This window comes from Amphiprion ocellaris, chromosome 8 (genome assembly GCF_022539595.1).
Source record: "Amphiprion ocellaris isolate individual 3 ecotype Okinawa chromosome 8, ASM2253959v1, whole genome shotgun sequence".
NCBI classification, from domain to species: Eukaryota; Metazoa; Chordata; class Actinopteri; family Pomacentridae; genus Amphiprion; species Amphiprion ocellaris.
In genome coordinates, this window is record NC_072773.1 from 23,880,833 (window position 1) to 24,000,384 (window position 119,552).

Below are 119,552 nucleotides of genomic sequence, written 5' to 3' on the forward strand. Positions count from 1 at the left end.
AATCGTATATCCCTTTTTGATCATGAAAAGGAAAAACGCCTTGTATTTCAATTTTAAAACGAAAATCAAATAACCACTCGTTTTTTGTTTTTCAATACCCGTTTCAGAACGGAAAATCCAATTAACAGATCCGTACACGGACCCATCACAGTCATGTTTTTATTTACATTTCCAGTAAAGTAACTACATTTAAAGTCACATTATTTACAGAAATTACTTTTGCAGTGAGTCGGCAGAAAAATGATCCAGTGCTGCAGATAGTTTACACAAAGTTTTTGTTTAGAAGAACATCAGACAAGGCGCCTGGAGACAAACTGAAGCTATAAAGTCACTTTAGCATTTGCATGTTAAGCTATAAAGTCACGACACAGAAGTTCTCTGCTAATCAAATGACCCTGCAGCAACACGACTTCACATTAGGACCACGAGACACAACAACACAGCTGACTGATGAGGATCATTTTCAGCATCTTGTTACTTCAACAGAAATGTAAAGTGCATTTTCTTCACCTAGGAGCTAGCTCATCCTTCCTCATGAATACAGATGTGCACATGTGTATATGTCTGAGTGTTGCCAATCTCTTTATAAAGTTTAAAATGAGAATTAATATTACACTGTGAGATTACATTACATTGTACTTCCCTGCTGCTTAGTTTCTTTCGTTAGAACATTCAAAAGCAAAGACGAGAGGTCTATTAATCACCATAATACTGATGTGCTGCTGTTTCTTTTAAAATAAACATGCAGCCTCGAGTGCCTTCATCTGTTTGTGTCACGAAAACATTGTTTTTATTGTTATGATTGTGACAAATGTCTGCATCTATTCATCAGTGCATCGATGATTCAAACCCTGACAGCCCGAAGCCTCATTAGAGTGTTAGTTCATTAAAAAGAATCCCATTTGACTAAATCATTAGAGTAGCATGAACTACAAATGAGGAAACACTTGTAGCTCATGACTGAGTTTGCGATGGAAACATGAGCATGGACACTTTTCAGCACAGTAAGCTGGATTTTCTCTGTTTGTTCCCGCACTCAGAAACCAGACTGCTGAGTTTAGTTCCTTCCTGCAACACCTCTTCTGTTTGCTGTCTTATGTAACAAGGTCCTCTTTTGTTTGAGGCCTCCAGACCAAATAATTTCTCCCACACTGATCTTTCTGTGGTCACTCCCATGACTTCTAATGTCCTGACTATAAATTGCACAGAGCAAACTATACACAGTATACATCCTGTGAGTTTAATAGAAAGGTATTGTTTGTTAAATCCAGGATTATTCTAATCGTTTATTTAAGTAAAAATTGTAAAATCAGGCTACGTCTGTCTGATGTGTAAAACAAGCGATGGAGCTGTTATGTGTTATAATGACTAACTCAGCAGCAGGGCTGCAAAATAATCATCAATCACAATCATGATTTAAGCTTCTACTATACGAAAACGATTGACTGCTCTTTACGTTTAATAATGCATTCCGCTCATAAAAAGCATAGTGCATTTATGTGCACTTTTCCTCATACACCTGTCAGAGAACACCTCAGCCACCTTAACAGCATCTACCATAGCCTGCTCTGTGAGGTGTTTAGGGAGCATCGGTAAATGTAGCTGTCTGGAGCTTTGACCTGGGAGCACCTAGTAAATATTGTACATGTTGGTTCTAGGTTTGTGCAATTTTTGTCAAGTAAATAATAAATGAAATTCTATATCAGGGAATTTTCCCATAACTTTTTTGTATTTTTGGAAATGTTCTCAGAATTATACCAGAATTTTCCAGGAATTCTGTAGAAATTTTATGGTAATTTAATAGGAATTTTCCTGTAATTTTGTGGGAATTTCATGGGAATCGTATGGGAATTTTGTGGGAATTTTCAGGGAATTGTCAAAGAATTTTATGGGAATGTTCCAGGAATTTATTGGGAATTTTCCAGGAATTTATGACAATTTTCCAGGAATTTTATGGCAATTTTCCAGGAATTTTATAGCAATTTTCCGGGAATTTTGTAGCAATTTTCCAGGAATTGTATTTCAATTTTATGACAATTTTCCCAGAATTTTGGGGGAATTTTTCTGGCAAGTTTCCATGAATATTATGGCAATTTTACAGGAATTTAATTGGAGTTTTATGGGATTTTGTCAGGAAATTTGTGGACACTTCCCTTAAATTTTTTCAGAAATATTTCAGGCATTTTTCCTTAATTTCCAAGTTTTATGGAAATTTTTCAGTTCGTCCTCTCAGTCCATTCACCCTCAAAACAAAAGTGAAGGGGCTTTTTCAGTTGTTGCACCGAGGTTCTAAACAGTCTCCACATTAATCTGCTCAACTACTGCCAATTTCCAAACAAAACTGAAGGCTCCCTGTTTTACTGCTGCGTTTATTTTTTTTCCTGAAGCTGCTCAAGTCATTTCTGTTTATCGCCCTGCTGTTTGGTAATAATCAGTAACCTGATCAGTTTTCTCTTTCTCTATTTTGCTTTTATAGTTCCTCCTATAAAAGCAACAGTATGAATATATTCTGTTCATACTGTTGTCTTCATGTGTTCATCATTGTCACTCCTTCCATGCATTTATATACTCTATTGCACGTTATTAACTTTGTGTTTTCTTTCTCCCATAGTTTGTGTTTTGTCGTCTCTGAAAGTATTTCTGATTCTCAGTTACTGGTTCCACCAATCTGTCCAGTGTTTATGTTCTCTTATTTGTTGTCTGTTCTTATCTCTATCTCCTTGACCTTCACCCTAACCTGTAGAGGCAGATGGCTGCTCTCCCTGAGCCTGGTGCTGCTGGAGACCTCTTTCTACTGAAAATGAGTTTTTAATCTGCTCTGTTGCAAACATGCTGCTCAAAGGGAGTCTTTAGGTCTGTTGGATTTTCTATGTATAGTTTTGTATGGTTTAATGTATAAATTAGTCACATAAATCTCCATGATGAAAAACACTGTGGGGCCCTAATTTCCCCATTTAATTTAGCCGAGTAAATTTGTAATTTATTCACTTTTTAAGTGTATTATTTAATATACTCAGATAAATTCACATCATAAATCACACTGGAGGGTCAGACTTGTTGGGCAAATTTGCAACGTCAATCTTATTTCTCTACTGGAAAGCACTTTGCTCGACGTCTCTTGTTTTACAAGTTTTAAATAGATAAACAGCGATTAGACATGACACAACTATGCGCCTAAATAGCAGGTTAACAAGGGGGATACATTTCTGGTTTGTTACCTAAGAATGAGATGACATGTACCCTCATCCCCCTAAACGTTCCTACTCAAAAGAACTGATTATTATGTATAGATGTATTAACTTGTAAGCTGGTTGTACTTCTTTATGTGGCGGAAAACATCATATTTTATAAGGAAATGACATAAAACATGTTCTGTATGTAAATGTTTAATCTGAGTAGGTGTAAATAAATGATGTAAAGTTGACAAAGATAAGGCTTTATTTATCTTACAGTGGTGAAATCTACAGTGTGGATAACGCAAAAAAAGGAGGGACATCAGTAGATAAATGAAAAAAATGAACAAGAAATTTACTATAAAAAGCACTGTTTATAATGTACAGCTCTCCTAATGTAGAATATTCCTTTAAATATGAAAAATAACAATATTGCACAGGGTTATTGTGTATGGAGAAAGGCATTATGACCAATTCTTTCAAAAGTAGAACTACTTGTACTGTATAGATTCTTTTATATGTAGAAAATAACATATTGTACAGACTATTTTAAATGTACCAAGTATTCATAACACACTTTTTAAAAAATGCATCGATGTTGCACTGGAGTGAAATACGACGGTTTTCTGTTTGGGGTCTACTGGGAGGAGAGCTGGTTCTAAAGTCTGGCAGCTGCAGTAAAGAAGAAGGAAAACTTGGCTGAAGTATGTTTATTAAATGTACTTTGCACATGCACGGGGATTTAGGATTAGCGATTTTCACCCGGAGACTTTTGCCCCGGTTACTTTGAGCCCACTAACCTCTCCTCTGATCCATGGACGAGGCAGCAGACTGCGATGGGCGGACCGGTGTCTCCCCCTCGGACAGGCCAATAAAATCCGACTGCGTTGCATAACTGGACTGCAGTCGGTGCAGGTTCACCTCCACACAGTGGTTTACTTCTTCACAATGGCAGCTCCGAAGAAAGTCTGCATCGTGGGCTCTGGAAACTGGCAAGTTTTCGTCTTAATACTCCTGAACTGTGTCGGGCTTCTTGCTAACCTCAGAGCGGCTACGTCGTTGCTAGCCAGCCTAGCATCACCGGGTAACCAGCCGGCTAACTAGCAACACTCTCCATAGTAACAGGGAAGTTTGACTGGCTTTAGCGGTAACTAGCAGCGACACACTACCTCGTTAGCAGGAACACAGCTCGGTGTTAGTCCCGATTAGTGTCACATGCCGAGAAACAGGCTGAGTATGCAGAAAAACTCACCACATGTCAGTCACGATTACAGGGATTTTGTTTTATTTTTTTTTCAGCTCTTGGAGTCAACACGTTAGCTCTGCTCAAACCAAACCTCCATTCAACAGCACCATATATTAAAGTTATCGCGCCTACTTCAAAATGCTTAAGTGCTAAAACATAATTTAAAGTCATACATATATGTTTAGGAATCATCTGATAAATTCGGCGTGTGGCTTTAGTTAATCAAACGATCAGAATTTGTTTTATTATTCATCGTTACAGACAGTGTTTTGGGATTGTAGATGTCGTTGGAAATAAATGTAAAGTTTATTGTTTCATGCCGAATTCATGTGCTCCCAAAAAATATTTAGAGAAATGTCTCAAGTTGTGTGAAAATCCACTGTATTTTTTCCATTAGTTAAACTAATATAAAATCGCCAGAATTCTTAATGGACTTTGGCGGGCAACAAATAAAACTGTATTATGGAGGGTACACAGGCACAGACTGTACAAGCTTGTCTTGTGTACAGCCTACTAGGCCATCCTTCTTGGAAAACAGTAAAATGGTTCAACAGAAGCCATGACTAATATTGGCTGCATGACATTATATTTTAAAAGCAAAATCACAAGATGTTGGGTCATTCAAACCACATATCTGACTGTTTTTTCACCATGTTCCTTTCAGATTTACACCATAGATTGTATTTGAATGCAGTGTAGATTTGACGTGATTCCTCATCTAAGTTAAACTGTTGAAAACACAGGGGTTCTGCCATTGCCAAGATTGTGGGTGCCAATGCTGCTCAGAATCCCAAATTTGACAACACCGTCAAAATGTGGGTGTTTGAGGAGACGGTGAACGGGCGCAAACTGACTGAAATCATCAATGCTGATCATGAAAATGTCAAATATCTCCCTGGACACAAGCTACCACCAAATGTGGTAAGAAATTGTTCATTTTGATGTTTATTTTGGGTCTTTGAGGTGTCCTCTGCTGCCTTGTATAGATACTTTGTGCCTTTATGTTTATGCTGCACTTGTAGTATCAGTTTTCTGAATGCAGCAGGTCATTGCACCAGCTCTTACACGGGTTGCATCGAGCTTTAATGTACGTTTTCTCTCTTGCAACATCATCCTCACCCTATCCTCCCCCCTCCATCAGGTGGCGGTGCCGGACCTGGTGGAGGCGTCCAGCGATGCAGACATTCTGGTGTTTGTGATCCCACACCAGTTTGTTGGGAGAGTGTGCGACACCATGAAGGGCAAGATAAAGAGCGATGCACTGGGGATGTCCCTCATCAAGGTCTGACTTTGCTCTTTGCGACGTGTTGTGAATTTGTCGCCTTGTGTCTCTGAACTCTGACAGTTGTGTGCGGGTTAAAGGTTGAAGCTTGCATCAGTGTTGTTGTGCAATTTATTAATGACCCATACAGCAGCCTGCTGCGTCACAGTGTAAATAATCTACTTGTCACATGTTTTTGCTCTTTCAGGGTGTCGATGAGGGGCCGGATGGACTCAAGCTCATCTCTGACGTGATCCAGGAGAAGCTCGGTATCACCATGAGCGTGCTGATGGGGGCCAACATCGCTAATGAGGTTGCCGATGAGAAGTTTTGTGAGACGACCATTGGTTAGTCAGACTACTTTACTGCTGCTGAATCAGGGCGACGTTTTTGCACTTTGCTCAACAACTAAAGATTCAAATAAGCAGGTTTTAGCCTTGAAGCAGGACGTGGGTTTGCATTAGTTCAAGATTTCTGTGACCTCAGTGGAAGGGGAAAGCTTAATCCCTGGTTGGAACTTTGCTTTCTTCATGTGTTTGCATGCCTTTTGAAATTTACTGTTAACATACTGTAAAACTAAAGAAGCACTAATCTCATTTACCTGTAATAGGATTAATATATCTTGGATCAGAGCAGATAAATCCACCTCATAAAAGTGACTATATTATGGTTTTGGGGTGTTTCCCTTTTCTTTAGTGTGTTGCAGCTTCTTTGTATGCATAAAAGGTCTGCAAACTTACAAGGTCTAAAGTTCACATCATAGGGAGCTATTCTTTCCAACATAAAACACTGTTTCATATCCTTCAAAATCTCTTGTTAAAGTCCAAGCTTTTCTGCTGTTACTTATTTACATCGCCATGTCACACATTTACATAAAGTCTTGTGGTAAATGTGACTCTCAACCAAAGAATGTGGAGCAGCTAACAGACTGTCATTATTTCATCATTAGAGCCACTTCTGCGAGATCTGAGGTTACAGTATGTAACCAATGGTTTTCATTGTCATCGGGCCTGCTGACCAATCAGAGCACACTGGCCTTTTTGCGAGTGGAGCCCTTTAAGAGACATCAGCTAATAGGGGAGGGCTATACATAAAGATGGACACAGCCTCCTTAATGTTACTGCTATGTTTCCGTTGTCTCACAGTGGTTGACTCCAACAATTATCAGAAAGGTGGAGCATGAATGGAGCTGACCACAACTTTAACTATGCATAGTTTTAAGCCTTAATGCAATTTTTATAGATAATTTATATAAAACTTCACCCCTGTACAATTGTCATAAACATGGAAATTAGCTATACAGACCAAAACTATTTTTTTGTACCAAGCTGCACACATGTTGATTTCTGCTGTGAGGTTTGGCATTTTAGCGTGGGGGTCTGTGGAGATTGACTGACTTTTAGAGTCAGCCTCAAGTGGCCATTTGAGGAACTACAGTTTTGGGCTTAATTTTTCAGTCTTGGAGGTTGCCTCTAAGTATATCAAAACGTTTCAGACATTGAGAGGAGGGCTGCAGCAGTATAGGGTATAAGGGGGGGGGAAAAAAGGATTTTGGAACATTAAAGCAAGTAAGCTTTTTCTAGTACACCCCGAAAAATACATTTTTGAATCTGTAAATGTGTGTAATGTAGGGTCACAGTGATGTTAACATGGCTCCTTTTTTGTGCCTCCAGGCTGTAAGAATAAAAACCACGGGGCTCTTCTGAAGGAACTCATGCAGACAAACAACTTCCGAGTTACTGTAGTGGAAGAGTACGATGTGGTGGAAATTTGTGGGGCCCTGAAGGTGAGCTGTCAGAACAAAACACGTCTTCAAGCAGCAACAGTGGATGTAAGGTCACCACTATACAAGTTTAATTTCTCTGTTAAATTAGTCTTGAAACACATAAAACCCATTATAGTGTGAGCTAAAGATCGCACAGATGAAGGGAAAACACACAAATCTAATTTTCGAGAGCCGTTCGCTAACATCACAGTTACAAAACCTGAATAATAATTGAAGTTTAGCAAGTGTTCATTTACAATATCAAGAAGTAACATCTGTGTTTGTACGGTGAGTTTTATTTTACATCACTGCCAAATAAGGTGTCCTCATTAATAAGGGTGATGCCTCAGATACAGAACTTTGTATTAAATGTCCTTAAGAAGAAAGCAGGAATTGCAGAAAGTGGCAGTGTGTGTCCTAGTTTTATGAACAGCTGGGCATTTCCAGATTTACACTGAGTTCTGAGTAATGAAACTGTTTTAATTTGTGATTTAAAAATCATTCCAGACTTTTAGTACATTCACTAAGATCTGTTCACCAAATTAGAGCTGTTTTGTTCAAACATGCACCACATTGAGTTATTTGTTTTAATACAGTTTTTTTTTTTTTTTTTTTTAAAGATTTTATACACTAAACCATTTATTGCATAGGAAGATCAAGTAGTGAAATTAATGATAGGTTGCAGCCCTTTATTAAATAAATTAAATACAGAACAGTCACCTCTGAAATGGTGCTATTCTGCTCTTCTTCATGAATGTGGCTCAGCTGCTGTAATCACTCAGTGAATCACTGGTGAGACTGAGTGATGTTTAGAGAGAAATCTCTGTGTGATTCAGTAATTTTCATCCAGTATGCGGATTTACACAAGGAAAGCGTAATAAAAAAAAATACGTGTCAGTGGATAAAAATGAGCGAAAAAGTAATTTCCACCTCAAACAATCTTTGGAAGACGATGATGGAAGCGGGTTCCTTCGTTCACTGATTTTATGTTCCAGATTTAATACCTGCAGTCTTTGCTTACATTTTTCCTGCATCCTTCCTTCAGAACATTGTTGCGGTCGGGGCAGGTTTCTGTGACGGTCTGGGCTTCGGTGACAACACAAAGGCAGCAGTTATCCGGCTGGGCCTAATGGAGATGATCGCCTTTGCCCGCATTTTCTGCACCGCTGGCCCCGTGTCCTCAGCAACGTTCCTGGAGAGCTGCGGCGTCGCCGACCTCATCACCACATGTTACGGTGGCCGCAACCGCAAAGTAGCCGAAGCTTTTGTTAAAACGGGGAAGGTGAGAGCTCAGATTTTGCTTGCAGATTTGTTTTCTTCTTGAACCAATCATTCCATAAATTAACAATCTCCACTTATTTTAGCATCAGCTAAAAAGCAAAAACACAAAAAAGTGTTTAATTGCAAATAAATTCAGGCATCAAGGGGTTAAATACGTTGCTCCTGCCTCTCAGTGAGGTCAAGAAGGGTTTCTGGTTTTCACGCAGATCACTCTACGTTCCAGCACACTACATCTTGGCATTTGACCAATCAGCAGAGGCCTGGAACGTATCAAACTTTCTCTTTTCTCCAGAGTTGGAAAAAGATGGACTTGCAGCTCGGTTCTCTTCCATATTTCCAGTTGAAACATCAAAACTAACCATGATCACACACTTTATGGTGGAGTAGTTGTGCTAAGCGATGATATAGACAGTTCTTGAATTTTTTTTTTTTAAAACCACTAATGGGTGAGGAACCATATATGGTAACTCCGCTGACATTGAATTTCAACATGAAAATTAAATTTTTTAAAAAATGTCACAAAAACAAAAAAGTCTGATATCCTCCAATGACACTCTAGGGTTGAAATTTTGAATTTCAAAGTATTTCAATGAGTGCCCTTTAACCCTTTGATGCACAAAATGGGTCAAAAGTGACTCAAGTCCAGTGGAAAACGGTACATCCTGACCCACACTGTGCATCAAAGGGTTAATGTGACAGCATGCAGTTCAGACTTGGAAAACTTTGAAATTGTGACTAGCCTGAAGCTAGTAAAATGGCTGTGTACAACCACTGTGTACCTGGTGACTTTTTGGGTGTGCAGACCTTCTCTCTTTCCGTTTACGAATCCTCTGCATGTCGTGTTTCTTGTTCTGTTCAGTCCATCGAGGATCTGGAGAAAGAGATGCTGAATGGTCAGAAGCTGCAGGGTCCAGCAACAGCAGCCGAGGTCTATCTCATCCTCAAGCACAAAAACCTGGTTGACAAGTGAGTCGAGCAGCAGCCGAGCACACCGACTCATATCGCTGTTTCCATTTTGCTAGAAAAAGCATCAGTTTGGCTTTAACGCCGCCTTTTTTCCTGCAGGTTCCCGCTGTTTAACGCAGTGTATCGGATCTGCTTCCAGGGCCATCCAGTCACAGAGTTCATAAGCTGTTTGCAGAATCACCCAGAGCACATGTAAAGAAAAAACACTGAGTGCCTTCTCAACGGAGAACATGACCACTTTCATGTTACCTGCCGGAAAGAGTTGGAGGGTGATGCGTCACTCCACAACTGTCAAGCAACTAAACGGCTCCAGCCAGCGAAATCATGTACAGGTTGCATAATGTCTTTTTAAGTACGAGCACTTTGTCCTGAACATTCAGTTGCTGACTTTTTTTTTTCTCCCCCCCTTAAGTCTTTTACTTCCAGATATGTACTAAAACTTGGAGGATAATTGTTGGGATTTCTCTTTCCCTCTGATGGTCTTAAAGCTCTTTCAGCCTGAGATATGTGCATTGTCTAAAGCCATGTGAAATCAGGATGCATGGTGGCACTTTTTAAATCCCAACACTAATACAGAAATTCAGACTTCACAAGATATCAGTTAATTAAGTTTGAACTTCAGAAGACATGACAATGACTACGATTCAGTTACTGAAATTTGTACAATATTTATATGGTACTACACAATGCATCCAGATTTCTACAAGTCCAGCCACTCAGGGCAAAGAGTTATCGACAGCCTTCTGTAGAGGGATTTATCCTTATCTAAAATTAATATTGCCGTCCAGTAAACGCCTGTCTGTCAACGCACGTTATTTAATTATAGATGTAATACCGCACTTCCTAATGTCTTTGTATGCTTTAAGTGTCTTACATAATTCACTATAACATTTCCTGCCTTGTACTGTACATGAACATACTGTCAAACGCACAGAAACGGTTTTTAACAAAGAAAGCTAACGTGCCTTAAAATGCATGGTTTTTAAGTCTTTTCTGTTTAGTGTTTTTTTTTTTTTTTTTTTGCCGTCAACTCAAAATCTTAAAGGATGATTCTGGTTCATTTCAACATTGAGTGTCCAAGTAAACCCACATATTATGGCTCTATGTCAGCTCTGCATTCTCCACCTCCAATACAGAGATTTGGAAGGAATGAAGAGTTACACAAAATGTAGTAAATCACCAGCTGTTGACTGCAAGTGTAAGCCTTCCACACATTGCGAACGGCATTTTTCTACCCTTCTGCAATCTGCGTTTTGCCGTTTATAAAATCTCCTTTACTACAAGAAACAACAGCAACCTCAAGCATAAAGCTACACATGAATTGCTAAGTATCACTCAAGATTTGATTGTGCAGTAATGCAAATTATGAAACAAGTTTAGAGTTTTTTGGAAAGCTACAAGGAGCTCACGCCAATCGCCTCAATATACACTGCTTTGTACGAGCTTGATTCCCAGATATCTGGAACAAAGGTGGAGAGTGTGAAGTTATTATGACCCATAGAGCCACGTTAAAGACAAAAAGGTGATACTAATCCAATGCACTGTCAAATTTGGAAATATCTCCTCACAAGTCGTAAGCTGTCTGTTTTGTCCGCTCTGGCTCTGTAAATGGAAACAAAACGGCTCAGACCAAACTACACGATATTGTCAAGTCCACCTCTCTTTCCCTCCAAAGGACGCAAGGACGACTCAGTTCAAATTTCCAACTCAAACTTTTATTTTCCTTTTAGTTGGTTGGTCATGATATTGCAATAGGTTGTAAACCTTTAAAGACAGAAACAAAGTTTATATCATCAAACACAGAACCAAAAAGTTGACATACTACCCACTTAACCATTTAAATGAATCAATCACTTAAACCTTTTTAAAGCAAATAAAGAATAACCAACATTTTAGTAAAGTTTAGTAAAATTTTAACATTTAACTGAACATATATATTTTCTATATTTTTACTTTAAACTCAAAATGAAACATCTTAATTCAAACTCATTTGACATAAAAATGGAGTAAATGCAGCAAGCTTTCATTAACCAATCACACAGTGAGCAGTTAACATAAACTTGGCCATATCAAGAAACATTTCAAACCACCAAGAAAGCAAATAAACATTTCACCAACCATTGGCGTCTTTGGACTGAATCCATGAGTGGACTTGGATCTTCTTTGTTCTTTCCTCGTGTCTTTCTCTTCTGAAGATTGTTTGGCTGACTGACTGAGCTTCCCCCAGTCCTTCCCAGGTGCTCTAAATCAGTGATCACTGATCAGGTGTCAAGCACCTCTTTGCTGCTGCCGGTGCATTCTGGGAAGTGTAGTATTTAGTTCCATTCCCTGAGATTCAGCTTAACAGATATTATTCCAGCATTTCCTATGTATGTTTGTACTGGAAAAGGAGTGGAGGGAAGATGGGGGAGCAAGAGGGATAGTAAAAACTGGCACTTGCCAACTAGCTAAATGTCAACCGTCTTTCTCCAGGATCACAGACCTTTTAAATGTGAAATGCTGCAGGTTGAAATATACCAGAATTCTCCTTTAACATAATGCCTATTCACTACGCCATTTGTTAATGTGATCCTGCCTGACCCAGTTTTCCCTCGGTTACATCTAATCCCAATATTTGTTGGTGAATAAATTAATTCAGGTGTCAAATGGCTCAAATCATTTTTGACTGTCACAACAATCTCTATTAAACCACACCGCAGTGAAGTAAGAATGCTGATAGAAATACTCAAGTTTAACCTGTAAAAAAAAATTTATATGAAACTGATGTCATTTTTATTTTCTATACCATTGTTTCTACTGTTCTCTCTTAACCCTCATGTTGTCCTGTGGGTCAAAATTGACCCGTTTTGAAGTTTGAAAATGTGGAGAAAAAAAATACGTATTTTCACAGTGAAACTTCTGATGTCCACATTTTCAACATTTTTGGGAAATTTCTGAACATTTTTTGGTTGAAAAAATGTTAATGTTTCTTAAGAACATTCACAAAAAAAATCAACCAAAATCCAGCAGAAAATTTGCTGGATTTTGGTTGATTTTTATGTGAATGTTCTTAAAGAAAATATTAGAAGTTTTACTGATTATATATATTTTTAGGATTTTTTGTAAGATTTTTACTCATTTTTTGAAAATATTTACGAGAATTTTCTTGCCAAATTTGGGGGATTTTTAAAAATAATACTTAAGGGAAACTTTTAAGGAATTATTGGAATTTTCTTCCTGAAGGTTTCGCAAATTTTCAGAAATTTGAGGATTTTTTTTGCTGAATTTTTGGATTTTTTTCAGACAAGGAAATCATATATTTTGGTGCCCGTAAATGAGGACAACGGGAGGGTTAACACGTCTTAAAGGTTTCCCGTACATTTTTAGATTTCCAGTAGCTCTACAGAGCTGTTTTTCTACAAGTGGGCTTCTGTTTTATCTCATGCATCCAAGCGGGTGGCATGATTCACTGTTGATAAGAAAATAAAGGCCAGTGAGCCACATAAGAGTCACTTCGTGGCTTCAGCGCTTTGAAACAACGACCAGAACCACAAAATGAGAAACATATGAACAGAGAAGCAAAGCTAGTTTATTACAAGTAATGGAAATGTAGCTAGCTTTACATGAGTGTGCAGTTAACAGCAGTATACAGTACACCTTTACAGACATTCAATGTTGACCTGTGGCAGACACGGCTGCTGTCTGGGTATGGTGAAATATGGAATCAAAGTCAGCAACTTAAATATATCTGGAAAAAATGTAAACAAAAAGGGAATGAAGCTCAGAGGGAGGCTACTAAACAAGACACAGAGCTTGTTTTGTTTGTCCTGAAAGACAATTAAGACTATTGCAGTACAAATTATTTTAAGGGAAACTGCCTGTGTCGCCCTTTGCTACAGAGTCTATTTATCTTAACCCTTGGTCCCAGGCAGAGGAGGCAAAAAAAATAAAAAGAGGGCACGCAAGTTGTAAAAAGAAAGATGTAGTCGAAGCATAACGGTATTACAATCACAATGCTTAAGAGTGACAGCTGGTGGACAATCAATCCTGTTCCTCGTCTCTGTTACCATCTTTGGTTTACATCATGTGATCGTGACTCAGCGGAGTGTTTTGTTTTTGCTGTTTTTGTTGCTCAGTTATTCCATTTACCATCCTGACCAATTAAGACCTAATTAATGGGGACAGGGATGTGGAGCCAATTCATCAGACTATTGCTGTGTTCAAAGATTTTTTACTTTTTTTTTTATGGACTTGGTCCCACCTCTGGATTCAAATTGAGGAAGCTGCTGTGAATGTAAGAAAATTACCACTACAACTGTGGTATAAGTCTGTTGTAACACTGCAAATTCACAGTTGTCATTTAAATGCTTGAATAGGCTCCAGGGAATCATTTTTAAACCTGAGAATTTTTTTTTCCACAAACAGCTTCTTACTTCTTTGCTGCTTTGCTGCTCGATGGATCCACTTAGTGCAAACACCTCCTTCCTCAGAGACACCTCAGCAATGGAACATGACGGCTCCCTTACCCTGCTGCACCCCTCCTACTATCCTACCTCTACTCCTCCCTCATTCATCACAATTCAGAGTCTGTGAGGATTGACCCATTTGTAAGTGCCTTCGTAGCGAAATCCAACTCTCTTTGCGAGGTCGTCTGCTTCTGTGGGGCCACGGCTATAAAGAAAAAGAGAGACACAATCAGCACTGGAAGGATATTCCTCATCCTGTTGGAGCCGAGGGAAACAACTTTACTTACCTTCCATATCTGTAAGCAATAGGCTTCGGTTTCTCTTTGTCGATATGATGAAGGAGAGGGGTGAAGATCCTCCATGCTTCCCTTAGTTCATCACTGCAGGTGCCAACAATTCAAGAGGCAGAAATAATGTCAGGTAAAGTATAAAAGATTCAAGGTTCCTACAACTCTGCTTCCATCATGCTGCAGCAGAGAAAATATGCACTGTGTTGCCATCTAGTGGCTGCTGTTTTAGTTTACAAGCAGTGACATGAGACAGACCTGCGTACGAAGTGCATCTGACTCCCACAGAAGACATCCAGGATGAGACGCTCGTAAGCATCTGGGAGCTTCACATCCTGAAAACACAAAGAGTTTCACATCAACAAACAAGGTCTTTTTCGTTTTTTAACTACTAGTTCTGTTTAGGTGATAGTAGAATGTGCTTTAGTCTTCTTTGCTTTTCTTTGTCTTTTAAGATAGTATCTATAAGATAATATCTCTGGTGTTGGTACCTCAAACAAGGCTCTGGGACATTCTTAGCTTTCTGACATTTCATAGGTTAAACAATTAATTATTGTGAAAATAATAGGTAGACTTATCTTCACTTGCAGCTGTAGTTTACTTTTCATGTAGTTCCAGTGTCAACTTTCTCTACAAACCAGCTTATGACTTAACCATGATGAATTTAATTAAATTCAATATTATTTATACAATGCCAATTCACAAGTAATCAGTTAAAACATCTTTGGGCACTTCACATAAACCCTGCAAAACCAAGCTTTAAGCAAATACTTTGGCAACAGTGAGAGGAAAAAAATAAACTCCTTTTTAACAGGAATAAATACCCAGCAGATCCAGGCTCATGGAGGGCAGCCATCTGCCTCAACAAGTTGGTGTGAGGGTAAGGTGGAGAAGGGAAAGGATTGCCAAACGAAACAGATGAGAGCATAAGCAGCACTGCACTAATGAATAAATAAACCTGCCCTGTATCTGCTCTTGTACGTGAGGTCCAGCTCTGTTTCTTCAGGGCTGAAGTAAACACCAGGTTTCTTGCTCATCATCTTGGCGTAGACAGCCTCGTTGGGCTGCACACGAACCACCAGCTCATTCCTGTGACACTGATTTCCAAATATGTCTCCTGGTACATCTGTGAACTGCAGCCGCACCTCAGCTTTCCTCTCATTCAGGGCTTTTCCACAGCGCAGGATGAAAGGAACTCCTGAGGAGGAAAAAATTTTCAATGCATGATGCAAGAGCACAGGAGAATTTTCAATGTGGCAGTTTTTTTAAAGAGGTGAGCGTCTTTACCATCCCAGCGTTCATTGTGCACGTAGAGCACAGCGGTGGCGAAGGTGGCCTGAGTTGATCCTTTAGGCACTGTGGGATCATCAAGATAACCCAGCCTGGCGTCTCCTTCGCCCTGTGGATCCCCCTCATACTGACCTAACACCACATCTGACATGGACACTGGAGCGATACACTTCAGCACCTTCACCTACAGGAGGGAAGATACAATAACGCTTCATTTTTTCACATGTAAAAACAGAATGTTTCTGTATCTGTCGTGGTGGAGGTGTTTCAGAATGTTTCAGAAGGAGTGAAGATTTTGCACCTTTTCATCCCTGACATCATCAGAGCTGGTGGAAGCTGGTTTCTCCATGGCAACCAGGCAGAGCATCTGGAGTAAGTGGTTCTGCATGACATCTCTGATTATGACGAAGGGAGCAGGTAGTCAGACAAAAGACAGAGAGGAGACTGATGGCTGTGATCACATTAATTAAACTTAGAACGGATCGTGTGTTTTTAAGTGGTAAAATCTATTTATCTCTATGGTAATTCTCTTTGCACTAAGCTACAAATTATTTTGTACAAATGGAAAGATAACAATATAACTGCAACGCAGAGTTTACATCTCGATTTTATTCTCTGCTCATTTTTAAATAACTTAAAAAACATTAAACTTTAAAATTAACCCTATGAACTCCAAACACTTCCATGTGTTTTTTTTCTCCTGTCACATTTTTACTCACTCTGTGGGGGGGGTTAAAGACAAACTTTAGACATTTGTGTTTTCTTCTCACCGGATGATGCCAAAATCATCAAAGTAGCCTCCTCGTCCCTGAGTGCCAAATGGTTCTTTAAAAGTGAGAACAACACAGGCCACGCTGTCCCTGTTCCAGATCGGCCCAAAGATTCGGTTTCCAAACCTGCAACGAACATCACACAGTTGTTTTCTGTTTCGCACACAAATGTTGGAGCAGAACAGCTGTTCACGACAACTTCCATAAACATTTATCTTCAGTTTAGTGCTTGGCTAAAAGCCCATTTCTATTTATATTGTATCATATTCACAGGGGCTCTTCTCAACCACAACCCCTCTGAAACTGAAGTGTTGCATATTTTAAATGAGCTTAAATCAAGAGGAGATAATAGAATAAGCTCTCATTCCACAGGAGTGATTCAAAGACATGCTTGCAGTATATGTGGTTTGCTTTTCCCTATGAACTTGGTTATTAATTCAGGTCAGTCAGATGTTTGTTCTTTTGTAGCTGTTGTAAACTGGAGGAAAGCGAACTCTAATCAAATTTACAGCATTTTACCAGCGTCTAATTGACATTTAGAATCTTTGCAAAGCATTGAATCAGAAGTAAACGCAAGTAGACCGGAACCTTATGTGCAGGTGGTTTTCCTACCTGAGCACCATGAGGTTCTGCACCATTTCTTTGCCCAGATAGTGATCTATACGATAGATCTGTTCTTCAGTGAAGAGTGAGGAGAGATGAGTGGACAACTCCTCAGAGCTTTGAAGGTCATGTCCAAATGGCTTCTCTACGATCACCCTGTTCCAGCCCCTAAACAAACGGCAAAATGAACAGATCAAGCATTACTAATTTTGCTATTTTATCGCTCATCACCACCATTATATTCACACTGGGTTTCCATTAGAAGTGTAATACAAAAAAAAAAAAAAAAAAAGAAGTGTAATACAGCTGCAAGAGTTTTTGTATTCCTTCGGATTTACCCGACTTGTGAGTCCAAGAAGAAAAAAAATGCAGTTGTTGAGAATCACTTGTCTCTTCAATCAAATATACTTTTGAAGAAAATAGATTAGATCCAAGTGAAATTTTCCCTCTTGTGGCCTATATAAAGATACATCCAGCACCTCCACAGATCATCATTATCAGTTTATCCATTTAAAACCACGAAGAACACATCGAGGGAGAACCTTCATTTCAGATGCTGATGAAGTACATACTTTAAATGCATACAGCTAAAATCAAATAGCAGTAAATTAAGAATACATGGCTATGTCCGTTAAAAACTGAAACTTGAAGATGCTTAAAAGTAAAATGTAAGAACTGACAGCGAAAAATAAATTAGGTAACAATAAAAACAATTAAAAAATTAAAAGCAGTGACAGATACAGTCAGTAAGATCAACAAATGAAACCTTGGAATTCTCTCAATGGTATTAATGGGATCAACTTAAAATTTTGTTGAGGCATATTCGAAAAAGTAGGGCACAGAAATAAAAAGCAGATTTATATGAACTCTATGAATTTTTGATGCTGCCAATGTTGCAAACAAACACTGAAAGACACAACCTTGAAAGAGGGCTGCATCAATTTAATTATTGATTAATCTGCAGACAACTTTGCTGTTTAAGTAATTAAGTGATTATTTTGTCTATGTAATGTCAAAGCAGTCCAACAACTTTGCAGAGCTCAAGGTAACAGCTTCAAATGCTCTCTTTTGTCCGACCAACAATGTAAGAAACAACAAAATTCATCTGCAATAATGTATGACGAAGAAATGCAGAAAATCCTGACAACTGAGAAGCTGGAAACTGATAATGTATATTTATTCTTCACTATGTTTGCTTAAAAAATGACTAATATGATTGCCCACTTATCGAAAAAAGTCTGTCAATCAACTAATCAATTTAAAGTGTAATTAGTTCACGTCTATTCAATCACGGTGCTAGTGCTGTTGCTAGTAGAATTGTTTTAAGTTACATAAAATCTAAATCTATCTACATCATACTTTACTGACAGATTTTCCATGTATACTTAAAATTAAAAGACAACGCTTCAGGGGTTTTTGCACACTGTACATCCAAACAATACACGAGAGACATCACTGGAGCGTTAAAACATGCTGCTGCCTGCCAAGATGATTATCTACGTGTTTACAGTCATTGGGTCACAGCAGAAAACACAGAGACAAACAAAACACTCAGTGTGACACGTCAGTATTTAGAGAGGGAAGTGTGTACTGACTTTGTGCTCATGCAGTGGTGCTTGATGTTCTTGGTAACGTCGTGGTAGACGGTCGGTGGCAGGGCCAGGTAGAAGAGACGGTTTGCTTCAAGTCCTCCGGGAAGAGACTGAATGTGTGTGTTGAGTTTGGAGAAGGAAGCCTCATCAGCGTATTTCCCGCTAATGTAGGTGTTCCTGCTGAAGAAGGCCGACAACCGCTCTGCTTCTGTATCTGTCACCTGAGGCAAAGAGCGCAAACATGTATGGATTGTAACTAATTATGGTTAGAAAATGAAGGAAATGGGTTCATCCAGAGGCACAAGGGGGTTGGCAGTAAATTAACAAATGTATTTACATTTAGTGTTACTCCGAAATTCCACAGTTTAAACCCTTGCGGCCGGAAAAATATGACAGATCCTTACTTTGAAAACATTTGCAAGACCCATTCAAATCCATTTAAATCCAGCACCATGTGCCATTGTTGGTGTATCTCAGCAGGGGTTCCTAACCACTGGCCCCTGGGGTCATTTAGTACAGGGCCACAAGCACCCAGCAGTGAGCAAGACAAGTGGATGTAATTGCAATATACATACTGCATTGTGATTGCTTTTATTTTCCTGGAAATGCCAACCTTCCTATTAAATATCACAAGGCAATCTATTTTCAAAGGTGCACATGCAGGGCAGCTGGTCACTTTCCTGAAGCACCAGTTGATCAAGGAGGAGTGAATACACAATTATTTTATTTCCAAATAATCTTCCCCCCCAACCAGTACAAGAGGACAAACAACTAATGTTATCTCAAGTTAAAAGGTTACTGAAAGGACTTCATTCACATCCCAAAATGTCCCATCCCTCTACATGAAACTTAAGGAAAAATTACAGAGCCTGGCACAATGACATTAAAGCCACTGCTACTACAACCAGCTACATACTTAACGCCACTAAAACACAGCTAAGCAGCAGACTGGATGTTAAAAACACATTGCATTTGTCACTCCCACACATAACACCCTGTTTCGAACACGTTGTCTCTGGAGAACAGGCTCTGGGCTCATGTTGGTGGTAAGTTTTTTAGTTTTGGGTTACAATATGCTTTTTTTACTGTGCTTCATATTTCCTAAACATGATGGTAGTACATTGTCATTAGGTGCATCGAAACCGACCCACTACTACTATGCCAGAAATGTGATGGCTGTTGACTGATTTGGGAAGCCCTGTTTTACAACATACAGTATTGTGACATATTAGTGCCACTTGTTAATGTAAATCCACATGCCTCACTGTAGAGAATTAGACACAACAGAAATAAGTGATTAGACGCATGAAAACTGATTCGTGGTGACAACTTAAAGTGAAAAGGTGGTTTATTTATTCTATTTTTATCTTTAGCATTTATGTACTGTGCACTATATTTGCTCTTGTCTTCCTTTTGGAACATTTGGTGGATGTAGCTTCATTGTTTGATACTTTCTGCACTACCTCCCATCAATAATTAAAAAAAAAAACAAAACTGTTAGATCTTTCAAAAAGTTGCATCTGAAAGGGCCACTTCTACCTTCAGGTATGACAAGCAAGCAGACCGGATGGCATCAACTGTCAGGTCAGAGCGAGCAAAGCCCACGAAATACGTCTGCTCAGGGAGGAGGCCGTCTCTGAACAACCACCTGGGAGAGAACAGAGGACATGTGGTTCATTATAGCCAAATTCCGAAGCTCTGGACCAGATAAGAGGAGCGTCTTTCATCAGCATTCTCCTCTGTGCTACTGAGCTCCACTCACCAGAGAGTTGGGTAGATCTTCTTCTTGGCCAGGTCCCCCTACAGATGCAAACACACAGGAAGAAATGTGACTTCAACTTTAAAATGCACGTCCACAACCATTAAGTGTTCATGCCTTGTTTTGTTTTGGAGCCACTGTGCTGTTTATTTAGCCATAAACCGTTGTCAGAGTAGCAGTCATTTTTCACTACACAAAGGTTTTAAGACATTTCTAGTCAGGTCGTGTTGCAACAGGTAAGAAGGCTGTTTTGGCTCATGTAAGAAGCCTGTGTAATCCCACTGGAAACAAATGCCAACCAACAAGAAACAACGGCTGCCCTGCTGCTTACTGACATTATCTGGAAGAACCTGCTGCTTTAGTGGCTTAACTGCACTGTCACACTGTGCTGTATGAGTCCATACTGCCTATTAGTTAAAAGCCAATCACTGTGAAACCTGACATGAAAAAATGGATGACGTGAGATATCAATTAAAGTATAACTTATGTCATATGCCACAGCATTATAAGTCAACATAATTAAAAACTAATTCCCATAACAGTATCCTGCAGGCCTCAATCACAATCTGACGAGGCGAGCTGCTCCTCCTTTAAAACACTCCAGTCATCAGCTGGGAATGCCTCACCTTGTAACCCCACTGCTTTGTTTAAGGTTGTGTGTTTAAAATAGATGTACACATGAGAAGAACTGAGCAGAATCTTTACTGAAGCACTTCAGGAAAAAAGCTAAGAAAAAGGGGTCGATTATCTGCATGCCTGAGATTGGATCTGATATTCAGAACTTTTCCAATTATCTGCATTATTTTTTTAACCGATCCCTAATAAAATAACCACATTTAAAAAGGCAGTACTCTTGCTATTGTAGTCACCACTCCGCAGTCCTGCTCATAGTACTGTCGACTGGTTACACATCACAAGTCACAGCCTATTGACACTGAAGGATAAATGTTAGAAGGTTCTCTTTTAATTGAACACATGCAAGACAAAAATAAAATCATTTTAATAAAGGCTTGAGTGGTAGTTTGTGCTAAATTATGATCTCAAAATTTCACTTTAACTGCAAATCTACATCTGTTCCATATATTGGGTATTGGTGCCTGAGATTTATGATTGTATCAAACCTGAAGAAAAACAGGATAGATACCAAGTCTCACTACTAAAAAACAACTCAGGAGTTTTTATGCTTGGAGGAAACATTGGTGCCCCCAGGGAGTATTTTTTAGACAGTGGCGAACATAAATCCCTTTTGGTGCACCAACTGAGAACAAAGAATATGTCTGTTTAAACTGTTTTGTTATTTGGAGTTTAATTTACTCAAGCATATAAATGGTCAGAAAAATATTGCCATTATTGTGTGCAGACCAGTCATGCTTACTATCGTCACCCTACAAAGGCTCTTTCAGAGGCAGGAAATACACTGATCAGCACTGCTCTCAGTCATATTATCATGAAGCTGAACCACAAGAGCTATTGAATTAGTGGTGTTAAGTAAATGTTAGAATATATGGTGTGACTGTATGTGAGAAACAATAAAGCCCCAGTTGAAAAAAGTACTTTGCAGTACACTCATCTAGCTGCAGTGACACACACATGTATCCACAGAGCAAGAACAACCAGAACGAGGCTGCACACAGCCCCGCCTTTCCCTTCATCTGCCTGCATAATCACCCTGAAAGAAAAACGCTGACTGTCAGTGACACTGCAAAAATCAGCGACAGCGCCACTCTCTTCTACAAAGAGCAAACGGTGCAGGAGAAAGGAGGACACAGCCAATGAATTACTGGGCCCTGGATAGATGTTCAAAACTAAAATAAAACCATTTTTTTCACATTTGATTTCAGTGGTGTCCAAAATAATGCATTTAAAGATGACAAAATAGGAGAAAACAGTTCTTCTGAGAATGATTTTGCTGAGTTTGGGTATTAGTATTTGTTTTTTCATTTGCCATAGTATGTCTTATTTAAATGACAGAAACAAGTTAAGAAAAAGGAGGCATAATTAGCCTGAATGAAGCCACGACAAAGCAGAAAGCACACAAAGGAGATGAACTGACACGTGCAACAACTAAACAAGGAAATAAACCTGAAAATGTTAAGAATACCTGGAATAGTTTTAGTTCCTGAACTCTACACCTGAACAGTATGAGGAAATAAATCTGCAGCAAAAAGGGGCACTGTTCATTGTACTCTTTGGATGGATTTAATTTAACTTGTTTTTTGTAGAAGTCAAAAAAATGAACTAAGACGTGAGAGACTTGGCCTGGTTTATTTCATTTTAATATCAAATACTGGGAATGTAAATAAATGAATCATTTGTAGTACTCAAGCCACATTGTCACACATCAAATTAACCTGATGACTATAATTGTGGTATCTAGCACTGTTGTAAAGAGCTTAATTATATGCTTTCCTGAAATGACAAGCAAAGAGGAACCTTGAGGTCTTCACTGTCTCAATCTGAGGCTTTTGAAAACTTGTTTGCAGAAGCTTGGTGAAATCAGTTACAACATTTCCCGAATCACACTATGTGCAATAACTGCAGTATTTTAAAAATTTCAACACACTGCCTTTGAAGTTATGGCCAAGAATTCTTACACAAGTGACCTACAGGGTAGATGTGCCAAAAATACAAATAAGGGGACAAAGAAATGAGTTATACAATCCTAATCATAAAAGTTCAAAAAAATGTAATCACACAGTACATTTTGGGTGAGATTGCTTCAGATCATTAGCCCGCTCATTTAATTTCCCAAACGTGCTGATCACTTCCCATTTCACTTATACAATCACGGACTGCACTCTCACCGATGCTCCCATGATGACGAAGACGTGAACGTCGGACTGGTGGAACTCCTTATCTTCATGCAGCTCCTTCCTCAGCTCCCCGAACACCTCAGAGCGAGAGAGGGGGATGTTGCTCATTTTTTCTGAGATGCAGACAAGCAGAAAACCAAGTTAGAAAACATTCAACAATGTCCTCTTACACAGTACAACAAACACCGAGACGACACAAACAAACACCGAGACGACACAAACAAACACGATCTAACAGGGATTTGCCGTAATTACACAAACAATACGACAACACCTGGCTGGTGGACGTATAACCTTGCACACAACAACAAAAAACAAGTAAAAATAAAAGACACCAAGTTGCTGGAAAGTTTACAACAAATCATAGAGCAACTTTATCAATCAACTGCTTCTTGAATGCAGTAGGCCATTAAAACAGAGCATATTTTTCCAAGGTAATTGACAGGTAGTTTGTTCCCAGCATCTTGGAGAATTTGCTATAGTTGCTGTGTGGATTTATGCTGCCTCTACATGTAACCCCAGGCTGACTCAATGACGCTGACATCAGGATTCGTACCACCTGCTGCAGGGCTCCTTGTGGCTGAAGATAGATCGTTTTGACTCTGCCTGGGTCTTGGTTGTTCTGCAGAATGAATTCAGGACTGATCAGACCCCTTCTAATGGTACTGCATAATGAATAGGAATTGAAACATGTCAAGTAGGGGTAGAAATTTTAAATAATTTCCTTAATCAAAAGTCAGGCACATTAACATTTGTTTTATCATTTTAATGAATGAAATACAGTGGACGTCTTTCCATGCTCAGTGTAAATCGGCTCAGTTACTTTAGGGCTTTTAAGAACAGGTTAGAATGCAAATGAGCAGGAGTCTTTCACAGTAAGGTTTAATATCATTAGTCCTCATAAATGATCTACAATACACAGTGACGTGAGTACAGCTACTGGAACAGATAATCACAAATACTGTCGCAGCAACTAGTCCTGTCCAGGAAATCTGTTAGTATTTCCTGCCACCTCTGAAATACACTCAGTGTCACAGAAACACTTCATTAATTTAGTTTGAAGCACATAATCAGAGTCTTGCTGCTCTTAAATATCAAACCTGTGTCGGTGTTCAAGTGTTAGCATGAGCCTTAGATAGCTAATTGAACTACACAGGTTCAAGGCACTGTTTCACAACTTGATGCTGCAGAGTTCATCAACACAACCACTATGGTTAGCAGTTTTACAACAGGGAAGCACACTTGTTACGAGCCAACACACTTGTAACTCCAAATCATCAAACAGTAAGAGGATCCACCCATCCAAGGACTACAGCAAATCTACAATGTATTACCTGACAGTTAAAGTGAATGTCCTTAATTGCCTTATCAGTTAATAGATGTATAATTGGGTAAATTATTAACATCAATTAAACAATTAAAAATGGATCACTGACATACCCAAGCGTCCAAAATCTTTGCACAGGGCTGTATGACTTAACATTTTTTTCTGGCCTGCTGTACAATTTTCAAATGCATTTTCCCTACCATGAATTTTAGTTCACTTCTGTTGTATGAATCGGCTAAGACCAAAGTGGATGGTTGCCAGTGATTCAATGAAAAGAAAAATGTTAGAATAAAATTTGTGAGCCTCACCATTTACTATATCAAAAGCTTTTAATAGTTTTTACTATATATATATATATATATATATATATATATATATATATATATATATATATATATATATATATATATATATATATATATATATATATATATATATAGTTTTTACTACATACTGTATACCAATAACATGTCAGCACAGCAAAACTCAACACAAAAGCCTCCTCTGTTAATGGAAAGCTATTCCAGGTTAACACCTCATGAAGCCAGTTAAGGCCGGGCTCACATTACAGGACTTTTAAGCCAAATAATCCTCATTTGTCTGTCTGTGGAGAGGAGAAATCTGGTCTGGGATCTTAGTCTGAATCCATACTCAGCCCACATTATCTGGTAATGTGTGTGGTTTCCAGATTCTGATTTAAATTTACTTAGAATCAATAACTAATCAAACAGACGCTTCTGTTTAGCGTTCTGCTTTTGTTCATTTTTCTCATTGTAAAGTATTAGTGTTACAGAGGGTCAATGCACCACAGTCTCCATTTTGTTTGCATCTGCTTCACCATGAGATCCCATGAGGCGATGCACCACTCCCTCATTGTTACCTCTGGTAAAAGAATCTAATCTTGTAGTGGGTATCGCGCCACTAATTTCCAAACCTTGTGCATGGCTGTATGACTCAGGTTTCATACAACCTGATTTCAACATCTGTTACTACTTCAAAAATCCTATACTGCGGGTCCAGCTTAAGATACTGCCAATATTTTGCAAAATTGTCATCAATGCCAACATTGACCACTTTGAGGAATCTACTGTAAGAACTATATTTTGTTCTTACAGCATAAAAGTTCCTTTTATACTTTAACTCATGCCATTAATGGCTCTTGGTGGGAGCACCCTTAAGAATGTACAGAGACTAAATCGCTACCTCTGTTGTAAATAAAAACATCTTGAAACACAGCAAGCACAAGCAAACATCACAGTTCTATTAAATTATGTCAATGTGAAACTGTTGTTGCAGAAGTACAAACAGATTTGAGAAGTTCAAACTGACGGAGAAAACTGGAAGGAGACTTAAAGATTACACAATTCAAACAAGTTCTAAGTGTAAGTGATGAGAAACAAGTAGTCTTTTAATCTACTGGCTGATTTTTTTTTTTTTTTTTTGCAAAAATCCAGACCTTTCCAGATATAAGTCTTGCAAATTTCAGGATTGCAATGACTGCTATACATACACACACACACACACACACACACACACACACACACACACACACACACACACACACACACACACACATATATATGTATATGTATATGTATATGTATATGTATATGTATATGTATATATGTATATGTATATGTATATGTATATATATATATATATATATATATATATATATATGTGCAAATATATTTTGGTTACTTGGACAAAGCAACATTTGGTTTCAGTATCACCTGTCCAGCACTGGTAAAAAAAAATTTTTTTAACATTTCTGGACTTTTTAAATGGAATGCTGACTCCACACACGCCAAACTGTCAATCAACTGAAATAATTCAATTGTGGTTATTTATTTAGACCTGCAATTGGTTGAATAATTGATCATTTATATTTTTTATAATTTTTTATCATTTTAAATAATTTCTTGAAGGTAAACTATCAAAATTCTCCTTCCTTGAACCTTGGTTCCAGCTTAATTATGACTTTTTACTGCTGTTTTTCTCCAGACAAGGCAAGACTGATGTTTTGATACACTTTTACAGTTTACGCAGTAAAGGAAAAAGAAGATAAAATTCTGAACCAAGCAGCATTATCTGAAAAATAGTGAGTTAATTCATGTTTGTAATGGCTTAAAGAGCCAAAATTACAGGTACCTCACCCTGTCCTCCGTTATTTAGCAATTAAAGCCAATTAACAGCATAGATGAGAGAAAGGACATGCTTAGATTTCCCCCTTGATTAATTTCAGTTCAGCCCAATCAGGAAGTTCTTGTTGGTTCAGTAATTTCATCACTAACTTCTTCATTTTCTGCAGGCTGCATTAGCAAAGACTGAACCATTGCTAGACACCAGTATGTAGCTGCTTATACACACGTCAACCCCGACATGAAAACAAGACTACACGTGGAGGTCAGATGGTCAATGCTGCTCCCAGAAATAGCTTAACACACCGCAAACTGTAATGATATTAGTCAAATCCTCCACCAAATCCCGTATTTAGGAGGGCTAAACCTTACAGCACAACGCCGTGTTAAAGCTGGATGCTTTCGGCCAGCACTTCAAGATAACACGGGCTGACACTTTGCTGCTCCTCGGACAGCTAGCTGCTAATATTCAGGATGGAAAAGCCCGGCTTATGCTGCTAATAAACAGCACCACAGAGGCTTTTCCTCTACCCGTCATCGGCGGCTAGCTTCCCTCGCTGTTATGGCAACACGAATCGATAAGAAACACACGTAAACTTACTGTTAGCAACGACCACCTAGCTACCGCCGAAGCTAACAAACCGCCCGGCGCAGAGAGCCCGGTAAAGTCGGACAAGTAAAGCGAATACGGCTGCTTACTCACTGGTCCGTTAAGGCGACGATAACCGGGCAGTCAAAATCTGAACACACCCGACGGCAGCTCGCAGCTTTTAAAGCAAACCCACGGCGACCACAGCCGAGCCCCGCCGCCGTCCTGCCTACTTCCCTGTTGAGGTGACAAGGCAGAATTGAGAGATTTTATTGGTTTGTTAGAAACTCACCAGCGCTCGCTCGAGATCCCATCACTGTCGGGGCCTGCGACGTCACCGACTAGTGGGCGTGGTTTAATTTCCATACACACATTTACAAACATAAACACAGACCTATAACCATCACTCCAGAGAACATTGCGTTGACTTACGTTCATTTTCTGAAGTCTTAACTTAAACGTAGTTGTTTAATTTTAACCCTTACCATGACCTCAACCAAAATCTAGCCACTTCTTTGACCTAATGTAACCCTGCTCAACACTCACGCTATGTAAACTAGCAATTTACCTCTAATTTAATCTACTCTGTTGCATTTACAGAATCTGGGAATATCTACACCTTTGCACCTTGCATTTATTTACTGAAACTACACGTTTACACGTTTACATACAGCTACACCTTATATGTAACTTTTTGCACTATTGTAAGCCATACTGTTTTGTACATGTGCATCAATGTGCAACATTCAGAAGTACAATATCAGTTACACTTCTGTTTTTCTAGTTCTGTAAAAGAATAAGCTATGAGACTCTCTAATATTTATGTACATTTTGGGTTTTTATTTTTTTTTTCTAAATGTTTGCTGCTGTGACACTGCAAATTTCCCCACTGCGGGATAAATAAAGGCTTGTCTTATCTTATCTTACTGTTTTTGTAGATATATTTACACTTTCTCCGCTACATTTTTATATTTTATACTTGCTGTACTGTATGTTACAAATTCCCATCAGATTTTGTGCATGCACTGACAGGAATGCTGCTTAATTTCATCAAATACTACTATACATCCTCACCTGTAATTAAGCAATTTTTTGCTCCCTCAGTGTAAATGTATTTGTGATGGCTATTTGTCAAACTCAGCCTAATCAAAGAGCCACTTATGGTCAGGTGGTGCACGCAGGCAAATGAAGTCCATTGTGGGTTTGTTGGTTTACTTATCAAATGCAAGCAGTCAAACAAAAGAACAAAGAATCGTGACTCTTATTACCGCTCTTGTGCTAGAAAAAAGCACAGGCCCTCCCTGGTGCATGCTGGTCCTACACCTGTCAACCTTCTCAAACACCCACAGCACTACCATGCACTTAGAAAATGCATAAAAACAAGACATAAACTAATGAGAGTGAAAGAAATCACTAAACAAAAAAAAAATTCTCATCAAATAAACATCTAAAGTAACTACACAAACAAACAAATTCTAACAAATAGGGAAAGTAATAAATAGATTATACAATGATGACCCTCATTAAGAAATCCATTCTCTATTATCTTATCTAATCTTAACCATCACAACAAAGCGACTAATCCTAACCTAATTCTAACACCTAAAACCAAGTCTGCACTTTCAAATCGCCCTTTAAAGATGTGAGAAAAAGCCTAAATGATCCTAAATGTTTTCAAAACAATAGTTCCGGGTCTAAATTTGTCCTCACACAGATAGTAAAACAAGCCATCACACCTCAAAGGATGCTATATAGACTTACATTAATCTAGAAAGTTACCATAACCATAACCATAACCACAACTACTTACTTGGTCAACTTTAACCCTTATCGTCACTTTAACTTAGTAATATGCTGAACTTATTCAACATTCGCACACAAAATGTAGAATGTTTTTGTCCCAACAGCGTAATTGTGTTGGATAATTGTTGTCCTCACAACATGAGTATCACAAGAACAAACACACACACACGGAGCTCATTATGAAAACAGGACAGGGTGGAATACAGTTCAGGAAACAAGTAAATGTTTGTCTTTATTCTTCTTTTTCCACAAAAATCACTTTATAAATACCTTGTTTCTATTACAAGCCTATTTAAAAGACAGAACTGGCAACATTTCAGTTATTATCAACAAATCCCATCAACAGTGCACTGAGCAGCATTAAGACCAAATAAGCCCTGCATGAAAACAGCTCAGCTGGCCGCCTGCCTGCCTGCTGAGGGTGTATTGTTTCAGATACTGGTGACACATGAAATACAAACCAAGAAGTCCAGTTTGACCTCTGAGTTTTCAAATTTAAGGTGTCAACTCATGTTAAAACTGCTGAGTTAATTCTGAACTGGCAATAATTTGAGTATGATGACTGATTGGACTCGGCCGGATTTGATCTGTTCCAGTTTAGCTCTGCTGGTGATGTGCAGATTCTAATCTTAAGTCTCCAGATCCAGCAATTCTAAGAAAGACTTCAGAGACTTGTGACCGACATCACTCGTGTGAAAGAGGAGCCTTTTAGAAAAGAAGCTGCTGTAGCTAACATGAAGTTCATTCACAACTTCACTGTCATGAAAAGGGACATTATGAGACAAAAAGATAACAGTCAGATTATACTGAACATAATGTAAGTTGTTGTTCCAGCACACAACAGCAAACAAGGAAGCATGCACTTAATTGGATCGATAATGGGCAGATGGAGAGTGGAGTCGTGGACTAGAAATCAGGCATGTCGACCATTTGCATCACTTAGAGCCTCATATCTATTAACACAGACTTAAGGTGTGTGTCCACTAGATGCGATTTTCCCGCAAGAAAGTGGAGACATGCGGCGGTGGTGTATTTGCGACGATTGAAAAAAAAACTGAACGTCGAGGAACCCTGAATATGCATGAGCATAACTAGTGAGAACTACGTTGCCCATTATTCTTTTATTGTATAATGTTGTGCTTATTCAGCCAATCAGAACACAATTTGTTGGTGAGTGTGGGAAAAACAGGAAGAAAAGCACGTGAGAGCGACGTTGGAGAAAGAGGGAGAGAAGAGTGCACACACACAAAACTGAAGATTGAAAACTCTTAAAACTGTACACACACACACACACACACACAACTGAACATTGAAAACTATTAAAACTGTCTGACTGCATACACACAAAACTGAACATTGAATACTGTTAACTGTGACTGTTCACACATTCAGTTAAGCTGACTTGGTTGAAGGTATAATTCATTCTGTTAAATATTAAATGTATTATTGTTGTATATGTTATTTGGTTGACCTGCATAATTTCATATTAATTGACTTTATTAACATTTTAGACATTTATTACTTGTTTCTGAGGAAATACACTTGTAGCTCATAGGTTTTGAGTTAAGTAGTTCCATGGTGGAGGCACCGCACTGTTAATTAAACAAGGGGATTTAGCCAATTCACTATCAACTGCTAAGCACTCAGGATCCTGTTTCTTAAGGCTAAAATAGTAACCTAGCCTAATAATATACTTCCAGCCCCAGAAAGGGGTTACACGAGTTTGTTGTGACAGCGCTGGCCCACGTGGTCTACAGTCCTGTCCATCATACAGTGCTGTCTAAAACTATTTCTTAGACAACAAATGTTGGAGTTGTGGGCATCCCAGTGCCTGGCCAAGGTCCTGACTGAAACGTCAGCATCCAGCCAACAGCCTGTTCTTTTTTTTTCTTGTTGTGTCATTGGGTCATTTGAATAAAGCTGCATGTGAAAGTGATCTTTTATAGTCACTAGTCAAAGGAGTGTCTGTCCTAGTCACATTATCTGATCTTTGTCCTTTAAACCTACATCAGACTACAGTGTGGGTTGTCACCAGTGAAATAGTTCTAACTGTTTTTCTATGCAACTGGCTCACTTGAACCCTTAACTAACTACAACAATGAAAATGAGATTTTTAACTTTGTCAGAAAAGTCAGAAAAGAAGACCATTTGCATGCTGCGTTTATGTATCATTCAGTGTAGTTTTCACAGCCAGGGTGAAGCTAGAAAGTTGGTCAAATGTGGGTCATTTGTTTCCTTTCCTCCATTTGCATTTACTATATATTTAACTTTCAGAAAACCACTCCATCAGATAAGAAGTGCTTCCTTCATTATCACTCAACACTGTTTAAAACAATCATAAGACTGCAAGCTTTGCATTATGTGATACCTACAGTGGGCATCCAGGAAGGTGAGGACTTCTCCTCGTGCAGCTAGAGCTCCCATCAGTCTGGCTCCCACCACACCTTTCCTCTCCGTCTGACGTAAAACTCGAACTATACTCAGCTGCTGCACGTATTCATCCAGGCGAGACTTTAGGTGATCTAAAGACAGAGGAGACAACAAATAAACTGGAGGAAAATATCAATCTAACCAGTGGCAAAACAGTTAGCGTGATGGTGTTATTGGGTTAGTAGTAGCAAGAACAGAGTTTTGATTGTAGCACTGATTTAAATTTCAGACTGTAATGGTTATATATGTATATCAAGAATTTAAAATAACAGTTCTTTCTTTTTTAACATAAAAATGACTATAATATTAAATATATTTTTCACCTTTCTTAAATTACATATAAATTTAGGCCAAATTACAATAATTATCTGCAATTTAATACATAGGGGTTTATGTAAAGGTATATGTTCATACTATACATTTTATGATTTTCTTTTAAATTTTAACTCTTTAAAATTTAGTTAACTTTCTATTTGACATTCAAACTAGCTAAATACATCCAGCACAACAAATAGACTTTTTCAAGTAGAAATAATACAAAAGTGTTTTGAAATCAGTAGTGGAGGGTGCTTTATTTGTCCTCCAAAATAAAACTATAACTATTTTGAGTATGTGTTAACGCTTTATTGATGTTCAAATTCAGGACAAATCTGTAAAATGAAACTGCAGACCTTTTAGGTCCACAAATTTATTGAAAGTGTTGTAATCATAATAATTTAGGCTGAATCTGAAAAGTAAGAACAGCAGTGAAATGCAGCTGGAGCAGGTGCTTTCAGCTTGAGGACTGCAAATTTTCAGCTTGTGCAAGAAAGGAAGCTGGAGCAAACTGCTGAATACACAGCACTTCATGCAAATAGAATAATGTTTCAGCACTATATACTGTAGTAGTAGTCTAGTAGAAGTGTAGTAGTAGTGTTGAAACGTTAATCTGTTCGCACAATAAAAGGCCGTGCAATCAGCTGTGTGCTCCATTTACCTTTATAATACTTACACAATTTGCCATTCATTTGAAGTCATGTTCATGGTCACTGCTGATTATATGTCCAATATTCAGCCTCCTTTTAGCTGTTTAGATAGATAGATAGATAGATAGATAGATAGATAGATAGATAGATAGATAGATAGATAGATAGATAGATAGATAGATAGATAGATAGATAGATAGATAGATAGATAGATAGATAGATAGATAGATAGATAGATAGATAGATAGATAGATTAAACCTTTATTGATCCTGCAGAGGGGAGATTTTCAGTATTACAGCAGCAGAAACAGTAAAAAGAAAAAAAGTAGCGCACAATGCCCACAGTGCACAGATATAAATAGGTACTTTCTCTATATCCTCCTGAAAACACTGTTTTCACATGCCGATCCGTTTTCTAATGAAACTTTAAGAAACTAAATTAAATAATAATAGTGTAAAATTTAAGTGGTTGAATGAAACATAATTATAAACAACTATTTTTTATTACATTAATTACTTTACATAGAAAATATATTAAATCATTCTCAAGTCCTGACGTGTTCATAAACAAGAAAATATATTACCTTAAGTAAAAAAAACATTATCTTAACAATATTTGAGAAGATTAAGCACGAAACAAAACAAAGTTGCAAGATATGAAACCCAAGTATGCAAAAAAGATGGAAGTTGATTTACACTTTTGTAAAGTACAGCAGCAGTGGAATAGAATACCACTACTCAAATACTTAAGTACAAATTAGAGGCATATGTACTTTACTCAGTATTCACTTTACAACAGTCAGAGATAACTATCTTCCATTACAAGTGAAAATCTCTTATCCAAAACACATGATGAGATGTAATATAACAGGATAGGAACTACATAACACTGTACAAAATAGCTAAAACTACCTTTTGTCTCTTTTCTAATAATTGCACCAATAAAATGCTATTTAAGCTCTTATAATCAAAAATAATAAGCCAATATTCAAATATACTGTACACAACACACTCACAAGAGGCATTTTCTGCTTTCAGTACTTATATTTTTAATATTGAAAGTCTATTTAGCTAATACTCACACTTAAGAAATATTTTTAAAGCAGGAGTTTGGCTACTTTTGCTTTAGTAAAATACGTGAATACTTTCCCGATGTAAAAGGATGTGTATGTATAAGCTATAAAATTCTAAATGTGTGCAGTAAGGACAGAGTTTCATCCTCATGCTGGACTGTGAATACACTCACCATCTGTGCTGGCATCGTCCACCAGCAAGATCTCTGTGAGCAGAGCAGCAGGAGCCGTATGTAGGACGCTGTAGATGGTCCTGAGCAGAGTGGACCAGGCCTCGTTATGAAACACGATGATCACGCTGGTGGTCGGGAGGCCGGGACACCGCCAGAACTTCTGCTTCAGACAGCTGTCAGAGCCGAACTGAGAGTTAACAAGTAGCACATATAAATCAAACAAATCTGAATAAAGTTCCCACCTGAGCACCTCACAATCAGCTGGTGTATTTTGTAGAATAGATCTAATGAAGCCATGCAAAATTTGACCTCCATACTATGAATATTTTTGGATTTACAGGCCCCTGAAGTACCAATACACAGGGGTGGGTCAAAAGCTTCTGTTTTAATTTGTTATTTTTCTCAGCATTTATCAAAATTTCATAACTTCATAAGTAAAAACTAAAGCCACATGAAATTTTCAATGATGAGAAACACATCTGATAAGAACGGCAACCATCCACCCCAGATATTACAATCTAAAGAAGAATACTCGTTTTAGTTTTGCACATTTTTTCGATACTCAACCCTGAGCATCAATATCATGGGATATATCATTGTTAAATCTGTCTATATAGCTATCACTGACATAGAGAAAAGCATTGGTAACTTGGAGAAATCATTAGAAGGTGCATTTTGGGTAAATTTGAAAGGTTATATCACCGCGTGGAACGGCTGGTTGGCTTAAACAAATTATAGCAAATAAAAGGTCAAATTGTTACCTACATTTTGATACCAGGCTCATCTTCCAGCTATGATTACTTCTATGTCAGTATACATTTCTGATAAAAGTACATTTTAATATGCACAAAATGATAGATTTAAGCTTCTATGTCCTAGAGAAAATTAATATCATGATGATTAGTTTCTGTCATTATATACAAGGTTGCACATCATTACTGTTCTTTAATGGAAACAGGACAACAGTACAAACTGACAAACCAAGAACTTACCACTTTTAAGGCAGAATTTGAAAGATTTAAACAAGCACTGAATGATCAAACTTGTTCAATCAATGTGATTTATACAAACTATTATATAAAACATGTGAAGACCAGTCTTGTTTCTCTATTTCACAGTCGGACGCTACATTCATGAGGGCTAAAATGTGACTATTACTAGAGAATTGTATTGACACAGAAGGAACTGTGGCCACATGCCGATAAAAATCCTTCTCCTACAGGGTGACTGGACCCTTGAACATTTGCCCTAAGTTCATTTTTTTAAGTTTTCCCCATAGTGACATTAATCAGGAGCAGGTTTGCCTTTAAAACTGTTACATTCCATGATATTGACGCTCAAAGTTTATAGAGAAAATCGTACAAAAATGAGACTTTGGCTATAGATTGTGACACTTGGTAGTAGCTTGGTTGCAGTTTTGAACAGAGCTCAAGTATCATCATTAGACCCACCACCATGTAAGAAAAACTTTCATTTAACAAACTGGTAAAAGAAAAAAAGAAAATAAATGCAGACACTGAACATTCCTACGAGTTCACAACATGCACTTGTTTCTCATAACTTGCTTGTTAACTAAATTTCTTATTTGTTTTTTTTTTTTGCTCGTGTTTTATGTTTTAACTGTGTCATGTTGTATTCGCTGCTGCCTGTCTTGGCCAGAACTCCCTTGCAAAAGAGGTTGTTAATCTCAATGGGATTTCTCCTGGTTAAATAAAGGTTAAAGGTTAATAAATAAATAAATAAAAAATGCAATGCACACACACACACACTGTAAAAAATACCGTAAAATACTGATGATGATGACCACAGCTGCCAGTATCCATATTTGCAGAAACATTTATCATGTATTTTTACAAGGTGCTTCCTTACAGATTTATTACAACATTACATCTCTAGTATATAGGATGCTTCTTTTAAAAGCCATATGTAACAGTTAAGTACATTATGCTTGAAAACAATGCTAATTATTATTAGCATTGTCTATTGCTCACATCTTAAAAAGATGTGAGCAGTAACTTTCCACACCATATACAAACAAGTTGCCATAATCATCTACAGACCGTAATGTTGCTTTTGTTTACAAAGAGTAGAAACCATATTCAAAGCAACAATTTGAGTTAACAAGTCTAATTAAAACCTAATAAACAAAAGAAATGACACATTGCCCCATATGTCTGAGCTACACAGACAGCATTTCACACAGGATTTTAAATATTTTGTGTTAGTACTTACTTGCTGCACAACATGATGAAGCTTCTCTGTGTGATGTTCTTCCTTGTGTGTCAAGTATTCAGCTTTATTGGCATTTGTTTAACCAACGAAAGCAGAGGAGCAGCGATGTGACTGTCCAAACCAGTTTACCATTCAGTCTAGTGCAGTAATAAGCACTGGTATATTGCACAGGTGTGGAGGAATGGCTCAGCTGTTTATTAGGATGGTGGCAGTGGGGAAGAAGCTGTTCTTGTGTCTGGTGGCTTTAGTGCACAGGGCTCTGTAGCGCCTGCCAGAGGGGAGGGGGAACAACAGTTATTATCCAGGGTGAGTGGGGTCTCTGATGATGTTCCCTGCCCTCTTCCTGGTTCTAGTGGACTACAGTTCCTGGATGGAGGGCAGGGGGGCTGCAGTGATGCTTTCTGCGGTCCGTACTGTGTACTGAAGTCTGTTTCTGTCCTGCTGTGTGGCTGATCCAGAGGTGCACAGGACAGATTCAGTGGCTGCAGTGTAGAACTAGATCAGCAGCTCCTGTGGCAGGCCATGTCTCCTCAGCTGTTGCAGGAAATATATCCTCTGCTGAGCCTTTTTTAGGATGGAGCGGATGTTCGTCTCACACTTCAGGTCCTGAGAGATTGTAGTCCTCAGGAGTTTGAAAGACTCCACAGCTGACACAGGGCTGTTGCTGATGGTGAGGGGGAGCAGTGACTGTCTCCTGAAGTCCACTGTCATCTCCACAGTCTTGAGCGTGTTCAGCTCCGGATTGTTCTGGCTGCACCGGATCACCAGCCGCTCAACCTCCTGTCGATATGCACAGTCCTGCACAGTATCATGAGTGAAGTCAAAGATGGCAAAGTACAGAGGTGCATTAAAGTATCGCTATGGTTATTGGGGTTTAAGCATTAATGAAAGACTTCAATAATGATGCTGTGAGGCCTACAGCAGAACACTCGCCTTGTCCTTCGTCTTGACCCAGCCTTCATTTAATCAGGAAACTGACTCTTCTGCCACTTTCATGGCTAAAAGGCATCTGGACCAATATCCATAGATGATAATTTTATTTGCTGACGGTTTACTGGAAATTGAGTAACCCATGACCCTTTACTAATAATGACTTCCTGACGTTTTTGCACGGACTTAATGGCTGAAGAGGCTTAATGTTACATCTGATGCACAAAGATTTGCTAAATGATTAATTAACTATAGATAAAGCCATCATATAACTCTTAGAAACTATTAAATTTGACTTATCAGAATGAAGTAAGTAATGAAGTAATTAATTGAGTTATGTGCACTGCAGGCCTCTCTATAAGAGCTCTTCTTAACCGTTTTGGAAGTCCCAAGTTTTAAATACTCTGAATGAATTCCAGTGAATACAGCCATTTAAAGGCTGCTTATTGTGAGAAAAACAAGCAAAAATGAAATCAGTAATAATGTCACAAGTCATGATGACAGCTCAGAAAGTTTAGGCCTGAATGTCCAAAGACACTGACATCATACTGCTCTCTAGAGGAAAAGAAAATAACTACATTTGATTGAATTTCGGAGCATAGAGATATCAGAGGGAAGTAGATTTTATAGGGTTTTAGAGTCCTTCCCGAATGCAGCAGGTGTCTCGAGGTTCTGGAAGATTAAAAAGCATTGCAGGAATGTTCTGGCAAAAAAACATGTTTTACAGTGTTATTTCAGGACACACTGCATTAGACCTCTTGAGCAATAACATGTGAAAATCAGAAGAGAAGAAGAGATCACAACATGTTGGATCTGAATACTAACCCACATCCCTCATAAGGCTTGAATTGCCCCCAGAATTGCTTAATATACTTCAAACTGATCCGTAGAAGGTTCAGGTCAGTTGAAACTAGCAGAAGGAATCCATTGTCAGTTCTGTAGTAGAGTGACTATGAATGTGTGAAAGTACACTGTTACCAGCACATAAAGTGTGAATGATCACATGTACACAAAGTGCTGCAACTGATCCTGAAATCCAACCCTAAAGACCTTTCTGGCTGACCCAGTGTGACCTGAATCACACCAGAAAGCCAGAAGGACCAGTGGCACCCAGTCTGACTGTAAACACCTCCAACTGCATTCCTGTCTGTTAGAAAGAATAAAAACTACAGCCACAATAGTAACCACACCCGTAAACAGGTCGGCTGAGGTCCAAGCACCAAACCCAGCATCTGCAGGTGTCTAATTTCTATACGCTGTTGTTGAAACCTGCCTGTAGATGGTGCACAGTGTCAGTTCTGCAGCTGGATGCTGGGTTTGATTCCAGGTTTTGGTGGTCCTACTCCTGAGGCCAAAGAAGGTTGTTAGACTGCAAAAAGCTTGGCATATTCTTGGCATACACTGGAAAAAAACTGAATGAATTTAAAAGTCTATAGATAAAAAGATATAAAAAATCTGGTAGCTTGAGTGTTAGAAAAATATTTTTAAAAATAGTGGAATAATGTAGCATTGAAAAACTGTAAAAGCAGCGAAAACGAATGAATTGCAATCTATGAAAACACAGATTATGATATTGACATTTACATTTTGGATCTGTTTTTGTTTGGTTTGTTTGTTCAAATTGTTTATAGAGTAAATGTGCAAATAAATATTTGTTTTCTGATGATTTTTCTAGATATCATCTGATATGATGCCAAAACAAGCAAATTTTGAAAATAACAATTTTAAAAAAGATTTACCATTCAGTCCAATCAGTCCATAATATACAGAATATTTCTTTCAAAAAGAATGCTTTTTGTTTGTTTGTTTTGCTGATTTAAATAAAGTTTTTTTTTTTTAAATGTAATTTTACAGTCAAATATTGAAAAACAGCCATTTCTCATTTATAATAATAAAAGTAAACGAAAAGTAAGTTATTTACAGTTTTGATCCGTTTAGTTATGGTTATGATGATATCAAGGATTGCAAAGATAAAGAACTTGAATTATTGAATACAGTCAGTGTCGTAACAGGGTGTAATATTAGTCAGACTACAGTGGCTCTTCATTATGTGTATACTGACAACTAAAGTACTTTCTAGTACTGTAAAGTCCCTTTTTAAATTTGGATATGTAACATTGTTGCTGCAGGTGTTTATCAAACTCAGAGGAAAAACTCCTACAAACAGCTGGAAGCAGCAAAGTTAGCTCCAGCTCCTGGTAACGTTTTGTTAAAACCCACATTATTGGTGATTCTCATTAAGCCGACCTGTTAGCATCTGTCTTCATCACAGTTAAGTTTCTATTAGGTGTAAAATTCACAGAAAAGTGAATAAGAAAGGTGTTTTGTAATTTCGGCACATATACTGTATCTTTTTTGCACTCGTTTTGATGTTTTGGACCAATATTGGCACTGAAATGTGGAAAAAGCCCTCTTAAAATTGAAGCATTTTGCTTGTGTTTGCCCATCTGTCAGTGTGACTGCGGGTAAATCCAACTTGTGTTGAAAGTGATTCTGAAATGTCACAAATTCAAACCTAGTAAGATGGAAAAGTCACCAGGATGCTAAATCATACATTCAGTTACTGTCAGATTAACAGAAAGCAGCGCATGTCTGAAAGGCGCTTTTGATGACTTCATATTGACATATGAAGTCACTGCATGATTTGCGTTCATCTAAATGACAGCTTATACATGTCTGATGTGCAAGTATGAATACACAAAACAGCCATTAATTTTTTTTATTTTTTTTCTTCAAGGGGAAATGTTATTTTTCTCTTTGTCATAGTCCTCAACTCCTCTCGTCCTTCATCTTTGCAGAACACTCCCCTTTCAACTCCTCCAACTCAGGGAAAATACAAATTAACAGAAACAAATACGGAAGGATTCATCAGGCCTGAGCAAAACACTGTTTCAGTAGTATGGGAACAACCTTCCTCCCCTCTCCTGTTCCCCCGAAAGCATCCCAAGAGTTAACAATCAACACAAGTCTATGGACAGCCAATAGAAATAGAATACATACAATGAACATCTTTATAAACTCATGTCCATTCTATAAACTCTTTGCTTATATGAATCACTCTTCATTGGTCACAGTTCATGATAGTTGGTGATCTCCGTTACATTACTGTCCTCTGGTGCTCCCACCACACCCAAATATCATTGCACAGGAAGGACCAATAGCACAAAGGCTGTGTGAGCTGGCTTTGGTACAAACGTGATCAACTGTTGGTTGCCGTTGTTGAGTTTGAGGGAAGAGCTAAGTCAGGGCTGATTCTCCTAATTACAAAGAGCGACGCCGGAGAAACCAAGATCATTGCAACAATGAGAACGTTAACGGAAAATTATTGTCGACAAGCCCTTATCCTTTCTCTCTGTGTGAACATCAGCAGTCCAGGCAGGGCACGCAGGCACACTTTCTGTTTTTAGTGTTAATCCATGATTAGTTTTTTAGATTATTAACTTAAGGCAATCAAACTCAGCTATTAGTACTTCCACTTTTTGCTGAAAGACTGAGTGAGTAGGGGGGAGTAATACAAGAAACATATGCGTAGGCCTACTGATTCTGCCTGGTCCTCTGCACGTAACACCAGGGATGTCGTTTGTGAGAAGTTTAATGTGTGGAAGGTCACCTTAAAGCCCGACTCAGATTTACAATACTGCAGTAGTGGCATAAATTAAAAAAAAGCACAGTGAATCACCTGTATATGTGTGTTTACTGCTATGCTTATGTGAGCAAACACCACTCGGGCTCGGCTGCAAAGGCAGCTAATGGTTATTACTTGCATGATCACACCTATTGCCAGCAGAAATACTGTATTGTACATTAGGACTGAACAGCAGAATTCATTGGCTGCAGTTGATCAGTTGGTACCAGTGAGCTTAAGCTTTACAACTGGCGTTTTACAAGAAAGCGTGCTGGTCTTTGATCCTTTTCATCGGAATGGAATCATCATATTAAGCATAATAATTAACCAGAATCATCATAATAATAACAACATTAAGAATATACAAATGATGGATACAGAAGTGATACAAAATACCCTACGTTGAAACAAACAAAAATGAAAACAAGATACCACAATCAGACATGCTTCAAAGCAGTTATGTTTGGCAAGAAAGCAGTTTTGTTGTATCATAAAAACCTCACAGTGAAAATAGTTATGCCCCTTCAAGATTACAAAGCACAGTATTCAGTCAAAATCAATATATATTTCTTTCCTTCATCTATTTCTTCTTCATAGAAGAATCAGGCTGTGTGATGTCACTGCGTTGAAATCCAAGGTTTTCCCCCTGAAGGCTCTGGAACAAGTCGCTGATCTAAGTTCCTTCATTTCCATCTGTACCAAAAAAATACCTCTTTGAAAGGGAAGGAGCAGTCGATGACAACGTACTGTTACAGCTGAAACCAGCGGCTCACTGGCTGCTCAAGCTCTAAGGAACCAGTCTGACATAAAATGAGGATGAAGAGGATCCTAATCCATGGTGGACCTACTTCTACTGCTCAGAGAGTGGAGATAAAAATAGAGATTTAAGGTAGAACTTTCTAATAACATCCTCAGTCGTCTTTAGTTATTTTTCATTTAATTTAATGATTGAGGGCAATAATATAATTTAGTGTAAATAATCTGCTCTTTGCTGCCTGAATGACAGACTAAAAAATAAATTAATTGTACATATTTTATGAAAACGATGGCGCAGCCTTTGCTGCCAGCAGTTGGGCAAAAAGGCAGAGGGTTCAGGCCTTCTGCCTAAAAAACAGAGGTGGTGATCATTGCTAACTTTAGCGAGAACATATCAACATGTCTTGCCTTGCTTTTAGTAAATACTTTAGTCTTTGGTCAATATATTCCTCCTCAGTTTATACATATATTCATACACACACAAATATGCATGTACATACACACTTATAAACGTGTAATAAACTGGATATTTGTGCACGTATGTATTCACACTTTTTCATAAAGGACCTTTTGCACAAAACATCGAGATCGAAATAAATAATTAATGCAGAAACAAAACATGAGTACCTGTTCATAATACATGTGAAATAAAAATTACAGAGAAAAAAATACACAAAGTAAAATAAAAAGTAGCCTTATGTACAGCGTTAATCTTCTTTTGACACAGGCTAAAAGGCGTTGTTTTAAATAAACAGACTTTGCATCTTTCAAGAAGCCTGAGAGAGAGGCTAGACATGAGAAAAACACGTGTCCTTCAACATGTATGTGGGCCAAAATGGCTGTCAAACGAGAACATCTTCCTCTCATCAGGAACACTTTCCTTTTGAAGTCTTAAAAGTGTATTTTTTCCTCTTTGCTTGGGATTCAAGTGATGGCGTCTCTAGTTTGTAGCCGTTAGCTCACACTGTGAGTCCTCGCTCAGTGGTGCTGTGTCCTTGCAGTGGGGATCATCTCAGCATCTGCTGCTGCCATGGCTGCTAACTGTTGGGCGGTCCATCGTTCAGGAAGTAGGTTGTCATTTCTCCTTTACCTTTGACCTTTACGACCCCACGACACTCCAGCACGTACCCCTTGTTTGCAAGCACCTGGTGGAGGTCCGTGGTCACCTGTGAGCAGATTTGCATGAAGGAACACAATGATAGTGGGTTTGAAGGACGTGATGTTTCAAGAAAGTCATGTCATTAATCACAGGAAGAAAATGTAGAAACAGGAAGAATCATCAGACGCTAAACTTTCCAATGGTTTTTGAACTAATCGTGTGTGACTTGTGGAAAAGAACAACCACATCTCTCCATAAAATGGAGATATTTAATCTAAATCATTTCATTTGTTCAGTCTCATTTGAAAATATGCCAAAAAAAATCAAATTGGATTCTGGAAAAAAAAACTAAACTCAAAAAATCTGCTTTCTTCTGTGCGCCTGAGTCTATATTGACTCAGTTATGACCAACAGTCACCTGACAAAAATTCAGGGATTTTTCAGCCGAAATGCAGGCGTTTACATAGAGCTGATAAGAGACCAGTATGGAAACAAATTAAATATGTAAGCTGTAAATGATCTGTAGTATGTAGAGTCACCACTTTTTTCCCCAGTATCAGCAACTGTTGTGGGCATTTGGAAACTCGTACATGATTCCAGATTTTAGAAACATTAATAATCAAAGAAATTCTACTTTAAAAAAATCAAAGAGATGTATATATGTTTTCTGACATAACTTTATACTGCATCAAAGACAACTTAGGGTTAACTTAGTAGTTAACTGGAGACAGTCACAGTTAGAAAACCCGCTGGTGAACACAGTGGAGCATTTAGCAGCTGAAGAGCCAAATATTTCCCTCAGAAGTTTTCTGCAGACACAGCTAGCTAAATGCTAAATAACTGCTGGATGTGTTAAAAAGCAGCAGGTTGCAAACACCATGCCGTCTTTGTAAGGTGGTAATTTTGACAGTGTTGTGTTTACAGGTTGCTGTGCTGCTACACTGATGCCAAAACAATCACACATTACAGATTTAAGTGTGCTGCTACACAATATGAACAACAGTTATATTAAAATTATCATCTATTAATCTTTTCATAAACTAAACAGGGCTTTCTTGAGGTACTGAAAATCATCTGTGATGTATCCACAAGTATTTCCCCAAAGATCTGGAGCTTCTGGTAACATTTTGACACAAAGCGCCTCCTCCTCAGAATAAGAAGCGGGATGCTACAACACCGATAAATATGTAAACCTGTCGTAAATCATCACAACAAAACACACCATAATAGATAAGCTGAGCCTCTGTTGGCTGATAAAATAGGTCCGGTTTGAGTCACACTGGGTACATGTCATTCCTTCTTCCTGTTTTTACAATATCCCAATAAAATAAAGTTTAAAATGGTTCACAAAAAGTGACACTATCAAAGCAAATCTCTAAGTTGTTTGGTGATCAATCCACATATAGGTCTATTACATCAAATATAATCAGATGTATAGATATTAATCCTCTGAATCCAAAGCAGTTTCTGGGTTTGTTTTTTTGCTCCTGTCACATTTTTACTTGCACACAGTTTGCAGTTAATTCGAAACGTGATTTTTTGTCAATTACTTAGTCAGCATTGGCTTCTTGGTTGCACCGAGGAGACTAGAATTTTTTGTTATCGAAGCTGGTTAATGCAAGCAGTCCATTTTTAGTTAGTTATTTTTATTCATTATTTTTATTTACTTCGAAGCTTGCAGAGTAAACTGACTGTAGAATAAAATTTTAGCTTAGACTTGGTGGTCATTCCCGCTGAAATTGAAGGATTAGTTAAAGGAGTGATGGAAAAGTGAAATTTTGACGATTCTTCCAGTTTTTACAGTCCCCTCTTGCTATGATAAACTGTGTAATTTAGGGTTAGGTCTGGTACAGTTCATATTACCTGTGACAAAATTGCATCTTAGGTCCGGTTTAAGGTTCTATCTACATGTTTCCATTTTCCCAAATCAGTTAATGTTACAACATTTCTTTTTGTTTTCTTGTTTTAGATCGAAACTCTTGGATGGAACACAGTTTCCTCTGTCTGCCCATGTGAAGCCTGTTGCCAGAAACCTTGGAGCGTTATTTGATTCAGAACCAAAATTTGTCCTGTCCTGCTTCCTTCAGTTAGGAACCATCTCCAGAATTCAACCAGTGCACTCACACTCTAACCTTCAAAACGTCACACTCTTATTTTCTCCAGGCTCGACTGCTGTAACTTGAGCACAAACCAAAGCTCGGCTCACTCCAGTTCCGATTCTCTGCCCTGGCTCCATGTTTGTTTCAGAATTGACTAATGATTTTACTGATCATTTTTAAAGGATGTCTGGCCCCAAGCTACAGAGAAAGGATTTAAGGTACTTAATTTTATAGACTTGCTGTTGTCTATTTATTGCTTTTAAAGGTTTTATTGCTTCTATTATTTTATTTGTATTTTACATTTTAACATCTGTGGTCATCTTGTTTATTATATGTGCTGTGTAAACACTGGTTATCAAAAAAGTTATTACTATGGCTGTTACTATTATGAAACCTACCTGTATGCGGTCGGGTACACCTGTGCTGTCCATACGACTGGCCACATTGACTGTGTTTCCCCAAATATCATATTGTGGCTTTCGTGCCCCAATAACCCCAGCTACCACCGGCCCAATGTTCAAACCTGTGAATCAAACGCAAGAAAACTGCATCAACAAAAGTTGCCGATCACTGTGTTTTTGTGAGAGACAAAGCACTAACTTTTCCGTACCTATCTTCATCTGGAAGTTGTTGAAGGAATGCTCGTTGATGTATTTCATCTGCTCTCTCAGTCTCATGGCATAGTCGGCTAGTGCAGTAATATGGGTACGGCCTTCTTTGTCGTAGGTGGAGTCGTTGAGACCGGAGGCCGCCATGTAGGTGGAACCAATGGTCTTGATCTTTTCTAGCTGCCTGTATTTCTCTTCACTGATGATCTGAGATGTGAAGAAAGAGCAGACGGTGATTATAGCTGGGCATTTTACAGTTTACGGTGCAAACTGAGCGATGAGCAAAATCTACACTGATCTTTACAAATCTGTCTGGATGAAGTTTACCTCATCAAAATCAGCAATGATCTCGTTGAGCAGCCGGAGACACTCCACGCCCTCGTTGTTGGCCTCCAGCTCCACGTAGAACTCAGAGAAATTGCTGATGGAGGCAAACATGACGGCCACACACTCACAAGACTGATAGTACAGCTCGTCGTTACGCCGCTCGCGAGCCAAGAAGTGAGCAGCAACGTCCTTCGGCAGGATGTTATGGAGGAGACGACGATTGTAGGCTTGCAGTTCCTCCATCTCCTCCTTCTCCTCTGTGGCCTGCAAGTGAAGATTATCTATTAGATGTAATCAGCTTTCATGAACGCATGGCCGATATTTTATCATAAGACAATAACAGGCCATGTGACTGTAAGGTGGTTCTATCATCTTGTTAACTGATGGATAAGTTTGAGGTGTTAATGTGGTCAGATGACGCCCCCAAGTGGCCATACCTGTAATTTCCACAGGAAGTCGAGGCGAGCAGTAGATTCAACCTGCTGGGCATGCAGGTACAGTGCCAGGACAAAGACTGTGAGGATCACTGGAGTCATGACCCTCAGGGACACTTTGGTCACAACAAATGGGCTTCAAAGAGATTGAAAACAATTCAGATTAAAAGGAGGCTGGTTTTTGTGGTCATTTTTTTTAAATAGAATTTTGAAGAAACAATGCATCAAACATCAAACAAGACAGAAACCAAGCAAATCAAGACAAAAAGATAGTAGGAAAAGATAACGAGAAAAAGGCTAATCTCTAAAACTGGGAAAAAGTTGATGATATGATAGAATACAAAGTAAAATGAATGCAGCCTTACCACTGGTTTGTAGTTTCATTGAAACTGGACCTAAAAATAGGAAAGAAAAAAATAATCTTCTGGTCAGTATAAATAAGGCAAATAATCAACGGTTATATGAATTTAAAGTTGTGAGGAAGCAACAAATATTTTCAACTAAGCTTCAGGCATTTCAATTTTAAATCAAAACCCAACCACAAGATAAAAGTAGACTGGTTTTAGGCTACATTTCAGGCTACTTATACGCTACGCAAAAAGCATATAAACATATACATAATTACGCATTTAAAGTTTAAAAAGTATGGTAACTCTACAGTGAAATTTCAATCTACTGTTGACCTATTTTTGGGTGTATATGCATATATGTCACTATTAAATATAAATACATAGTATGTATACATATATGTATATTTGTGCTTTCGCATAGAAATATCATAAAATAAGTGTCTGATTTCTCACTTTGTTGTGTTTTACTTTCAAATTAAAATGCATGAACTAATTTCACTTCACTATAAATAAAATCATGCAAATTCTAATACTTACCACTGAGCACTAGTTTCATTTAAATCACTATAAAGAGAGAAAACATTATTAGAACAAATAATAAAATATGCAAAATTGACATATATCTAAAATACAATTTGATTTTCACAGCTATATACGCTTACATTTCTGAATAAACAGAAACTATCCAAGTACAGCTGTATATTGTTATAAAGAAATACAATAGCACTCATGTAAGAATACAAATGTTTTTGAAAATAAATTATGTCATTTCACTATTGTCAGGGATAAATAAAGATTTTCTTCCTTGGTTAAAAAAAAAAAAAAAAAAGTTGAAATATTTCTTGACGTGTTTGAGTAATGTGATCAAAGACTAAGTAAACAAGATTAAGAATCAACAATTTGATACCAACTTTCAACTTCTAACACAAATATTACTAAAAGTACTGATGTTTATCATGCAAACATAGTAAAAACAGTACAAAAATGTTTTGTGCTCTCCTCATACTCTTGCACTTACATGGCATTGGAGGTGACAAAGAGGTCGGCGTTGTCGAATAGTGCTACTTGTGGCCACTCCATCAGCAGCAGGAAGGTGAGCTGGATGAGCAGCATGAGGGCCAGCTTCCCTATGCTGCTGATCTGCAGGAACACGGAGCAGGCCAGCAGCGTCAGCAGCACACTGTAGCTGAAATACTGGCACAAACAGGAGACAGCAGCGTCACAAAGACATACCATCAACAAAAGATCTTAAAGAAACCAAATGCAAATGTGACATTTTCCTTTTGAAGAGGTTCAACTAGTGGTGAAGGAAACATAAAATGTGAAGTGGTGGCACACACTCACCTCAGGAAAAGGGCAGGAGGGGCCTTGGCTAGGACAGGTCTCCAGACCCCCTTCAACAGACACATTCAAGCTGCGGATCAGACATGGCGTCACCAGGGCTGCAGAGGTGTTCAGCTTCTCAGCGACACATTCCGCCAAGCTCTTGGTGTCGCAGGCAAACTGTAGTGAAGCCAAGCGTACACAGAAGCATGTATTCAGAATGACTTTAAACGTGTGGTTTGTATGAATATCTGCCTCTTTGACCTTACCATATTAACAAAGGCAGAGATGAAGACGAGGATAATTGAGAATACTCCAACCAGGGTGCTGTTAGTGCGAGACTGGACAATCTTCTTTGAAACAGCCTGCATCGCAGCTGGAAAGAGCTGCAAGGACAAATGATGTGCATATTAAAAATAGACCAAACGCAGACAAGTAAGTGCAAAGCTGCTGTTGTTGTGTCTTGATGTGCTTCAGTACCTTGATGCAAGAGTATATGGCACAGATGAAGAGGATGTTGGCGAGTATGATGAAGATGCTGATGTAGATTCCCAGCATGACTGGGGTGCTGCAGAAAAAAACACAGTGCAATACAGTGAGTTAAAACATGACCAGAGCAAAAAATGTGGCCAGAAACTGAGTGAAGTTCAGAGGGTTAAGTCAATAACTTTATATCATGTAAAAATATTCCAGTAATCACAGTGACACAAATGAAAACACACAAGTGTAGGACTTTTCTCTGATGACTAGAACATGTAGAGGAGTTACAACAGATGTGTGTAAAGCCGGAGACCTACTTTTTGTCCTGTTTCTATCCATAAATAAATATTCATGAGCTGAGATTCAGCCTTGACTAATAATACTCATAATCAACAGTTTCTCTGTGACCATCAGAAGACATAAGCAGCATGACTTGTTGTCAGTCTCTGCAATTTCATTTCTGAGTGGGATCATGTAGCACTGATGACGCAGGTTGATTTCACCAAAACAGTCACTGAGTTTGTCATTAGTTCTTCTTTGTTAGTCACAAAGCAGGAGGAGCTACTTCAGCAGCCCTGAATCTGTAAGCTGGGTCTCCCAGCTGAGTGGAAAAGGTCAATGATTGCTTCCTTTGCTAAAACTCAAAGGTGTGCTAACTTAACTATGACTGCCAAGACACATTTCTACAAGAATCATCCCATCAAAGAGCTTAACTGCTTAAGTAACAGTTTATGATGCTGAGAAATGTTTTCATTAATTTATTTTTGGTATCTAGATCCTTTTTGAATGAATTCAGCAACTATGGCGCCATGTTTTTTTTTTCCGCATATTCAGTGATGAAAACTTTTGAATTTACTGGAGCTCTGATTTTGGCCCCTTTTCCAAAGTGATTGCAGCTGAAGCTGATGCCAAAATAACAATATACAACTTCTCAGAAATTAGGCTATTAAAACTTGTCGTTACTTTCACCTGTAAGATTACTACATTACCTGTGACTGACCAGTGTTTCTACATGTATGTTAAGTAATTTTAAGTAATTGAGAAGATAAATAATTATAAATCTGTGTGAATATGAAACGGATCAGAACTAAAAAGTATTACTTATAATTTTCAATTTGGTACAGACCAAATGATTCCATAATATCACCACTGCTTTATTAAAAAAGACTAAAAGATTGGAAGCAGCTTGTTGTCCTCATTCTTGTAGTCATTTTTTATGTCTGTACTCAAACGAAACAAAGTAAAGAGGTTGTTGCTGTAAAATTCCTATCTTAAAATGGTCTACAGCATTTGAATAGTTAATCTTTGTGCTTTCAAACGATATATCGAGTGTCAATTTTAATTCATAGTGTGGCCTTTAAAACATTATGTGGATGTGTGAAGTACTTACTGTGGAAAGACAACAATCTGTATGAAGGATATGAAGCAGAATACTAATAGAGTACAGGCAACATAGCCTCCGAAACGATCGTCCACCTTCTTGGAATACTGCAAAAGAAGAAACCAGACATGAGCAGCAGCTTCTTCCACAAATTAATAGCACAGATAATAATCAGGTGTCAGGTTTTGAACCTTTTTCTCCAGACTGGAGGTCTGAAAGGTGAGTAGAAACTTCTTAACGTGGTCTTTTCTTAGCTGGTCAATGCTGCGAGCGTCAATCGCTCGACCCAGAAATTCATCCACCTCGTCCTCCGGGTTCATGGCTTCCTGAACACCACGGCTGCAAGAAGAAGAGAAGACACAGACTGAGCAGGAGCAACGGGGTTAATGAAATCCACTAAAGCGTCAAGAGTCGATACTCACTTGTCTTTACTGGAGCTCTCATCAATCCCCTGAAGAGGAAACAGACCAGACAAAAAGAAGATGATTCACAGAGAAGCTGCAGCCCAACTATCTCACCATGAAGCAGTGTGTTGATGTCGAGTCTCACCATTTGTCTGAAGACTTTGGAGTCTTTGGTCCTTGAGAAGGTTCTGTCGGGGACCCAGCGTGGCATCAGCCCCTCGTTAGAGTTGGCTCTCGTCCGCTGCATCTTCGCCATCATCGCCTTCTCCTCCTTCTGCTCAGAGGGAACAACACGAAGGCTTGACCAACTGTTCTCAAGCAACACAACACACAGTGAACGGCACTGCAAGTGACTAAGGGGTCTTTTAAATTCTGGATTTTATTGCACCGAAGAAGGAAGTACACAGGCAGTTCAGGGTCTTCAATAGGAATTCATTCACAAATCTGTCAGTGAACATTATTACAAATAAGAGCATCCCTCCGATCTGTTATCTACTAATGTTCTCACATCATGTAGCTTTTTGTGTCCATCATCCAGACATCTACACATGGCAGTTACATGAAAGCTTGTGTTGACAATCGCAATAAAAAAATCTAAAATAAATGTCTTTCTGAGAAATTTTCAGAGCGGTTTCTTGTCTAAAAAACTTTCACATTCAGATCTGTCACCGAAACTGGACTTCCTAGATTGTCTTTCACTTATGTTTTTTTTTCCAGGCCAAATTTGGAAATCTTTAAATAATATTTGGATGAAGTGAAAACTGTCAAACCTAAACCTCTTATATTTGTACTGTGTGTGTGTGTGTTCATCCACTGACCCTTTTCTGGCTGCAGCCGAGGACGAGGAAAGTCTCGATGCTGTTCTCCTTCAGATATGCATTCCTCTCACCTCCAAAGCCTGGCTCCACCTCATAGTCCCCATTCAGATACTGTAATGTGGCTTTTGTGATGTGGATCCGCCTGGCAGGAAAAAAAAGACAAGAAAATGGGCCTGCAGGGTTATTTTTAATCACTTTCACTCATCTTTATTGATATATGGAAAGCAGGGTGATGGCAGATATACATAGCTCCAGGATTATTGTCTACCATAAGGAAGGGGATTACAGGAATGAATGAAGCAATGAAAAAATTGACAAAGCATGTTTTTTGATTGAAGACATTGTTTATGGGTGATTAAAGTAGCTCTCTGATCATTGATTAAACACCTCTCACATATTTAGAAATAACAATCAAATAAATAATCCCTTCCTGCCTTACAATAGCTTATATGTGGATCTACACTGTTGTTTGTATGTACCACAAAAAGATCTGAACAAAATGGCTGATGTCCATATTTAGTTTGACTTCTGTAACCTTTGCACTTCACACATCTTGAACTCTCTGGAGTAGACTGTCTTAAAGTTTTCCAAAGTAATATTAGAGAAAGCTTCCTTTAGCGCTTCACAGAGGTCGTCTTTAGGCTGTCTTGTGTTTTTTCTCCCTTACTACTTCTGTAATATTCAGGTCAGTGGAGACCAGTCGATCACTGTCTCTGTTTTATCAGATTTTTTTTTTCTCCAAATATGATTTCACTGCATTACCGATGCGCTTCAGATCATTGTCATGCTGCTAAATAAATCTGTTTCCAATCAGACGCTTCCCAGAAAAAAACAGCAGAAAGAAGGAAAACTTGTGTTGTAAGTCTCGATATGTAAAGTGCAACACAAAGTATTTGTCATTTTAGCATGTAAAAACAGTTTTTCCTAAATTATTTATGTTTTTAATACTGTGTATATATTTTCTGTGTATCCTGATTATATATTCTTACAAAGAGACTGCCTAATGCATAACTATGGTCATTATAACCTTGATTAAACGAACCCAATGGTGGTCAAAGACTTGTACTCAGTACTGCATATTTATTCATAAACGTGTTACATTACAATAGAAGAAATTCTCCCTACCACCCGTAAACAACCTGTATACTATGACAGTTTTTAATATACAGTTTTTAATATGTGTGTGAATCTGTTGTTTCTCTCACCCTGCTTTGCCTCCCGCCTCCATGTGGTTGGCAAGCGTGACATCGTTTGACCACACGTCAAACTGCCACTTCCTGAGTCCCAGCACGCCGCAGTGCACACGCCCACTGTGAATGCCGACGCGCATGTTAACGTTGACCCCGGTCACCTCGCGCACCAACCTGCAGACACACACAACGATCAGTTTGTCCTCTGCAGCAGGAGGAGCTTCAGAAACAAAACACCACTCACATGCGCGCTGTCTGCATGTAAACACTGTTGGCTACTCACGAGATGGCCTCTATCATGTCGACGCCCATCTCCACACAGCAGTGGGCGTGGTCAGCCCGGGGTTCGGGCAGCCCAGACACACAGTAGTAACAATCACCCAAAATTTTAATACGGAGACAGTGGTTCTCCTGAGAAAGAAGACACGAAAGCATTAAGACAAAAAACTTTCATCAGAGTCGGATGAGAAGATTGTTAGCATTCAGTTAGCTTAGCTTAAAGACTAGGGAAAAAAGAGAAACAGTTAGCCTTGCTCAATTCAAAGGTGAAAAAAAATCTGCCAACCAGCACCTCTCACGCTTGTTTTATGCTTGCCGCGTCCGCGAGGTCCGTGCGGCTCCGTGCGGAAAAATTACGTCATTTTCGCACCCACGCCCCCTCGAGCGGCCTTTCCGTGTGGAAAATTTATGCTCCGCGCACCTCGACATTTTCCAACGCGGAAAAACATGGCGGAGGGCCAGGACCTACTCGTAGCTGAAGTCTAGAAATACGTGCACAAACGATTCATCGCACAGAGATCACCGTGGTAACCGGGTTATGAAGTATTCATGGTGTGAAATTAAAACTAACGGCTGAAATGCTTTTATTCAGTAAAATGCCGTGTTGTAAGTGGCGTAAACAATAGCAAACTTCTTCTTCTCTAGTTTAGTACCAGAGTAGACCAGGTAGACGTGTTTGAGCTACACTGCCCCCTGCAGTTTGGAAGCAGACTTCTTCTTCACTAGTTTATTACTAGAGTAGACCAGGCAGACGTGTGTTTGCGATACACTGCCCCCTGCAGTTTGGGAGCAGACGCCGCACGGAGTATAAATGCACACATGTTCTCTCGCGTGGATTTCCGTGCAGCTGATTTCCGCGCGGCTCGTTTGTACGGAAAGTATATTCCAGCCTTTAAACGATTCCTCAAAATGTCCATCGATTCCTTCAGGAAACATGACACCATAGACGCAAAAGAAGAAGACCGTATCTGCTTACCGATGCCAGCTTGTCAAAACGGGCAAACAGTTCATTGAGCGTCATGACCAGCTCCTGAGCTGTGCACTGAGACGCCAGGCTGGTAAAACCCTCGATGTCTGCAAACAGAATACTGAGGACGATGTCAGGAAGAGGGAAAAAGAGAGAAGCAGAAAACACTATTAAATCCTCCATTAACACACCCATGAAGCAGCTTCAGTTTGGTTCGGTGTTAAAGTTTTAGCACTGATACACAACTACACTGCGGTGTTATAACGTTACACTACCATCTGCACAGATGACCTTGAGAGAGGCAAGAAGTTTGACCTTAAAGTCGGCTGAAGGAGATTTGCGCCAGCGTAGTGTGTGTGTGTGTGTGTGTGTGTGTGTAGGGACTGTGTGCACTGTGTTTGCTCAGTGCTGTAATTGAATGTGTGCTGAAGCTCTCCATCTTTGGGGATTATCTTATCTTGGCTGCTGGTGATTAAGTATTCCCTCACTAGTGTTAATTAGCCTCCACTCTGCCAAACCACTCTACCCTCCTCTGACTCTGAGCGCTTGTGTGTGTGCGTCTGTTGGTGTTTGTGTGTGCACCAGTGAGTGTTACTCATTCTCTGCGAGACTTTAGGGACATTTTTCCTTCAATTCAATTCACATCAAATTCAGTCTGTAGTTTTCCAGGACTATTCAAAACAACATAATATGCATTTTTTTTCGTTTTAATGTGCTACATTCTTCATAATTAAATCATATCATGCACTACAAGGGCATCTTACGCCGATATTACACCTAATATACAGAAAACAAAGATAATTTAGTAGTTCAAATCCTAATTCATGAGTAAATCATGAAATGAAGTGGTGTCCCAGCTGACCTGACATTGTCGTGTTTCTGGATATAGATCTTATGAAACATCATGTCTTCCTTCTTGGCATTGATGTCAGCCTTCATCTCCATGGCAACGTGCCTTGGCAACACTGAAAGCAACAGACGTTCCTGGAAAACACAAAAAAAGAGACAAAATGCAGATTGTGTCATTCACAATATTATTGTCTATGTGCAATATGTCACATATCTATGTGTGTGTTCACAATTTCATTTTTGGAAACATTTTGACCAACACTCATTTTTTTCCACTGACAAGTTCAGTAACAAGAATTAAGTCTAGTATGCTGCTCAAAATACTGGATATATAATACTAGATATATAATACTCGCTAGAGCTCCAAACGTGATTAATTTGTGACCCAAAGAATACAGTTTTTCTCCTGTTTGAGTAACATCTGCTCAAAAGTACAGTTGACAGTTCTTTCAGGATATTACTCTGCCTTTTTTTTGCAACTGAACACATATATTCTTTTGTAAGACTTGGAGCAAAACAGAAAATGTGGCAGCAGATGGACAGATGAACATGTGGGTTTTGATCTGCTGATGGGACTTATTGACAGCAACAAAAATATAAAATATATGTAAAACATAGCAGCCTTATCCTTAAAGGTTAGGAAAAAAGGAAAACTAATGGTAACTTTTGATGCTGCCTTCATTTCAACCCCAATGTGATCCTGGTTGGTGTCACTTCTTGTTCACGCAGCCTTTTAAAAGCCGTTTTGGAAACAACATTGAACACAATTGCATGGTCACCATGTCCAGACCTCTGATCCACCACCATGTCCCACTGTGTTCACGCACCTTTGTAGCCAAACGCAAAAGACAAGTCTCCAGCTGAGCCTGACAAAAACTTCAGTTTCGGTTATAGCCATTGTATAAAACAAGCAGTAAATGGCAGGTTTTCATGTTTAGCTCTCAGAATTGAAGAGCAATCAAGGAGTCATTTTTCAGCCTCTCCATTTTAAAGCAACATTATGCAACCACACAGAGAGAAGCCTATTGTAGAAAAGCAAAGATGAGAGATTCACCGATTCAGAGCCACTTCTGACAGCTCGAGTTTTACTGCTATGTCACGTGTGATGCCGCCCAAATGCATGCTGTCAATGTGAATGTCTGTTTACTGTCTTGTGCTCCTTTGTAGGAAATTATTCAACATCTCACATGTCTCCACAGTGTGTCTTTTAGTTTTTCAGCTTAAAAATGCTGCACATGGGGCTAATTTCACCATGACTGTATAATCTCTGGTTTTAGAGCTGTTCTAAACACGCGGTTTTGCTGTGAAAACCAGTGAGCTGTTCCTGCCCCCTTTAGGAAGAACATACTGTCTGCATCTGTGATTGACAGTTTGAGCTGGATGGCTATTGGTCAGTTAGGTTTTACATAACACCAGAGTTTAATTCTTACTGGCTTGTAAAGCTGGGAGGCTAGCTAATTCTGGGGAGGCTTGATGAATGCAGAAAGTCTTCCTATCTTTACAGGCTTTCATTTCCCTCCTCAAAGTCTATCACAATGATAAAACACAATAAAGATGGATTTTTACCATATGAGAAATTCCCAGCCCCTGGTGAACATATTGCAAGGAGTGATGAGGTCAAACTTCAGTTACTGCTGTGGTGAGTTTACACGTAAAGGAATAAACTTTAAAAAGCTGCTTAGGTATCGGCTGTAATATCTACAGTTTCTTCTTCATCACCATCACTGTAAAATTCAGTCATTAGGAGGTTGTGGGCCACGTACTCAGTTTTAGTGTCATGACAATCCCTGACCTCCATTAGATCACAATGAGGCGCACAGATTTTAAATTAGGAATCAAAGTAGAGCTGGAATCGGATTGGTGCTCGGTACTCAGGCAGTATTAACAGAGAACAAATGCCAAACTGACATAAATATAAAGCTTAGAAATGTGTGGATTGTATTATGTACGACCATCATATACAACATTTTCTTGTATTAACAACATCTTTTGTTCTTTTTGAAAGGACAATGTGCAGGTATAACATGCATTAAAGACTGTTTGTTGCCAGTGGCCTAAGAATCTCAGGATAGGCAGCAAAGAAGGAGGAAAATTGTAATATTTAGCTGCATGAATAAAAGTTGACTTGACCTAATGTTTGCAGGATAAGCCAATGTATTGTGAGTTAGGCTCAGTTTGTGTCCTGTTTTTTGACCATGAAGAAAACAAATTGCAGATAGGGCTGAACAATTGATCTATTTCAAACTGAAATTGAAAATTGAAACAAAACTTTCAGCAGCTGTTTATGCTTGTTCCTCAATGCACACTTCATAGCTCAGGCATGCACGCTGTCTCAACTAACATAAGCACAGTCTCATTATTTATTAGCCACATGTTGTACATTTTGTAGCATGTCTGATACAACATTTAAACTGTCGCATCAATGATTTTACAAATTGTGCTGTCCTCCTTGTGTGACAGTCATACATTTGATGACATCTCATCTGGAAATGCTCCATAACATGTTTTAAGTCTATTACACAGTTAATACTGAACTGAAAGCTGACTTTAAAAAATTGTAATACATATCAAATATTTCTCAGAAAAATCGCAATTAGAAATTTTCCCCCTAATGGTTCAGCCCTAATTTCTGAAGAGTGAAAATGAGTTGAAATCTTCTCCTGACATTTTTCCCACAGAAACCAACAGCCACAAACTACAGAGCGTTCAAATGGACAGTCTGAAAATACAAATTTCCAGGAAGAATTAATTCTAACTATATCTAAAAGTCTGCTGGGAGATTATGTTTGTACGAGACTGATAAACGGGATGAAGGATTAGCTGAACATGAAAACATACTTAGACAGTTTACACAAATGTGGGATTTATGTTGAAGCTTTAATGGAAGCAATTTCATGTTTCATTCTACAAGAGGAAAAGCTTCAAGAATGAGGACCCTCTCTTATCCTCTTAAAACAGGCGCTGGATAACAGAGTGTCGTACATACACATAGATAAATGTGCATGTGTTTACGCTTACCTGTTGCTGATTCTCCCTCTGCAGATGAAGTCTGGCCTGGATGTATCCTCTGGTCTCCTGGAAGGCTTGTCTCTGGGAAACTTCAGCGGGGTAGTGGGTACAGATGCCGATGATGTTGGTGCACAGGAAGATCAGGACATTAGCGCTCACCTGGACAGAGCAGAGGAGGGAGAACGAGGAGAGAAGAGTTAGACAAGAGGAAGGAAGAGGACTACTATTAAGCCACCATTTACTGCTAGTGAAGCTGTTGTTGCTTCCAGGTTAAAATGGTTTTACAAATCTGTACTGTAAATATTCAGGATTTTATCTTAAAAACAAGCCTAGCAGTGGTTGAAGTGACACAGATAGACAGAGATAAGCATCGAGGGCAACTCAGATGCTCACCTTTACCAGGAATTGTAACAAAAATGACATAAAACATTGAATGATGAGAGTCTGTATTGTTCTCTTGTTAGGGTTAACTTATGATGTGAATTATACTCTACTGTTTTACTGCCTTGTCATTTTTATTCTATATCCCTCTCAAGACATACTGTACTTGAGTTTAATGTGGGGTTTGTAATTCTAGAGATGGATAGTTACCATATTTAGATGTCCCAGAATGACTTTCCTTCTCGACCCCTTTACCCCTATCTTACGTCAACTTCACTTTTTCCCTTTCGCCCTGGACTGACGTGCACAGAACACTGTGGAAAAGTGAAGTTTGAAACAGTCCAATCCACCTTCGTTCCCCATTCACAGAGCCAGAGCTGTGTTTGAGACTTTTTTCACCCGACAGACAGAACAGACAGATAGCTGACTGAATCACACACTGTAGCTTCAACCAACTGAACCACCAGCACAAAACAATGTCCAAATTACACTATTTATAATAGTTAAAAACTGTTTAAAAAAAAATTTAAAAAAGAGGAAGTTTCAACTTTCTGATAACCCTTGAACTAATCACGTGTCGGTTTCAGGTTCATCTGAAAAAAAAATAAACCCAAGTGAAAAATCCGAATATTTCATCAAAATCACTTGTCAGGTTACGTCTCATTTAAAAATTTGCCAAAACTAGCCAGTTATTCTAAAAAAAATGGATAAAAAAATTCTACACTTGTAAAATAATCTGTGGTCAGTCCAAAATTGCGGTTGTAGATCATCAACAGACAAATTGAAGCTTAGCAAACCAAATTCAAGTCAAGACTGACAGTTTCCAGCAGACTTTAATCTGCGCATTAAGTCACAGAAACATTCAGATCCTGTTAGAGCCGACTCAGTCCAAAATGTTTCAGATTAGTCTGATAAAATGTTATCAGACTAATCTGTCAGCTTGCATGCAGTCTGTTTTAATGATGTTAAAACACGTTCAAAATGCTATCTATGCGATCAGATCGTCGTGACATTTGTAATTTAATCTTCAGACTACTCCAATATGTTACAAGAAAAGCAAAAAAACCTCTCAGCTGACTAAATGTGACTGAATGATCTGTCACTCTCACACTACAAATTAAAAAAAAATACATAAACTCAAAGTATGGGGAGAATAAGGAAAAAACAATTACTGATGTGTAACAGATTGTCAGGGTTTCACACATGGACATATGTCATTTTAAGAATCTTCACACCTCAATCAAAGGCTTTTATGTCACTTCATTTTTTACTTCAAGATGGAATTACTAATGTTTTTATTATAGACTAAAACTATCACAGATTATTTGTAATCTAGGAGAAAAAGCTGCGATATAAACTAAATGTACTTGGGCACAGTTCAACATTTATTTTCTGAAACTAACTCATTGTTGGTGCACAGTCTAAAGGTGCTATTACACCTCGTCTATAGATTAGACAACAGTGTATTCAGGAGATAAATTCAGTTAATGAAATTAAAACCACAAAAACACATTTGTGCCAATTTCTATTCACATTAAATATTAATACACTATTCAACACACCAGTGTAACATTGCTTTGTCATTTCTATATCCTTGTAATTCATCTATTTAACTCACAATATTCAGTAACCACATTTATAACTACATTTACTTGCAGTTATGAAGTGTTTATGGTTATTCTATAGGCGCAAATGCCTGAGACACACACACACACACACACACACACACACACACACACACACACACACACACACACACACACACACACACACACACACACACACGCACGCACGCACACACACACACACACACACACACACACACACACACACACACACACACTTCCTCTGACAGAAAATGATCCTGTATGTGGAACCATTTGTCTCTTTGCTCCTCATGGTCCACTCTCCACCAAATCATTTTTACAGCATGTCTGTGTGCTACTTTCTGTTGAGAAGCATCTGTGGTTTAATGTGCTGCTGCGATGGGATAACCCCACCCCCCCAGTGTCCAGAAAATGTCCCCAGCCACACTGTGGGAATCACTGTTGACCCAACATAGGGCCACTTCCTTAAAAGCAGTGCTCTTGTTTACAGCCTGAACGTGACACTCCTCACTCCGGAGGCCACATTTGGACACTAACAAAGGTAGAGAGTGCACCAGAAGGAAGCCCAGAGATGACACATCCTGTATCAAACACCAACAGGAGCAGAGGAAAAGGTTTCAGTTCTGTGAGTGACTGTAAGTCATACTTAAAACAGGGCAATTTTTGAACAAGTGAATCTCCTTTGATTGTTCCTACGTCTTTTGTTTCCTAAGTATTCATGAGTAATTCATGTACACTAAGCGGGTATGTAGCCAGAATGTATGACACACTGACATCTCCTGGGTAAAAATGGAAATACACAGAGGTAATGTTAGTATCATACTTCAGCTAACAATGTAAGTGTACAGTTCAAACTACAAAAAGACAAAACAATATAATACAAGAATAGAAAGGCTAGCTCTTACTATTTCTCAATTTCTTTATTCCACTTGATAAAACGCATGTTTTTTATTTTCTAAATGACACTATCCTTGAAGCTTTGGGAATACTGTTAATCTGATACACACGCCAATTAAGCATGCTGAATTGTGAACTGGACTGTGAAATCTACACTGTAATCTGCTTTGGTGTTTTGATCCAGTAATTGTCTTTTGGTGTAATACGGACAATAATACGCTACAGTTTACCTTGTTCAAGGCTTTTATGAAGACACACAATAGAAATCTACATATTTCATCACAATCAGACATTTACTATGATCATCCATGGATTTATTAAGCTGTTGGACATAAGTCAAATATTCTGACTTTAACAACTGTGTAATCATTGTCCTGTTAAGTTATCATTCTAAAAGGATTGCTGTCACTTTTGTACCACGATAGGTGCAAAATTCACTTAATGATGGAGCTTGATAGAGTAAAGTTAAGCAACACAGTTAAATTCATGCACAGAAACTTGTCTTAGCTTGAGCTTTACTTGCTTTGTTGACTGAAAGCTATCAACTGATTGGATTTATTGACCAATAATGTGCAGTCATTCCAGTTAACATGATCTATATTTAATTGAGTAAAATGAAGGTTTTAGGTTTCACTAGCTGTTTTCAAATTCTTCCCTTAAATACCTCTTTCAGTCTACTGTGTTTACAGCTGATATATTTCTTGAATAACACATTAAATAAATCCTCCTAATGTACCTCCAGCACTTTGCAGAAATAATTGTTTTGGTTTTGGTAGTGAAATACGGATTAATCAGCCCAAATAAACACCATTTTGAGATGACTGGCTGGTTAAGAGGGGCTACGCTGGTTTGGCTGTTCTTCATGATACATACTAGCTAAGATAAATCTGTAAATAGCAGGTGAGCTAAATGTGTTGAGGTTAATATGACAGGATGCCAAAATGCTGGATGTCAATATGCTCACGAGACCAGACCTGTCCACTGATAAATGGTAAGTGCACGAAAACTTCTTTTTTCTTTGATTATAAGAGTTTTACAAAGTTTCGTTTTTTTAAATGCCTGTACATCTTAAGTTGAAAATAGGTCAACTGCAGACAGTGCAGATGCACATGAGGAAACAGATATAATACAGATGATTTTAAATTCAGCAAATCATTAGTATTATTATTAAACTGCTGACCTTTAACAGTTTCATAAAGTGATGACCGCAGTCGCAGGAACACAACTATAGAAGACACTAACTGCATACATCACTCATGTTTTGTTGCTCAGTATCCTCTTGTGCGTAATTCTAAATATTCATTATCTGTAAGATACGTTTCCTGCAAAAATTCAACAAGGATATTTTTTATGGCACACCCTTAATATTTTATGATATTACATCTAAATCTACAAGGCATAGTTTTGGAGCATGACTGTAAAACTTCTACCATTCTACCAATAAGTGGAACTTAAAGAAGGAGAAACATTACAATTCCTAGGGGTGGACCAAAGAAAAGTTAACCCAGCTTGGCAAAGTGCACTTCTGTTGGGCCGACATAAATAGTTTCTCCTGCTTTGTCCAGAATCATGCATCTTGGTTTGGTTTGGCATAATGCAGGTCACTTTTTGGCTACTCAGGTACTTTTTACTTATAAGACCTGTTTTGTTACCCTCAGAAATTCATCACGGCTGATGCTCGAGTGTTTTGATCACTGTGCTCCCTTTACTTTTTGAAATTTTACTGGAAATGTGTTTCATAGTGGTTTGTTTGTTATATTTCAGATTACCAAATCCAGTTTAGAAATGATCTCAGCAAATGGCAGGTCTGTGCATATCTTTAAACAATCTTCTATTGCATTTTGTGTCTGGTCCTTTATTGAGTTGCTACAACTTTTTTTCAATTTCAACCAGTCTCAATGCTAATATTATGTGCACCAAAGACCAAAGATAAGGAGAGATGACAAATTTAGCATACTTGCTAAAAAAGGTACAATCTTGAAATCAGCCAAGATTAGAACCTTTTTTTACTAATACTGATCAAAAGAAACATGTTCAAGAAGAATTTGCATGTAAATAAAAGCATGAATAGATGAAAATGTACACCGCAGTTGCAAAAGAACAGCAGGAGAGATTAAAGGTGACCTGAGGTGACAGAGTATACAGAGTAACACAGACATGAGAATAGAAACAGATGGGTAATGGGAAGATGAGTTTGAAAAGAAAGTAAACAAAGGGTGGGGTAAAAAAAAAAAAAAAAGAACAGCAGCATAATGGACAACACAGATAAAATGAAAGAATGACAGATGTTGAGGATAGGAAGGAAATAGATGGTAAGAACAGAAGCAGGATGAGGAAGGAAAAAGGCATTGTTAGGATGACAAGAGGGTGCAAGTGAGTGACTGAGAGAGAGAGAGCAGATATGGGCCACAGTGACATTAGGCAGATGGCTCAGAGCGCTCAGCTCTGTTTACATTACTCTCACTGTTCAAGCAAAAAACAGCCATGAGACAAAAGTGAAACCAGCAGCAGGTTGTGTGTTTGCAGGTGAATGTCTGCTGTCAGTCTGTGTATGTGTATAATCAAGACTCTTGTGTGTGGATTTGGGTTTTCTGTCCATGCACGATGAGCTGCAGCCACTGTAAGCACATTTCGGTGGAGATTCACCCACCGTTCACATCACACTCCATGTGTCTGAGCTCACAGCCTCAAACTAATTGCTTGCTTTTCTCAAGAGGGCACGGGCTAGTGGGTTTACACAGCACACAGTAAGGTCCTGTGTTTATGCAACAGCACTCCACCTCTTTAGCAGCTCTGCTTGGCAGCATTTACCTGCTACCTGTACACGCTGCCACGCTCCCAGAGCAAGACCACAGCACCTGCTCATGTCCTCTGGGTTCAACAACACACTCATTTATCTGAACTCATCCCTTATCCTGTCAGCCTTTCTTTTGCTGCTTTGGCGCCACATCATCACAACCTTACCACTGTGATGTAGGATTCATGACTGAGTTACCAATACGATTACAGTATGCTAAAAAGGTTATGTTCGGTTTGTAAAGACAAATATAAACCAGGAATGGAACGTCATGTCACTGGAACCACACATAGTTTTTTGCCATAAAAGCAGTTGTCGTTTTCGCGGGGTGATATGATGGAATCATCCAGCCAGCCGGGCAGTCTGTGGAGAGGACTTCGGCCTAATCCCTGGATATCAAAATGGCATTATGTAAGAGCTGCTCTGATCTAGAGAGGACAGGCAAAACAGCAGCAATACTGGCTATTCTGCAGCATAGATTAAAATGCATTTTGTCACAGAAAGCCCCCAACAGCTTAGAGAGGATATGCCGGTTTAATCAATAAATGATCAACATGGCTCTTCAGATGCACTGCTGAATCAATAACCAGCTCTGGGTAGGATAAGTATGGCTCTGCACACATGAAACACCTCCACGACAAAGTGAAAATAAAGAGAAACAAACCTTTATCAATGAAAATTTTACACCTATGGCGCTTTGTCAGTCATGATATTTATAGTCACATTTCTGACAAAAATATTTTGTAATCATTCTACACTCCGCTTTTAAAATTCTTGTAGGGATCCTAAAGTTTCCATAAATGTGAAATACGTAACATGACTTTTATGGATAAAATGATGCACAAAAATGACCAGTGGATAAAGTGTGCAGCTGTAAAAATCACAGAGTATTAAATCTGACCATTTCCTCTTATAACTTCAAGAAAGCTGCTCCATACGGTGTGAAATCAGATTATTTTGGAGTTACTTCAGGGGGGAATTCAAGTGGACAAATGGAAGTTAAGGGGTTTAATTATTTTCACATAATTATTTCAGTTATGAGAAAGTAATAACTCTTGTCCATAACATCATGATCATGAGACAGTGAGTCATAAATGCATTCCAACAGCAGTCTCACAGCAAGGGATTTAAAAAGTCCTTAAGATTCATCCTCTGGGGACCACAAATGTCTGTAAATGTCACAGAAATCCATTCATCCACACAGCGAGCATACGTTAAAATAGAACTCACACTCAAGAACATAAAAAATTTAACTGGTACATTTGTGTCTTTACTAGTGCAGTATGTAAAGATGCTTCCCATCATTGGTAATGCTTTTGCAGCAACACTACACCTTTCCCCCACATCCAAATGCTCATCACCACTCCACATCTAATGAAAACCTTCTGAAGCTACCGTCTGTAAGCTGGGCGAGCAGGCGAGAACGAGAGGGGGGCTAATGGAATATTCAGAAAATGTATTTATAATTTTTCTCATCCTTTATGATGGATTCAGCACAGCAGCCATTTACTAGAGCAGGAAGTGCGTGGTCGTGACAGCGAGTCTATAAACATTGACTTTTAAGGCCATCAGGTCCCTTTTCCGACTGGAAAAGAGTGTTCTTTACACAGAGAGACCAATGTGGGAGAATGTGGACAAATGAGATGCTAAACAGTATCCTATGATACAAAAATAAATGTACAGTATCAGAATGTCATTATTTAAAGCAGCTATAATCAATAGTTTTACATTAACAATGGACAATTTGTAGTGACAAACCCATCACAATTATCACCTGACTCTGCTGCTTTCCTCAGCTCTTCAGAGCTTTAAAGTGTCTTTTAGGTCATAGTTTTGGTTTTCCTGCCTGCAAATGTCACTCTCACTGCAGCTGCCTGCTGCAGTTTTTAACAAAAATGCTCTAAAATGAAACAGGACACAAAGTTAATGGCTGGTTCGTGACCATAGTGGAGTGTTCACCAGTTAAAGAGCTGGATATTTCCCTCGGGAGTTGGTAGAGATCAAACGCAAAGCTACATTAGAGTGACTATTGGATGTACATTTGCCAAATGTCCGAATGATGTATGTATTAGCGCCTCAACAATATTGGATTTTAGGAGACACAGAGTTTTAGAACATAAAAATTCTGCTATTGAAATATCAGCTGCCCTCAAAATTACACCAAGCATCTTCTTCTGCATGTTCTGTACAAAGAAAAACGTTTTCATGTCAACCGATACACAAGCTGAGCTCTAGCAGGTACAGTTAAACATGCAACTGTTTGTTTTCAGGTTTCCAATGCAACCATAACTACAATTACACTAAATGATTCAAAGCAAAGACAAACAGTACGACATGACTGATAGCTGGCGCTCACAAACCAGTTTCATTTCAAACCGCACAACCTCAAAGTAAACTACAGTTTCAAAATATTACAGTGTCTGTCTTCTTTCATCTCAGCATGTTGACACGGCACAGCGGTGGGTGACCTTCTCCCTCCTTTAATCCTCCATCCTGCTCTCCATCCCACTTAACAATACTCAGCCAACACCCAACACTGACCACAAGAAGGTGTGAGCGTGTGAGCGTACAAACTACAAGGTCATGAAAGACCATGGAAAGTGATGTCAGGTGACACAAAGCACTGAGATGAAATGCTGAACCTGAGCACTGGAAGGAGGATGTGCAATTTACAGTTTAAACCTCTTTAATTCAGCTATAAGCATGAACATATCAATCAGATACATTTTCTTTTCACACATGCTTCGTCTGTTTAAACTAATCACTCAGCCAGTCAGTGTAGAAACACGATTTTGCTATACTGTGTATGTAGGTATTATGTACACTCTCCTGACTTAATATTCTCGTTAAAAGAGCTCATCTTGACACCAGCAGTCACTACAGGCTTCTTGTGCGTGGAAGACAGTGATGTGATGATGAGGATTTTATAAATATCTTGATGTTGTCGAAGCATCTCTCCCTCTCTTTTTTTTTCTCTGCGAGAGCTTCTTTCTCAATCTTGTGAAAGGTTCTGCTTAGTGTTGGCCCGAAACTCACACCCACGGAGACTGTGAATTATCGGAGATGGCAGCACAGCTTTCACTTAGCAACTATCACCCACATTCCTCAGCCTCCCTCCAAAGACCCGCAGTCCCCCACCCAGGTTCAGGGAGGGGGAGATGGCGGGTGTATTGGTGGGCTGATGACTTTGTTTTACAGGCTCAATGCATGAACATAGCAGAGAGAGAACATGCTGTATTCTTAGGATGCTGTCACTGTTTCCACCAACAATTGTTTATCAATAGATCTGATTGTTTTGCTACATCATCGTGTTGGTAAATGTATAAAATACAGTAGAACCTGACCAATGTATTGTTGTGCCGCGCAACATACTGGTGCTGGCATATTTTTACCTGATATGAGCTAATATATCATGCCATCACATAGTTTGTCCACCAAAACAGCTCCGACTCCATTGTTTACAATGACGCAGTCTGCAGCACATGGAGAAGAGTACGTATGTAGTAAGTGAGCAGATGGTGGCGAGGAAAAGAGCTTTGACTTCACAGTAAGTTACTCACTAGTTTGTTAAGTTTATGAATAATGACTATGATTTTCCTTCATCTATGCAACATATTTATATTTGCCAATGTTTCGATATCACAATTTCTTATTCCCTAAAATCGCTATTGTTCCCAAAAATCCAAACGGTCCAAGTAACAGCATCATTAAATCAGTAGATGCTACACTTACAGTACACTTATCCAACCTTGTGGCTCTTGCATGGCACAAACTGTACAGAACTTACATTATCAGTGGAATATTTACCATCACAATTCATAGTATTTTTTAAAATATTGGTTCTTTCACAAAAACATCTGCAGACAAAGCAGACTTATGTCTTAGCAGGTAGCTGTTGATCTGGACAGATGATATTGCAATTTTATTGGCTATACCTAACTAGTTAAGCTAATTTCACGAGTTAGTACAAAACGGTGTGTCTCGCTGATTTTTGTGTTTCCATGAAAATCGTTTCAAAACAAGAACCCAGCTAAATGGCCTTAAATAAGCACTTGATGACTTCATCGCTTAGACTGTAAATAAAGGATGGATAAAGCTACTGTGGTGCCATCCACTGGTTTGTGGTCTCCTGTTCAGATGGTTTTGAAGTTTGGAATTGGTCATCAGTTGTTCTTCTGAAGCTGGACTTAACAAGTCTGACTGACATTTTAGTCATTTGTCAATTACAATGTAAACCTGCCTCATAATACTTTCATGTCTATTTTTGTCTAAATGGGACCACAACTTACAAAAGGAACAGCATGCTGTTTCGAACAAGGGGTAAAACTAGTGATTGAAACAATAAAGTCACTAGAAAAACATTTAGTGAGGAAACAAATCAAGTATGAAGTAGGACTGTTTTCTCATGGACTTCTTTTTTCAACTAGAGGAGTCAACCAATGCAGGCCTTTAGAAAGAATGTAGGTTTAAGACAGTTCAGCTTTGACTTCATTTTTCACACTTAGAGGTTAAATCCATCTTTATATACAGTTTATGCTTCACATATGAAATTGTGATAAAACATTTAGGCTACTGTTTGCCTGAACTCCATCTAAAGTCAGACTCCACACGGAGTAATGTAGTTAATAATCTGCCACCTCCTGGCCTTTTGAAATAACACTGGATCACCACTTTTGATACTGAGCTAGTTCATCAGACATGCTAATAACTGCAGACACTTTAGTGAACAAACACACTAAATTAATTCCTGACACTTGCTCATGTTTCTGATTTTGAAAAGGCAAAAACTGACATCCTCAAAAAAAAAAAAAGTAATGCTATATATCATTGCAATGTACTCCGCATCACCGTGAGAAAAAACTGTTGACTATTCATTGCTGCAACTCTAAAATTGGACAATTGTGCTTCGTGGTCAAGTTAATCAACTAATCCTTTCAACACTGCTCAGCTTCAAATAGCTCGGAGCTGTCATGCACTTCGGAGGTTATTTAAAGATACAGAGAATATTTGAAAGTCGGCATGGAAAAATAATTTAGCCGGACAGCACTGTTCAGAAAACTATGTTGAGGACAAGTTGCTGAATTTAAAAGACCTTTTCCCAGAGGGAGCAAGGACTGATGGGATATTGTTGTTGAAATGGGGCCAGCGAGAGTGCAAGTCAGAGCTCATCGGCCTTTGAGGAGCATCTGGAACTCCTTAGAACATCTGTGTTAGATCAGGCTCTGTAAAACACACTCTAGCATCCCAAACACAATGACAGCGCTTTACTCGTGACAAAACATAAGAGTCTCTCCCGTAGGTTGGCTCTTATCTTTCCTTTAGAGCGTTGGTTATTTATTTCCATATTCTTTCATTACATTTATCATTCCTGCCTCCCCCCCCTGCTCTGACTCGCGTTCACTGTCACTTTCAGCCTTTGTGAAAGAGTCTGTGTACGTGTGTGGTGCCAGGCAGCTGCTGGGTTTGTGTACTCAGCCTGAGCCTCGTGTCTACACACAGCTCGCACTGCCCTTATCTGAAATGACCAGAACCACATCAACAGATAAATAGTCAAGCCCCGCCTGCTCGCTCTTGCCCTCACTCAGCCGGGTGGTCTATACGCCGTCTGTCCAAGCAGAGCGTCAACCGACCGAGGCGCACAACAAGCAGACATTACTTCACGTAAAACAGCTTTTAAATGGCAGAAAACAAAAAGACACATTTTGGAGCACAACTACTTTTATGGTCCTGTCATTTCTGTCACTTTTCAGATTCAGTATATTTGTGATGAACAGCAGAGCAGAGGATCTCAGGAAATCACTTTCTAGGACATTTCCAGGACAGCATCAATCACACTGTTTAAGGATATTCGTACTTTCCAAATTCTGTCATCAACGCAACTGACATGAAGCAGCGTGGCTTAAAAAGTGCACTGGTTCATCATTACCTTGGAGTTCACTTTATAATCCAAATGAAACTTATTATACTTCTTATTACGGTTGTAAATAAAATTGCTCTATGCAGCTCTAAACAGTGTGGTTTTTAAAATGTGAATGCAGACAGTTTGTGGATTCTTTACCTGCACAATTACCAGCTGTGAAATTATAAAGAACCAGGGGTTAACTTGGGATTTATGATTTCATAATTGTCATGGGTGTATATGCGACAGTGACAGGCAAAATTTTTCCACATTCAGGCAGGCCTACATGTCATAATTGAAAAACTATTTAAAGGTGTTAAAGAGCAGGCCTATGAATGATACGACTGACAGACTGTACATAATCTATAAAAAGGTTTGACAACATCTTCTGAGTATGGCAGCAAGCAAAACAACCAGATGACAATAAAACTTTTCAAACGCACTCTCCTGTGTGTGACTAATAAATATAGGAATGGTGGTGTTATGCTGCCACTACAGGAGGAGAGAATATTAATAAAGACTGAGTCAATATGTATGGGGCATTTTTTTAGTACTTGTAATATGGTATAAAAATACACAAAGACATTAATGATGGTGTAGATAGGAAACGATCACCTAGCCATGCTGTAATTTCAGTTGCTCTGATATTCTGCTCAGACCAACTGGCTAAACAGTTTACCTTCAACTTGAGCTTGCCAGCTATCTTAATGTGACAGTTAGCCAGCTTATCTCAAGTAGGCCTACGCCTTGTTAAACAGCATAGTAAAAATCAACCCATATGTTGTTAAAGCAGAATATCACAGCAACTTACATTCAGTCTTGACACAAATTAGGTCTTTGGGAGAGTCTCTGACCTTTTTCTCAGCCTATCTTGCCATCCATCTATCCACGGCTTCTATGCTGTCTGACTGACAAAAGAAGGGGCTGATTTGCAAGGTGGCTTTTGAAAAATGTATTGAAAGCATGCAGAGAAACCCAGTGAAGCATCAGAAATTGTCAAATTGGTACATTTCACATACTCTCGCAGCTACAAATAGTCTAGAAATAGTATACCTAATGGCACAAGTGACAATGTATTTTAGTAACTGTTTGAATAGGAGGACTGAGAATTATAAAAATATATACACTCTTGAAAACAGATGTACTGGGGTTGAGCATCCTCACATGACACTAAAGATTCAGCTGTCTTGTGCTGTGTCCAGAATCACCTCATTTAGACATTAACCATCCCCTGTAACAAAACTTTTTAATGAGCAGCAAAATCTGGAAACGTTGCTTTGCGTTGTGGGGACGTTCATAAAGAGTTGTGCTCTTTCCATCATGGAAACTTTTAAAGGCATAAATGTCAGACACAGATTGTGCACTTTACAGTAAATAAAGAGTGATTTCAGACACAACTTTAGTCTAACATTTCATTTAATGTAGCCACAGATATAATTTACGCAGACATTTCTTCCAGCAGCAGACCATAAAACATTTGGTCATCTAATAGATGCGGTTTACTGTAGACTCCATTAGAAGCTGGGGTCTTGGGATTGTGCAGGAAGTGTTTTTGCATTTGTGTATCTAAGTAAAAAATATGAGCATAAATAAATGTGATGCATAAAATAAATCACAAAAGATCATAAATGGATGTCTGATTCTGTTTCTGTGTTCTTTTAAAACGGGAAATGTGGCAATTGTTTCTGCTCCCCAAAGTGGAATTTATTTGGAAAGACAGTCCCAATTTATTTTACTGCATTTAAAAACAAAAGCTAAAACACTCTGCCGTGCCAATTCCATTCCCCTGACACCACCAGGAGTGATGGAACTAATTTTTAACAACATTGAAGTATCACTGATGACACACCGATTTCTATTAATAATTCTGTCCATTTGGTTTTGTGCATTTTCATTTTAAACGTCTTGTTTAACAGACTGAAACCGCATTACATAAATGATGTACAGCCAAGTCACAAACTATTGTAAAACCAGTTATCCTGATCATACCGACCGGGCTGAAACTCCTTATTCCTCAGCCATGTTTCTGTAAACATGGACAGGGACAAGCTGGGGGTCTACACGCTGAAAAACTACACACCACGCACATTGCTGTTGGCAACCAGGCAGGTGTGACTTCTGTGGAGAGAGTGTGACTATTAAAGCGTTCTGGCACCGGAGTTGCAAAAGTGTTTTTATTTAAATGACAACAAAACCTGCATGAAACGGGAAGCTTGAGGAAACCGAAACCCTTTTCTGCAATATTATTAGGCTTTTTCTGGAATGCACAGGACCCCCTGCAAGGATGCTGGGGCTTTGCGTGCGGCGGACAAGCTGAGGGAAAACTGCTGTGATCAAACAAGAAGTCTCTTTGAGAAGTTATGTCAGCAACGTGAAAGAGTTTTAATTACCAAAAAAAGCTAATTATCTCCTCCAAGAAATGAAATAACAGAACCATACGAGGTTAACTACTCAAGCCAGTGAGTTTTCTTTAAAAACTGTGCATCTTTGAGGCCTAAAACACATCCTGCACTGTTTCTACAAAGATGCACAGTCATAGCGAGCTGACCACAGATAAGCTTCTCTGAACCAGACAACTGGCAAACAACATCCTGTGCATCCCTCCCTCACGACTCCCCTCCACCACCACTCACATGACCTCTTCCCTGTCATCGCCGCCTTTAATTGTGGACTGCCTCATTTTGACAGCAGGGGGGAGGAAAACAACGCACAAATCTATCCGAGCAGCCAAACAGCGTGTCTAGAAAGCTCAGACCGCTCCAACACCCACCCCTCAAGCTTTCTGATTCTCAGAAGGAGACGTGAACGGCAGAAATCAATTTTGACCTGATTTCAAAATATTATTTTTTATTTTTTTTCCTTCTTTACTTGAGGCAACGGTTACCAAACTCGGTCTTGGCTGCTTGAGTCGTAGTTGTTTCCATGGCAACCGCTGGACCAACTCAACACAAGCACTGAGGGAGACACTTAGCAATGCTGTTTATTCCCCATCAGTCTCAGAAGTGATGCTAAACTGATCACTCCTTTCCCAGCGCCCTTATTGGTCCACAGATTGGCTGATTGGTAGTGTATGTGTGTGTCTGGGTGTGTGTGTAACCACGTAAATCTCATACAAATACAGGCAATTACAAAACAAGTGGAGAGCATTAACATAGAGAAAGATCACATTTTAGTGGATCAGCGCAGATTGTGACATGCTGCAACCCATGTGGATCTTTTGAGGAAAGCTGTGGTGTGTTTTCATGTGTGTGTGTGTGTGAGTGTTTGTGTGTGTGTGTGGGATCCCATCAGTCAGCACCCATCCGAGTCGTGAGCGCAGTGTACATGTGACAGGTATCCTCGTTAAAATGCTGCTGCCGAGTTAAACACACAAATTATTTATCAAGGAGGCTGTGAAAGGACTGCGTGGGGAGAATATCAGATTCTCCTCCCATCGTACCACCTCACTGTTTCTTCCTTCCCTCATACAAGGTGCCGTACTCTATAGCTGCGGCTTTGCACCGGTGATCATCACAGGCTGACACTTCCTCCACTGAGATCCAAGGCTCCCATCTTGATGTATGATGCACACAGGGTTACTCCCGTACTGCGAGCTGCTGCGAAACTGCGAACAGCTGATAGAATCGATTCGGTGTGAGATTTGCTCTGATTAAAATGCATCTATTCTCTATGTAATATCCTGGAAATTTACAAATTGAGTAAACAGTCATTTGGAAAGTCTGACGTGGGCTTGCGTATATACTAAAGGCCTGACTACATAAGCAGCACATTTTTTATTTAAACTGTATTCACTAATCTTATCTAATGAATACAAAGCACACTTTAAAGCAGGAGTCTGACCAGGAGAGCAGGGAAACATACAGACTGTCCTCTGACTCAGGGGCCACATTGTCCACATAGAGGCCTAATTTGCCCTCCGTGCTGTTTATTTGGCTTTTCATGTCTTAACCCACCACCTTTGCTGTGGCCAAAGCTCAAAGATAAATTAGGTTATGCTTCGTTTAGCACACAACAGTAAAAGATAACGACCGGCTTGAGCTATCTGTGAATATTCAGCGCTAGCAGCCTCTACCCTTGTGTGCATTTGTGTGTTTCAGGGTATGTGAAAGTGCAGGCCCATGTGTGTCCAGAGAAAAGGGGGATAGAGTGACCTGCCTGTTGCTCTGACGCAGGCTCTGATAAGACCGTTCCATGTGACGCAACAGTTAGCAGAAGTGCCAAGGGCCAGGTATTTTTAGGAAACCGTTTTTGACCTCTCACAGCACTTGTGTCAACAACATCCACACAACAATGCAAGCCATTGTCAGGGGCCATAAAGCAAATAACTCTGGGGTGAAGAATGTGCATCTGTGAGACATTTTTGTAAAAAATCCCAAATATTCATTAGCAAGCAAATTACCAATGTTCAGTGTGCAAAATAAAGTTTACATAACGTGCTTTGGGAGCATTTTTCTAATTTAATCCCATACAGAAGAACGTACAGTACATGTCAGTATGCACACTGAAATGGACACCCACACATGCAGGCAGGGCCATTGTTTTGTGATGTTACTTCCCAAAGAAAAACAAACAGCAGCAAAACTGACAAACATTCAATAGAGACGAGAAGGGAAGGCGTCAACCATAACAAAGCATAAGATGGTGTGTGTGTGTGTGTGTGTGTGTGTGTGTGTGTGTGTGTGTGTGTGTGTGCTGGACGGGTGGGACGGGTGCATGCACATGTGCACGCACTGTACAGTCACGGCTAATTGATTTCAGCTGAGGAGTCTGAGGATTACAGACACGGTGACAAGAAAATGTGAGGAGCAACAGCAGAGTGAAGCTCACACATAACAGGACGTTTCCATTACAAAGCAGTGTTTGTCAGTGGTAGTTTTAAAAAGGTGAGTATCTTCATCTGCAGTGTAAACGTGTACAATAAGATACTCAAAGTGAATCTGAGAAAACAGGCCCTTTATTCTACTGTAAGCAGCTGTAACAGCACACGCACCACCCAACGCCAAGAGCAATACAGCTCAGGAAACAACCAGATGGCCTGCATGTGTTTTGAAAGATTTGATGGGATTAACAGCTATAAATTTCACAAGTCAAACATGAAATAGTCCACATATAGCGACCAGACACCGTCAAGATGTCTGCAAGAGCCTCAGCTGGTCTTACATGACAGATTCTGTTAGCAACAAGAAACACAGGCGATCCTGAAAACACAGGCAAACATGAGAGGTGATCTCATTCATAATTTTGTAACACTACATCCATGGTTGTATTATATCATATTCTGCTTAGTAAATCATGATAATGCTAGATGAAATAGGCTACTATCTGTTTTTCAAAGTCTATTTTTGTGGATGTCCTGAATTAAGTTGGTCGATAAACTGTAAATCATCAACAACACAAGTTTGTATTTTATCTTAAGCAGGGCAGTTTGCCTGTCAAAATGTACATAAATTATATAAATATATGTACCCAGTTTTTATTGGAATGTATCTGTAGATTATATAAACTAAATGCTAAGTTATAAAATAATTAGAAAGTTAATAGTGGCATAAAACACTTAAACATTTAAATTAGTACTATAAAGGCTTATCATCTTTAAAGCCAAAAAAAACTTGATTATAGATCGTACCATATTGTCCTCAAGAAAAAATTTTGCATTAAATTTAAAGTTTGTAAATAAACATCATTGAGAGTAAAAGTTCACTTAATTTGCATTATTGGGGCTGTGGCTAGCAAGATCTAAATCGCTCAGGTTAAATTACCAAAATATGTAAACATGTAGGATGTTTACTGGAGTAAAACTGTTTTTGTGGCCTTTAATGTTGTTGCCTTGTCACAGTGTTGACATCCATATGTTGTGATCATGACAATGACCCATGACCCCTGAATTACTGTCCATGCAAGATCATACTGAACAAGCTGCATGCAAATTTTCATTCATTTTCTGAATTTATGGCGATCTGTGAATGATCCTCACATCTCAGGCATTTACTTTCCTGATGTGTACGTGGTAGGAGTCTCAAATAAAAAGGAAAATACTGGATTTTAAGGAAAAGCCGTTTATAAATCATCCATAGGTGGCTACAAAGTTGTAACTTATAACGTATAAATGTTCTTTATAAAATGCTGCTATCACTGCTGCTGCTAACCCCTTACAGTGGGTGCCATGCATGGTTTACTTCGTAGCTGATACTCCTAATTTCTATAATTTCACAGCCTATTCAGCACATAATTTACAGGCAGTTCATGAAACTTCAGTCTACAACAAAATTGCATGGTTGGAGATTAATCAGAATCTCACACTTTTTCTGAAACTGGCACACTTTCTCTCATGATTGAAGAGAGGTCGTGAAGCCAAATTAGATCTAGATTCTGGCAAATTCTTGACCCAACTCAGTCAATGATGAAGACAGAAAATGGCATTGAAAAGGGGATTCCTCATACACAACTTTATCATCATCCGAGCCCATCAACACCAACAGAAACTCAGTGAGGTTAATGAGTTATTGGGGAAAGAGGAAACACTTGCACACAAGCGTGAAGCAGTGATTGATGACATTGTATTGTTGTGTCACATAGTACACAGACGACCTTAGGAATAAACAGCATTGCTGGGCTTCAGCTATCTCATGACATTCATCCACTTAACGATGGCAAACAATGTTGGAGCCTGTGATGGATGATCCTATGGTATATCATGCACGATGTTTCAGAGCTCGCAGTAATTATTGAGTTCCCACGAATCCCTAATCCCTAAGAACCTAGTTCTGTACTTCAGTAATAATTTTTAATAAACAATCACAATATAGTAACAAAGTCATGTTCATTATATAATCCAGCAAACACGTGAAAGGATATATTAATGAATGTGTACCTCATAATGAGAGCAAAGACATTACAGTGACAATCAGTGATCAGTAAATACAATATCCCCCCATTGTTTCTTAAGTAGTGGCTTTCCTCTTATGTTTCACATGACTTTTCCCCAAGGAGACGACAGTTGTAAAACAGCTAAGACAGTGCAGAAAGCAAACAGCTACCAAACTGCCCCCCCGCCCCTCCCTCACTCCATTTTGGCCTCACCCCCATCTCCCCACCCTTGGAGAAAAGTACAAAGCGTCCCTTGTATGAGAGCACAGAGACCTGAGTGATACTGCTTTATATCATGGTATTCTCCCACTGTCACACAGTAACACAGACACACACACATACAGCCGACCAGCCGGGGTGGTTCATTCAGCCCACTGACCTTCAGCGAGCCCCTGGGTCCTTGGCATGACGCACAAACAACACACTGTAGAGCAAGACCCATAAGCCCCAAAGTACATGTAAATACGCAGATTCAACATGGTGACCAAACACAGCAGAGCAATTTGCATCGCATCATCTGTATGTCCAGTTCACATGCCAACATCCCATCATAAATATCATGCCAGTGTTTTGAATGCAGCCATGTAGGGCTGTAGCAGTCTGTCAAGTACAGTGAAACTACAGTGGTAGCTTATCACTGTATACTGCAATATGTAAATACTTATCAGCTACCTTTGAATTTTAATGTTTCCAACTGTCCGTTAAAATGTTGTATAAAATGTTGTTCTAGGATTGCAAGTATTATTTCCTATAGTTAGCAATTAATCTGCCAACAATTGTCATGGTTACACAGAAAAGCTTAAACAAAGCAACGGTTGGTATTTAATATGACAAATGCAACTGATCATTATAAAGTCCCCAATTGAATTTCTGTCTGTTGACTAAGAAATCAACTGGCTAATCCTTCCAGTTGTATATTTTTCAAAGCCCACCACAACAATAATAGACTAATACAAAATATTGTATTAGTCTGAGACCGTATCAGATTTAATAGAAAATAATTATAGAAAATTCAAGTTAAGGATGCAATTTTGTTATGGCTGATCAGCTACACGTGTTCTGTGTTTAATTTTTATAGGACATTATTGTGATTTTATTCAGCAGGACCTTAAAGCCGCACTACTTACAGTTCACTGTTTTGGATTGGCAGCCCACAACTTTACTGTTTTAGTTGCTTCACAGCTGTTTCCAACCACAGCAGGCAGCTGTTTTTAGCCAGAAAAGTTACGATAAACCCACTGTACACTGAACAGTTCTACCCAGGACAAAACAGCAGACAGACAAAGCTAACTGGTGAAAACAATGACAGACTTCACAGCTAAAGAGCCAAATATTTCCCTCACAAGCTGCGGGCCAAACCAGAACTAAAAGGAAAATTAATACTGAATTTATACTCATTGGGAGACAAACACCCATTTCTTCATTAATTACATGGCTGCAAGATAAACATTCTTATTTAATAACTAATATACACCTTTTAAGTTGCAAATAAATATACTTATGTGTTGCACTGATATAATAATGATGGTAATTGCATCTGCCTAATATTGTGTGTAATTTAAACTCAAATATTTGCATAAGTTGATTTAAACATTGAGATAACCTAATAAAATTGGATTGATCTATTTTTCTTCCCTGTAAGGTCAGGATTTCAAGTCCCCTCCCCTAACTAACACTAGAACAACTTAATTTTTCTGATTTGCCATCTTAAAAACCTGTCTGAGTAATTACAGTAAATAGGTGCATAACACTTAAAAGTTCCTTTTAAATAATGTGGAAAAAATTGTTGGAACAACTAATTCTTAAGAGTAATCAATATAAAAACTTGTGCTTATGCTTTGGAACAGTAAGTAAGTGGCAACTGCCAATACGTTTGATTGAAGTGCCTAAACTAATTCATCTAACTCCATGTGGTCTGTTGGTTAAACATAATTTCAGTAGGCTGTTGTCATAACTGAAAAAGATTGATGCAAAGTGTTGCGTTGATTGTTAAATCAAAACATAGATTTTTAGTTTATACCAGCTCTTTAACAGTCATGTCTTTTTTGCTAAAAGAGAATAAAAGCCTGGTAGAATTCTGTTCTTTGCACTCATATGATGAAAATAGTGAGCAGCAGATAGTGACGTTTTGCTGTGTAGAGAAGTACATTTACTGATGCACCTGTTTCTATGGTACTGGTGCCTTAACATGGGTAACACTCTGTGAATCGCAATGCTTTATGTTATAAAACAATGTATAATCGCAGTTGATGTTATTGAAAATATAGCTCCCGCAATCTTGCTGGTGAATGTTAAAGGTACAGATGCTCAAAGGATTTTCTGTTTTCTGTAAAGCTCATCAATCCAGAGCATGAACTTAAACAGAGCATAGCTACACAATTTTCATTTGTATTGACTGGCCCACCAAAGGGTCTGTGAGTTGAAGGAGATGAAATATACAAAACTTTCACAAATTCAAAAAGTAAAGAAAATTGTGAACTTCATTCATGAATTTCACTAGTCACAAAAACTGCAGGATGAATGATTTCTGAGAAACCACAGAAAAAAAAAGAATGAATGTCAAAATAGCTTGCACCCTGTTCACCATCAGTGTCAGTTCATGTCAACCATGATAAAGACAGAGAAGACGGATCAGACATCCAGCCTCTCCTACCTGTTTCCAGAGGAACTTGTCTTCCTGGTTGATCTGCCAGGTGGTGACCACATGTATGATGGACAGCACTGCTCCACTCAGCACCGCCGCTCTCATCCTCACAGGCAGCAGAGTGTAGATGATGTAGATGAAGAACACGGACCACCAGATGCCCTCTGAAGCACTCCTGGGAGCCACCATGAGCACCCCGAACACCTGTACCGACACCAAGACTCCAATCACCAGGTAACTGACCATCCACATGTAGTCCTGGTGGAAGCCGTTGCGGTTACACACTACCATAAGAGCCATGAAGAGTGCCATCGCCACCGACAGGGCTGAAGAATAGGCCACGTGAGGGGCGGCGTGGACACAGTGGAAGGTTAACATGATGCCGCACACGATCACAAGTACCCCCATGAGCATGGTCAAGGAGCTCTGGTTCAGCCTAAAGAAGTAACGCTGGTATAGGCGCTCCAGTTTGCGGGACTGGAATTTTTTTGACTGGAATACTCGCACCACCCTGAGCCAGCAGTCCGCAGCCGTCACCACCCCTCCTGCTCCGTTGGGACCATCGTCGCCCATGTCGCCACTTCCTCCATTGCATCCCCCTTTCCTCCCTTTCAACTCCCCATCCTCAAAGCCCAAGTCAACTGATTTCAGCCCCACCCCTTCCCCAGGAGCCCCTCCCCTTTTGCCATAGTGGTCCTCCTGCCATCCGCAACGGACGCCGAAGTTGCCCCCGCCTCCCACAGCCCCTGCCACCCCTCCGCGGTGGTGCTGATGGAGGGGGGCTCCAGAAGGGGGTTCCATAGCATCTGGGTCCCGCAGACAGCTCATGTAACGCGGGTTGCAGAGAGATGAGCCTCCCTTCCGTTTGGACTTCTTGCCATTGCGCTCCCCCCACGCAGTCTTGCGGTCGTCCACTCTGGCAACTAGGAAACCACTGAACCAGGACATTCTGTGTGAGCAGAGAGAGGAACGGTCAGTACAGAAATCAGCCACAGTACTGATCGCAAGTTGGACGAACCAAACACCATTTCCTCCACGATCCACTTGTAGGACTTGTTGACTCACCTGTTGGGGTTCTGGTACATGTCCCAGCCCTGTCCCTTGCAGCCGGTTCACTCATTTATCCCGTGGACAAAATTTTGAAGAAGTGAGGAGGGGTTTGTAGAAGCCACACTGCAGGGCCGCAGGGTGGGAGTGACTGAATGGGGGTCAGATGGCGCACAAAGCTCCAGATGTTTGTGCCAGAGCGGCTGATCAGCAACCAAGGTTAATAAGAAGACCAGTCTCGACTGCCAGGCCTATCTCCACGGCTTCTGCTGGGTCTAGGGGAAAAATCAAACACACACAATGGATTGTAGGGTGACAAACAGGAAAAGGTGACGCACAAATAGATTTGTCATCAAGTCATGGCAGTAAACGCCATGCATGTACATCAGGTGAGACACATCACAACGTAATAATATCGCAAATGTCTTATATAATCTCCATTTGATGCTAATATGTGTATTAATGAACTGCCCTGACTCACATTTAGCTCTTTAAGTAGCTCGTTAGGAAAAAGCTTCTTTGTCCCAAAATTGACAAGAAATGAACTACATCACATTGTCAACAAAATGCACATAAATCTAATTTCCTGGATAACCAGACACACTTGAGATCGTCTGGAAACTGAGGCAAATTCTTAGGATAAGAGCTACTTCCAAAACTATGGTGGGGGTTAAGAGAGAGGCAGGGGAGGGTTGGATTTAAAATATCATGTAGGTCTGGGTTTTTTAAGGTGAACCAGCACTTGCTCAATTTGACCCCGATGCAAAAACACATCCTCTGGTAAAAACACAACAGCATTTTGGAGTCCGCTGGTCTGGAAAACACATAGAGACTCCTTTAAGCTCTGTTTATAATCACAATCAATGATACACAGACGACTAAAAAATAATGTCACTGGACAACAGGACACTGTCAAGACATAATGGTATATACAGCATAACAGAATCTGGAGCCCTGCAGGATTAAATCAAAAGTTGTTTGAAAATCACTCGAAAATCAAGCCACCGATGTTTTCCTTTTAGCTTCACATAACTTACATACAACATATAGACATTTATGTAATTATAACAGTCTGGCTGCTCTTTGAGCAACACGGTCAATTAAATTATCATAATAATCCTCTGTCTTTTAGTCAAGCTCTGCCTGGAAATAACTATAAGACATCACAGTCTGTCTTCAATGTGACAAAAGATATAGATTGTTTACACAAAAGCCGCCGATGTATACATGAGCATTGTTGTGTGTAATAGTTTATATTAATGTTTCTATCTGTTATGCTTTGGTATGAGGCATGTGAATATTGCTTGTTGTCTCTTGCTGCTGCATGTAAGGTAAGCAGTGTCTTCCATCTAGTAGCAGATCCATGTTTAATTACATTACAGTTTGTCATATTTCTAGTATCAGTTACATTTATTCAGTCAGGCTGGGCTGCAGACTTCATTACTAGTGTCCCAGTAATGCCTGCCTTCATGTTCCCTTACAAGAGAATGACCCTGATAAGCTCCACACAGGCAGGCATACAGGTTTTATAAGACAAAAACAGCACCATTATGAAATCAGGAATACGAATCTGCAAATAATTTGTTATTGAGAGAGAAAATTTCAGATGTCCCCATATGTCAGGCAACACTGTAGCAGAAAATATCTGAAATATTCCATTAATGGTCTCCATGGATTTAATATGGCCATTTCTGTGATGTTGTATTGTGGGTTTGTGCTGACCTGGTCACATTTTAATGTGTTTGTATCTGTTGTGATATCACCACAATAGTCCTACAGCGCCTTTATTATAGTAAATATAATAATAACAGCGAGCCAGTGCAATCATTCGTGTTTAAGTACTGTTCGTTGTCGTCCTGATTGAATTAGAAAACGTTCACATATGCCTCAGCAACCAGCTGATCTTACCAGGCCTCCAGGCGCCCTGAGCTCCACGGTGCGGGGAGGAAACAAACGCAGCGCAGCCGCTTCTGCTGCCGCCGCCGCCTCCTCGACCGGCATTTTCACCGGAGAGGCGTGCTATGTTGCTGAAGCAAAAATAGCATTTCCTCGCTATATCTTGCCTGCATGCGCCTTCTCTGGCACGTATCCGTAAAGAGCCTCCTCTCTGGCAGCGGATCGACAAGATTCAAGGAGAACCAGCCGTCCCCCCTCCTACACTCACACACCTCCCCTCCCCTCCCCTCCCCTCCCCTCTCCTCCCACCTCCACCTCCCCGGCTGCGTCCCTCGCTCCCCTGTACAAGGTCGACCAGCTCATACCCATTTGCAAACGCCGCGGAGCTGCCAGCCGCTCGGCGTGTGTGTGTTTGCACGGTGCCTTGGCTGTACTCTCCGGTTTCCCCTCCACCACCTCCACTAGCGCTAGGAGAGGGGTGGGGAAGCGGGGAAGGGTTAAGGAGAAGGCGGGGGGTGACCGATTATTCCTGAGGGGCATTTTTTAAAAAATATACATACCGGACGCTGGCCACAAACAGCGCGCATCAAGTCATTCATTATGGGCTGGACATGTCCAGGGCTGTGCATGCATCGCCCTCCCTCTCTCTGGATCACTTGTCATCCAGATGATACAGATGCAAAAAAAATAGACCACGCATTTAAAGGGATGATTCAAAATACATGCTACGCCTTGAATGGGCTTCTTTTGCATTATCTTCGGCTCTGTTTTGATCATGTGCGGATGATATGTTTGCGATCCGGCGTATAATTGCCATGCACGGGCAGGCCGTGTGTGAGGGCCCGCATTCAAACGGCGTAGGCTCCTTGTTACATAACACCATGGCCTATGTGACAACCATAGCGGTGACTATAAAACCGCGTCCCGTAGCTCAAGTTAGGACACAAACACGCCTCTGCCAGCGATTTATTTTATTTCATTTTAATTTTTAAACAGATGTCTTTCAGTCTGCAGCAAAATAAGACAGAATCGGTGTATTGACAAACGTGAGGCTTGGGTAAATAAACAGAAATAAACACGTTTACTGCTGCTGCTGCACATTCCTCAGCATCAGTCAAGAGGATGAAGACCAGCGACGGGCAATGCGTTAAAATCGCCTCACATCTCAGCGAATATGGTGGGGTATAAATAGAGGCGTTTGAGTTTGAAGTTGTTGTGTCATTAAAAATATCTGCGGCTGGTGGGAGTGATTGGTGTGAGCAGCCTGTGAATGTAGCCTGTTAACACCCCTCAGGACTGTCAGCTGTACCAAGAAACAGAAACGCACCGTGATGCAGCTCATCCTTCTCTTTCCCCCCCTCCTCTAACGCACACAGCAGATATGTTGTTATTGGCCGCCAGTGGAAAACATGTACTGACCGTGTATCCTTTGCCACCACCACCACCAATGTGAAGCGGAGGCCTCACAGCAACTGTCGCCAGCTATGTCATTCACTCCGGCACAAATGGAGCACTGACGGAGAGGCGGCACGGGCGTCTGCGGCTCAGTTCAACAGCGTTTGAGACGTTTGGGTGACGGGAGAACATATCTTATATATGTCGGCCTGCAAGTGTGCAGCAGTCAAGAAAAGACGGACTCACCGAGATCATCTTCTGCTTCTATTCCCCGACAGGACCGCGGCAGACAATCCGATTCGGCGTGCGTGTCGGTCGCAGCGGCCAGGGTGGAGGAGCATTTGTAGCCTAGCTGTCCAAGGATGGTCCGGTTAAATTGGTCACCCTGTGGTGGATCTCCTCCTGCCGTCTTCTCTCTCTCCACTCCCCTGCCTCTCCTCCCCCTGACCCTCTCGGCTCCAAGCACCACTATCAAGATATAGGAAGTGCAAACGTTTCACATCCGGTTACCGATTTCAGAATAAAACGCTGACGGCCAGCAACAGCAATACAAAAATGCTCCATGTCTTGCATTTAAGACAGGGGTGTCAAACTCACTTTAGTTCAGGACAATTTGATCTCTAGTGGGCCGGACCAGCTATATCAGAACATAAAAACCTATAAATAACCACAACTCCAAATTTTCCTTTGTTTTAATGCAAAAAAAAAGCAAATTCTGAAAATGTTCACATTTAAGGATTTTTTTTTTTTACAAAACATTATGAACAACCTGAAATTTTTAAAGAAAATTAAGTTCAGTTTCAACAATATTATGCCTCAGTTTATCATTTACACATTGCAGCTTACAGATCACAGAGTATCTACGAAGGCACAAAACATTTAGTCATCTGGAACTGAACAATGTAGTATTCTGCTTTTTGATAAAACAACAAAAGTCAGACAAAAAAACCCCCAACAAAAACAAGACAAAATATTACAAAAATGAGACACAAAATGACAAAAACGAGACACAAGCGAGACAAAAATGAAACAAAACGACAAAAATGAGAAGACGACAAAAGCATGAGACAATCAACAAAAGTCAGAAAAAAGACAAAAAACACAAAAATGATAAAATATTACAAAAACGAGGCACAAAGTGACAAAAGAACAATGAGCAGTCAGGTATTTTACGTAATGATCAAAACAACTTGTCATGGTCTAGAAATTATTTTAAATTTATAGTTTTACAAATTTACAATTTGCAGTAAATGTCTATTGTTTTTACACTTAACAAAGTCGTCCCGTGGGCCGGACTGGAACCGCTGGTGGGCCAGTTTTGGTCCACGGGCTGCATGTTTGACACCCCTGATTTAAGATGTCACTTAAGTCAACGGAATATGAAAAAAATAAAAAGTCAAAAGAAACAAGAAGTTTCCATAGACATGTCATTCTATTGTTTGTTAGCAGCTAGCAGTAGCTTAGCTTAAGTTAGCAATTAGCAAAAAAATAAAAGTAGAAACACAGAACACAACAGTGCAAAAGTATTCTATGTAAAGTAAAAGTCTTGTATTTAATATGTCACTTGAGTCACAGAAAAAAAACAATGAAACGAAAACAACATATTTCTGTCAATCTCCTGTTTGTTAGCAGCTAGCAGTAGTTTAGCTTAAATTACCAGCAATAATGGTAAGAGGAGAAAAGAGGTAAAAGTAGCAACACAACAATATAAACCGCAACATAAGAGTCTTGCATTTTAAAAGTCGTTTAAGTTAAACGTGAAAAGAGGAGTTTCATACACATATAAATCTGTTTCCATTATAAGCTAGCAGTAGCTTAGCTTAAGTTACCTGCAATAATGGAAAAACAAGCAATACAACAGTATAAAAACGCTACGTTTTAAGCACAGGTCTTGCATTTAAGATGTCCCTTCAGTCAAATGAGTATGAAAATAGTCAAAAAGTCAAAAGAAACATGAAGTTCCACAGACATGTCAGTCCATTGTCTGCTAGTAGCTTGCAGTAGCTTAGATTAAGGTACAAGCAAAAGTGGAAAAAGTCCCAAAGAAATAAAACAACAAACACAGAATACAGCGGTGCAAAAACACCTCATGTCAAGTAAAAGTCTTGAATTTAAATATGTCACTGAGTCATAGAAAAAATTTAATAAATTCCATATACATGTCAGTATGCTGTTTGTTAGCAGCTAGCAGTAGCCTAGGTGCTGTTAGTTAGCAGCTAACTGTAGCTTGGCTTAAGTGACCAGCAATAATGGAAAAAGTAGCAATGCAACAATATAAAAATGCCGTATATCACATATGAATCCATGCAATAAAATTGTCATTTAAGTCAAAGTGAAAGTTGCATAAAAGGGGAGTTAAGCTCCATAGACATGTCAGTTTGTTGCCTGCTAGCCGTAGCTTAGCTTAATTTACCAGCACCAGTAGGAAAAATAGCAAAGCAGTAAAAGTAGCAATACAAGAATCTAAAAATGTACCATTTCAAGTAAAAAGCCTTGCATTTAAAATGTTGCTTAAGTCAAACAAACATGAAAAGAGGAGTTAAACTCTGAACACATCAAAAAATATATAAGTAAAATTGAAACATATTTTGAGCGGTGACAAAGATGTCAAATAACCTTGGTTAAAAATAATCATTTAATCTATAGAAAAGCTGAAATTAGATTGCTAAAAATTGCCTTTAACACTAATAGACACACGAAAATGACAGTAAATTATGCAGGTATCTCAACCTATTTTTGCTTTATCTCAAACGATTGCATCAACTGCATGCTGTTGCACTGCTTGTGTCGTTTCATGCAATCGCCTTGACTTTTCTGCTGTTATTTGACATCACGGTCCTCTCAGCTCCGGTTTGCTGCGGTGTAACTTTTGCTGTTTTGACGCAGCTCCGCTCCACCAGGCGCGCCGCTGCTCTCACCACTCTCATTCCCACTTCAGTAACTCGGCACTCCCTCTAGAGGTGAAGCCGAGTCTGCAGCAAGCCCTGCCAGTCAAAGTCCTCCAGCTGTGATCTCCAGCATGTCCCACAGGGAACAAATTGTGTTGAGGAGAAGGGTAAAGACAGCCTAAATATTCTAGTTTATTACTTTATAGTGTTTATCTATTGCCTAAAGCTGACACACTGCAGATAATCAGTGATCAGCTTGTGGGAGAAAGTTTTTGGTATGAAGCCTGTGCGGGCTCAGAGGATCAGTTTGGCCCATTTCTGTATACAAGAATGTAGGTTTAGTTTCAGAAGAGGGGAGAATACATTAATTTTAATTTCCTTGGTTTACATATTTACATAAATGTTGTATTTAATGTAGGTATATACAGATTACAAATTATTTATGCAAAATTGCTGAATTATCACTATACTTTTTATGCTTAAAACCTAATAAACTCTTGATCCATAGTAACTTACAATATGATAAAGAAATACTGTCTTTGCATCTTCAAAAAACAAACAGCAAAGGAGGGTTTACCAGAGATTCTTAACATACAGTTTGTGCATTTGGCCTCATATAAGCAAGGAACACATCTGACTAAATGACACTTTCTGAAGTAGTTTTAATGCAGCAAACTCCTTACTCGAGAGTATGTTTTATCAGAAAATATGACTTATTTTACTTTATTATATTTGCAAATTTGTTGAACTACATTCATTCTGTGTGCCTAAAATTAATATGCACATTGTGTCCTGGAATAAACGGGATGCAAATAGTGCTGTAAAGAGTGCACATTTACTTCTTTTGTTTTTTTGATACAAGTAACAATACTTCAACAAGACTGCACTTTTCAGTGACTACGTTACTGAATTGCATGTAACTGATATTCGGTAGCATCTTCTTTAGAGGATATATTTGGCAAAATATATTTCAGTTGATAAATTAATTAATCAACCAGGAGAAGATGTGCAAAGGATTTTGCTGTAGATTTCCAGTAAAGAAACTGCTGTCTTTCTTTTCCTTAAAAGTAAGAACAAAGTAATTCATATGCTGCTACACAACCTGCCTTTAATGAATAAATCAAACTGAATTCCATAAAAGGGTCTTGTCTGCATACATTATAAAGTACATCTTTGTTTAGGTTGTATGTTATATCAAAAATAAATAAAAAACCTGTAATTCAATACCTTTGCATAAATTCGGAATAAGGTTAAACCATATAATCATATTGAATTCCTGGAAATTAACATGGCCTAGTATCTGAGGAAATATCCACTGATTTATTGTCAGTATCTAAACCAAATCAGACATGACACAGCTGTTTACAAAAGCTAAAACATGATTCAGCTGTAAGCACTAAACAAGCAGAAATGAACAGGTTACAGTGGAAAAACTTAACTTGCCAAAAGGTCAATTATTTGCAAGATCTATTAATTCAGTTTCTGCTGCAGAGGTGATTCTGGCCTGAGACCATTTGTTCTGGACACTCAGGTGGAGAGACGTGCTGAGCTGTCAACCCATCACCATCAGGTGGTGACTGGCAGAAGTCCCTGTATGGAAGAAGTTTATCTGCCATCTCTGTGAGAAGTTTTTGCAGGTTCCAGAGGAAGGACATGGAGTCCTAATGGACCCATGTCAAACCCCCCACTGTGCAAGCAGCCAGACACAGCTGTGGCCAAAACATGTTGGTGTCAGTCAACCCAAGAACCTGCTGTGGAAAGAGTGGTGGTTAGGGAGGCTGTCAAGCTGAAGAAGGAGGCATTTAGGGTCTAGTTGGATGAGGGCAGTCCTGATAAGTACTGGCAGCAAAATCCAGAACATTTCAGTAGTTTGGAGAAGATACTGAAAATGACTTTCATTTGGCCTCAAACAGGTGCTGGAGGACTGTCTGCCACCTTATCAGGAGTCAGAGAAGCTTCACCCATGGTGCTGACAAAGGTGGAGAAACCTCAAAGAAGAACATCATTGGAAGGTAGAAGGAATGCTGTCAGGAACCCTTAAACCTGAGAGATACACCTCCCTCACAGGAGATAGGGTCAGAGTCTTCTGGGTATCAGGTCTAGCTCTATAGTGAAACGCACTTAAGTAGTTATTAACCTCTGCACTGGCTGCTTTAGGTTCTGGATGTTGTGGGACTGATGTGCCCCTGCAATGTTGTATGGACCTCAGTGACAATGTCTTTGGAGTGGCAGTCCTTTAAGTAAGGGGACTGGAAGGCAAACTGTTGCAGTGTCTAATGTCACAGTAAAAATAGAAAATAAGAAAGAAAATAGAATCAAGGTGAAAGAGTTTAATACATACATCAAGGTCTCATTCATGTATGGGGAGAGAAGGAATCATTAGATTGGCAGAAAGCAAAGCAAAATAGGAAAATTACAGAGCAAGCATCAAAACTCTGCAAAACCAGAATAAAATATGTTTTGTTTTATTGCACTTCCAGTTCACACTGGACAGGGGGCTCTGTATTAAAGAAACAAATGTATTCTGTGTCTGAACAGCAAGCTATTGGGTGTCGGAGCAATAAAAATTGTGTTGGAAATCAAGTCTAGTTAGAATCCGTCATGTAGGAAGTGACATGTTACGTCCCCATCTTTGTGAGGGTAAAGGGAAGCAACATGAAAACCAATTTTGACTTAGCCAAGCTGTTAATTGCTAAAATAAACAATGGTCAAAGAAGGCAAAACTGCAGAGGGAATGGGACTGGTGGGTGTTGCTAAATCAATGAAAGAAATAAAACCAAATGAAACCTAACAACACCACTGTGATACTATCCTACAAAAAATTATAAAATCACAGAAATTAGCTATATATCCTACCCAAGCTGAAATGGCAGCAACATCCTCTGCACCTAGCTTGTCCTGAGACGTTATAAAGGAGAGACTCACCACTTAGATAATCCTCAACAGAAAACTATGGAAGAAGTCTTCAACCATAAACAATATATAAAATGTGGATATAACCTCTGGTCTCAAAGTGACACCAATGCAAAATTACCTTAAACCTCGGAGACTGGTAGGCTGGAGCCCATCCCAGCTGGCTTAGGGCAAAGGTAGAGGACAGGTTGTCAGTCAATCACAGGGCTACACATAGAGACAAACAAGCACACTCACATTCACACCTACGGACAATTTAGAATCACGAGTTAACCTCAGCATGTTTTTGGACTGTGGGAGGAAGTCAGAGAACCCAGTGAAAATACACGCATGTACAGTCAGAACATGCAAACTCCATGCAGAAAGATCCAAGGCCCTTGAAGGGATGCGAAGCAGGGATCTTCTAGCTGTCAGGTGATGATGCCTGCCACCAAGCTACTGTGCAGCCTGGGGACAGTTCTCTGGTTAGAAAAAGAAGTCTGATTGTATAAAAAAATAGGAGAAAATTACTGTAGTTCTCCCTTTACTTAAGTGTTGCCTAAGTAAACATTTTTCTAATGTATTTGTGGCATCAGTCGCTAGCTTCAAACCCCCTTTAAGCATGATGTTTGATGTTTTTGTAAATTATGGTCGTATTTAGAGGAAAATAGATAATAAAGCAGGGCATGTTTTAGGGTGTGGCTACCTTACGAATGATAGGTCACTACCATATTGCCTTGCATATTATTGTTACACTACAAAATAACCTACTGTGACTGTAGTGACTTATAGATCAACTGTATCAGTACCACAGTCTATGTCCAGTGCTAGTACACACCCCAACAGAATCAAAAAAAGTTGGCACCATAAATAAAAAACACAGAGACAAATAGCACCATAGCAGCCTGCTCACATCCCAGTATAACAGCCCTGAATGATGTCTTAAGTTTCTTTCAGTAAGGTGGCATCAGCAGGCTGAGCATTCTGATTGGGCTCGTAGTCACAGGACTGCACAGCCTCATTTGCCTGAAAACACATGGGGTAGCATTGGCCAGGGGCATTACACCTCTCCCACTTAAGAGAATAACCAACAGGTTGTTGTATAAAGACAAAGCACCATCCTCCTACCTACAATCTGGTGCGATCAGAGTCCATCACATGAGCCTTTCATTGTGATTATGCATTTAGGACAACAAAAAAATGCTGTCCAGCACAGTCAGGAAGCAGGGTGCAGTTGTGAGGTGGTATTGATTAAGAACATAACAGACATAAGAAGTAGACCTCTCAAAACGAGACATGTTTGACCCAAAGGACTGTATGCAGTCCATGGTTCCACCACGCTGAGTGCCAGACCAAGTGTCAACATTAAGGGTATCTCTACTCCCATATACTGTAAGCAATTCCAGAATAATCCCAGCTAAATATAGATCTCTTTTAGCTCAAGAAGCTTGATTCTTCACACAAATACAGTTTATGTGATATATTTATGCATCACACAAACTGTATTGACTTAAGATGCACAATTGATTGTGCATATTGTGATAAAATAAAATGCAAAAGTCAATTACCATGTTGAGCAGTAAGGCTTTTGACTGTTATGGCACCTAACAATCATCCCTCTGTCCTTCTAATACATATGATACAATCCTGTGATACGTGTTCCACCTAAAATCTACTGATTAAATGGCTCCAGAGTAGTGATAAGTTTGGAGTCGGCAATGTCAGGGTTGTAGAACTAAGCCCTGCCTAGAGACCTTTGTTGGACTTTAATGTAGGTTAAATACATATGTTGAGATTTTAACAGACATATTTTAACTTATTGCAGTTGAAATTAAGTTGAAACAATGGTAAAGTGTGAATTAAGTGTCTTAAACACTCTCCCTTTTGAGCCACATTTAACTCATTTTTGGCCTAAATGTCTACATACGTGTTGACACTGAACTTATCCTATGTCACACAGGAAACACATACCAGAGGGTTATATTGCCTTTAGTGGAAGGGCAGAGGGACAACTGTTAAGCACTGTGACAGTCCAGAGGCCCACATATTGTGCTGGAAGACTACGATTAGACAGACAATCATTGATAAGGACCTGGATGGTGTTGGACACGTCCCGACCTGAGCTCCAAAAGAACCATAAATCCAAAAGTCCATAAGAAACTGTTGAATATGAGCTGATTCCAGGAACTCTTGCCTCAGTTTAGGGTTCTACCAACACTCCTATACTTCACATAAACTCACCCACACCTCTCAAAACTGAACTGAACTACACTGAAATGACTGAAATAATCTGACACAATCATTTTTAGAACCAGTGTTTCTGTCTGAATTCAGAAAATTGGGTTTGCCATATCAGGATGTATTAGAAATACTTTTTCCTGTTCTTGATTTTGGTGGCTCAGTTATTAGCACCGTCGACTCACAGCTAGAAGATCCCTGGTTTGCGTCCCGGGATCTTCTGTGTGTAGTCTGCATGTTTTCCCTGTGCAGCGTGGGTTTTCAGCAGGTTCTCTGGCTTCCTCCAACAATCCAAAAATGTGCTGAGGTTAATTGGCGATTCTAAGTTGTCTGTTGGCGTGTATGTGAGCGTGCTTGGTTGTATGTCTCTATGTGGCCCTGGGATAGACTGGGATAAACTCCATCCGGGTTGTATTTAACCTGATATAAATAATGACATTGAATTGATGTATATGTTTCTCTTCTGTCATGTGTGACATTGTAATGAGGGAGTTAACCTATCTGGACAATCCTTCTAATTTGTTTAGGAAAATGATGGATGGATATTTAAATTTAAATGCATTTTCTTAATGTCAACTACATTATTTTCAAAAAAAGTAAGAAATTTGTTGTTAATTCACTTGTCTATCTGTTGTCTGTGTGTGCGATTTGATGGTTTCACTGGGTGCATTTTGGGGCCACCAAAATCCTAAGGCCGGCCCTGGCAGTGAAGAAATAATGGAGCCTCAAGGAACCTTTTGGGGTTCCTTACCATTGCCACTGTGGAGAAATCTTTTGAGTTCAAAATGTTTCTTTGAGGAATCACTCAGAAAGGCTTTGCAAGGAACCATTTTGTGGTTCCAAAAAAGGTGCTGTAAAATGCTGTATATGATTCTAAATTAAGTTTAGAGACTGCAGTAAGGTGGGCATGGACCTTGGTATTAATTAAGAGCTTCATAATTCAATGATAAATAACACTAAAATATTTGCTCAGTGATGAAAAAGTTTCCCACTTATTTTATATCGAACTACAATAAAGCATTATAATACTGTCAACCTGGCCATTCCTTTACCAGATTATGAACCATCTGATTACATTATACAGGGTAGACCATAAATTTCCATACATAGGAAAAATAAACATTTTATGTTGGGCAACCATTTTTATTTATATAATGTGCTCTATATGATTACCATTGCTTCGAAGACACATATTAATACGTGTTTTCCACTGTTGATGAACTTGCATTAGCACAGCTGAAGTTATGCTTGTAATGGTGTTGGTGATACGTTCCTTGAGATGATTTATGTCTCGTATCTTCACTTGATACCCCATGGCCTTCAAGTGCCCCTAAACATAGCGTGAAACGCATCTTCTAGGGTTTCTGAGACATAAAAAAATATACATGATACATTTTCCTATGTATGGAAAGTTATGGCCCACCCTGTATACATGTTGACATATTAGTGTATTATAATAAAGCTAAGTTTTAAATGTTAAAATAAACTAAACAATGTGTACAGGCAGGTGTAATCTGTCATTAGGTCTACACCTAACTCAACAAAAGAATCATCCAGGACCCCTTTTGAGTTGTTGGAGGTTCTTCCAGGAAAAAGAATCAAGAGGCTCTCAAGATACCTGCTCCACTAGTGGTGTACCTCAGTTCCAGGTGTGTTGTACTTCCTGAAAAGATTGAAAAATGTAAATTTCCCCTGGAGTGGGGAGAAATAAAGAACTTTATCTTATCTTATCTTATCTTAAATTATTCACCAAATCCACATTTTTTGATAAACTATGACTTCAGAGGTGCCCTTTTTGAAGGGTCCACGTTTATTTGACTGTGGTTTCAGGTATTTGAATGCGTCTTTAACAAACGAAAATGACGCACAAACAAGAGGAGGTACAGCGTTTGGACAAAGCAGCACACTTATTAATGAAGAACCGTGTGTGTGTTGAGTGTGTGAGTCGGTGTGAACAGATTTGGGTGTGAGTGAAGTGAACCCTGACACCCCCGGCGGAGCCTCACACTTAGTACGGACCTGTTCGGTTCGCGAGCGACGACGCTTTAACGGTTTATTTGAGCTCCGGTGATTTTCTGGCTCGCTTTACGTCTTCTCCTCCTCACATTTCAGTTCTTTTTCCCCCTGTTTCTCTGACTGTGAGCTATCTTTCTTCTCAGCCGAGTTCGGACATTAATGTGGGTGTTTTTTCGCTCCGTTTCCTCGCCGTGTTCCCCGCATATAGATGTATGTGGAGCCTCTTGTTTCCATGTCTGTGTGCATCCCGCCTCCCTGCGCTCTCAATAGATGGTGCAAGTCAAAATGTCCAAATCGCCCGTAGACCCTCTGTCTGCTGTGGAAACCGGCTCCCAGTCGCACTATTTCCAGGTAAATCCACCCACTTTACTCTCACACCTAACTCTGCCCCTCGCCGAGCAAAGTGTCGGTGTTTGAAGACGGCTAGCTTGAAGCCGTCAGATGCTACTTGTTGTTCAATCTGAGGCGTCGCGTTTTGGCAGTGAGCTACTTTATTTTTTCCACCTCCGCCTTCGCTGAAGCCGCAGATTGATGCTGGAGCCAGAGGATCACAAAGTAGGCTCACACAATAAGCCTTTCTCCTCAGATCTGCTTTATTTTCAGGCCTTTTGTATTCATTTTTTCCCCCCGTTATTTATTTCAGTGCTAGATGCTCCATCCACACCAGTGCAGGAGGAACCAGCACACACCAGTAACACCATGGGACTTGCATGGAGGTTTTTACTGGTGCAAATGTGAAGGCCATGACTCAGAGTCACCTGTAGCCTGAATCTGAACGCCTTCCTCTTAATGCACTCAGTTACAAAGGAGGGGGCCTTTTGTGTTAGTCAAACCAGTATGTGCAGCTAGATGAATGCAGCCCTGAGATGAGGGGGATTTTGGCAAACTTACAGCTGATTTTATTTGCTGCTCTGGTGCACAGCAGCTCTTGTGCACTCAGTCTTGCCAAATGTAGCCTTGTATTGTGTTGAAATGACAATATAAAAGCATTGCACTACCCATCTCTTTGTCTGTTCTCTTCACAGTTGCCCAGAAAGTTGCCTAAACGCAAGAGCCGCTTCAAACGCTCAGATGGCAGCACGTCTTCTGACACAACATCCAGCTTCATCAAACGGCAGGTAAAAGATCTGTTTATGCATCACCATCCTATTATCACACGCTGATTGTCAGTGGGAGGGACTATCTGTAGCATCTATAGAAAAATGTAGGTCATGTTGCGCATTGAAGTCTGACTACAGCTATAAGGGCCTGAAGTTCTTCATCAGAACACTGTGTCTCTGCAGTGTTTGGTCGTGCAGCATCTATAGTGTATATTCATCAGGTACAAGCTGTTTGGGGGGGTAGTCAAAATACATTTCTAGTTCTGTATATATTATCCCTGTATCAAATCCATGAGAGTTTCTGCTCTGCATCTTCATCCACAGCGCCGCCTCCTCCAGTTACAGATGTTGTTTTGCCCAGGAGAGGGCAGCAAAATGCTTGAAAGTGCATGGTGTGTTACACCAAAATCCCAACACAGCCCAGTGTTTTTAATTACCGTAATGTTTTCAGGTCAGGCATGTGCAGAAGACTCAGATGGAGATTTGGGTGTTATTTAAGACAATCTCTGTGACCGACAAAAAAGCCAAAGGGATGGTTTGCCTCATGCTGTTACTGTGCCGCCGTTGTGAATCATACTCCTCTCATCTGATCTGATGGAGAATATTCAAGACATTTGTTATCTACCTCCATGTGTTGTTTGTGAAGAGGCGTTGGGTTTGATGTGGGTGTCAGTGTGGTTGTAGTTTCAGTCCAGCAGAAGGGAGAACCTGATCCCTGCAGAAATCAGGTTGTTAGGAGTCAAGAGGTTTCGCCTGGCTACAGATGGACTGTGCATGCTCATCCCAAACCGCCAGATCCCTGAGGTTCATGAGCCTCGATGCATCAAAGAGGGCAAGTCAGGAGTTGGGATGGATTCAAATATGCGCTTTAAAAAGGAGACCGGTGTACTAATGACAGACACTAGTACAGGGTTCTCTTTATTCCTGCAGGCTTCTGTATTTCTCCAGTATCTTTTTCGACGTGATTAATTAATCTGGAGCCGAAATGATTAGAAAAGGGCACAGCAAGGATACAAGTAGATACTAGGGTGGGAAATTGTCTTTGGCCCATCTGGCAGTTTGTTTAAACTTTAAAAACACACACACACACACCAGTCACATACAACACTTGTAGTATGAAATAGTCTGTTAGAAAAATAATCTGCCGCTATTTTGACAGCAGATTAATGTTGTATACTCTAACATAATATACATGTTGATTATGTTTGATTTTCTTAATATGAATCCACAAACCAGTATACAATATTAGTATTAAGCAGCAGAAACTTGAAATATTACATATTAAAGCATACAATTATCTTAAAGCTGTACTTAAGCTCAGCTGTAGCAGTAGCTTATCTTTTGATGATCAGTTGCTTGTCAAATTGGTTTAGCTCTAAATCCATCTACTCAAACAAAACATTCAGTTGAAGTCTCAACCTGGGAAAGCCGGCGAGTTGTAAGTGATAATGCAGTGCATTTTACTTTTGATTCCTTTTCAAGTTATTAAATCAGATATGTTTCATAACAAACAGTAATCCAATTCAAATGTCAAGGCACAGATGAAACTAATAGTCGATTAGTCATTTGACAGAAAGATAATCAACAACTGTTTCAACAATTAATTCTTCATCTGAGTCATTTCTCAAGTAAAAATGCCAAATATTTCCCTTACCTTGCCTTTCAAACGTAATTATTTATAGATATGTTTTGTGTTATATGATAATAAATCAAATCTTTCTAGGTTTTGCAGCGACTTGACCGTGTCAGCTTAGGCTCTAGGTGTACTAACAGACATTTTTCACATATTTTGTCATTTCCTAGAGGTTGTTACATTGCTCGTATTTATATTTGATATATTCAATATTTGGTGCAATTTATATGTAAAAAAAGATTTCTTTAGTAAATTAACACTAACCAACATTCAAAACTGATGCATATTTTTCAACTGCCTCAGTGAAATAACATTTAAACAGTGCAGTAAACCACAGCAACTAATGATTATTTCCATTTTTTTTACTGATTGCTTCCTAATTAATAGATTAAATGTGAAGTCTGTAAGATGTCAAATGGAAGTGGAAAAACCCATCTTGTGTTCCCAAATCACATAGTGACATCCTTAAATTACTAATTATATCTAATTAACACTCTAAAACCCTAGAAAAATATTACACTTACTTTCATGTAGTATGATTAAAAACAAGCAGCATATTCTCATGTCTGAGAAACTAGAACCAGCAAATATTTGGAAAAGTGATTGAAACACCTCATTAACCAGTTCATTAAAGTTCTACATTAAAATTCACTTAAAAGATTTTAAGGACTAGAAGGCATGATGTTCATTTCTTACCAGAACGAGCAATCTGCAAACATGAGGTTCAAACATCATGAAAAAAATACCTCGATTTCATGCACAGCACCATTAGCATGAGGGAATGTGGAGCAGAGTAACTGCGAGGCGTTAGTGAGAAGAAAAAAAAGGGCTGAGCAGACATCTTCTTCAGGAGGGGACATTAGTTATCCTGATCGGGGGCTTAATGACAATCTCCAGATTCCCAGAGAATATTGCATGGTTTAAAATATTCATGATGCTCATTTTGAAGGCCTCGGGCGATGTGATGTGTGGGTTCGGCGTTCACACGAGCACCTTTAGCTTCTTTTCAATCATTACCACCTCTCTGAACGCACAACAGGCACCCCGCCTCCTCCCGTTCCCATTGGTGATATGACAAAGTGTTTTATGCAGAAGGAGTAAATTTCACAAACAGAGCAGATAGTTTCTTGCTTGTGATAGGGGTGGGGTGTCTATGGAGGAGCAGTGGAGTATGACTCATTTCTGCAGCAGGATACAATAAGCAGTATGGATGTATGTGTTATATGTAGGACATGAGGCTCTGAAACAGGAGAAATCTTGAGGGAGTGCAGGATAATAACAGCAGTTTCTTCTCTGCCGGTGCATGCTGAATTGGACTTTTATGGAAATAAGTGAGAATGTGATGTAAATTTAAAGAGGTGGTTTGATCAAGTGACGCAAAAGCTGCGTTGGTTGTTGTGTTGTGATGTGATGAGGTGGGGTAAGAATAGAAAGGAAGGTGTTGCCGGTGTCTGCTCCAGTGCAGGTTGTCCCTGGTTAGGGGATGGGACACGGTGCAGTCTGTCTGCATACAGCATGTAGTGTATAGAGAGGGAGGGACTGGCAGCACCATCACCACATTAACTGAGTAAGTACAAAAGACTCCCGCCACAGTCAGATTCTTCTCTCTGTCTATTCCTCCTGTCTTCCCCACGTCTCTGTAGCATTTCCATCATATCGTAGCTGCTTCATCTCTGTTTTCCTTTGTCTTCCTTTTTCACCTCACCTCACCCTCCAGCGGTGCTTTTGTTTCACTCATTCCTTCACCTTTTTTACTTTTTGATTGCCATCAACCCGTCTGCACTCTTCACAGTTCTTCGCCGTCTTGTGATTGATCAATTTGACATACAGTATGCCTGATCTTGACTTTGATATTGATGTAACCATGGTATGATTTATTGCATTGTGTTTCAGAGAGCACCGTGCATGCGTAACTTGCTGACATTGAATTACGACCGCACAGTTAATCAAACACTTTTTGAAATTGGATATTTGGCTGCTGGATTTCCAAGTTGCAGGAGCTTGCAGTTTTTTTGGTCTTTTTGCTCTGAGGGGAAGGTGTTTCAGCCTCCTGAATAATATATTCTGCTGTTGTGCAGAATGTTCTTTCTGAAAATAAAGGCAGATAGATTAGATTTTTGCATTAGCATGCACTCTCTGCATTTTATTTGACAAAATTTCAGGGGGCATGCTTTGCACTTTGAACCAGTTTGTTACAAATCATGTCAACTCAACATTACTTACAAGAAGATTTAAGGCACGCAGTAGATTTCTGAGTCGTGTTTTTCCTGCTGTCCAGTTATCCGTTGTTTTTGGCTGTGCTAGCATTGTGGCATCAGGAATGAAGTCACATTTGTTAATTTTCTGGAATTTCTCAGCAGCTATTGGATGGCCTCCTATGATATTTTGTACAGACTTTTATGATCCCCAGAGGATGAACCCTGTAATCTCTGTTCATCCTGTATTTGTTAATTTAACACCATCATCAGGTCAAACTTCCAGCTTGTTTAAGATTCCCATCAGCCACAGCTGCACTTTGTGTTTGGTGTTAAGTGACAAATGTATGCTAATCTAAGATGATGACCACAGCAAACGTACCTGCTATACATTAGCACGGTACTGTTGTCATTAAGAGCACGTTAACATCCATAGCATACATGCATTTAGCTCAGATCAGTGCTGTGCCTACAAGGGTCAGTGTGCTTTAACATGCCTTCAGAAGACACTGTCTGAGGAAGACAAATAATTTTCACATGTAATTTATTATTGTGTCTCCAGTCTTTACAGTAGCCAGCCCCCCAGCTTTAGATACAACCATTCAAATCAGTATAAACACTTATTCTCAAGTATTTCATAGAACCACTCATGTGTCTGGAGAGTATTTCATTAGATGGTAAAAAAAAATTAACTTGCAGATACTTGAAACTTGTTCAAAAGTGAACACCTGCTGTACTGTTTGCAGGAGGTAACAACTTTACCACGCTCAGTTTTCACGTTGTTCACTGTGGTCTGACCTGTCTAAAGATAAACAAGCTGGTATTTACTAAGTAGGATGTGTGGCTTTTTTTTTTTTTTGAGCATGAACTATTTCCACATGACTGGATGACTAGTCTTTGTAATGAAGTACATGTCAGCACTGTGTCAGTGTATGTGTCTGTGTTGTAGGGAGGATAGACAGGTTGTTGGTTTACTTGTAATATCAATATATTATTGTTAATATCAATATATACACTACCATTCAAAAGTTTGGGGTCACTTAGATGTCGAAGAAAAGTTTTTTTTTTTTCAATGAAGGTAACATTCAATTAATCAGATATACAGCCTAGACATTGTTAATGTGCTAAATGACTACTGTAACTGGAAACGGCTGATTTTTAATGGAATATCTACATAGGGGTACACAAGCCTATTTCCAGCAACCATCCCTCCTCTGTTCTAATGCTACATTGTGTTAGCTAATTGTGTTGAAAAGCTAATTGATGATTAGAAAACCCTTGTGCAATTATGTTAGCGCATGAATAAAAGCGTGGGTTTTTATGGAAAACATGAAATTGTCTGGGTGACCCCAAACTTTTGAACGATAGTGTAAATGTTAAATGTGGTATATCTAAGTATTTTAGTTTGTAAACATAATTTCACTTTGAACCTCGGGAGGCGATAGTGAGTCACCGTAGTGTTCAGTCTGCCTGTGGTGCAGCATTTGGTTTCTCTTCAGCCATGCTCATTTCACTGAAAAGCACACACATACATATGTACTTATAGTTTGTCTTCATTATACAAAAAATACTCAAGGCTAGATTTTGTGAAATCTGTCAAGCTGTCTGGTCAATCTGTGAGCGTAGTACAACACTCTACATTGAGCCTGTAAGCAAGCCTGCCTGCCCACCTCCAGTGTCTCTATGATGCCTTTTCTCCCCTTTTGTGGAGCAATTATTCACAGATCTTGAGCACGTTTAGACTCATTATCGACATCATATCTTTTCCTGATATTCATGACGTGGGGCGTTTTTTTTTTTTTTTTTTTTAAAGTATGCAGTTAAAAATGAGTAATAATTAGCAATAATATAACCTGAAATCCTTTTAGAATCTCGACCTCTTATCTGTATCGACTAGCCCTAATCGACACCGTTTAGAGTGCTTTTTCTGAAAAAGACATTAGCAAAAGTAAACAATTTTGTTTGTTTTTTGTACTTTTTGTTTCTTTGAATATACAGTAATTAACTGTGCGCAAAGTTGGAAGTACTTACAAATAGCATAACTTGAAATGAAGTGGCTATAATGAATATTTTTCCTGTTAGCTGTAGATCAGATTACAATGTATAATGTAAAAGTTGTCACTCTCCAGCTTTACTGAGTGTTTCTGGGCTCTTTCAGCTCATTGTTTCGGTTTTGTCTTTGCTCTCCTGATGATATCTAATTAGCACACTGTATGCCATCTTCTCAGGCACCAAATGATAGCCAGTCGAGGTTAGTGGCTAGCTGTTGAACAAAAGGAAGATTTAGTCAAGAGTCACATATTTCCCCCAGGTGTTGGTGGAGAGCAAATCTGATCTAACAGGAGAGATAATATTGTTTTTGTTGTTTTTTTTTTACTTTGGATACAAAGGCAGCTCTATGTGAACGACTGATGTCTGAAGAAGTAGTTGTTTGCTAGCATGTTCATCATATTAACTTTATAAGGTAATAGCATGACAGTGTTGTACTTGCGGTCTAAAAAAACAGGACAGGATAAGATTTATTAACATCACAAACTTGTGTTAACTAGGGTTTGCTTACATTTTGATCAATAGTTGTTTCTTTAAATGTGTTGTTTGATATATTGCCCACACCACGATGGGTAAGCTGTTTATTTATCTACAATTTAACATAGCCAAAGGAGAAGAAATCTACATCTAATGACTTATCAAAAGAATAAAAGGAATAGAAAAGTGCATCAGTAAAATCCTAATCAAATTAATGTTGAAATCCTCTGTTGTTCAGTCCCTCGACTGTAGGATGACTTGGCCCTCTAAGGACTCGACTAGCTGGATGACACACTTCCCCGTTGGCCCCTCCCTGTGGAGTTGAGGCCATCAGTGTTGCAGTGTGTGAAGAATAATCACAGAAGCAGAGTAGGAAGGAACAGAGTTAAATTTAGCCTGCAGACAGGGACATTAGCAGTGAAAAAAAAAACAACAAAAAAAACAAGACCTCCTCTGAAAAGACAATAAAAATGTACTCACACGTTGCTACACACTGCAATGCAGCTCAGTTTCACCTAGAAGATACCATGTTTTCTATTCAGTCACATTGGTGGTAAAGCTGGATTTTGGAGCATTTAACAGGTGGCCAGGTCAGAGAGTGTGCACTGTGGAGGGGTCCATGGTGTCATCTCCACACATTAAGGATGAATAGCAGTCACTCTGTGTTCTAACATCATTAAACAGCACTCTGACATAACGCCTTTCCTCTGCGCCCACCATCATATTTATTCCGCTTTTATGTCTGTGTGTGTTTCTGAGCATTCCCAGTGAAGACAGGGAGGCTGCTAGAGTGAGAAAATTCAGATTCATGTCTTTATCAGGCTCTAGCGCCGTCCTCCTAATCAGCCAGGTATGCAACTCTCTCTGCTATCTGTGTGTCTCTGTCTCATGTGGTCATGGTCTTTTTCCTCCTCCTCCTCCTCCCCTGCTGTGGCTCCCCATCTTTTCTTCTATCTGCGGTAAGCATAGATATCTAGGTCTCGCTCCAGTCCTTCATAGCATTTTATTCTGCTCTAATCTCATCTTCCCCTTGAGACAGCCTCGCTTTACCGTCGTATAAAACTCTCTTGTCTCACCATCCGTCAGTCACTCATAAACACCCTTCTTCTTTCGGTATATCTTGTCAACAATATTAACCCCCTCCCATCCCCTTTCTCTCTCCCTTTCTGTCTGTTTCGACCCGTTCTTCCTCACCCTCCTTTTCTCTGTCGGTGCTGCTCTGGCACTGGTGCAGTGTTACCTTGCAGAGCTTGTGAGTGCTAGAAATCAGATCTAGTTATCTAACACAGACACCACACCAAAAAAAGAAACGAGGAGAGGTGTTCGCTGGCAGTGGTGCTGTGGATAATAATTTATTTTGGATTGTATGCATGCATTCTGAAGTGCAGAGAAAGCAAAGGTGGTGGTTGTTCTTCAAGTCTGGGCACTTATTTTTGTGTATTTTGCGCCTGTACTTCCTTTTGTTGTGCTGTTGCTAATTGGTCCTCCAGAGGATCCGTTTGTATATGTTGGCAAGATGGATGACCAGGACTAAATCCCTGCATTCTGGAGGAGAGGAAAACCAAAGTGAAAACTGTATTATTTACTGTTTTTTTTTTAGTTTCTTAACATTTGGCTGTATTTCCAAGAATATGGTTGATTGTTTCAGTGTAGCTGTTGTTGTTATCTTTGAGACTTTTATATGAGCATGTCCCTGTCTGACTTGTCCATCACACCTGATTTTCTCATGCTATGTTATCCTTTTATTTTCTCATGTGTCTTGTCTGGCTTGTTTTTGCTGCAGCAGTTCTCTTCACTGACATATTCAGGACTGAGTTCCTTCTGAGAAGCCAAGTGGGCACCAAATATAGGAGGACTCACACACACGCATTGACACACACATAGACACCACACACAGTACCCAAACTGCATCAGGAATACCTTCATGTTCTTCTCCATTTTGTGTTTTTCTCTTTGGAAATCCGCAATGTGGTTTCTTTTTGTTTGAATGCTGCATGGCAATGAAATTATTTCAACAAACAGAACTTTGTGTTATAGTATTGATTCATCTATGGTGTTATTTTGAAAAGTTTTTTTCCCACTACTAGTTCAAAATTCAGAGATATTCATTTTACTCTTACGTGAAACAAAGAAAAATAGATAAATTTAACATTTTGAGATGCTGGAACCAGTGAATTTTTCATTGGAAAAAAAAGAATTTAAATGGTTACAAAAACAGTTAATTTTCTGCTGAGCAGCAAATTGATTAATTGACTCTCTTTTCAGCTCTACAGTATACAATACAGACATTAAAGAAGATAATTACAGGTTACAGTTTCTGAATAAAAAGCACCTATGTAGTGATTTTCACCATTTTACTTTGTGTAAAATGTCTCCTTGTTTGTTTTATTTGTCGCTTTCAGCATAATGTGCTAGCCATCCCTGGGAGATGTCCTTAAAGCACTTACAATGAAAAATGATAACCAGCATATATTTTGCTAATGAGGAGATGTCCTTGGAGAATAAACAGGGGAATAAAGGATGTATATGTGCTGCACTGTGGGGGATGATGGAATGGATTGGGGCCAAGCAGGAGAGAAGAGCAAGCAGTTGCCTCCTTTGTGCTATATTTGGTCTATCAGAAGATGGCTGGTGTGGGAGAGCAACGCATTGTGTTGTAGATACACATAGGCTCACCACATGAATGTGTTCATGAATACAGACACATATTTTCGTGCACACCTGCACACAGACTGCAGAACAGAGAAATAGATGAAAGCCGACATATAAACAGAAAGAGCAGAGCTATGTTTCTAACCTCACAGTAACACGTTTAAGTAGTCTTAGCACGACTAGATGATCTTCATGTGAGAAATGAAATTATTAATTACTGTATCGCAAATAATAATCCCACTCTTTTCTGACAGGGGTCGGCTGATTCGTACACCAGTAGACCGTCGGATTCAGACCTGTCAGCAGAGGAGGACCGCGAGGCGTATCGGCGTGAAGCCGAGCGCCAGGCACAACAGCAGCTCGACAGAGCTAAGGTATGCAAACTGCGATTTATACAGCTACATGGTACAGTGTTTTGAATGTCTCATCAGCTAAAATATGTTCCACATCGGGGGTTTTTTGGGCCTTTGGATGGTGACTATGCACCATGGTGAACATGATCAGTTTGCATACAGTAAAGGTAATAAGTTTGTTACTTTATTTAACAGAAATTTGTGCACTTTCTTTATATTTATGACTGTTTTTATAGATAAAAACACTATCAAATTTGAGTAAATGAACTCCAATTAACAAAACTGGTTAAAAATTTGGGATTAACTGATATGAGTTTTTCCAGGGCTTTTCCAATGCCAATTACTGGTAATCAAGAAATTTCAATGACTAATATACCGTGAGTCACAGGCTAAGATTCATAGCAAACCTCTTAGTGATAGCCTTAGCCTAGCACTGTTTGTAAAATAAGGTATTTTCAGTGTAATGGGAAGCTGGGAATGCTTATATAAGATTGCAGTGTTTATTACTACTTAAGCAGCATCTGCTACCCAACCTTCAAACCACAACTCCACTAACTCACCGAAACTACTTCACTCCACTTTTCCATCCCTGTGAATCAACAGTATCTTTCAGTGTTGATTGGCTGTTACTTGTGACGTGTAACCAATCAGAAAGTACTGTGGGTGGGACATTGCCTGAAACCACAGAGTGACTATAGACAGAGCCGGCTGTAACAGAGTAGCACTTTTAATTTGTTTTTAAAATTACAATACCAATAATTAGAGAAATGTTGAACATCGGCCTCGATAATTGGTCAGTAATCAGTCGATCATTATTAAAATTATACACACTACCAGTCAAAAGTTTGGACATACCTTCTCATTTTATGGCTTTTCTTTATTTTCATGATTGCTTACATTATAGATTCTCACTGAAGGCATCATAACTATGAGTGAACACATATGGAATTATGTTGTAAACAAAAAGTGAATAAGTCAAAACATGTTTGATATTTTAGATTCTTCAAAATAGCCACCCTTTGCTTTGATTACTGCTTTGCACACTCTTGGCATTCTCTCAGTGAGCTTCATGAGGTAGTCACCTGAAATGGTGTTCCGACAGTCTTGAAGGAGTTCCCAGAGATGCAGAGCATCTCATCCCAAACCCTCTCGACTGGGTTTAGGTCAGGTGACTGTGGAGGCCAGGCCATCTGACGCAGCACTCCATCACTCTCCTTCTTGGTCAGATAGCCCTACACAGCCTGGAGGTGTGTTTGGGGTCATTGTCCTGTTGAAAAATAAATGATGGTCCAACTAAACGCACACCAGATGGGATGGCATGTCGCTGCAGGATGCTGTGGTATCCATGCTGGTTCAGTATGCCTTTAGTTTTGAATAAATCCCCAACAGTGTCACCAGCAAAGCACCCCCACACCATCACACCTCCTCCTCCATGCTTCACGGTGGGAACCATGCATGTAGAGACCATCCGTTCACCTATTCTGCGCCACACAAAGACACAGTGGGTGGAACCAGAGATCTCAAATTTGGACTCATCAGACCAAAGCACAGATTTCCACTGGTCTAATGTCCATTCCATGTGTTTCTTGGTCCAAATAAATCTCTTTTGCTTGTTGCTTTTCCTTAGTAGTGGTTTCTTAGCAGCTGTTTGACTATAAAGGCCTGATTGGTTCAGTCTCCTCTGAACACTTGACGTAGAGATATGTCTGCTGCTAGAACTCTGTGTGGCATTTATCTGGGCTCTAAACTGAGGTGCTGTTAGCTTGCGATTTCTGAGGCTGGTGACTCAGATGAACTTATCCTCAGCAGCAGAGGTGACTCTTGGTCTTTCTGTCCTGGGACCATCCTCATGTGAGCCAGTTTCATCGTAGTGCTTGATGATTTTCTGCACTTGGAGATACAGTCAAACTTTTTGCAATTTTCTGGACTGACCTTCAGTTCCTAAAGTAATGATCGACTGTCGTTTCTCTTAACTTAGCTGATTGGTTCTTGCCATAATATGGATTCTAATAGTTGTCAAATAAGGCTGTCAACTGTGTAGCAACCTGACTTTTGCACAACACAGCTGATTGTCCCAACCCTGTTAAAAAGACAAGAAATTCCACGAATTAATCTTGACAAAGCACACTTGTGAAGTTGGAACCATTTCAGGTGACTACCTCATGAAGCTCACTGAGAGAATGCCAAGAGTGTGTTAAGCAGTAATCAAAGCAAAGGGGGGTTATTTTGAAGAATCTGAAATCTAAAATATGTTTTGACTTACTTAACACTTTTTTGTTTACTACATAATACCATATGTGTTCATTCATAGTTTTGTTGCCTTCAGTGAGAATCTACAATGTAAATAGTCATGAAAATAAAGAAAAACCATTAAATGAGAAAGTATGTCCAAACTTTGGATTGGTAGTATATATGTGTGTTTTTAGTGTCATCTCCAATAAATCTTTATGTTTCAGTGTTACTCTGACCTTCCTATCTTGCAGGGATTGCTAAAGACTGAGTGATCTAGCTACATAAGCTGAATTGCACATCCATGTACCTCTTGCAGACTATGTACTATGTTTAATAGCTAAAATTACACTTTTATACAGTCGCATGTTTTAATTTCCTATGATTATGCTGCAGAAAAGTGATTATTCAAATAACAGACTAGCAGTTAACTTGAACTGCAGGGTTCAATACGGCAACTTAACATTATTTCACACAACACTTGGTCCAGACTGTGGAGGTTGGGCAGAAGGCCTATGTTCATGTCGTGTTTTTCCCCAAGCCAATGTCAGGACCAATGTCAAACTAGTGCTTTTCAGCTGAATAAGTCAAATTTACACAGGTAACCTTCTGTCTGTTAGAGGGGGGTACAGCAGAATGCAATTAACCCAAACGTCCCTGCTTCCATTGTCACAGTAAATGTAATCAGTTCCTCTCTGCCACTCTGTGCAGGAGGACTTAAAGGAATGTAAATTATAAAAAAGTTATCCACTAGGTATTTGGTACCAACCCATATGCTGGAAAAGTCTGGAAAAGCAAAAACAGAGCTCACCTTACCCCTCAGTATTCACTGTTAACCCTCCCGTCAGCAGGGTTGAAATGCGCGGTATCTTTTAAAAATCGCTGAAATTACACCATTTATCAGAGCAAGAAACTGTAAAAACAGCAATTTTTTTTAGATTTTGTTTGCTTTCAAATGTTACTTGTGTTACTCATATGTAGCACATTGTTTGGTCAGAAAACTGAAACAAATCTAAGGTCAAAATCACTCCCAAGATTTCACCAAAACAACTCTATTCTGTGTCTCGTTCAATAATCAAAATGAACCACTTGGTTTGACACGATTCTGTAAATATAAACCAAGAAGCTGTGACTGACTCAGCTGTGACTAACAGTTATATGACAAAAAATGAAAGACTTTTCAGCTGAATTGGGCTGAACTGCAGGCTGTGTTTATACAGAAAAGACTATAGACACATATAGAAACAATTAAAAATCTCAGTAGTTAAATTATTTATAGTATGAAGAGTCTTTATATTTGTTAAATAAACAAGAAAATGTACCTTTTTGTTTTCCTTTTTAATTTTATTGATGGCATTCCAACTTTGTTATACTGCGGAGGACAATTTTTTTAGGTTTTTCTACTTCTAGCCATGGTTGTGCCATTTCCAGAGGTGCAGGACTTTACATCGCATCACAGTGAAAAAGAGCCAGTGTACTAGATGCACCTTTCTCAGTGGGCTGCTTGTGGTCACAATGCATTCACAGATAATTAACATTTATCCTACCAAATCTTGGATGCAAAAATCCAAAATCACACTGGCTATATAAAGGGCTCATTGTTTACCAGGTTACAAAGTTAACACTTGCTATTAGCTGTCACGAGAGCACTAACCTCAAACTCTTTGTTGCTGCATTTGTGTCTGTGATTTTTGAACTACATGTGTAGTGTGTAAATGTCCAGTCACAGAATTGTCGCATTCTTTTGTATGATTAAATTAGAATTTTGGGACTGGGCCCAAAGGTCAATGGGCAGAAGTCCAAGTGAAGTGAGTCCAAACCTTGGGTGCACTGTATAATATGCTTATACTGCAGTCTTCATCGCTGACACGTTCTTGTTGTTTTTATTTATCGCTGCTACAGTCCAAACCTGTAGCGTTTGCAGTAAAGACGAATGTGAGTTACTGTGGAGCTCTAGATGAGGACTGTCCTGTCCAAGGAGCTGCAGTCAATTTCGATGCCAAAGACTTCCTGCACATCAAAGAAGTGAGCGATTATCTGCCGTTAATGGTCACCAAATACCTCCATTACATTAAAAAAAAGACAGATACCCATAAGACAGTGCTGTTGTTGTTGTGAATTTAACAGAAGTACAATAATGACTGGTGGATCGGGCGGTTAGTAAAAGAGGGTGCAGACATCACCTTCATTCCCAGCCCCCTGCGACTGGAGGCGATGAGACTCAAGCAGGAGCAGAAACAGAGGTCAGTTCAGAGCTTTAACTACACAGGTATCAAGCTCCTGAGAGGATTTATCTCTACAATATAAGTTTGATAACTCAGTTTGGTGTGGTTATTGCAGGAAAACAGGAGGTAACTCCTCGAGTTTAGGTGACATGGTGAGTGGGAGCTGGAGGACCACACCACCATCTGCAGGTGAATGTAAGTACTACAAACCTGCCTGTGGTGCTGCAACAGAAACCAGTTTCTGCTGCCTTCTGTTTTATTCCTTCATTAACCGTTATTTCCTTGTTTTCACAAGCTAAACAGAAGCAAAAACAGGTAGGTTTTGTCAGCTTTTGATTGTACGGAATTTGCTTCTAACACATACTGTTCGATTTTTAGCTTTAAGTGACATTCTCAGCATGTTTTAGGAACTGGAAATATCTTTTAAATGTTTCATCAATTAAAAATGGGATTGTGTGACAGTAAATTGTGCATGAGGAAGTTTGTGCTGTAGCTTTTATGCAGTAATGCTTTATTATTTATTGATATTATAAGTGACAGTAGTGAGGGAGCTCATTAACTTTTAAGGGCTAGTATCAATTTTAGCTAAATCTTGAATTCATTATTTTTCACCTACCCAAGTTTAGTCCAAGATAACAGATTAGCTTTAGTACTAGGAATTATTGTTATGCAATGTTGGAAAGTACTAAAAAAAATGTGACTAAATGTCAATAAATTTAAGATTTACTGTCCTTGCTGTTTTTTGTGATACTTTGACTGTAATGACTATTAAGAAAAAGTAATATTTAATTGTGTTTTCTATTTTTTACAACAAACAAGCCAAACCCTCATCTTTTCTTACCCTTGTTTTCTCTGTTTTTTCATCCATTTCCTATTGTCCTCCCCTATGTCTGGCAGGAACATGTCCCTCCCTACGACGTGGTGCCCTCTATGAGGCCGGTGGTCCTCGTGGGACCATCGCTGAAGGGCTATGAGGTCAGCTTCTCCTCATTTCACCTCCAGCACACAGAACAACTGCCTTACTCTGCACTATTTGTTACCACTACTCCTGCCCTGCTGCATTCATTGTTCAACCAACTGAATTTATCTTTTGAGTCGGATTTGGCTTTATTATTTATTATTAAATATCCTCAGAGGTATAAGAGAGTTGATTTAGAATTAAGGTTTTCCATGTCGGCACGTAGGAATGCATGTGGTACTCTGAACAAAGCATTCAAACATCAAATAAAGACTAAAAATCACTACAGATTTTTATTATTTTTCTTGCAAATGTTTATTTGTTTCAATGTGTTCAAAATAAAATCATTACCAAACACAGAAACAACAAACCCTTATACTGTAGGTTACTCTGCTAACACAGAAACATAACACACAGCTTGAAGGTAACAGAGGAATGTCACAGCCACAAACTGTAATTGTATAATTTAAACTCAATATTCCTCGAGAGTTGATAACTCCACAGAGCAAGTTCATAAAGTTCAACTCAGCAAAAAAAAATACAAAAATTATATAGTTATAGATGCATTGTAAAAGTGTTTTTACGTTTATTCAAAATCTAAAACTGAATTCTGTTTGCAGGATGCAAAAGTATGCAGACCCTTAATTTAGCACTTTGCAGAAGGCCCTTTGACAGCGGTTCCATTTTCAAATCTTTTTCGCCATCACTCCGAGCTTTCCACCTCTGTATTTGGGCAGTTTCTCCAGTTCTTCTGAGTAAATCCTCAGTTATTTTTAGAACTCATGGAAAGCATGTGAGGTGCCATCTCCAGATCTCTGTCTGGGCTTTGGGACGCTCAAGGGCAGACAGACCTGCTGATGATGGTCGTTCTTCCAGCAGGTTCTCCCTGAAGCTCCACTGGAGTGACTATTGGGTTCTTGCTCAGTTACTCAGTTTGGCTGGACACCGAGTCCTGGTGGTGCCATACTCCTTATATCTCATAATTACTGAGGCTACTGTGGTCCTACAAACAGTCAAAGCTTTGGAAATATTTTCATGTTCTTGCTCCGATCTATATCTCACCACAGTTTTATCGCAGAGGTCTACAGAGACTTCTTGGACTTCATGCCTTTATTTTTGTCCTGTCATGCAGTGAGAATTTTGCAGTCAAAGTCTCTTAACTATGTCCAGTCAGTTCAGCAGACTCCAATCAAGTTTTAGACGCATCTCAAGGATACTTAACTCAAACAGGACAAACCTGACCACAGTTTTCCACAGCGATGGGTCTCAGTGTAGACTGATAACTGATTTTTAGATTAAATGTGCCACACAAAATGTCTGAATATGTTCTGAACAAACTGTATCTGTGTTCTCTCATCACTTCACTATTAATTACTTCAACAAGAGCCACTGTATCACTCAGTTGGTTATGTGTCCGGTTCTAGTTGAAAGAGCAAACAGATCTCCGTTTTCTTTACCTCTTAGAGTAATCTCTGTATTTCACCTGTAATAGTCCTGCACTATCCAGTACTTGACAGGAGCAGCAAGTCAACTCCAGACAGCACTAATTATACTAATGACTTTCAACCGCGCATAAGAATAGATGCCCAGGTGGAGCAATGTTCCCTGGCTTTTCTCTCCTTGCAAAAACATTTGAGAGATGAAGACAAGGAATTTCGTCCTGAAACGTGGATTTTGTATGTAATTAAAAAAGGTATTATTTTCAGTAGATGCTTTTGCAGTGTTGCTCAAATAACTATTTCTATGACTACTTTTTCTTCTGCTCAAGTTCCTGTTTTTATAAAGTAATAATACCTTTATGTGAGTAGACTTTTTGGCTACTTTACCCACTTCTGTATACATGGATATGTACTGTCATACAGATATGCTTTTCATATTTCACAGTCCATGAAGGTGGAAAGAAGCTGTTCTCATGTCTGCTATGTAATCTGACATTACAACAAAGCTTAACATATTTCTTTAATTTCACAATTTGTATCTAAATTGTTGTTTTTTATGTTCTCCCACCTAGGTGACAGATATGATGCAGAAGGCTCTTTTTGACTTCCTGAAACACAGATTTGAGGGAAGGTCAGCAAAATGGAGAAATCACAGAATAAGCCCAGTAGTTGTTGAAAGTCACATGTTAATAATTCTGGTCAGAAAATTTCAGTGCACATTTTTCCTCTCTGTGTTTTGTGACTTTGCTCGCAGAATCTCAATCACACGTGTAACTGCCGACCTGTCCTTAGCCAAGAGATCTGTCCTCAACAAAAGACCCATAATGGAAAGATCCAACACTCGCTCCAGCTTAGGTAACTGTGAGCATGAAAACGTTACAGGTCTCTGTTCTTGCAAAGCATTAACTGCCAACTTATAAAATGAGTCTTGTCTGTGCAGCGGAGGTTCAGAGTGAGATCGAGAGGATATTTGAACTCGCCAAAACCCTGCAGCTGGTGGTTCTGGACGCAGATACGATCAACCATCCCGCACAGCTCGCCAAAACCTCCCTCGCACCCATCATTGTCTACGTTAAAGTTTCCTCACCAAAGGTACACCTCACTTATGAAAGCTGGATTCAGGCTGCCTCATCTTCATTGATGTATGAAACCATCTTGTCTTTTCTTCTAAGGTGCTCCAGAGGCTGATTAAATCCAGGGGGAAGTCTCAGAGCAAGCACCTGAATGTGCAGATGATGGCTGCAGACAAACTCTCTCAGTGCCCCCCCGTGAGTGCGATTATGTGTGGTCATTTCCAATCAGTCTGTTCAGTCTAACATTTTATATGACCATTTTGGATGATATCACTGGTGGTGAACTCACTCAATCCAGTGCAAAGGATATTCTGATCATTTAAGGCGAGGTCAGATGCATGTTATTTCATTCCCATCAACACTGAAACTTACACTGGGTTGAGCCATTTAAACTGTGTTTATGCTCATTTACACCAACTGTGCATTAACTGTTACAAACAACAGCTGTTTAACAAAGGTACCTGTCCATTTACCAAATGAAACTTTTTGTACGTGACCCTTTTTAAGAAAAAAAAAAGAAAGATGTGCATCATCAGTACATTGGAATAGGTTTGGGACTGAATGCCACAGTCAGGGTAGGGACATCAGAAAGACATTGTCAGTTTTGGTCTTTTTATGAGATTCACTATCAATAACAACACCAGCCTCATCCTTTAACACTCTTTACTGTTGGCCATCATTACTGTGTCACTTTCTTGATGACTGAAACTCTTGTAGGCTGGTCATGGTAAACTTGTAAGAATCCAACTTGAGTTTTCACGGACCGCAGGAAAGGCACCGTAGTTCTAGAGAAAATTGGGTAATTTCAACACAAGCCATGATTTTAATCCATGCAAGAGCCATGGCTGTAAAGATGACAATACCAGTCGAACTGTCACTTTGATCCAAATTCAATGGTCTCAACTGTTGGGTGGGTTGTCATCAAATTTACTGCTTTAAAGTCCTTCTCTGTTCAATGATTAAACCCTAAAAAACATTTTTCCACGAAAATAATTCTTTATTACCTTGAAAATGGCTTAGATGTAACTCTGCCTCTCGTTTACCTCTTTAACGTCATCTCTGACTACAGCTTTAAGGTGCTCCACCATGGCGTGACTGCCCTTTTTCACTCATGATGTCCCTTCTAGCATCTAATTTCGACATGTTAACAAAAAACAGTTGATTTTAACCGAAAGGAGCCTTTGAAAGAGGCATCCAGTCAAATATTGCTATTGGTCTAACAATATATGATCAGCAAATGTTAGAATGCTAACATGCTAGGCTATGATGGTTACCATGGCAAATACAACATGGGGACAGCTGCAACTAACAATTAGGTTCATTAATGATAGATCTGCTGATTAAGTTGTTCCACAAAATGTCGGAAAATGGTGAAAAGTAGCTGTTGTAATATTCATTTTTAGGACAACAGTCTAAAACTCAGCGATCTTTGGTATGCTGTCAAACAGAGTAAAGAAGAAATCTGTCTCATTGCAGTTGCTGGAACCAGAGAATGATCTTAAATGACTAATATTTTCAGGAAAATGGTTGCAGACAAATTTTCTAGCAATAGACTGATCGATTCCTTATTTAACCCTTTGATGCATAACCTGGGTCAAAAGTGACCCAAATCCAATGGAAAATGGGTATCTCCTGATGTGGTCTACGCATCAAAGGGTTAAATACTTCGGTGCTGCATTATTGTAGCTAAACACTGGCATGTTTGGAAGCATGTCTGCAGACTTGTTAATTTTTTTTCTTGCTGTTCTCATGCAGGATATGTTTGATGTCATTTTGGATGAGAACCAACTGGAAGATGCTTGTGAGCATTTGGCCGAATACCTGGAGGTCTACTGGCGTGCCACTCACCTCCCAGGAAACACCCCCCTTAATCCCTTACTGGAGCAAAGTCTGATGACGCCGCCTTCTGCCATCTCTAGCCTACAGGTAAGTTGGTCTTCATGTGTTAGAAAAGCAGAGGAGCATGAAAGTAGGCTTTTAATACTGTTTAAAGACTCTGAAGTGTTTGAACTCGCTGTATGTTGTCACTGTCTTTACCAGCTCTTCCCATCTCAAACTCTCACTCCTGTGTTTTGATTTGTCTCCAGTTGTCTTGTCTGTCTTCTCACTCATCCATGCTTAACATTTCTGCAGTTTTCTGAAACACAGGAATTAATTGAATGATCGCTTACAAAATGGGGTGAGTAGTAGGGTTTATATAATATGTATATATATTTGCACTCTACCCTCTTACACCTCCCGACTCCCGAACACGACGCAGCGGCTGAGACAGTGAATGAACAGCATTTTATTCATTCAGATCTCACCACAGCAAAGATAAGACGGTGTGTTTTCTTTTCTTGACTGCATCCTGCCTCTTTTCCTTTACTTGATGGTCTCAGGTGAATCACTACTCCACAAGCTTTTGGGCAGAAAATTCACAAAGCAGTTATGCTCCATCTTCAATTTACCACCGTAATTGAGATGCAGTGTTTATGTGAATTATAAGAAAAGTTCTCTATTATTTTCTATTTGTTCTGTTGATGCTGACCCTTTTCCGAGAATGCTTTGTGAATGCTGTCTCTGCTCACCATGGCACATAATGCTAACTTGAATGACGCTAATGACAATCAAATGATCAGTGCTTTAACAATGTATTCACCTGAACTACGTAAATGCAAATTTACACTGTACACAGAGACCATAACATCAATATAATAACATTTTATGTGAAAGTGTAACCCCTGACCATCCATAAACTTGCATTTCTTTGGTTCAGTGTCTCTAGTGTCAATCTGTAAACACACAGACAAAACAAAGGACTTTGAGGAGACTTCCCTAACAAACACTGCTGCACTAATGCATGAATAATATTAATATGTTAGCCCTTTAATGCTGCACAGTTCAGTTTTATTTCTGTAACTTGCAGACTATGAACACAGCGCCTGATGGTGATGCAGGATGAGTTTAGAATAAATGCACAACAACCGCATTCTGCATAGTTTGACATACATGACTGCTGATTCATTAACTTCTACATACATTTTTACTGACTTGTAATGGTTGGAGGCTGTCTAGTTGTGGGGAGATTATCACCATATGGGACCTTTAATGCTTTAGATACAGTTACCATTTCTTTGAGCTTTTAGCTCATCTGTAAATACATATATTTATATTTGTGACTAAACACTGTAAATACATATATTTTGCCATTCTAAGTGATTGAATGAGACAGCACTCAAATCAAGGATTAAGGATATTTGTTGTCATTGCAGTTCCACAACAAAACTTTTAGGAACTAATCATTATTATATTAATGACTCGTGCAGATATTATGTTAGTCAGCATTTGCATTCAGTCAAGACTGTAATATCTCAGCAACTACCAATAGACTGTACACATGTACAAGAATTAACGCTGTTGGCTTGTGTGATATCCAGACTGTAGTTTCAGTTCAACCAGGAGTCTGACATTTTGTTTTAGTGAAATGTCTCGACAACTCTTGGTGTACATCAGCATGTTGTCAATGTGAGCATGTTAGCATGGTGACAATAGCTTTTTAGCCAATGTAGATGACAGTATATGAATTACTGTCTCAGTAGCCAAACATCACCAAGATATTTTATTTACTTTTCCACGTGTTGTAAAGATCTAGGGAAACGGGCAATTACACAAAATGAGAAAACTAGCTTTAGCTTCTGCAGCTTTCCAAAAAATGCGATTTTTATTTCAATAATTTTTTTTTGTTGTTTAAAAGTAAATGCAGAAATCAGACACCTAGAATGGACGCTTTGCTCAGTGCATTAGGGGAAACCATACATGCTGTTTTGTGTGACTCCTCGTTTCTTTGAATCTCTACAACGGAAGTGCAAAGTTAGCATGACTCATTAAGCCACAACATGATGAAATGACAAACAGGTTGAAATAAATCAGACTTCTCCTTTAAAACAGACTTGAACGTTTCCTTCAGAGTCCTTCTTGATGTAGTGTTTGCATTATTCTGTCTCCCCTCTGTGCGTCTTCTGTCTTAGAAAAGTTACTAGAAAGTGTGAAGCTACTTTAAGATGTACTCTTGGCTTTAGAGCTCTCTTTTGACTCCCTGTTTTTCTATTTTGTCGTCCATGACCACTCAAATCATCCAGAACAAGAACCAGCCGCAGCCTCGTGAGGCGGTGGGCTTGGAGGGTGACGAGGAGGAGGAGGCTGGCGAGGAGGCCCACTCCCCCCTGGAGCAGGACAGTCTTATGCCATCTGACGAGGCCAGCGACTCCCTGTCTCGCGGCCGGAGGGGAAGCCCCTGCCACAGGGGCGGCGAGGAGGATGAAGAGGAGGAGGAGGAGGAAGAAGAGGAGGAAGAAGAGGAGGAGGATGAGTATACCTCCCCCTGCCACACTCGCACATACAGGGACATGTACCCGCCTCACCGTGGGCACCCAGGCAGCGCCCACAGTGCCAACGGGCACGAGTCACAGGACAGGCTGCTCCAACGCGAAGCTCAGCAAGGTCACAACCAGAGGAACAACCGCCAGCGCAGCCGCCCTTGGCCCCGAGACACCTACTGAAACCAGGGCCCCTCCCCGCCTCCAGATCGGCACCGAGGCCCCCCACCACCGAGCCCTACGACAGTCTCACAGTTCCAAACAAATGAATTTAAAAAGATGATAAAATTTCCCAAAATCAGCTCAAAAACTTCAATGCTAATCGGAAACAAACAGAAACAGATGCCCAGTTTAAATAATCTAATGTTCCAGTTTATCCACAGAGAGGATTACTAACCTCTTCTAAGTCAAGTCATTCAGATTAAAGTCAACAGGGCTGCTCACCTCTGCAATGGAAAGGTTTCAGGCTACCAGCTGTACGCAAACTCAAACTTTAGCTGCTTTGCCTAAGGTTTCTCTATTGTAGGATGTCTCATATACTGGCCTTAAAATTCCTAAGACTTTTAACTATCTTTACTATTGCATGTATAATTATTTTAAGACTATTTGCACATTAACGTCAGAACAGGAATTGAATGATCTTTACAGATAAACTAATGTAGGAATGTCTTCTGTTGAATCCATTTAAATGGGAAATAGTAATGCATTTGATTACAATGTATATACTGAATGGGCACCTGGTTTTGTTTCATTGCTACTTAATTTAATTGTTTGATTTTGTTTCATAGACTTGTTTGTTGCCATCCATGTGTTCAGTGAATGGCATTGGGGAGACTCACGCTCAGTCTCTACAGTCACAATGTAAGTATTCGGTATGAAGCTGCAGTACAGCGTCAGCGTCACCTACAGTGCAGTATGTTCTGGGCATCACTCGTCTTTGCTGTGGCACAATCACTCTTAAAAAAAAAATCTAAAAAACGGGCACAGAGAATGTAAACACAAAGAAAGGGAATGTTTTCAATCTTTTAAAAGGACGAATTCTTTGCCAAAACACTTGTTTACATCAAGTCATTCACATCCGTCAAGCACATGCTGCGCAGCTGCAGCTCCTCCTCGAATCCAGGCTTCAGAGAATGTAAGCTTGCATGCCTTTTGCACCTCCAGCACCACCCGGTGTCTCCGACCCGACCGATCGGCCCCTAATTCGATTGTAGCACGTTATTGATTGTAGCATCCACGACGCTGATCTCACCCCCTTTTGTGTTCAAAACATTGCATCACGTCCGCGTACTGCAGTTCTACAGCTGGTTCTTTGACCACGGCGGATCCTCAGGTGTAAAGTCCTACACACTCATCGCGCTCAACTCCATGTAAAGAATGTGTCGTGCTCCTGAAGGACTCGTAGCACTCGATGTCATTCTGTTCCTGCACCGTTTCTAGTCCGTGAGCCGACGACGAGTTGGACGTGATGCTGACGAGCGGCGACCCGGCCCTGTTTCACGCAATAGGGTTGGCGTCGTCGCAGCCAGCTTTCTAGGAAACACCGGTTTACTGCTTCCATGTCTCACAGGTATCCTATCTAGTGTTCTGTATATTTTGAAGAGAAAAAAAATCAGCATGATTGAAAAAGAAAAAAGAAAAAAAATCTATGCAAGTGTTGCATGAAATCTGATTGTTTCTTTTTACGGTTAAGTATTTTAGTAATGCATTGATTCTGACTCTCCTCGTCGTCTTGTAGTGATAGTCTTGTCTTTGGGGCTACTCACTCCTTGCACCACTAACAACACAACTACTAAAAGTCAGTTTATTTCTCCACACTCCTTAGTACTGGGGACATTCTTCCACTATATTACAGGTTGACGCACTTTTAAAAGTCACTCACTAAAAAGTTGTCCCAGATCAGGCCTTTGATTTTTTTTTTTTTTTTTTTTTTAATTTGTGATAAAAGGAATGAGTGAATAATCAAAGCCCTGTATGTCTTAGTTCACCAATTAGCTACTTTCATTATATTTTTGGCAGTTTGTTTTTCAAAGCGGACCAATTCAGCAACTGATAAAGCAGTTGAGGTTTTTCAATTTATGAAGCACAATTTTTACAAGGGTTATAATTTAGTTTCCTGTCTTATTCTGTATGCAATACGAAGCCTAACATTGAAAAACTTTAAACGCCTTAGACCATCTGGACTTCCTCTTTTGTGTGAGTAGAAAAAAATATATATATATTGCACTACTTTTCTTTGAGATGGTTGCTTTGTAATGCAATAACTGCACTAAATATAACCATATATCCACCAGACTACCACAGCGTGCTAGCGTGACCCGACACGCCTCTTCCCTCTATTTATCAAAAGAGACAGCAAATGTGTAAAAAGTGAGACATTTCCTGCCTGATGCTGTATAGAATGCTTTGTATTTGAAAATAGATTTACAATGCTAAGTAAAATATGACTTAAACTAAATAAACATGACATTTTATGTACTTTTAATTGTTTGGGTCGTTTCTGTGATTCAGCACGACACTTAGTGATGCTTTTCTGTGTGTTCACCACTTTGGTTCAGGCTGAGATATCTCAAATAACCAAAGAACTGACTTTGTTATCTCATCTTTCCCTCTAGAGCCACCATAATAAATCGACTACTGCACCCTGTTCTTTCACGCTGGATGTAATTTGCACTCTACACCTTTAGAGGGCAGTACAGTTTCAGGGTTGTCACTTTGAGCCCCATCTCAGAAAATTACAGGGTAGTTTTCCTCATGGCAGATCAATTGTAGTTACCCACTCCATTATTTTGTTTCTTGGGGCTAAAGTAAGACAAGGAATAATTCAAATAGACATTTTGGTTTCAGTGTAGACCAAACCATGTCTACAAGATCCATGCCAACAGAGACACGGCATCTTCCTTTGTCTTAGTTTGGTCCTTTTAAAGTCGTTTCCTCTTCAAATACTGTGTGCAAGAACAACTTTGACATTTGAAAAGGGCACTTTTGCTTTCAAGAGAAAAAAATGGGGCAGAGGTGGTGCCCCTTTCGTCCTGCCCACTACTCTGGGGTGGTTCATGCAGTTCATTGCTCCATAATGTGGCTTCTCTGTTGTGTTTTCAGGCAGCGAGTCTCAAACTCCATTGACTGAAGAGGTGCTGTTCACTCTGAAGGTTGAGAGCTGTGCAGCGATAAGAGCCCTCGTCAGCTATTGTACCTCTAATCTGAAATAACACTCTCCTTTTGCACTGTTGTACTTTACATATGACTGGCTCTAATTTAATTCGCTCTGTCATATCTCCTGATTTTCATCCCTGTAAGTCTTCTGTCATCTTGTGTTTATTTCAGAAATGACAAAGACATTTTGGACGCAAACCCTTTTTAACGTCTGTGCAGCTGCTCTCAGGTGCATTAAATCAAAAGTCATCTTCTCTCATTGAAGGGAAACTTAGCCTGCAACTTCTGACACGGGCAGGAAGCTTTTAAGGGAAAATAATCTTGTTATTTTGTGCACAATCGACAAACCAAAACACCTTCATATGCACTCCATTTAATCTTTTGCTCCCCTGTCAAAGGCACTGAGACGCTGAGAGGGACGACTACGCTCCACCACTGCAATTATCCAGCTGTTAGCATAATATGCCACAGTGTGTGAAATACCTGCACTCTAGATTTATGATAATGAACTAGTTTCTCCTTTGCAGCCTCAGCAAACAATTAATAGACAAGCATTTCCAATACATTTCCACTTCATGATTGCACTTGTGTTTTTGCTAATATTTTTTCATCACACCCTGGTTTACATAATGCAAGAGCTCTCAACCTCATCTTACTTGAATTATGCAAATTTTTCACTGCGAGGCACATTGGATGAGATGGATTTTTCCTTTTTGAGTCCTTTCTTAAAATTATTCAAATGAGATTTGGGATTTATGCCCTCTGTGTGTCTTCTTCTACCGACATTCCCATCCTGTCTTTACAAATAAGGTGCAAATTAATCCACATTACATACACAAGCAGCCTAATCTGAAGCTTGTCTGTCCTTCTTGGAAGTGGTTTATTTTAGCCTCCCAGTGGCTCATGATGCATGTAGACAAATACCACTATAACATATCCACACACATGCACACTCAACACTAAATGTCAGTGGGGCGAGTTAGGTAAGGAGGAAACATGGGGTGAAAATGTAACTTTCAGCAGCGACTACCCAGATAAATGTAGGTCAGACCGCCGTCAGGTGCCCAGGCAGCACATTGGCCAGACTATAGGTCACCGTGTTAGCTGCACACAAGGAGTCATAGTTCGGGGATCAGATAAAAGTCACTACATCTTCAGATGACCAAAGTGTGCCACCTTCCCCCAGCATTGTCACTTCTCATCAGGAAAACACTGGTGACACATAGGCCAGCAGAAAACCTTGACAAAACAGTCTGCTGTGACGCTGAAGACCAAATAT

The 119,552-nt window shown here is 39.4% G+C and overlaps 4 protein-coding genes across 11 annotated transcripts; 2 read left to right on the forward strand and 2 right to left on the reverse strand.

Moving 5' to 3' along the window:
* Nucleotides 1-4,030: 4,030 nt before the first annotated feature.
* Nucleotides 4,031-12,338, forward strand: LOC111567043 (glycerol-3-phosphate dehydrogenase [NAD(+)], cytoplasmic). Its single transcript, XM_023267897.3, has 8 exons — nucleotides 4,031-4,165; nucleotides 5,163-5,340; nucleotides 5,561-5,701; nucleotides 5,889-6,027; nucleotides 7,354-7,466; nucleotides 8,491-8,727; nucleotides 9,586-9,692; nucleotides 9,792-12,338. The coding sequence occupies exons 1-8, from the start codon at nucleotides 4,122-4,124 to the stop codon at nucleotides 9,886-9,888; spliced, it is 1,056 nt and encodes a 351-aa protein (XP_023123665.2). The 5' UTR covers nucleotides 4,031-4,121; the 3' UTR covers nucleotides 9,889-12,338.
* Nucleotides 12,339-13,240: 902 nt separating this feature from the next.
* g6pd (glucose-6-phosphate dehydrogenase) lies at nucleotides 13,241-27,641 on the reverse strand. Of its 7 annotated transcripts, none has more exons than XM_035947099.2 (14): nucleotides 27,601-27,641; nucleotides 23,808-23,873; nucleotides 23,243-23,364; nucleotides 20,442-20,479; nucleotides 20,219-20,327; nucleotides 18,683-18,900; nucleotides 17,097-17,255; nucleotides 16,485-16,610; nucleotides 16,016-16,109; nucleotides 15,712-15,898; nucleotides 15,387-15,622; nucleotides 14,683-14,759; nucleotides 14,425-14,517; nucleotides 13,241-14,342 (listed from the first exon to the last, which is right to left on the reverse strand). In XM_035947099.2, exons 1-14 carry the CDS (start codon nucleotides 27,620-27,622, stop codon nucleotides 14,252-14,254), a joined length of 1,638 nt encoding a protein of 545 aa, XP_035802992.2. In that variant the 5' UTR covers nucleotides 27,623-27,641; the 3' UTR covers nucleotides 13,241-14,251. The 7 variants fall into 7 exon arrangements, with proteins under 7 accessions (XP_035802992.2, XP_035802993.2, XP_035802997.2 ...); XM_035947100.2 differs by having other exon boundaries at nucleotides 23,811-23,873; nucleotides 27,601-27,636; XM_035947104.2 differs by lacking the exon at nucleotides 27,601-27,641 and adding an exon at nucleotides 27,423-27,542 and having other exon boundaries at nucleotides 23,811-23,873.
* An 11,977-nt stretch (nucleotides 27,642-39,618) lies between these two features.
* LOC111567033 (adenylate cyclase type 6-like) lies at nucleotides 39,619-82,798 on the reverse strand. The gene is made up of 24 exons (XM_023267881.3): nucleotides 82,589-82,798; nucleotides 79,070-79,326; nucleotides 78,014-78,953; nucleotides 56,922-57,071; nucleotides 53,917-54,038; nucleotides 53,064-53,175; nucleotides 52,092-52,219; nucleotides 51,824-51,982; nucleotides 50,619-50,760; nucleotides 49,946-50,074; nucleotides 49,819-49,847; nucleotides 49,588-49,735; nucleotides 49,406-49,503; nucleotides 48,016-48,103; nucleotides 47,805-47,921; nucleotides 47,557-47,715; nucleotides 47,231-47,406; nucleotides 46,750-46,776; nucleotides 46,228-46,257; nucleotides 45,866-45,998; nucleotides 45,429-45,692; nucleotides 45,104-45,308; nucleotides 44,892-45,016; nucleotides 39,619-42,461 (listed from the first exon to the last, which is right to left on the reverse strand). Exons 2-24 carry the CDS (start codon nucleotides 79,087-79,089, stop codon nucleotides 42,333-42,335), a joined length of 3,630 nt encoding a protein of 1,209 aa, XP_023123649.2. The 5' UTR covers nucleotides 79,090-79,326; nucleotides 82,589-82,798; the 3' UTR covers nucleotides 39,619-42,332.
* A 9,788-nt stretch (nucleotides 82,799-92,586) lies between these two features.
* cacnb3a (calcium channel, voltage-dependent, beta 3a) lies at nucleotides 92,587-117,595 on the forward strand. 2 transcript variants are annotated; one of them, XM_023267880.3, is made up of 15 exons: nucleotides 92,587-92,727; nucleotides 93,402-93,494; nucleotides 102,737-102,856; nucleotides 106,967-107,089; nucleotides 107,192-107,307; nucleotides 107,405-107,484; nucleotides 107,585-107,604; nucleotides 108,187-108,264; nucleotides 110,259-110,317; nucleotides 110,441-110,541; nucleotides 110,627-110,778; nucleotides 110,859-110,954; nucleotides 112,515-112,685; nucleotides 112,893-112,938; nucleotides 114,881-115,022. In XM_023267880.3, the coding sequence occupies exons 1-14, from the start codon at nucleotides 92,647-92,649 to the stop codon at nucleotides 112,920-112,922; spliced, it is 1,320 nt and encodes a 439-aa protein (XP_023123648.1). In that variant the 5' UTR covers nucleotides 92,587-92,646; the 3' UTR covers nucleotides 112,923-112,938; nucleotides 114,881-115,022. The 2 variants fall into 2 exon arrangements, with proteins under 2 accessions (XP_023123648.1, XP_023123646.2); XM_023267878.3 differs by lacking the exon at nucleotides 112,893-112,938 and having other exon boundaries at nucleotides 114,881-117,595.
* The last annotated feature ends 1,957 nt before the right edge of the window (nucleotides 117,596-119,552 follow it).

Coding starts and splice junctions, on each gene's coding strand:
- LOC111567043 (XM_023267897.3), top strand. CDS start 4,122: ATGGCAGCTCCGAAGAAAGTCTGCATCGTGGGCTCTGGAAACTG. Junction 4,166..5,162: donor ATCGTGGGCTCTGGAAACTG/GCAAGTTTTCGT, acceptor TTGAAAACACAG/GGGTTCTGCCATTGCCAAGA. Junction 8,728..9,585: donor CTTTTGTTAAAACGGGGAAG/GTGAGAGCTCAG, acceptor TGTTCTGTTCAG/TCCATCGAGGATCTGGAGAA.
- g6pd (XM_035947099.2), bottom strand. CDS start 27,622: ATGGGATCTCGAGCGAGCGCTG. Junction 20,328..20,441: donor AAGATCTACCCAACTCTCTG/GTGAGTGGAGCT, acceptor GTTCTCTCCCAG/GTGGTTGTTCAGAGACGGCC. Junction 14,518..14,682: donor CAGATGCACTTCGTACGCAG/GTCTGTCTCATG, acceptor TGGCACCTGCAG/TGATGAACTAAGGGAAGCAT.
- LOC111567033 (XM_023267881.3), bottom strand. CDS start 79,089: ATGTACCAGAACCCCAACAG. Junction 49,736..49,818: donor GAGAGCTCCAGTAAAGACAA/GTGAGTATCGAC, acceptor TTCTTCTTGCAG/CCGTGGTGTTCAGGAAGCCA. Junction 48,104..49,405: donor CAGATTGTTGTCTTTCCACA/GTAAGTACTTCA, acceptor TTTTTTCTGCAG/CACCCCAGTCATGCTGGGAA.
- cacnb3a (XM_023267878.3), top strand. CDS start 92,647: ATGGTGCAAGTCAAAATGTCCAAATCGCCCGTAGACCCTCTGTCTGCT. Junction 107,090..107,191: donor ACTTCCTGCACATCAAAGAA/GTGAGCGATTAT, acceptor TGAATTTAACAG/AAGTACAATAATGACTGGTG. Junction 107,485..107,584: donor ACCACCATCTGCAGGTGAAT/GTAAGTACTACA, acceptor TGTTTTCACAAG/CTAAACAGAAGCAAAAACAG.